The sequence below is a fragment of the Notolepis coatsorum genome (assembly GCF_963971535.1).
Source record: "Notolepis coatsorum genome assembly, chromosome: 1".
In the NCBI taxonomy this organism is placed as follows: Eukaryota; Metazoa; Chordata; class Actinopteri; order Aulopiformes; family Paralepididae; genus Notolepis; species Notolepis coatsorum.
Genome location: NC_140165.1, coordinates 171,483,732 through 171,627,910, shown reverse-complemented (window position 1 = coordinate 171,627,910; position 144,179 = coordinate 171,483,732). Strand labels below are relative to the sequence as shown.

Sequence of the window (144,179 nt, the reverse complement as noted above, 5' to 3'; positions counted from 1 at the left end):
CAAGTCTTGGGTGGGGGAGGTCTCCCTCACACGAGGCAGCCGACAGTGCAGCGCCAATGCAGAGGAAGGGGGGGGGGGGGGGGGGGTGTGGGACTAGGGATTGGGGGTGTGGGACGCCGCTCGCCACTCTTATCTCCCAGAGGGCCTTCGGCTCCAGAGCTCTCGGTTCGACCTTGGTCCAAGAATTTGTTTTGGCTGACTGACTGGCACAATTTATCCCAGCCACGTCCCTTTAAATTTGATTTGAATAGAGTGGAATATAACTATTGATTTGAGTGGAGTGAGTTTTAACAACTCCGTCCAAATGACTGAATGCATTATTAGTCCAAGTGTCCAAGTGTCTTATCAGTTCATTTTGGTAGATCCTGTGCGCGGTAAACAGATCCAAAATCTTCTTATTGCAGTCCAAAAGCTTCGATAATCCAAAAATGACCACGTCTTCAAGTTGCTAACCCGATTATGATGTCCCAATAGGCAGAGAGGGTTAGCCTTATTCTGCTTCTTGAAGAAAATATGCAATCCACTGATTAGATCCATTTAGAGTTGATTTGAGTATAGTCCGGCCACCGGCACGAAGCAGGGCATAGCAGCGTCGGGCTCCCTGGAGCAGTAGAGGCGGCGGTAGGAACGGCCTTGAAGGCCTTGGGAGAGAGGAAAGAAATGCGACTTGTCTCTGCAAGAGGTGGGAGTCCTTGTGTTCTCGTTCAATCAGTTCGTATCATAGAAAAGTCGTATAGGTCATAATATCCTTGGAAGTTCTTGTGACTCAAGTTCAATTAGTTCGTTAATTCCTGATCCACTTCCTCACTGGGAATGAGGAAGGTAATTCACAATCCTACCAGACTGTTGAGGCAACTGGGGTAACAGATCAGGCTCCTGGGTATAGCCCTGATCTAGATCTGAGGTTCTTTGGGTTGGCTGCCCATCTTGTGTCGGTCCGGCACACCGCCTCGTCCCGCGTGGGCACACATGATGAGTGGTGGTCGGACGGTCGGGACTCCTGGGAACTCTTACCGGGGGTGGAAACGGGGTGCTAGAAAACCTGGCCTGCGTAACAGGCATTCAGAAAATAAAAGCTATTTACTAGGGATGTCCCGATCGCCTTTTTTTGCTTCCGATCCGATCCCGAGCATGTGATTTTAAATATCTATCGATCCGATCGTTTCCGATCCGATCTTTCACATTAGTAATCAATTTTGACGCATTTTTGTCAGAAACTGGCAGAGCGAGACAAGCCCATCTGTTGCTTATAATAGTCCGGGGCGCGAGAGCGGAGGCTTTTGTTATTACATTCACCCTGAGAAATGTGCTTCTGCTTCATATGAGAAATATTAAAAGTTTCAATATATGTTTGCACATTAGTATACATTCAGTGTTCGACTTACGTAATGGTCCATTCTGGTCTGAAACGCCGACGATAAACCTCAGTCACGTAACGTTATCCTCCAGGTGAAAATTTAGTCTGAAAACTTCGCCTCCAGCCTGCTGCTTCATGAGTTTTTCCTCCACGCGGAATCTCCTCCTTGCAAACATTGCAACTGGCTTGACTTTCTTTTAAAATGCTTAGTTCCAAACCTCTGACATTAAGTCTAGCTGCTCAAGTCAGTGGATATTAACCGTGTTTCGGGAGCGACGTGTTGTTGTTGTGGTCGCGTGTAGCGTGTAGCGTCTAAATTAAAGGGAATGTTTGTTGCAACGGTGAAAATTAAAGGGGAATGTGTTTGTTGTGGATAATTATTCTGCTCTGTGTGACAATAAATACATTAATGATGATATATTATATGTACTTTAAAACCAAAACTAAGGCCTCCGTATGAGTTTAAGACGTGGACATGGTCATGTTTGTTGAATAAAATGTTTCTTTTTTTGACTGCCGATTTTTATTATTATTTTTTCCCGATCCCCGATACTCTGAAAAGCACGTGATCGACGCCGATTCCGATCACGTGATCGGATCGGGACATCCCTACTATTTACCATCTTTCATTGCTTTTAGAATGAATAATCAATCAGGCTACTTTTAGCTATGCTAAAGTAGGCTACAATATCACAGCACGTGGGAATGTCCATTTGACTTATGCTAAGTTAGGCTAAAGTGCACTAGCACATGGGAACATTGCTCACATTCCATATTAAACTCTCAAAAGCAGTCAAAATGTATATAGACTAGAGCTGGGCCATTAACGGCGTTAACGTGCTGCGTTAACGCGAGACTAGTATCGCGCGATAATATAATTGACGCCGTTAATATATATAATTTTTTATTTTTTTTACCTTTATTTACCCAGGGTAGGTTCGCTGAGCACAGATGCTCTTTTTCAGGAACGCCCTGCTTCACATTCACACAGTTCCATTCACACCTGGGAGCTGCCCAGTACAACCACAGTTGACACCATTGAGCAACTCCACTGGACCAGTTGGGGGTTAAGTGCCTTGCTCAAGGGCACTTCAGCGGTTGGTGTTCCTGCCGGCCCCAGGGATTGAACCGGCAACCTTCCGGTCACAAACCCGCTTCTCTAACCTTTAGGCCACCGCTGCCCTACGGACTGAACTGAATTGAGTGACCTGACTGGTTTATGGGAGTTTAACACACATGCTGGACTGAAAATGAATTGTTTGTTTTATGAAATGTTTGCTTATGATTTGAATTGAATCCAATACATGGACATTTAGATTTTGAATTGAGCATGACACTTGAGTGGTTTTTAGATTAATCTAGATTAAAAAAAATTATCTATGCCCACCTCTAATATAGACCATGTTCTTATTATACAGCATATCAATACAATTATAAGTACTTCTGAAATGGTTTCTTTCTAGTTTTCATTTAACCAAATTGAGCTTGGAGCTTCGCTAGCATGACTCAGGATGAAGCTACATTATTAGCTGATTAGCTAATAACAGCACAATATTGATGAAACTCACCAAAACCGCTTCTGGAAGTGGTATGTTCTTTAACAGCAACAACCTCTTCGGTTTTGTAACTGGGGGAATCTTTTATGACTGTTTGATAACTATTTCGTGGTGCTAGTTAATTTCGGTTCCATCAGTATTCAGCATCTGCGTCAGTCTCCGTCAATCTATGATCTCGTTCTGCGTAAGGTAAGGGCGACTGCTTACCTAACTAGCGTTCTGATGTAACTTAAAGGGGCAGTGAGGCATTTCAAAGGATTTGGTCAAAAGCGTTGTTAACCTCACATGAATATACATATGACCCAATAACATTAACTATTTATGTTCTTACACAATAGCATTAACTATTTATGTTCTTATTCAATGGCATTAACTATTTATGTTCCTATAACTAAATAGTTATGAATCTGAAACCTGGGTTACATCCTCCCCTTCTTTCCTAGTCCCTGTGCATGTTATCCCAGGACTACATTATCTCAGTCCTATGGGGTTCTTGGGAGTTGGGGTCATCTAAAGAGTCTGCGATTACTGAGTTTAGACTCTGGAATAATGACTGGATTATCGTTACTAGTGGGTTCCCTAGTCGGGATAAGTCAGAACTTTTGGAGGTTCTCTATGTCTTGTCGACTTTCTTCGGCGTTCATCTCTGACATCTCTTTCCTCTTCTTTTTCCACATCGTCTTGGACATCCTCCTGTCCATCTGGTTCGGTTTCCGGTTCATCCATGTTAGTATTGTTCTCCTCTGAAACATATGTATATAATGAAACACACAATACCGTTTTTTTTCCCGATTGCTTAACCCTTTGAGGCCCAAGGGCTTTTTGCACCCGTGGGCGGAGAACAAAGGGATTTAGAATTTCTCCCAAATGCTCAGAAAGTGCCTATTTTCAGAAATCGGTCGAAAAATAGAAAAATGACATTTTCGAGTGCTTTGAGATATAATCTATGTCTCCTTACTTGCTAAACTAAATACGACTTGTAAATACGTTTAATTCTTGTTAGATGGTATGAATGTAATTATCTCCGTTTGCCAGAGAACTACATCGCGTCCCGAAACGCACATACATGCACGCGAGCGCACACACACACAAGAGCGGCGTGTGCGCTGTGAAAAGGTGTTACACCCCGCAGAGGTGAGAGGTATCAGAGACTCGCTACCCCCCATCCAAATAAACAACAGATTGGCTTTTCTGTTCTGCTTTTGTGTGTGCACTGGGCTGCTTCGCAATTGCCATTTCATAATAGCAGCGTTGGACCAGCTCTGTAACAACGCATCTTGAGCTGCTTCTATGTGCAACAAAAACTCTGCGAGCAGCGGTTCCAATAGTCTAACATGCTTTGCATCCTTGCCAGTCCTGTGTACATATACCCACGTTGCGCTAAAACATTAACTACTGTAATGTTATCGGCTAACTGAGTATTCCACGGACTGCTTTCCAATTGACAGCTTCGCATTGATGCGCTTGCTCAAAGAAGCCGCTCCAGACAAAGAGACATGGAGGGGCATAGTGGAGGAGATAAGCGATATGGAAAAAATGACATTCCTGCTGAGATTGAAGGCCGAGACATACGACAGACGCTGGTCGAAATGGACAACATATGAGCCGTCAGACGGTTAAAGACATATCCTGACACCTGACATATCAAGAGCAAATACAGCTCGCTCCCCCCCCACCATACAACACTGTCTTGTCCTGTGAGTCCTGTTTGTCCTGTCTGTCCTGTGGTGGTGGTTGTCATATTATTATTGTGAACTGTATATGTAAAAATTGAAATTAGAAAAAGAAAGAGTTATAAAAAAAAAAGAGTCCTTACCTCACATCAGATGTTCTGCAAAAAGATTAATCCAATTCCTGATCGCCATTCCAAATATTGATCGCATTTATTGATCCAACGTTATGGCACCAAAACACATAATCGACGCTGCTCCGAGCCTCACCAGTGAATGTGATAACACGATACTGCTTGCCAAAGAAGGGAAAACCCCGGGCCGGACTTTTTTTCTGATGCACATGCCCACCCAATCCAATCCAATCCAATGATGTGTATTACCATCCGGGAGACGATAGGCGGCGGTATTTGCCTTTTTCGAGCTCAGACCCATTCACAATGATAACGTCAGGCTGGATGGATGAAAAATGTATGGATATTGCTAATAAAAGCTAAAACAAGAAAAAGACAAGAAAACTTGTCATTGGCACTCAATGTGTTTTAAAGGTAATAAAAAAAAGTCAAGTGACAAAATCTCCCCATGGTTAAAGAATAGCAGTGTTGGTTAGGGATGGGTATCGTTAGGATTTTATCGATACTACTACTCCTATCGATACTGCTTAACGGTTCGGTACTTTATCGATACTCTTATCGGTTCTTTTTGATAATCTTTTTATGATTTTTATATTTGCAGTTGAGAGCATTGGTCATCTCCCTACAGTAAAGATTAGAAATGATTGAATTATTGTAAATTTGTGTGGAGTGGTGGGAATAGCTGCTTCAATAATAACTTATAACAACAACAGACAAGTTAGACAACTATGTATACAAAAAAAACGATATACACTGAATGATTAGTTGTTACCTAAAGTCCTTGGACTCCACTGTAGAGAACGGGTGCAGGCCTTTGACAACAAACTTTGTCACAGCCCTGTGACACTCGTTCACCCTATCCTCTGTCATCTTTCCTCTAGCTGCTAGGGAGAAAGGACTTTGGGTGGTGGAGGTAGAGGGAGGATGTGTGGTGGGCTCACTGGGACACATTGGTGGCTGACCTCAGCTTGACGATCTATAAAAAGTTTTTAGATTGTAGTATTTGTAGCTAAACAATTATTTTGTTTATTAGCCTATTTGTAATAATTCGTTATTAGCCTAGGAAACTCCGTATCTTGGCTTACCGGCTGCAGTGGACGTGGATGCAGATGGACCACTGCGCGCAAGGCAGTCGAATACGGCGCATTTCTGCAAACTAATATAGTGTTTTGCAAACAAATGTTTTGATAGATTGCTCGTATTGCCACCCTTACTGGCAAATGTTTTGTTGCACTTGTGAACGCTTCGCTCTATCCGCCATCACGACTCAGTCCATGCAGAGCTGTCTGTGTCTGTGTGCAGCGCGCGTCAGCACGGAGACAGCGCTGAGATGCTTCCAGCTGCAGCACATCAGGTGTGCGGGGCTTGTATGTGCGGGGCTTGTAAGCGCTGCGGTCTGACGTGCTGCAGCTGCATACTATTGACAGCGCTTTCATTAAGGAGTACCCGTATGTATGTGTAGCGCGACTCGCGAGGAGTGTGTGTAATAATGACTCGCTGCGACTCGCTTCTCGTGCAGAGACAGAGAGAGGAGAGATCGTTCGCAACTTTTAAATAATAATAATAATAATAATAATAATAATTTCTCTAGAGTATCGATAGCAGTACCGAGGACGTCGGAGCTTATAAATACTCCGGTATTTTCTAATATAGTACCGGTTCCCGTTTAAAACCGGGGTCCGGGGGGCATCCCTAGTGTTGGTCAGACAAAGATAATCTGTAAAGCTGCTGAACGAAAATGGAGGAAAACCAAGCTCACAGTACACTGCAATATATAAGGAAGCCATGACTGCCTATAACAAAGAATACGTGTCACAATCAGCCTCCCTATGGCCCCACGAACAATCTCCCCGGCCTCATGAACTGTCCTCTGGTGCCATCCTGTGGTCTGCCACTGCATGTACTCCTGTTCCATCTGTCCCTTAACACTTTCAGAGCCGGCCGTGTTTTCCTTTTTACCCCCTTGAATGCCCATCATCCACTTCAATGTTAGCGTTAATATCGCCTAATCTATGTTTTAAATTATGGCTATGTGTCTAATCTGCCCGTCGCTTATCAATGACTAATTTTCCAGTCAACATTGTCGAAGCGAGTCGTTTTTTTATCGGTTCATTTCCGTTTTATAGCATCTTGAAAAGCCCTCGTTTTCAAGGAAAATAAAAATATTCCATAATAAAAGGAATATTCTAGAATACACAAAGAACTTTCAAATTTTTCGGCCTATTTATGAATCGTTTTCAAATAAACGCTTGATTATCGATAGTATGTGTACGTATGCACGCTATATAGGCAATCTGATATCTGATCTGATATATTTCCTGATCGCTCGCACAGCCAAACAGCCATATCACACATAGGGGAAAAGCTTATATCTCCGTGAAAACAGGTCTGATTATCCTAAGACTGGTAAAATAGATTCCTTACCTGAGATCAGATGGTATCCAAAAAGATTATTCCAATTCCTGATCGCCATTCCAAAAATCGATCCTTTTATTGATCCAATGCTACATACTGTAAACACATATTACACGCTGTTCTGATGGTCCACAATGACTGGGATCATCTCCGGTTACATGCGTGAGAAGTAAAATGTGGATTCCGGATTTTTTTCTCTCATCCATTTTCATTGAGTCCATTCCAAAAGGGTGCATTACCATCTGGGAGATGATAGGGGGCGCTTTTTTCACATCTGAGCTCCTGATGGGGCTGGTTTCCCAACGGTAGACTCGGTTGATGAAATATGAATTCAGATCGCTAATAAAAAAAGAAAACGATATTTGTCGTCGTGGGCATTCAGGGAGCGGGCTGATAACACGTGTTATGTCGTCCGTGGCATCCAAAGTGTTAACTGCCTGTCTGTCTGTATTGCCCTGATCCCTGTCTTAGTGTCATTGCCCATGTATCTGCTATCTGTGCTATGTTCCCCCTGCTTAGTCTAGTGTGCTCCCCTGCCTGTGTTTGTATTATCATCCAGTCTGTACTGTATCCATTCCAGTCTCGGCAATATCATATGCAAATTTGGCATAAACTTTCATTTTTACGCTGATGACACCCAATTATATATACCTATTAAGCCAAATTATTCCTCCCAACTACAAAACCTTGAGGCCTGCTTGCTTGCCGTCAAAAAATGGATGTCACAAAACGTTCTACTCCTTAATGCAGATAAAACTGAGATGTTAACTGTTGGCCCCCCAAACCACAGAGGCCTGTTTCAGGACATCTCCCTCAACTTTGATACTTGTCATGTATCCCAGAGCTCCACCATAAAAAACCTCTGAGTAATTTTTTATTCCTCCCTCTCATTTAATGCACATATAAAAAAAAATCACCAAAATTGCATTCTTCCATCTTCGTAATATCGCAAAAAATTCGCCCCATCTTAACTCTGGCTGATGCTGAAACCCTGATTCATGCTTTTGTCTCATCACATTTGGACTACTGTAATGCACTTTTTTCAGGCCTACCTAATTCAAGCATCAAAAATCTTCAACTCTTTTGTCCGCCCTACACTGGCTTCCTATTCAAGCCCGATCTGACTTTAAAGTGCTACTCCTCACCTACAAAATTTTAAATGGGCTTGCACCGCTCTATCTATCCGATCTCATCTCCCAATACTCGCCCGCTCGTGCTCTGCGCTCACAAAATGCGGGGCTTCTATCGATTCCTAGGGTTAAAAAGAAATCCGCCGGCCACAGAGCCTTTGTCTACCGCGCTCCCTACCTGTGGAACAAATTACCTGCCGTCATCAGGGGCGCCTGCTCTGTCGAAGCTTTTAAATCCCTGCTTAAGACCCATCTTTTCTCTCTCTCCTTCAACCTACCCTGATCTCACCTGGTCGGGGACTGACCTTTAGATTAATCTGTCTAGTTTAGTTAGGATGTCTATTTTCCCCCATGTCTGCTTTTTTGCAGCACCACAAACATGGGAACTCTCTAACTCCCCCATCCCCCTTCCCCCCTCCCTCCCCTCCCTCCCCCATCTCTCTGAGTGCCTGTCTCCGAGTGCTGACTAAGGTGATGGATGCCTCGGGGTCTTGGCCAAGATTGCAGTGACTGCTCTACATGCACCACTGACGTCGGACGTCCCGTGATGAAGGCTGGGAGGATGCGACCCTCTCTGCGTGCCCTCCTGTCTCCCTGTCTCCGGTGGCCTCGTAGTGGTGACCGGAGTGCTGGACGTCCCGCGATGATGTCGGGGAGGTTGCGACCCTCTCTGCGCTGCCCCCTATCTCCCTGTCTCTGGCTGTCTCGGAGCAATGACCGGAGTGTTGAATGTCCCGTGATTAAGACGGGGAGGATGCGACCCTCTTTGCGCCGCCCCTGTGCCTCAAATAGATTCGCTATCAGCTCTATCTTTAATCTTTCAAAATGTTCAGTTATCAGCTCTATCTTTAATCTTTCAAAATGTTCAGTTGCTATTGCATGCACTCATCTGTGTTTCACTACACACATGAGTGCATGCTTACCAACTGTTAGTCTGCAACACTACTAGACATCTAAGAAGGGAGATCCCCCCTTGAATGGCCCTTCTAAGGTTTCTCTCCTCCACACTGCCTGTGGAGCATTTTTTCCCTATTGTTAGGTTTTAGTGAGTTTTTCCTTAGCTTCGCGTGGGGTATGTCTTGCATTCTTTCATTTATTTGCATTTATTTTAAATTTGTTGGACCTTATGGTGTTCTTGTTCTGTTCTTGACTTATTGTTATGTTTCTTCTTGACTTGTTTAAAGAAGACATGTACGGCCCATGAACGTGTGTTGTCGGGCCTTACAAATAAATTTGATTTGATTTAGGCCATGTCCCCACGTATCTGGATCTTTTGCCAAACGCACATTTTATTCCACGATTGGGCCTCTTATCCACACGTAAAGGGTGTTTTCAGAGACATAAACAGAGACTTTCTTAAACGCATTTTAAAGTGAAGATTTTCCAAAATATCCGTTCAGTGGATCCGTGCAGCCACTGTAAACGCATAGTCTAGATAAACGATGACGCCACAGCTCACTACGCATGCTCAGACTGTTGTTCTATCTATGGCAATACAATAGGCACCCGTATAGCGCACGGAGGCAATAAGATGGACAGCGCCTGGTGCTGAAATGACAGACAGAAATAGCATGTAGTTTCTTCCCCCTCGAATGTATATATTTCCTCTTATTGATCTCTGCCTCTTAAGCAGTACTGTATATTTGTATATCTTGTATATCATTCATGAATGTCTAGATGTAACAGCTACTGTATACTCCAGTGCCGACAGATTCGGTCATCAGACGCTGCTTGCGTGTAATAGGGATGTATCTGTTATTTAGTTATACTGGACATTCTCGTTTACATAAGTAGATTCTTCGTTTCTGTTTATTTTTTTTAATTTTTTTTATCCACTTTTTCTCCCATTTTTCTATATTTTCTCCCATCCCAATTTCGTATCATCCAATTCAACCCTCCCCTGTCACGAACGCTGTTTCTTGCCTCCCACAAGCCGGCTGCAATGTGGACTAAGTCATACATAGCACAAGTCCCCTCCGGTACTTGAGGTAACAGCAGTCGCATCTTTTCACCTGCGCAGCTCGATCTCTCAGTGGCGAGGAGTAACGCGTGGGAGGCTCACGCTGCCCCCGACACTTCCTGATTCTACTGCGCAGGCGCACCAACCGACCTGTAGGAGTCGCTGTCCACAACGCCCGATCCCCACCCATCAGTTTCCCACCCCCTAATACGGCCAATGTGTATTAGTACGGACGACCAGCTAAACTGAAAGCAAATTTGGAGCGCTGGGCTCGAACAGGCAAGCCCAGCGTCTCCAGATTTCGTGGTGAGCGCCTTGCCCACTACGCCACGTAGCCGCCCTCGTTTCTGTTTATTTATTAAGTTAATATAAACCATGTTTCGAATGTTTTTGAGGTTGTTAAACACACAAGTTTGATTTATTTAAGTGGCGAGTGGCGTTTTTTTTTTTTTTGCATTCTAAATTCAGTTAATAGACTCGCTACAGGAGAGGTCTGCACCTGATGCACTCTGATGTTGTGGATAGTTGAGGATGTTGGCATCACGCCTGAGTGGTCCCAGAATGACCTAATAATAACTTAACATTATTAGTTGAATAGTTACTGTACAGGAATTACAGGAATCATTTGAATATGTGAGTTACGTGAATATAGCTTGCCCGTGGACACAGACATTCATACGCATTAACAGCTCCGTATTCTAATACACACTTGACACTTATATAGTCAATCATACAGTCATGTCAAATAAGATATTGAAAGATGAAGGATGAAGTTACAAATGAAAAGGGTCAAAAGCACTTACTATTTGACAATTCTACAGCGCACAATGGGTTTTAAACTGATGTCAAATCGGAGCGAAAAAATCTTAATCCGCTTCAAGAAGACTACATCAGGTGCTGTATAATAATTACAACAATTGCATTGTTACTGTTCACATGTGTGGTGCCGTCACAGTTATAAAAGGATACAGTTTGAATGACCTATGGAGAAACGGATCGTTTCTCTATTTAATACGCATGCGCCAGAAGAAAACAACAATAACAATGGCGGATACACAAAGGGTCCTGTACATTCTTTTGGCAATGTTCGCACTTATTGCAGTTTTGCAACGTAACCTGGCATTGCTTCACCAGCTGCACCACTCCATTCGCACACGAAGGCGTCTGCTGCACCCATTCCTGAGTCCACAGCGTCCGCGGTTCAAAGTCCGCCAGAGACGACGTTTTTGGATCAGACCCGGTCGAACCAGCAGATGGTGGGACAACTTCGAGACTGGGATTGTCATTGACGAGGAGTGGAAGGAGAGCCTTCGAATGTCCAGAGCATCACTCATAACATTGAGTGAGCTCCTTCGTCCACATATAGAAGGGAAATCAACGGTGATGAGAGCTCCAGTGGGTGTGTTGAAGAAAGTTGCATGTACACTGTACTACCTCAGTGATGAGGGGCGACTGAGGAAGACGGCTAACGCCTTTGGCTTGTCACGACAGTGTGTCTCGACCATTGTGAGACGGGTCTGCACGGCCATAACAGTCCATCTAGGCCCAAGGTACATCAGGCTGCCCTTCACAGAACCCGAAGCAAGCATACTTGTCGCCGGGTTTGAACGTGCACACGGTATGCCGCAGTGCTTGGGAGCAATCGACGGGACTCATATTGAAGTCAAACAGCCACCCATGAACTCCATGGATTACATCAATCGAAAGGGGAGATATTCGCTCAACGTCCAAGCCACATGCGATTACAAATATGCATTCATGGATGTTGTAATCAAATGGCCCGGGAGCGTTCACGACGCTCGAGTGTTCGCCAATTCCAGCTTGAGCTCTCATTTCAAAACTGGCCGTATTCCTGCATTAAGGAAACAGATTGTGGAAGGCGAGCAACCTATCCCGATATTCCTGCTTGGGGACCCGGCCTATCCCTTAATGCCTTTCCTCATGAAGGAGTATGCGAGTGGTGGCCGCAACCCCCAAGAGCAGTACTTTGGCACGTCTCTGTGTCAAGGACGAATGGTCATCGAATGTGCCTTTGGGCGACTGAAGGCGAGGTTTGGAGCGCTTAGAAGGGCTATGGATATCAACCTGGCTGAACTCCCTTCTGTGATATATGCATGTTTTGTCCTACACAATTACTGCGAGGCCTGTAAAGAGTCTGTTGATGACTGTAGCATGATGGCAGCCAGGCAATTCGACCAGGAACACCAGCCCCCCACGCAGAATAACCGTTATCAAACGGACTGTAATGAAGCTGAAGGAAAGAGAGTCAGAAGGGTACTTACCATATTCCTTGATCCTTAAGGTAGCTCCATTGAGCATTTATTTTGTGTTTAAATAGCTCTATTGAGCATTTATTTTGTGTTTAAATAGCTCCATTGAGCATTTATTTTGTGTTTAAATAGCTCTATTGAGCATTTATTTTGTGTTTAAATAGCTCCATTGTGAGCATCTATTTTGTGTTTAAATAGCTCCATTGAGCATTTATTTTGTGTTTAAATAGCTCCATTGAGCATTTATTTTGTGTTTAAATAGCTCCATTGAGCATTTATTTTGTGTTTAAATAGCTCCATTGTGAGCATCTATTTTGTGTTTAAATAGCTCCATTGAGCATTTATTTTGTGTTTAAATAGCTCTATTGTGAGCATTTATTTTGTGTTTAAATAGCTCCATTGTGAGCATCTATTTTGTGTTTAAATAGCTCCATTGAGCATTTATTTTGTGTTTAAATAGCTCCATTGAGCATTTATTTTGTGTTTAAATAGCTCCATTGTGAGCATTTATTTTGTGTTTAAATAGCTCTTGTGAGCATTTATTTTGTGTTTAAATAGCTCTTGTGAGCATTTATTTTGTGTTTAAATAGCTCCATTGTGAGCATTTATTTTGTGTTTAAATAGCTCTTGTGAGCATTTATTTTGTGTTTAAATAGCTCTTGTGAGCATTTATTTTGTGTTTAAATAGCTCCATTGTGAGCATCTATTTTGTGTTTAAATAGCTCCATTGTGAGCATCTATTTTGTGTTTAAATAGCTCCATTGAGCATTTATTTTGTGTTTAAATAGCTCCATTGAGCATTTATTTTGTGTTTAAATAGCTCCATTGTGAGCATTTATTTTGTGTTTAAATAGCTCCATTGAGCATTTATTTTGTGTTTAAATAGCTCCATTGAGCATTTATTTTGTGTTTAAATAGCTCCATTGAGCATTTATTTTGTGTTTAAATAGCTCCATTGTGAGCATTTATTTTGTGTTTAAATAGCTCTTGTGAGCATTTATTTTGTGTTTAAATAGCTCTTGTGAGCATTTATTTTGTGTTTAAATAGCTCCATTGTGAGCATTTATTTTGTGTTTAAATAGCTCTTGTGAGCATTTATTTTGTGTTTAAATAGCTCTTGTGAGCATTTATTTTGTGTTTAAATAGCTCCATTGTGAGCATCTATTTTGTGTTTAAATAGCTCCATTGTGAGCATCTATTTTGTGTTTAAATAGCTCCATTGAGCATTTATTTTGTGTTTAAATAGCTCCATTGAGCATTTATTTTGTGTTTAAATAGCTCCATTGTGAGCATTTATTTTGTGTTTAAATAGCTCCATTGAGCATTTATTTTGTGTTTAAATAGCTCCATTGAGCATTTATTTTGTGTTTAAATAGCTCCATTGAGCATTTATTTTGTGTTTAAATAGCTCCATTGTGAGCATTTATTTTGTGTTTAAATAGCTCCATTGAGCATTTATTTTGTGTTTAAATAGCTCCATTGAGCATTTATTTTGTGTTTAAATAGCTCCATTGTGAGCATTTATTTTGTGTTTAAATAGCTCCATTGAGCATTTATTTTGTGTTTAAATAGCTCCATTGTGAGCATTTATTTTGTGTTTAAATAGCTCTATTGAGCGTTTTGGTTGTTGTAGAGTTCCGTGTTCCTTCGCTCTCCATGTTCAATGTAGAGGGTTCTGTTTCTTTGTCATCAGTGTTGTTCAATGTAGAGGGTTCTGTTTCTTTGTCATCAGTGTTGTTCAATGTAGAGGGTTCTGTTTCTTTGTCATCAGTGTTGTTCAATGTAGAGGGTTCTGTTTCTTCGTCATCAGTGTTGTTCAATGTAGAGGGTTCTGTTTCTTCGTCATCAGTGTTGTTCAATGTAGAGGGTTCTGTTTCTTCGTCATCAGTGTTGTTCAATGTAGAGGGTTCTGTTTCTTCGTCATCAGTGTTGTTCAATGTAGAGGGTTCTGTTTCTTCGTCATCAGTGTTGTTCAATGTAGAGGGTTCTGTTTCTTTGTCATCATGACTCATATCTTATCATATGTATTTATCCACACAAAGAACGCCTGATCCGTTTTGTTTCTTTTATGTGAATAGTTTATTTACAATAAGTGAACCAAACTTCTCCTCCATTACAAACACCCCAAATATTCCCAGCTGTGACACACCCCTTTCACCCCTTTCACCCCTGTGTGCACTGACAGCTCACTGACAGCTGACTGACAGCTAGGTATACGTGCTCGGCTTCCCGCCACTGCGTCATACCGTCATGTCTTTACGTACTGCAAGTACAAGAACAAAACACAATACTTAGAATAGAGTTGCACCACATTTCCAATACAACACATGCATATGAACATCTAGGCTACTCACTACAAAACATAACAACCATAACATATGATCCCATTTTCAACATATGAGAACATATATCTCAACAGTTGTAACAGGGGTCTCTAACAGAAAATCACATTGGAAGTGATACATTTCTTTTTCACAAGTCACTGATGTATTAAATATGTTTCTTGGTATCATTTCATTTCGAACATTTGTATTACATGTGAATCTTATGCAACAGCATAAACATGTTGTGTAATAGATATTTACTTTGGCACAGTGAAACATCTTTAATTTCTTATGTTTAGCTTATACTGTCGATTCTGCTTATGTGCAACATAGGTTAGAAGTGCAATGTAACAAAAGTATGCATTAGTGCAATATTACCTGAACTAATATCCACATCTAGGATATGTATAGCTATACATTCAATGTGTTATTATGTGCAACAAATAACGAATGGCAGATAAATGTAAACAATAGGCTTTATTACAGACCAAAGTATACTGTGCAAAGAACATAAACGTGCCTAACAAAACGTTCAATCAAAAAAGGAGTCCTCGAAAAGGGCCTGCAGGTAGGAGCACTGAGCAGGATGCTGGGGTGTGGTATCCGGTGGTGGAGGCATCACTGTGTGTGATTGTTGGGGTTGGGGGTTAGGCAGTGTGGTATCCGGTGGTGGAGGCATCACTGTGTGTGATTGTTGGGGTTGGGGGTTAGACAGTGTGGTATCCGGTGGTGGAGGCATCACTGTGTGTGATTGTTGGGGTTGGGGGTTAGACAGTGTGGTATCCGGTGGTGGAGGCATCACTGTGTGTGATTGTTGGGGTTGGGGGTTAGACAGTGTGGTATCCGGTGGTGGAGGCATCACTGTGTGTGATTGTTGGGGTTGGGGGTTAGACAGTGTGGTATCCGGTGGTGGAGGCATCACTGTGTGTGATTGTTGGGGTTGGGGGTTAGACAGTGTGGTATCCGGTGGTGGAGGCATCACTGTGTGTGATTGTTGGGGTTGGGGGTTAGACAGTGTGGTATCCGGTGGTGGAGGCATCACTGTGTGTGATTGTTGGGGTTGGGGGTTAGACAGTGTGGTATCCGGTGGTGGAGGCATCACTGTGTGTGATTGTTGGGGTTGGGGGTTAGACAGTGTGGTATCCGGTGGTGGAGGCATCACTGTGTGTGATTGTTGGGGTTGGGGGTTAGACAGTGTGGTATCCGGTGGTGGAGGCATCACTGTGTGTGATTGTTGGGGTTGGGGGTTAGACAGTGTGGTATCCAGTGGTGGAGGCATCACTGTGTGTGATTGTTGGGGTTGGGGGTTAGACAGTGTGGTATCCAGTGGTGGAGGCATCACTGTGTGTGATTGTTGGGGTTGGGGGTTAGACAGTGTGGTATCCAGTGGTGGAGGCATCACTGTGTGTGATTGTTGGGGTTGGGGGTTAGACAGTGTGGTATCCAGTGGTGGAGGCATCACTGTGTGTGATTGTTGGGGTTGGGGGTTAGACAGTGTGGTATCCGGTGGTGGAGGCATCACTGTGTGTGATTGTTGGGGTTGGGGGTTAGACAGTGTGGTATCCGGTGGTGGAGGCATCACTGTGTGTGATTGTTGGGGTTGGGGGTTAGACAGTGTGGTATCCGGTGGTGGAGGAATCACTGTGTGTGATTGTTGGGGTTGGGGGTTAGGCAGTGTGGTATCCGGTGGTGGAGGCATCACTGTGTGTGATTGTTGGGGTTGGGGGTTAGGCAGTGTGGTATCCGGTGGTGGAGGCATCACTGTGTGTGATTGTTGGGGTTGGGGGTTAGACAGTGTGGTATCCGGTGGTGGAGGCATCACTGTGTGTGATTGTTGGGGTTGGGGGTTAGACAGTGTGGTATCCGGTGGTGGAGGCATCACTGTGTGTGATTGTTGGGGTTGGGGGTTAGACAGTGTGGTATCCAGTGGTGGAGGCATCACTGTGTGTGATTGTTGGGGTTGGGGGTTAGACAGTGTGGTATCCAGTGGTGGAGGCATCACTGTGTGTGATTGTTGGGGTTGGGGGTTAGACAGTGTGGTATCCAGTGGTGGAGGCATCACTGTGTGTGATTGTTGGGGTTGGGGGTTAGACAGTGTGGTATCCGGTGGTGGAGGCATCACTGTGTGTGATTGTTGGGGTTGGGGGTTAGACAGTGTGGTATCCGGTGGTGGAGGCATCACTGTGTGTGATTGTTGGGGTTGGGGGTTAGACAGTGTGGTATCCGGTGGTGGAGGAATCACTGTGTGTGATTGTTGGGGTTGGGGGTTAGGCAGTGTGGTATCCGGTGGTGGAGGCATCACTGTGTGTGATTGTTGGGGTTGGGGGTTAGGCAGTGTGGTATCCGGTGGTGGAGGCATCACTGTGTGTGATTGTTGGGGTTGGGGGTTAGACAGTGTGGTATCCAGTGGTGGAGGCATCACTGTGTGTGATTGTTGGGGTTGGGGGTTAGACAGTGTGGTATCCAGTGGTGGAGGCATCACTGTGTGTGATTGTTGGGGTTGGGGGTTAGACAGTGTGGTATCCGGTGGTGGAGGCATCACTGTGTGTGATTGTTGGGGTTGGGGGTTAGACAGTGTGGTATCCGGTGGTGGAGGCATCACTGTGTGTGATTGTTGGGGTTGGGGGTTAGACAGTGTGGTATCCGGTGGTGGAGGAATCACTGTGTGTGATTGTTGGGGTTGGGGGTTAGGCAGTGTGGTATCCGGTGGTGGAGGCATCACTGTGTGTGATTGTTGGGGTTGGGGGTTAGGCAGTGTGGTATCCGGTGGTGGAGGCATCACTGTGTGTGATTGTTGGGGTTGGGGGTTAGGCAGTGTGGTATCCGGTGGTGGAGGCATCACTGTGTGTGATTGTTGGGGTTGGGGGTTAGACAGTGTGGTATCCGGTGGTGGAGGAATCACTGTGTGTGATTGTTGGGGTTGGGGGTTAGACAGTGTGGTATCCGGTGGTGGAGGAATCACTGTGTGTGATTGTTGGGGTTGGGGGTTAGACAGTGTGGTATCCGGTGGTGGAGGCATCACTGTGTGTGATTGTTGGGGTTGGGGGTTAGACAGTGTGGTATCCGGTGGTGGAGGCATCACTGTGTGTGATTGTTGGGGTTGGGGGTTAGGCAGTGTGGTATCCGGTGGTGGAGGCATCACTGTGTGTGATTGTTGGGGTTGGGGGTTAGACAGTGTGGTATCCGGTGGTGGAGGAATCACTGTGTGTGATTGTTGGGGTTGGGGGTTAGACAGTGTGGTATCCGGTGGTGGAGGAATCACTGTGTGTGATTGTTGGGGTTGGGGGTTAGACAGTGTGGTATCCGGTGGTGGAGGAATCACTGTGTGTGATTGTTGGGGTTGGGGGTTAGACAGTGTGGTATCCGGTGGTGGAGGAATCACTGTGTGTGATTGTTGGGGTTGGGGGTTAGGCAGTGTGGTATCCGGTGGTGGAGGAATCACTGTGTGATTGTTGGGGTTGGGGGTTAGGCAGTGTGGTATTTGGTGGTGGAGGATAAACTGTGTGTGATCGACTATGGTGGGGTTGGGGGTTAGAGAGTGTGGTATTTGGTGGTGGCGGATAAACTGTGTGTGATCGACTATGGTGGGGTTGGGGGTTAGAGAGTGTGGTATTTGGTGGTGGAGGATAAACTGTGTGTGATCGACTATGGTGGGGTTGGGGGTTAGAGAGTGTGGTATTTGGTGGTGGAGGATAAACTGTGTGTGATCGACTATGGTGGGGTTGGGGGTTAGGCATCTGTGTGTATGTGTACATGCTACTTTGGGGTTGTGCGTAGTATGGTGGTGGCTGGGTAGGTTGTTGGACCATTTGGGTCAGAAGGTTAAACCCTTGGTTGAGTGAAGCTGTGATCTGTGCAATGTTAACCGTTATTTCTTTGAAGTTCTCTGTGTTCTGTGTTTCTGCCCTCTCCATTAGTTCCACCATACGCCTCTTCAACTGCATGCCTTCTTGGGCCATGTTGTCCCCTGAAGGAATAAGCAATAGAGAGCAATATGCATAATAGCCAATGTACATCACCATGCAAGTTGTGTTTCACGTCAACCAATCAGTGAGGACCAGTCAAACATACCTGAAGTAGATCCCGTCGCTCCTTAACGACCGAGGCAGACACCCCGGCAGTCACAGACACGGTGTCTGAGTCATCTGTCTCAGTATCTCCAGGTTCCAGAGTGGTAAGGGAGGTTTCGTCCACATTAAGCTCCGTTGACTCGATGCCAGACAGTATGGAGTTGGTTGCGAGCGAGCCGCACCAAATCTGCGCACAGAGCTCGAAGTAGAGCATAACCACTCTACCGTGTCCACTTCGGCATCCTGTATCGACTGACTGACGGTACTTCGCACGGACGTTCTTCAGCTTGGTCGAGAGTATCACCTTGTTCAAGCTGTCTTCTGAATGAGGGAACTCTTTCCCCAGATTAGCAGCGTCATCCTTGTTAGGATATTGTTCCTGGAACTCTGAAAATATGTCGACATATTTGGTGTAGCACGACTCCCAGTCAACGTTCTCCTGTGTCTTAGTCGTCTTGTACTGTAGAGTTACACTCAGCAGCAACTCCACCTCGTCATCTGTCCATACAAAGGAATCACGTTTTGCTGTCTGTTTCGCCATAACTTCTTTTTTTGACAGGTTTTTCTGTCACTACAGGATTTCAATTTGTAGTTGCCGGCGCCAATGAAAATCAGCTCACTACGCATGCTCAGACTGTGGCGGGCTGTGATAATATCTGGCCCGTCAGATTGTTTGGCGAATATTACTTTACTATTTCTCTAATATATATCAGACCGACTATATCCTAACAGAGAAACTACCACCACCTAAAACATCCTTATTACACCTTGTTTTATCCATATTGTTAGGGTTTGAAACCGACCTCAACAGCACGGCACAGACAGGTAGTTCAGAGTTAGCCAAACCATAGGGCGTATTTATTACAGAATCAAAAAAGAGCCAAATAACAAATCTGAATCAACAAAAAAGGAGAATGCCTTCGGCAGAGTTGTCTGCGGCTCTGCAGATCCTCCCGGTGTTAGAGGTGGGGAATCGGCGTAGGCACCGCTGCGGCTCTGCAGATACTCCCAGAACTCGGAGTGGAAACGGAGAGAGAGAGAGATCAACAACAGTCCAACAGTACACAGAGGCAGTGTAGTTCAGTCCTCCCTTAGCTGAGTCCAGTATGAAATACAAGTGACTTGATCTTCGGTGTAAACTACACACAAGTTAGCTGAGTCCAGTACAAAACAAAACGGTACCTCTTCAGTGTTATCCAAACACACAATTTAGCTGAGTCCAGCACAAAACAAAACGGTACCTCTTCAGTGTTATCCAAACACACAATTTAGCTTGAGTCCAGTACAAAACAAAAACGGTATTTCTTCAGTGTTATCCAAACACACAAAAACAGATAATCCAAATAGGTTTGTTTCCAAAACTCACCAAAGCGCAAACGCGTAAAGCGGGCAACGAGGCGCAGCTCCAAACGGATGATCAAGATACGACCCGACAATGATTGAAAGAAGGTCTGAGTATATGAAGCCTCTGGAGCGCTAATCACAAACTACGACAGGTGCGTGATGGAATTGGTAATCGCTCCTGAAGCGTGTGGCGGGGAATGCACCAATCAACACATTACCTTGAAGAAGCGTGTGGCGGGGAACGAGCCAATCCTCACAGTACCCCCCCCCCCTCCACGGGAGCCACCCGGCGACCAGCCCGACCCGGCTCGTCCGGATGGGAACGATGGAAGTCGGTGATCAGACCGGGGTCCATGATGAGCTGGCGGGAGACCCAGCTCCGTTCCTCCGGGCTGTATCCCTCCCAGTTCACCAGGTACTGGAACACCCGACCCCGCCGTCGGACGCCCATCAGCTGGCGGACTTGCCACTGGGGGTGTCCGTCCACCATCTCGGGAGGAGGCGGGTCCGGAGCAGGAGGCATCAGGGGACTGAGAGAGACAGGCTTAACCCGGGACACATGGAAAACGGGGTGAATGCGCATGGACGCAGGAAGCTTAAGACTCACTGCCGCCGGACTGAGCACCTTCAGAACCTCAAAAGGACCGACGAACCGGGGGTTAAGCTTCTTGGCCGAGGACCGAAGCGGAAGGTCCTTTGCGGACAGCCACACCCTCTTCCTAGGGTGGTACGTCGGCGCAGGGACCTGGCGCCGGTCAGCCCCACGACTGGCGCGCTCCGATGACCGGAGCAGCGCAGTCCTGGTGATCTCCCAGACCCGACGGCACCGGTCGAGATGGTCCTGTACGGAGGGAACTGCCACCTCCGACTCCTGCTCAGGGAAAAGAGGGGGTTGGTAGCCCAGGGATATCTCAAAAGGTGAGAGGCCGGTGGCGGAACTGACCATGGAGTTGATGGAGTACTCGACCCAGGGAAGGAACCGGCTCCAAGAAGCGGGTTTCTCGGCAGCCACACACCGAAGAGCAGACTCCACGCTCTGGTTCATCCTCTCCGTTTGTCCGTTAGTCTGGGGATGATAACCAGAGGAAAGACTGACCGTTGCCCCCAATCCCTTGCAAAAAGCCCGCCATACCTGGGAAGTGAACTGGGGCCCCCGGTCCGAGACGACGTCCTGGGGAAACCCATGGAGGCGGAACACGTGGCGTGTCAGGAGGTCCGCCGTCTCGGCCGCCGAGGGAAGCTTGGGAAGGGCCACGAGGTGAACCCCCTTGCTGAACCGATCCACCACGGTCAGTAGGCACGTGTTCCCCTGGGAAGAAGGAAGACCCGTGACGAAGTCCAACGCCACATGGGACCAAGGGCGGCTAGGAATGGGAAGCGGCTGCAATAGCCCGGAGGGTGCCTGGTGGGAGGCCCCGCGCAGGCCAGTACAAACTCCTTGACGTCGTTCCTCATGGTGGGCCACCAGAATCGACGAGCCAGGAAGGAGAATGTGCGATGAACGCCTGGGTGGCAGGCGAACCGGCTGGTATGGCCCCACTGGAGGACCCGGGACCGGACTGAGTCGGGGACGAAGAGGCTATGAACAGGTACATTGCCGGGAGCGTGATGGAAGCGTAGGGCATGCCTTACCACCCCCTCGATGCCCAAGGTGACCACTCCCACCACCCTGGCCTCTGGGAGGATGGGAGTCGGGTCCTCAGTGGTTGGAGCCCCCTTGGAGTGTAACCGGGACAGGGAGTCGGCCTTCGTGTTGCGGGAACCAGGGCGAAAGGTCAGCGAGAAGTCGAACCGACTGAGGAAGCTGGCCCATCTTGCCTGCCGGCCGCTGAGGCGCTTGGAAGCACGGATGTACGTCAAGTTCTTGTGGTCCGTCCAAATGGTGAATGGTTCCTCGGCCCCCTCTAGCCAATGACGCCACTCCTCCAAGGCAGCCACAACCGCCAGCAGCTCCCGATTGCCGATGTCATAGTTCCTCTCGGCAGGGAGGAAACGACGTGAGTAGAAGGCGCACGGATGTACCTTCTGGTCCGTTGCCGACCGCTGAGACAAGAATAGCCCCTAGTCCAGTATCCGAGGCGTCCACCTCTACAATGAACTGTCTCTTGGGGTCTGGGTGGAGCAAGACCGGGGCGGTGGTGAACCTCTTCTTGAGGGAACGGAACGCAGCACACGCCGCTGGGGACCAGTCGAACGGCAGGGCGGGAGAGGTTAGCCTGGTAAGTGGTTCCGCCACCTGGCTGTAGTTCCGGATGAATCTTCGGTAGAAGTTTGCGAACCCGAGGAAGCTCTGTAGCTCCTTCCGAGAGGTGGGTTCCGGCCACTCCTCCACGGCCCGGATTTTGCTCGGGTCAGCTCGGGTCAAGCCGCTCTCCACGATGAAGCCCAGGTAATCGACGGAGTCGGAGTGAAATCGGCACTTCTCTGCCTTGACGAAGAGCCGATTGTGGAGGAGGCGCTCCAGCACACGGCGGACATGCTGGATGTGTTCCTCGAGGGTTTTGGAGAAAATGAGGATGTCGTCTAGGTATACCACCACAAACTCCTCCAGCATGTCACGAAGGACGTCGTTCATGAGCGCCTGGAATACCGCCGGAGCGTTGGTGAGGCCGAACGGCATTACCAGGTACTCGTAGTGGCCCCTGGGAGTCTTGAAGGCGGTCTTCCATTCATCGCCCTCTCGGATACGGACCAGATGGTAGGCACTCCGGAGGTCCAGCTTGGTAAAGACGGTAGCCTGGGTGAGAGGCTCGAAGGTGGAGTTCATGAGAGGAAGAGGGTACTTGTTCTTAATGGTGATCTCGTTGAGCTCTGGCGATAGTCGATGCAGGGTCGAAGATCTCCGTCCTTCTTCCCAACAAAAAAGAAACCGGCCACCACCGGGGAGGAGGAAGGCCGAATGAGGCCTGCTTCCAAGGACTCAGAGATATATCTATCCATCGCTGCCTTCTCAGGGACGGTCAGACTGTAGGCGGCTGCCGGGAAGGGGAGCCCCTGAGCGGAGGTCGATGGCACAGTCGTAAGGCCGGTGAGGCGGAAGGGCCTGAGCCCGGGACTTACTGAAAACCTCCTCGAGGTCGTGGTACTCGGGGGGGTATAGTCGAGAGGTCCGGGGGCAGCTCACAAAGGGGGCTCCGGGGCGAGGGACAGGACGCCGCCTGAACACACTGGGCATGACAGGCGGAGCTCCACCCCCTGATGGTACCGGAGGACCAGGCGATGTGGGGCTCATGCAGCACGAGCCAGGGCCTGCCCAGGACTACTGGGACAAGAGGGGATCTGGTGATAAAAAACTGGAGTCTCTCAACGTGGTTACCAGCAATGGTGAGAAGGACTGGACAGGTGCGTTGAGTGATGTCAGCCAGGCGGTGCTGGTCCAACGCGAAGGCCGTTATTGAAAATAAGAACTTGTTCTTAATTAACCTGCCTATTCAAATAAAGGTTTGATGATGATGATGACCTCCAAGGGTCTCCCGAGGTCCTCTAGCGGAATGTTGGCCTGGGTAGCAAACTCGAAATCCAGGAAACTCTCGTCAGCACCCGAGTCAATGAGTGCCTCCACCGTCGCCCGTTGGTCCGCCCAGGCCAGGGTGATGCTCATCAGACGGCTAGGTGGTGCACGGTTCTGGGAACGAGAAAAACGGCTCACCAGGATCTCCCGGGGTCCCGGCGAGCCTGGTCTTTTGGCCGGGTGGGGCAGTTGGAGATACGGTGCCCATCCCGGCCGCAGTAGAGGCAAAGGCCGGACCTGAACCTGGCCTCCGGTGTGAGCGTCCCAGCTGCATGGGTTCCTCCTCGGGCACCGAACGGGAGGGGAAGGAACCACCAGTCGTGGTGGGAGCAGGACGGACCGCAGTAACGTCACGAGTGCGGGGGGTCTGGGGAACCTCTGGGGGTCCCAGTCGGGCTCTCTCAAGCCTTCTCTCCCGGAGGCGTCCGTCGATGTGAATGGTGAGGTTGAATAGGTCCTCGAGGGACTCAGGCTCCTCACGGGTCGCGAGCTGGTCCCTTACAGCGTCATTGAGCCCCCTCATGAAGGTGAGACGAAGCGCTTGATCGTTCCAACCGCTCTCCGTTGCGGCCAGTCTGAACCCTAGCACGTAGTCGGTGACCCCGCCACTGCCCTGCCGGAAGGTGCCCAACCGAGCTCCTGGGTCCTGGCCACGGGCTGGGTGGTGGAAAACCCTGCGGAGCTCTGCCACGAAGTCTGGGTAGGAAAAACAAAAATCAGCCCTCATTGACCAGGAGACAGTAACCCACTGTGCTGCCCGGCCTGAGAGCAGGTTAGTCATGTAAGCCACTCGGGCTCCCTCTGAAGTGAATCGGCTGGGTTGATGAAGAAAAACCAACTCACATTGCATGATGAATGTGGCACAATCCTCGAAGTTACCATTGAACAACCGTGGTTCGGAGAGACGGGGCTCCCGAGGTGCGGGATCGGGAGACGCGGGGCCCGCCACGGCTGCGGGTGGTGCTCTGGCCGAGACTCCTGAAGCAGGTGGGGTTACAAGCAGGGCGTTAAATGCTTCACTCAGAGTTTGTAATTGGTGAAGAATATCAGCCTGCTGATTACCCTGGGCTGTCTGCAGGGTAGCCAGAGAGCCAAGGGACTCCTGAATAGGCAGGACCTGGGCTCGGAGCTCCTGTACAGCAGCCGCACCTAACTGTAGGCTGTGGTCGTTGGTCAATTCAATCTGGACCGCCAACGCTGTTCTGACTCTGTCTGTGTCGGCTGAGGTCGTCATGGTCGGGTCGTAATGTTAGGGTTTGAAACCGACCTCAACAGCACGGCACAGACAGGTAGTTCAGAGTTAGCCAAACACTAGGGCGTATTTATTACAGAATCAAAAAAGAGCCAAATAACAAATCTGAATCAACAAAAAAGGAGAATGCCTTCGGCAGAGTTGTCTGCGGCTCTGCAGATCCTCCCGGTGTTAGATGTGGGGAATCGGCGTAGGTGCCGCTGCGGCTCTGCAGATACTCCCAGATCCAACTTGGAGTGGAAACAGAGAGAGAGAGAGATCAACAACAGTCCAACAGTACACAGAGGCAGTGTAGTTCAGTCCTCCCTTAGCTGAGTCCAGTATGAAATACAAGTGACTTGATCTTCGGTGTAAACTACACACAAGTTAGCTGAGTCCAGTACAAAACAAAACGGTACCTCTTCAGTGTTATCCAAACACACAATTTAGCTGAGTCCAGTACAAAACAAAACGGTACCTCTTCAGTGTTATCCAAACACACAATTTAGCTGAGTCCAGTACAAAACAAAAACGGTATTTCTTTAGTGTTATCCAAACACACAAAAACAGATAATCCAAAAAGGTTTGTTTCCAAAACTCACCAAAGCGCAAACGCGTAAAGCGGGCAACGAGGCGCAGCTCCAAAGATGATCAAGATATTCACCAGCGGTGATCCAAAGATGTCCTGGAAGGAAAGTAGACGAGGCACAACAACGGGGGGGGAACAGGCAGTAGCAGTAGTAATCAAAACGACCCGACAACGATTGAAAGAAGGTCTGAGTATATGAAGCCTCTGGAGCGCTAATCACAAACTACGACAGGTGCGTGATGGAATTGGTAATCGCTCCTGAAGCGTGTGGCGGGGAATGCACCAATCAACACAGTACCTTGAAGAAGCGTGTGGCGGGGAACGAGCCAATCCTCACACATATAGGCAGTAGCGCTTTGAAGTAATAATGACTTCGGTGGACAGCGCCTTGGTGCTGAAATGTCATTCAAACTGGCAAGTGAACAGTACAATGCAATTAATGAATGTCTTGTAATTAGTATAGATATATTATACTAATTACAACAAGACATTCATTAATTTGTATGTCAAATATAAAATGTCAATATAGCCAGTGGAAATGCTAGGAATGGTGAAGTGGGCTGGGTGAACCAATGGACAATTCCTATCATTTCTCTGTCGTCCTGACCGCTCGTACCACCTTATCGCCACCTGCTGGCCCGCATGCTTGTTGGAGCAATTCATATGCGTTTATGTGTTTGTGTCTGGATGGAGTTTTTTTTAAACACTGTGGTGTGGACAGGGATTTTATTTTAAACGGAGCCTGAGAATATCCGTTTGGCAAAAGATCCATATACGTGAGGCCATGGCCTTAGATTTGATTTGTTCTAGTCTGTCCTCTCCCCAGCTGATGCTCGTTGTAATTAGTGTCTGTATATCTGCCTGCGTCCTCCTGACTTCCTTGTTGCGTCATTGTTCTGTGTACCCTGTTATCCTGTCGTGCTACTCTGTTCATCATTCGTGAAGCTCCCTGTCTGCCGTTATCCTGTCGTGTCCCTGTTGTTCCTGCCGTTCGCGGAATAGCCCTTTAACTCGCGTTTCCCTGTGAGTCCGTTCCTACTTGCCTAGCCACGTTTTCCAGCACAGCTGAGGTTTGATTTCCGTGCTTTACAGTTCGCCTTTGTTTGTACCGTCTAACGTGTATCATTGTTTGCTACTGCTCAGTAAAGCCTGTTATCTTGAACGTCGACTCGTGCCTCGTCTCTCTCACCCATCACTGTCCTGTACTTGAATCCTACTCCCTCCTGTTATATCTGATCCTGGTAATATAACAAGGAATAATCACTCTGACACGGAGGTACTCAGTAGCGAGGTTTTACTTGGTAGCAGGTAAAAACAATAACAACCCCAGGTGCGCAATCACCACGTACATATACAGGGCGAGTATGGCAATCGCCCTGGGACAAACCTAACCCAATACATAACATCTCCTCTCCATAATGGTACCCCTAGTTGCAACGGCCCACATGGTAATACACATCATAATAATATTTCTTTTTTCTTTTTCATTTGCCAGGTCAAGTCAAGTCAGTTTTATTTGTATAGCACGTTTACAAATGGCTAACAGCCAAACCAAAGTGCTTCACAACATGATAAAAACACATACAATGCAATAAAAATACACTAGAAAAAGAGGTAGAGTACAGTACATATAGGAAAGCAAGGGCAAAGTGCAATAAAAGAGACAAGAAAATTTGATAAAAAGTGCAGAGTGACAGCTGACGTCATGTATAGATGCTGGGCTAGATCTGGTCAAAGGCCAGGGAGAAGAGGTGTGTTTTGAGCAAGGATTTAAAAACCTCCAGGCTCTGGGCAGATCTTATGTGGGGGGGAGGCTGTTCCAGAGTCTGGGGGCAGCAGCAGCAAACATTCCAAAAAAATCTAACAGTCCACTCTCCCCCTTTCTCATTTTGGACACAGACATTTTTTATATATATATATATATATTTTTTTTTTATAAGTCTTTCATTTAGGTAAGTCTATAGATCCAAACGAATGGGTGGCCGCTGTTCCCGACTTGGATATCGGCGGTCACCACTGTCCATTTGTGGCGTCGGTGGCATGGACTTTGGTGCCGGGGTGTCGGCGTCATCATCACCCTCCTGGGTGGGTGGGGCCACTGTAGGCTCTTCCAGGGAAGGTAAGTCAATTGACACCGGCTGCATAGTTGGAGTGTCATTCAAAAACAGCTCTGTAATTCCAGCAGTGGATTGGGGTTCCCTAGGGGCCTCTACACTACCCAATAACTGCTCTGTGTGCCGTTTCCACACCAGATCGCTGTCTGTCTGTACTGTATAGGACAGCGGTCCTGTCTGTCGGACTACAGTGGCGGGCACCCACTTCGGTCCACGATGGTAGTTCCGTGCCAGTATGTGGTCACCAGCACTGAAGGCCCTGGTCTTGGCTCTCAATGCTCTTCTTCTTACTTGCTTATCCTGTTCATGCCACACAATTTCTTCTTCCTCTGGTGGTCTGAGAAGATCCAGGTTGGTGCGCAGCGGTCTCTTAAGGAGCAGTTCTGCTGGGGATGCCTTGGTGGCTGCGTGTGCGGTGTTCCGGTAGGTTAAGAGGAAACCGTGAAGGCGTTGGTGGAGACTACCTTGCCCCTGTGATGCCTTTAGGCTGTGTTTCAGAGTCTGCACAAATCTCTCAGCTAACCCATTAGTTGCTGGGTGTTAGGGTGCAGATCTAATGTGTTTAACTCTGTTGACCTTTAAGAAAGTGTCCATCTCCTGAGAGACAAATTGGGGCCCATTGTCACTCACCAGTTGTTCTGGACACCCGAAACGGCTAAACATTTCCCCCAGTTTCTCAATGGTCCTCTCAGCCATTGTGGATTTCATTATTGCCACTTCGGGCCATTTGCTATGGGCGTCCACCGCCACAAGGAACATTTTCTCTTTGTACGGCCCAGCAAAATCAACATGTAGCCGTTTCCATGGCTCACTTGGCCACTCCCAGGGGTGTAGTGGTGCCGGCTGGGGTGCATTTCGGACCCGCTGACAGGTGGGGCATGTCTTAGCCTTTTCTTCGATGTTGCTGTCCAGCCCGGGCCACCAAAAATAGCTACGTACGACCTCTTTCATACGGACCATGCCGCAGTGTCCCGTATGAAGTTGTTGTATCATGGACTTACGCAGCGAAGGAGGGATGACCACTCTTCTTCCGCAGAGCAGGCAGTTCATGTTGTCTAGAGATGAAAGGCTTGAGCTCGGGTGTGTCCTTCATTCTCCCCCCCTTTACGATGGAGTCCATTACTTGTGAAAACACTGGGTCATTCCTAGTGGCCCTCCTCACCTGTTGCGCGGTGACTGGTGCATTTTCCACTTGACTGAAATAAAAGATGTTAACCTGACCCGGGCCTGGCTTTGACATGGGTAATGGAAGCCTGGAGAGCCCGTCTGCGTTACCATGCAATTCTGACGTCCGATATTTAATTGCATAGTCATGGGCAGACAGGAGCAATGCCCATCTCTGCATCCTGCTCGCTGCGAGCGGTGGGATGCCCACATGCGGACCTAGTATGGTCATGAGTGGCTTGTGGTCGGTCAGGAGCGTGAATCGTCTCCCAAACAGGTACTGGTGAAATTTCCGTATGCCGAACACGATGCTTAGCGCTTCACGCTCTATTTGAGCGTAATTTGATTCAGCCTTGTTCAGTGTTCTGGACGCAAAAGCAATGGGTTTCTCTACCCCATCCAGCATGATATGGGAGATAACCGCCTATGGGGATGCGTCACAGGCCAGCTGTATCGGCAATGCGGGGTCAAAGTACGTTAAGGCCTCTGACCTCAGCAGCGTCTCTTTTGATTCTACGAAAGCCTTCTGACACTCCTCAGTCCAGGACCATGGCTTCTCACAACAGAGCAGCGCTGTCGAGAGACCCTTCATGAATCGTCGATAATAGTTCAGTAGTCCCAAGTATGAACGGAGTTGGGCCACATTTTGGGGGGCAGGAGCCTCCACAATGTTTATGTTTATTTTTATGTTTATTTAGGATCCCCATTAGCTTTTGCACTGGGCAAAAGCTATTCTTCCTGGGGTCCGGCACGCACAAATGTACAACAACATTCAATACATTACATTACATTACATCAATACATACATTACATCAACATCAACATCAATACATTACATCAACATCAACCACATCATCAATTACAGTACATCACTATCAACATCAGTTAGAATGATATAGTACAAGATATCCACCAGCAAAAAGCATTCAATTAAAATAACTAAAATCAAACAAATAGTGCTTCCTGAGCAGCACTCACCACCATCAACTTAAACACAACCAACAGTCAACTGGTTTTCACCTCTTTGCCATAATGGCTCAGTGCATGCTCATCAGCAGATGGCACTTTAACTTCCTCTTAAAGGTAGCCTTGGATTCTATTTCAGCTAAGTAGCTTCAATGAGTTCCATTCTATGATAGCTCTGTAAGTCACAGAAGATTTTAGTAGATTTGTTCTCGGTTTAGGTGCCATTAGGTGGCCCGACGTAGCTTGTCTAGTCATATGGTCATGTTCTTCTCTTATGTAAACTATGTGATCATAAAAATACTGTGGTTTTTTGACAACATTTCTGAGAAAAGTAATGAGACAGGATTGCAGACGTTTCTCAACCGTAAGCCATGATAATTGTCTTTGCATAACTCCAATGTTAGTAGTGGAGAGCTAGCCTTGCAGCCTTATTTTGAGCTATTTGTAGTTTCTGTATATATGTTTTTGCTGCTGATGACCATATGACGGGACAGTACTCAAGATGTGACAAAACCAGAGCCTGGATGACTTCTTTCAAAGTGGTTGGTGTTAAATACTTTGTGCATTTTCTTGTCACAGCTATGCTCCTTCCTATTTTTGTTATTATACTGTCAATTTGCTTTGTCCACTTTAAACCTGAATCAAGAACCATGCCAAGCAACTTAGCCTCTTTTACCTGTTCCACTGGCTGACCAGCCAGAGTCAGTCTTAATTGTGGATCGCTGCTTAATATGTGCCTGGATCCGAACACCATAGCTTTTGTTTTTTCAATGTTGAATACCAGTTTGTTATTGTTGACCCATTCTGTTATGGCTTTAAGCTCTATTCCAAGTATATTGTTTAACTCACTACATGTTGATGCTGTACTGTACATTGTCGAATCGTCAGCATACATGATTAGACTAGATTTATTTAATACATAAGGGAGGTCGTTTGTGAATATTGAGTATAGCAAAGGCCCAAGCGAACTTCCCTGTGGGACCCCACACTGCAACACCTTACTTTCAGAAAAGCTCCCATTGAAAAATACTTCCTGGGTTCTCCTAGTCAGGTAGGTCTCCATCCAACACATGGCAACAGAGCCAAAGCCATAGCATTTGAGTTTGTTCAGCAGCAGACTATGATCGATCACATCGAAAGCTGCGCTAAAGTCTAACATCACAGCTCCAACAAGCCTCCTATCATCCATGCTCTTAAACCATTCGTCAGTCATTTGGGCAAGTGCTGTGCTTGTAGAGTGACCATCTCTATATGCATGTTGGTAGTTCGTTATCAGACTATTACTTGAAAAGTAGTTTTGAATTTGGGTGTATACAATTTTTTCTATTATTTTACTTAACACTTTGGCTGCCTAAGGTTAAATTCATGATATACCATAGATTGCCAGCGCTATTTGTCTATGGAGAAAGTCCCCTTCTTTGCAGGGCTATAACTTTTTAAATTCTATTGCTACATTGCCATTATTAGGGCCCATTCAAAGTCCTATATGTATTGTTCATTGTGTAGCAACGTTAAACTTTTTCATTCACATATTCATAGTAAAGTATGGTCTAATGTATAAGTATGTTTTCATCTCTTTCTGCAGCTTTCTCCAGAACGTGATATATAGCCCCAAATGCATTATATTGATGATGAAATACAGTTTGATGGCAATCAGCGCGATATAAAAAATTCCAACTAGACGTACTTCTAGAAGTTACTACACGTCATCTGATGTTGACCGGATGGGCGAGGGGGCGTTTATAATTCCGTGGGCAGCGTTATACCAATCATCTAATGTGGGTCAAATGTTGATAATAGCAGTTAGTATCGAAGACGGTAACGTTACACGCTCAAACTCACCCCAGTCTCCGCGCGCCGTTGGGCGATCATCGTAGAGTAGAAATTCTATCATTATGGGATGGCGATTTACCCGGTCCATCTCCAGCTTGTATAATGGTATATAAGTCCAAATCATGTTGTTTATCGAGTTATTGGCAATCGATCGCTATGTAGCGTGACGAGCCAGAGTCCCGGACATGTACAGAGTGGCCGGAAGCAATACGGACGTCTAGCACAACCTCTATGGCACATCCTGTTTAAGCGATTGCGCCGATCGGCCACCAGATGGCGCTCCTGAACCGCCAGAGAGCTCAGTGGGTCCTGCTGGTGGATCTCAGGCCAGCGGAGGGGACATATGAATCCGATCGCAGATTTTTGAAATATTGATATAAGGACGACGTAAAGCGTCCTCCGGCAACTTGAGCATGGCCGGGAATGACGTCTAAAGACGGTTCCCGGCACCTAAAGTGTTAACACTGGGAGGAGACTTATGGGTCGACTATTGGAACCAGCAAAGGTTTTTCTTTTGTCCTTAGGTAATGGGATAACCTTGGCTTCCTTCCAGATCTCAGGGCACACACCTTGCTCTAGACATTTATTGAAGATGTGACTTAATGGCTTAGATATGTATTTGGCAGTCATTTTGAGCAGTTTACCATCCAAGTTGTCAATACCAGGAGATTTATCATCAGACAGGTGTAAAAGCATATTTTCAACATGTTCCTCTGTAACATGGTGGAACTCAAACATGCACTGCCTCTCCTTCATGATACAATCTTTAATGATGTTATGTGACACTGTGTCATCGACTGCACCCCATGGCGTTCCTCAGCTTGTTTACTTTATTTGTAAAGTAATCATTAAAATGATTTGCAATATCTGCTGGCTTGGTAAGGAATTTACCCTCTGTTTCTATAAAGGAAGGATGCATGTTTGAGTTCCTCCCCATTATGTTATTTAACGTTCTCCATAATTTTTTCCCATTTTTAGAATCACTGATTTTCTGCATGTAGTATTCCTTCTTTCTACATTTATTCAATTTGGTTACAGTGTTTCTTAGTTTACAGTAATGTTGTTTGTCACATGGATTGCCTGTTCTATTTGCGTTTTTTTTTTGCATCATCTCGTTGGACCATCAGACTTCTCATCTCATTATTCAACCACGGTGCACAATTTGTCCGTGCCGACCATTTTCTCATTGGAGCATGCTGATCGGCTATCCCCATGAAATACTTCATAAATTCTCCCAGTGCTTTTTCTGGGTTTTCTTCATGGCAAACATCAAACCATTGCTTATTCTTTACCTCCTCCACAAATTGTGCTGGATTAAACCCCTTATAAGACCTTCTATAATTTATCTTGGAGCCAGCTTTAGGTATTTTAGTCTTCTGTACAATGGCCACTAGGTTATGATCACTAAAACCAACTGTAAGTGACAACACTTTAGTGCAGAGCTCTGGCCTGTTAGTATATATGATCAATGCAGGTTGTTGTAATGGCCCCATGTTTATTTGTTGCCATTCTAGTTGGTGATGTCATTACCTGAGTCATATTACACATTTTGGCAGCTAATGCAATCTTGTTCCACATGGGGCATTTCTCATTGAAGGCATTGATATTCAGGTCTCCCATGAAATATATTTCACTATTACAATCAGCTGTGTTGTCTAACATTTCACATATACCATGTAGATAATTTGAATTGGCACTTGGTGGCCTATAACAGCATCCAATTAATATGGGTTTTAAATTTGGCAATTGTATTTGTAACCATAAGGCTTCTATTTCATTTTTCATTAAGTCGTATCGTACTTTAGCTGGAATATGATTCTGTACATAAATCAGAACTCCGCCACCATTCTTATCTCTATCCTTTCTGAACAGATTGTAACCATGCATTGCAACCTCTAAATCACCGAAAGATGAGTCCAGGTGTGTTTCTGTGATTGCAAGTATGTGTATATTATTTGATTCTATCAAGTGGCATAATTCATGCATCTTGTTCCTCAGACTACACACATTCAAATGAGCAAGTAACATACCCTTTTTTGGCAGATTAACAGAGTGTGACACTGTTACCTTAGCAACCATAGTAGCGTGTGTGTACCGTCATAAGCCTGCAAATTTTTTTACTGTACGTTAGCGTCCAGCCTGTACTTTTTCATCACCGCCCGTCAGCCAATATGTGATGTCGGAGTTGCGATACATCTGTCCATCAATGAAGAGTTTATCGATGAACAGACGGGTCTTTTTATTGCTGTTTCTGGCATCCGTCATGATTGGATGGAGTAGACGTCGTCTCCTCATGATCTCCGATGGATATTGATCAGTGATCGAGAAGGTAGAGCCTTTCAGCTCTTTTCCTCTCTCCATGATTTACATTTACATTTAGTCATTTAGCTGACGCTTTTATCCAAAGCGACTTACAAGTTCTGTACGACAAGCCATCAGGAAGGGCACAACTCTATCAGCTGAGCAACAATGTTCATCAAAGTGTTGAGTGCTACAGTGTAGGTTAGTTTATTAGGACAAGTGCATGACAGTACGGTTAGTTAGGGTTAGATTTTTTTATTGTTTTTTTTTTTTTTTTTTTTATTCAGATAATGGTTGAAGAAGTGCGTCTTTAGTCGACGGCGAAAGATTGGACGTGATTCGGCTGTCCTAACTGGGGTGGGTAGTTCATTCCACCATTGTGGGGCAAGGACTGAGAATAGGCGACTTCTCTTTGATGACCCTCCCGGAGCTTGGATAGGAGTAGGTCTGAGGCGGCCAGAAGATGCAGAGCGTAGGGGTCTTGAGGGTGTGTAGTTAGAGACCATTGACCGGAGGTAGGCGGGAGCGGTTCCCTTTGCCGCACGGTATGCTAGGTCGAGGGCCTTGAAGCGGATTCGTGCAGCAATGGGGAGCCAGTGCAGGTCCCTAAGAAGTGGGGTGACATGGGCCGACTTCGGTAGGTTTGAGATCAGGCGGGCCGCTGCGTTCTGAATGAGTTGAAGAGGCTTAGTGGCAGTGGCCGGGAGGCCAGCGAGCAGTGCATTGCAGTAGTCGAGGCGGGAGATGACTGTTGACTGGACGAGGAGTTGGGTGGCTTCTTTTGTCAGGAAGGGGCGTATCCTTCTGACGTTGCTCAGGAGGAATCGGCAGGTTCTGGTCGTCGCTGCGATGTGAGCAGAGAAGTTCAACTGGTCGTCGAGGACAACACCAAGGTTCTTGGCGGTCGGGGACGCAGTCACAGCTGTATTCTCGACTGTGATTGAAAGGTCGGTTAGGGGGGAGGATTTGGCCGGCAGGTGGAGCAATTCTGTTTTGCTTAGGTTCAGTTTGAGGTGGTTGGACGTCATCCAGGCTGAGATGTCGGACAGACAGGCCGAGATCCGCTCAGAGACGTGGATATCTGAGGGAGGGAAGGAGAGGAAGAGTTGAGTATCGTCGGCATAACAATGGTAGGAGAAGCCATGAGACGTGATAATGTTACCCAGTGATTTAGTGTAGAGGGAGAAGAGAAGGGGTCCTAAAACCGAGCCCTGGGGGACACCCGTCCGCAGGGGGCGGGTGGCCGACAGGGTCCCTCTCCATGACACTTGGTAGGAGCGGTCATTGAGGTATGATGACAGCCATGTCAGCGCAGAGCCAGCCACTCCCATTCCTGCGAGGGCCGCAAGGAGGATCTGGTGGTTGACTGTGTCGAAGGCTGCAGATAGATCTAGGAGAATCAGGACAGAGGTGGCATGCTTCATTCTGGACTCCGTTACCATCGCCACTATGGGACGAGACTTATGGACCCCAGGCTTGGATTGCCCGAGACGGTGCACTCTGCAGAAGCGGATTGCGTCTGCGTCTGGCTTCATCATCTTGAGACTGTCCACCAAGAAAGACCGAACGATCTGCTCCGACTTTATGTAAGCTCCCTTGCCTCCCCTTTCTTCACCACTTTGTTCAGGAAGCCCATGTATAATTATATTGTCTCTCATGCTTCTGTTCTGTAGATCCAGCACATCATTCGCCGTTTTGTAGTTGTCTTCTTGGAGCTCGATTGTGACTTTCTGTAGTCTAATAACGTCAGCCCTGAGAGAAGCGTTGTCCTTTTTTATGACTTCAATTAGGGAGTTATTGAATTCCACCGATTGTTTTAACTCCTCCACGTCGTCACTTAGCTTCTTCAAAAGATCCAACTTCTCCAGCTGCTTTTGCATAGTTGACATAGACTCACGCATTACTTTTAGTTCTGCAAGCAGAAGTGGATACTCTGTATCACTAGAGCCCATCTGATTCCTGCTGCGTTTTCTTTCCCGTCCAGCGGCCTTTTTTGCCGACATATTATCATAAAACACGTCAATAAACGCTTCCAAATCGTCGATAGTTTCATCCACTGACAAATCCAGTCTGATAGTAAGATGTTTAATTTCTCTCAAAATGGTTTTTGCGATAGAAACAAGCAAATGTTTGCAAAAGTGCTGGGAACCTGTTGCTGCTGCGAAATGGCGACCTCTCTGGTGGTTGCAGCTACGGCTGCAAAAAACGGGAGCAAAGCAATTTGATCGGGACATGAAGGAGCCTTGTGTAGCCCTGCAGCGTCAATCACATGGCCGAGGTATTCGATGGAAGACTGAAAGAATTCACATTTCCCTTTGTGGACTCTCAGTCCATAATCCTGCAGCCTCTGCAGGGTCTCATCCAGGTTCTGAAGATGGTCTTTGTCATCCTTCCCAGTCACCAGGATGTCATCTAGGTAGCATTGTACCCCGGGCAACCCACACAAGATCTGATCCATCGCCCTTTGGAACAGAGAAGGAGCTGAGGTTATCCCGAACGCCAACCGACAATACCTGAACAACCCTTTGTGGGTGTTAACCGTCAGAAACTCTCTGGAGTCTTGATCCACGTGCATCTGCAGGTACGCATGGCGGAGGTCAATTTTACTGAATTTCTGGCCGCCAGACAGGCCAGCGAACAAGTCCTCGATAAGAGGCAAGGGGTATTTCTCCACTTCCAGCACCGGGTTCAACGTTGTCTTGAAATCACCACATACCCTTATTTCCCCATCCTTTTTTACAATGGGCACGATGGGGGTACTCCAATTGCTGACGCTAACTGGCTCCAGCACCCCACTCTTCACCAGAGCATCCAGTTCCGCCTCCACCTTGGGCCTGATGGCGTAGGGCACTGGCCTCACTCTCAATAACTTAGGTGTGCTGCCTGGTTTAACTCTCAGCTTCACCGTAATGTCCTTCATGCTTCCGAGCTCCTTTTTAAAAACATCAGCATGTTTCTTAAGAACTGCGGGTAACCCTGTGTCCCCCTGTGTCACCAGTCGCACCGCGGGCCAGTCCAATTGTATTTTCTCCATCCATGCACGTCCCAGTAAGGAGGGGTAGTCGCCATGCACCACATAGAGTGGTAGTTTAGCGTGCTGTCCGTTCAACTCCACTTTGACCTCTGTGACCCCTTTTAGGGCCACCGCTTCACCGGTATATGTCTTCAGCACCACTCGGGCTGGCCGCAGTGGTAGGTGTTTCAGTGTTTGTCGATACACTTTGTCGGACACCAGTGACACCGCCGCTCCGGTGTCTATCTCCATACGCACTGGTTTCCCCTCTAGCGAAGGTAACACCCAGTAGCCACTAGACCCACCCGCAACAGTTAGTATTTGTAGTGGATACTCCTCATCCGAGGAGTCACTAACAGCCTTGTGTTCCACCTGGTATACGCCTTTATTGGTCCTAGGTTTGAATGACGCTTTTTTAAACCTAGGTTGTCTGTGCTGCGACGGTGCTTCGCTCCTTTTATTACGGCATGCCCGCTCAATGTGGCCCTTTTTGCCACAGCCTCGGCACTCTAACTCCTTGCACCAACATTCCGTCGCTTGATGCCCTGGCTTGCCACACCGAAAACACATGCCCTGTACTGACATTTGTCTTTGGTTTACATTAAAAACCTGATGCACTTTGGCAGACGCACTCAGTTGTTGTGCCTCTCTGGCTACCAATTCCATTGACACACTGACGTCAATGGCCTTTTGTAGGGTGAGCCCATGTTCTGTTAACAGTCTCTTTTGTGCTGCCTCACTTTGCAGCCCACACAAGTCTATCCCTGATGGTGTCATTTAATACATCATTAAATTCACCGTGTTCTGATCATTTCCTAAGTGCTGCTCCAAACATTGTTACCGTTTCCCCCTCTTCTTGATTCCTCCTATGGAACCGAAACCGTTCCGCTATCAGGAGTGGTTTAGGAGAAAAGTGTCCCGTCAATGCAGTAACAATCTGTGCATATGTCATAACCCCCGGTTTCACCGGTCGCACCAAACTCCGTAGAATGTTGAAAGTCCTTGCCCCAATCACACTCATAAACGTGGGCACAATCTTAATGTCTTTAATGTCATTTGAGAGCACAAAGAAATCAAATCTCTCCCTATATGAACTCCATTGTTCCAGTTCCGTCGTCCTCGTCGCCAATTTGTTATATCTGATCCTGGTAATATAACAAGGAATAATCACTCTGACACGGAGGTACTCAGTAACGAGGCTTTACTTGGTAGCAGGTAAAAACAATAACAACCCCAGGTGCGCAATCACCACGTACATATACAGGGCGAGTATGGCAATCGCCCTGGGACAAACCTAACCCAATACATAACACCTCCCAACAACCCCCATTACAACAATACGAGTGTCAAGAAAGGAATATTTTTCTAAGATTATCACAGAGAATGCTGGAACCTCTAGAATATTATTCTCAGCCATCGACCAGCTACTCAACACTGCCCCCACCCCTCCACAGTCATCTGCATCAAAATGTGAAGAACTAGCATTATTCTTCAATAACAAATAACTTCAATTAGAGCCATTCTGTTGGTGGCCTTCATTTCGGCCTTCAACACCATCCTCCCGCACATCCTGGAGCATCAGATGTCCCTGCTGCAGGTGCCGGACTCTACCTGCAGGTGGATCACGGACTTCCTGACTAACAGGTCACAGCGGGTGAAGTTGGGAATTAACATCTCCGATCCCAAGTCCATCAGCACTGGCTCCCCACAGGGCTGCGTTCTGTCCCCACTACTATTCTCCCTGTACACCAACAGCTGCGTCTCTCTGCACCCCTCGGTCAAACTCCTGAAGTTTGCGGACGACACCACCCTGGTCGGTCTCATATCCAGGGGGGGGCAAGTCCGCCTACAGGAGGGAGATCGAGAAGCTGCTGAGCTGGTGCAGCTGCAACAACCTGGACCTCAATGCCCAGAAAACAGTGGAGATGGTAGTGGACTTCAGGCAGAAGGCAGCCCCCCCCAACCCGATCATTCTGGGAGGCACCCCGGTGGCCTCTGTGGAGTCCTGCCGCTTCCTCGGCATGACACTCTCCCGGGACCTGAAATGGGAGCTGAACACCATCGCTCTCAATAAAAAGGCCCGGAAGAGGATGTTCTTCCTACGTCAGCTGAGGAAGTTCAGGCTGCCGAGGACTATGATGGTCCAGTTCTACACTGCCATCATCCAGTCCATCCTCACCCTCTCCATCATCACCTGGTTCCCTGCAGCCACGGTCAGGGACAAGGCCAAGCTGCAGCGGGTGATACGATCAGCAGAGAGGGTGATCGGCTGCCCCCTTCCCTCCCTCGAGTCCCTACATTCCACCAGGGCCTTGAGGAGGGCGAGGAAGATCATGGCAGACCCCGCCCACCCGGGTCACGGCCTCTTCATTATGCTCCCCCACGGCAGGTGGCTACGGCTGCCCAAGACATTAAAGTCCCGCCATAGACTCAGCTTCTTCCCCTCAGCAGCTCGCCTGGTAAATGAGTCAGGTGTCCCCCTGCTCCCCCCCTCTATGGCGAGCTGCTAGGGCTGGACCTCTGGACTTGAACTGTGCTGCACTGTATCCATGTCCCCAACCACTGCACTTTACTGTCTTATTGTTGTCTCACTGTTCTGTCCTGTTTTGCACTTATTTATTTATCATTATTATTATTATGTTGTTCCTATTTGTGAAAAAAATCATGCACTGAAATGTCAAATCACGTTCCATTTGTACCTGTACAATATGGTGAATAAAGTAATCTGAATCTGAGCATTTGTCCTGATACAAACATGGACACCATCAGCAAACCCTGCAGGAAAGTAACCATAGGAATTGCTTTACAAAACTGTCATGGAATGTAACTCCTCCACTTCCTGTATTGACCCTATACCTATACCCACAGCATTTTTTAAGCGAATATTCGAGAGTATTGCAAGCCAGACGCATTCAAAACAGCCGTCGTAAGACCCTTACTAAAGAAACCCAAACTAGACAGTAATGTATTGACCAACTATAGGCCGATATCGAACCCATTCATCAGCAAGATACTTGAAAAAAATCAATACAAATAAACTCCTTTCTCAAAGAAAACAACATCATGGAGGGATTTCAATCAGGCTTCAGAATGCACCATAGCACTGAAACTGCTTTTACTAAAATAATTAGTGACCTCAGAATAAACTCTGATGCAAACAAAGTCTCAATTCTCGTCCTATTAGATCTAAGTGCAGCTTTTGACACGGTAGGTAGATAGATAGATAGATAGATAGATAGATACATACATACTTTATTGCCATTTCAACACATGGTTGATTGGGATTTGTCTCTGTGCAATGCTCATTTCAGCATACAACTGTGGAAGAAGACAGTTTAAAAGAAATACAATATAAAAACATACAAGAATACATACAATGCACTCCCTGAAGTAGAAGAAGTATTTCACAAACATTAAAAAAAAAGAAAAAATGCAACAGTGCTCAGTGCTCCATTTAAAGTGCATATTGCCTTAACACTATGTGGACCGTCCACGAGTTAACTTGTGATTCGATTCCACCCGTTGAGGACCATAGCCATGAGTTAACTAGTGGCGAGTTGTTATTGTTTTATTCCATATTTATAACGCTATTAACGTCCGCGATCGACATGCAGGACCTACCCACATATTTGATTTTCGAAACATGCAATACCGGCCATATCCGCTTAGGGGCGCCATCGCTCCACTGCAGTATCATTGAGGGCATTTGAAAAAAATATTATTTTCACTGTATGTGGGCGTTTCATACGATTCCAAACGAACACCCTCCATCTTTGATCACGTTACCGATCGCATATTTCAGCCTGGAATAATGCGATTTATGATTAGCCAATGGACATATCGATCTACCAGAATCCGATGACTAATGAAGAAATGCTGCCGGCGATCACATGGCCTGACGGTAGGATACTATTCCCCCAAATTACAGCTGGATTGGACATTGTTTTAAAACGTGATCGATCAGTGAAAATGGCTACCTGAACGCACACTGCATTGCTAATCAATAATACTAATCGGCGTTCCCCGCCGCCCCCATTTCATCCATAGATGCTCTGTAATAGTCCGGATGCTACGCAGTTTGTTTTATTTTATTCGTATATATACAGCAGAAATGGCGTTTGATATAACGGCGCCAACGTTTAGCCTATTATCTAGCTCCCCAGAAAAAAGACGAGGCGAAAAGTGCGATAAACCTTATATTCACGACGCTATAAAATGACAACCAACCGATGGATTTTTCTTTTCTTTAAGCCATTATGAAGGCACGGTTTATGCACTCAAGTGACAATGAGAATGGAGAGATAGCAATACTATAAATTATATATATAGCTGTTAGAAAGTACATTGGTTTGTAAACAAACCTCTGTCCTATAAATCGGCGCAAGACTGTGGTCGCCAAAGTGTTAACACATTCGGGACGGGCCACGGATTAATCCGTATTTCCAATGTAGTTTTCGACTAAGCTGAAGCGATGCCTATAGCCTGTTACACGGATTACGTTTTGGGACGCGGATTTCACTATGCAGTAAAGGAATATATCATCAGCCAATGGACATATCGATCTACCAGATGACGATCGATAACTGGGAAATGCTCTGGGGGATCCAACCGGCCCACGGTAAGTTATCTTTCACGTAAATTACACGCTGATCAGGCATTGTTTTGATAGCCATCCACCCGGTCAATGAATGTGGCTACTGAGGCTAACACGGTTATTGGTAATCAATAATCAGAAACAACGTCCCCCCCCTTCATTCATTCATGGTTGACCATCAATACCGATCATATGCAGTTTGAGTTTTAACTGTAGCTTCTGTATATCCGAAATGCCATTGGATTTAACGTTAGTAGCTTAGCGGCCTGTATCTCGCCCGAAATATACTAGACCAATCCCTTATAACGCTTATATTCAAGTCGTTATAAAATGAGAAAGTATGGATGACAAAATTATTTCTTTAAGCCATTTTGAAGGGACGGTTTATGGTCTCAATTGACAATGAGAATGGACAGATTCAGCACATCGCCTGCTCCACAAGAGGGGGAAACACACTCGACCACTGTTACACCCCGTTCAAAGCTGGCTACAAGGCTGTAGCGGCTCCGCCACTGATGGGCTCTGCAAGCGCGAGCGATCACGACTCCATTTTTTTAATCCCAGCATACAAACAAAGATCGCGTGACGTCGTCGTGTCGTCGCTCCGTGATGCGTTCGAGGGTACAGACTGGGACATGTTTAAAGGAAGCGCCAGTGACGTCAGCGAGTACGCTGATACCGTTGTGAGTTACATAGCAACTGTGGCAGACGGTATTGTCCTCACAAAGAAGGCGCAGGTTTTCCCAAACCAGAAACCTTGGGTGGACAGCACTATAAGAACAGCCCTGAACTCACGCACCACGGCTTATAACCTGGGCAGAGAGTCAGGAAATATGGAAGAGTACAAGGCTTCAGTCTACACTCTGCGCAAGGCTGTTAAACTTGCTAAGAGGACATATGCTGAGAAACTGGAGACACAAATGGCACAAAACGACACAAGAGGCTTGTGGAGGGGACTGAAGACAATAACTGACTACAAAGTCAGCGCCCCCGAAATGGGGAGCGACGACGCCTCTCTCGCGGACAAACTCAACTCCTTCTACGCTCGGTTCGGTGTAGACAGTGTCGCCGCTAGCCCTCTGGCTAGTGACGTCACCGGCGCACCGGCTGTTGTGGAGGGGGGGGGGCAACCGCGGGGGGGCGGGGGCGCTCTCTCGTTGTCGGAACACAGTGTGAGAAGAGCATTTATGCAGGTGAACACCAGGAAGGCTGCGGGTCCAGATGGTATAACAGGATGCATACTTAAGTCCTGTGCAAACCAGCTTGCCCCGGTGTTCACCGCCATATATAATCAATCCCTGGCGGAGTCAGTAGTCCCTGCCTGCTTCAAGATGTCTACCATCATCCCTGTACCGAAGAAACCCTCCCCAACATGCCCAAATGACTACAGACCGGTGGCACTCACCTCTGTGGTCATGAAATGTTTCGAGAGGCTGGTCAAGGACCACATTTGTGCCTCTCTCCCCAGTGATATGGACCCTATGCAATTTGCATACAGGACAAACAGGTCCACTGACGACGCGGTCTCCCAGGTACTGCACAGCACTCTCTCCCACCTTGACCGTCAGAAGGGGGGCTATGTGAGACTGTTGTTCATTGACTACAGCTCAGCGTTCAACACCATAGTCCCCACCAGACTGGTGGACAAGCTGATCGAGCTAGGTCTGAGCTCCGCCCTGAGCACCTGGGTACTGGACTTTCTTAGTGAAAGACCCCAGGCGGTCAGGGTGGGGGGTCAGACCTCCAACACCATCACCCTGAGCATCGGGTCCCCCCAGGGCTGTGTTCTAAGCCCCCTGCTGTACTCACTCTACACACACGATTGTGTGGCCAAGTTCAGCTCCAACTCCATAGTGAAGTTCGCCGACGACACGGTGGTGGTGGGGCTGATCTCGGACAACGACGAGAAGGCCTACCGAGAGGAGGTTGAGGTACTGGAACGTTGGTGCCAGGACAACAGCCTGCTCCTGAACATTGGTAAAACCAAGGAGCTGATCGTGGATTATAGGAGAGGACAGCAGGAGACACACACACCACTGATGATTAACGGGGCTACCGTGGACAGGGTGAGCAGCTTCAAGTACCTGGGGGTCCACATCTCAGAGGATCTGACATGGTCAACACACATAGACACAGTAGTAAAGAAAGCGAAGCAGCGCCTCTACCACCTGAGACAGTTAAGGAAGTTCAGAGTATCGGGGAAGATACTCCAGTCCTTCTACTCAGGAGCTGTAGAGAGCATCTTGACCGGAAACATCACTGCCTGGTATGGGAACAGCACGGCACAGGACAAGAAGGCCCTACAGAGAGTGGTGCGCTCAGCCGAGCGTACCACGGGTATTGCGCTACCTCCCCTGCAGGCTCTATACAACAAGAGGTGCAAATCCAGAGCCTGCAGGATAATGAAAGACCCCCACCACCCCAATAACAGCCTGTTCCAGCTGCTGAGGTCAGGCAGACGCCTGCGAACCCCAGCTACTAGGACGGAGAGGCTTAGGCTAAGCTTCTTCCCCCAGGCCATCAGAGCCTTGAACAATGAACATTGAGAGACACAGAAACTGAACTATCCACACACAAGCACACACAAGCACATACACGACACGCACGCTGAGCACGCTCACACACTAGCAGCCACTTTAACACTCATGCCGCACATACGCACACTTATGGCCAGAGGAAAGGCCACTTTAAATTAGTATAACATCAGGAACAGTGTATTGCACTACTAAAGCTACCTAGCATGTCCTATATGCTCTGTAAATACTATGTACAGATACCGAGATGGCACACCATGTACCTGTTTATTGCACTGTTGTTTTTACTGGATTCTATTAATATGTTGTACCACTGTATTTTTTATTGGATTCTATTATATGTTGTACCACTGTATTGCACATCGTCGCGGGCAAGACCAGCCGCATTTCATTGTATACCTGTATGCCGTGACAATTAAAACTCTTGACTTGACTTGACTTGACTATACTATAAAGTATAGATTTAGCTCTACAAACAGCCCCACGGACTGTGCAAGTCTATTATGAAATGCTGGCCGTTTAGCGTGAGATTAGACTCATCCAAGTGGCCAGGAAAGTGTTAAAGTGCCTGTCAGCACAGTGTTTGCCTTCTGGTAAAGAGTGCCTGTGCATTAGGGCTTGAGTTCAGGTGACGGACAACCTCGGGATATGTACTATTCTTAAAACGAGATGTCCTACACCTGAGACTTTGGAGTCTTCTACCAGAGGGAAGGGGGTTAAAGAGGTAGTAAGCAGGGTGAGAGTTGTCACCGATCACCTTCTCCCCTTGCCGCCTGTGTGCGGCATAAATGGAGGCCACAGAAGGAAGATCACAGCCAATGATTGTTGATGCCGTGCGTACAGTTTGCTCTAGCTGTCCCCTATCATGGACGGTTGTTACCGTACAGTTCTCTCTAGCTGTCCCCTATCATGGACGGTTGTGTTACCGTACAGTTCGCTCTAGCTGTCCCCTATCATGGACGGTTGTGTTACCGTACAGTTCTCTCTAGCTGTCCCCTATCATGGACGGTGGTGTTTCCGTACAGTTCTCTCTAGCTGTCCCCTATCATGGACGGTTGTGTTACCGTACAGTTCTCTCTAGCTGTCCCCTATCATGGACGGTGGTGTTTCCGTACAGTTCTCTCTAGCTGTCCCCTATCATGGACGGTGGTGTTTCCGTACCACACAGTCACTGAGGAGGTGAGGACGCTCTCCACAGTGGCTCTGTAGAAGTTGAGCATCGCCTCCCTGGCCACACCACACTTTTTAAGCTGGCGCAGGGAGGGGAGCCTCTGGTGGGCTTTGCTGATTATGTGGCTGGTGTTAACTTCCCACTTAAAATGTTCACATAATGGTGGTGCCAAGGAATTTAAAACTGTCTACTCTCTCCACCTTCTGGCCGTTTATAAACAGAGGAGGGTGGACTGCCTCCCCGCGCCGGAAGTCAACTATCATTTCCTTCGTCTTAGAGATGTTTAAGAGCAGGTCGTTCTCCTTGCACCATTCAACAAAGCTATCGACGTCAGCTCTATAGATCCATTCATCCCCGTTCTTAATTAATCCTACTACTCTTAGCTGCCTGCTGTAAGCTGCAGGGTAGCAGGTAACAGTGGAGAAAGTAAACTCCTATATTCTCTAATTGGGTGAATAATGACCAGAGTGACTGAAACAGTGGATCTAGAACATTCCCCATTTTTATGGGGACCTGCTGGAACCACCAACCAATCAAAAGTGGGGAGGTGGATGTGAGGATGTGACATCAGGTGGGTGAGGAGGATGTGACATCAGGTGGGTGGGGAGTTCAAGTTTCAAGTTCAAGTTTCTTTAATAGTTGTCATACAGAAGTACAGAATACTTTTGTACAAAATGCTTCTTACTGTTGCGCTCCAGAGACTGTGCATGACAAGGTAAGTATGAAATAAAAACATAGTAAAAATTAGAAGTAAAAAAAGAGGTCACAGTGTTCAGTTTAGACATATGTACAATGTTCGTAGACGTAGTTACCATACAATATACAATACTGTGCAGTGTACTAATATACAATACTATATAGTGCAAGGCATAAATGGACGAGGTGCAGTTTAGGTACAATTCACAGTAGGTGTACGAGTTGTAGTGCAAATCCTTTATCAATAAATATAAAGTGTAAGTGTGTTTGTGTGATCTAAAGTGTGGAGAGTGGGTGCTGCAGTGTGTTGTTTGTTTGAGTGAGTGTGTGCGTGTGGGTGTGTGTGCTGTGTGCATTTGATGGTTGTTGCATAGTGATTATTGTTCGTTTAGCGATTATTGTTCGTTTAGCAGCCTGATGGCCTGGGGATAGAAGCTCCTTCTGAGTCTTTCTGTGCTCGCCATAAGACTCCGGTATCGCTTGCCTGACGGCAGCAGTTCAAAGAGGCAGTTGTTCGGGTGGCTCGAGTCCTTAATAATTCTCTTAGCCTTCCCCTTGCACCGCTTGTTGTAAATGTTCTGGAGGGTGGGAAGCCCCCCTCTAATTGTGCGTTCGGCTGAACGTGTCACTCTTTGTAGTCTGCTACGGTCTTGTGCAGTGCTATTCCCAAACCAGGAGGTGATGTTGCCGGTCAGGATGCTCTCTATTGTACATGAGTAGAAGTTCCTAAGGATCTTCTGACTGACTTGGAACTTCCTTAGGCGCCTGAGGAAGTAGAGGCGTTGTCGTGCCTTCTTCACAACACTGTCAATGTGTGTGGTCCATGTCAAGTCCTCGGATATGTGGGCTCCGAGGTACTTGAAACTGTTCACTCTCTCAACTGGTGCCCCGTCGATGCTGAGGGGGCTGTAGTCCTTGACCCCCGACCTCCTGAAGTCCACAATCATCTCTTTTGTTTTGCTGACGTTCAGGGAGAGGCAGTTCTCCTGACACCACTGTGACAGGTTCTCTACCTCTTCCAGGTAGGCCCTTTCGTCGTTGGCAGAGATCAGGCCCACCACTACTGTGTCATCAGCAAATTTGATGATGGTGTTGTTGTTCCGCTGTGCTACGCAGTCATGTGTGTACAGGGAGTAGAGGAGGGGGCTCAGAACACAGCCCTGGGGGGCCCCTATGTTGAGCGTGATGGATGAGGAGGTGCAGTTGCCGGCTCTTACCACCTGGGGTCTGCCCGTCAGGAAGTCCAGGACCCACTGGCACAGGTCATAGTTCAAGCCCAGGTCCCTGAGCTTGGCTATGAGTTTGGAGGGGACTATGGTATTGAATGCTGAGCTGTAGTCGATGAACAGCATTCTCACATAGTTCCCCTGCCTCTTGTCCAGATGTGATGCTGCTGTGTGCAGCACATGGGCTACAGGATGTGACATCACGTGGGTGAGGAGGATGTGACATCACATGGGTGGGTATGATAGGTGGGCCTAACCTAACTGTTTGACAAGAGGTGCTGTATATCTCTGACATCATCTGCAGAGCAACACAACTCACAACGGAGAGAGAGACAAAAGAAAAACAATGCTTGTACTGCTTCTATTTTTCTTCGCAGCTTCTGTGAATATAATGTCAGGGGCAGGTGAGTTTGCAATTCAGAATTGATTCAAATGGATTATTAGTCATGTGTTTTGACTGAGTTCTTTTGTAAAGTTGTTGAATACTGCACAATTGCACAGCTCTGTTATATATTCTATTCCACTGTATTTATATTCTAATTTAGTGTATATATTCTACAACAATCCTGTACAATTATACCGCCCTGTCCTATAGTCTATTCTAGTTTCTTTCTAATCTAGTTTATATATTCCATTAGATTTTATTCTATTTTAATTTACAATTATGTGTGTTTACCCCTACTTGCTTTGTAAGTGTTGATGTTGTCTGTTAATGTTAATGAATGACCAAGACAAATTCCTTGTATGTGCAAGCTTACTTAATACTTTTCTGACTCTGATTCTGATAAAAGTGTAATTCTATCCAATCTACAGTACATCTTTGAATGAAGAATAAAAAGCAATCATGGGGCATCATTTTATGTATGTCAAGTTTATTAAATCAGAGGAAAGAGCTTTGAAATTAACTTTTTTCCCTTTTCTTCCTCTCATACAATATACATTTTGATGTGCTATTGAATGACTCAATTCCACCAAATATGTATTAGATTGGTGCTACCAGTCCCAGCTTACATGCAATGCACCTGCACAGGTAAGATATACCTACAAACAAACATAGGTATTGTCGTGGATTTTGACTAGTCATCATTGGTTTACAGACCACAACAGATTCTCGCCCGGCATTAAAGCAAACAGTAACATGGTCATGCAAGAATCAGGTCATCAAATGAAGCAAGGAGATAAAGGTTCTGAATACTCACATGAAGTAGGTTTATTTGAAAAAAGGTGTACAGTACATCCATGGAGGGTCTCTCAGTTTGACAGAGCGTATACCATATATCAAAGAACATGAACACAGGTCTGCAAAAGCGAAAGCAAAGAAAAAGCCTCGTGTATCACGTTATAAGCATAGCGAATGCATTTTAGAAGTGGGAGGCTAATTTCTGATTGGGTCAAGTCTTATATGGTCATTTGGGAGTCGGAAGGGATAGGCTCTTGAGGGGGGTGCAAAAGGGGCTCCTCGGCCTTGGATGCAAACATTATCAGCCTGCTCTGAATCTAATGAATGGAGCAGTGTTTTAACAGTGACTCTGAAATTACACTCACAGTATTCACTGCACAACATTGGCTACTACAAGTCAAACCTACCGCTGTTGAGTACAATCTAGAAAACCCTCAGAATTATATTGCATTCTTCTTTATTTTTGCATAGGTCCACATAGCTGGACAGTGGTGTCAGATCATGTGGTGGTAATCTCCAGTCCCAAATTAACATTGTCACAAGACGAGTGCTACTGGACGAGTATCGTCTGACTTCATTCCAATTCACTGGCTATCAAGACACGTTTCATGGTCTCATCATGAACCCACATCACACTGGTACAGTGTTTTATGAGCATTTCCAACCTGAAAACTAGTTACTTTAGTGTGCACCCTTTCTGCACCCTCAAAGTTCACACGACTGTCCTGACAAAGCTTTGTCATCATTTATGACTTCACTGTAGATCAAGTGAACCTGCCTGCCAGTGCAGTGATCATTTACATTTAGATTTAGTCATTTAGCTGAGGCTTTTATCCAAAGCAACTTACAAATCCTGTACAACAAGTCAGCAGGAAGGGTACAACTATGGCAGCTAAAGGTAAGTAAGCTTGTTCATCAAAAAGTGTTGAACTTAAGTGCTACAGTCTTGAGTGCATAGTAGTATAGACATATTAGCATAGTAGGTAGTAATGTAGGCAAGGTAGATTCCTTCCTAGCAAAGTGCACAATAGTAAAAGACAGTACGAAGGTTAGTAGTTTTAAATTTTTTATATTTCAGATATTAATTGAAGAAGTGTGTTTTTAGTCGACGGCGGAAGATTGGGTGGGTTTCAACCGTCTCTGACTATATGGTGGGAAGTTCTCGCCACCATTGTGGAGCGAGGACCGAGAATAGCCTGCTTCGCTTTGATGAACACACTTTGGATGGAGAAGGGTTTCCGATGGAAGAATGAACCCCAGTGAATAGAAGAGGATGAATTTCACTGCTAAGATTAGATCACACAACATAACACTAGAGAATGGAAACATGCCTGCATTCCAATTTGTAGCTTTGGTGGTGGGGCTACTCATTTGTTTATGTTTAGATCATGGATTATGTCTTTAACACAAGATACACAATCCAGGATCAAGAGCACGTTTTTGTTGCCCTCCGTGGAAGAGAGTCATGGTGTCAGAGAAGCGGCAGAAGGACAGAATGCCTACACATTGAGTCCATCCTCACCTCCTCCATCACAGTATGGTACGCTGCAGCCATGGGCCAAGGACAAAGGCAGGCTGCAGCGTGTCATCCACTCTGCTGAGAAGGTGATCGGCTGCAATCTGCCATCCCTCCAGGACCTGTACGCTTCCAGAACTCGGAAGCGTGCACGTAAGATTCTGGTCGACCCCTACCACAACCTCACGCCACAAGAACAGTTTCTTCCCCTCTGCAGTGAGCCTCATCAACAAGGCTCGGGACCCTCACTGACACCCCCCCCACTGTGTTACATTAACACACCCTACTGGACTATATACTTGCCCACTGTATTGTTACTTCATTCTAACTCAGGGGTGGGCAATTATTTTTCCCAGGGGGCCAAATGAGCAACTGAAAATATTTTGGAGGGCCGGGCCAAAATTCCGAACTCAATTATGCATAATATACATTTTATTTCTATATAAAAAGCAGTAAATGGCATTGTTTTGACCGCTGGTAAGAGTGTATGTTATTATTTGGCAATTAAAATGTGAGGTTAGCTTTCAAAAATAGAATTTCCAAAATGATAAACAAAATGTGAAACATTTAACTCTTTTTTTCAGTCACATTAATAACAAAGGGCATTTTGAGTTTCATATACTATTGAAACAAGGATCTTCTTAGCTTTCTAAAGACATCACATCATCTGTGTAGCCAAAATAAACAAGACATGTCACTGAACTGTGTAACTGTGTAAAGAAAAGTGTCCCAGTTTTGTAGCCTTTTTGACTTTACATGCCTATATTAAACATTTTATGTTTCCAGAACTGTGCAAAAAAAAGAATGTGGCCCATTTCACTTGTTATATTTCCACATTTTAGTGTTCTTCAGTTCTTTTTTTTTACTGTGCAGAAAAAAAGAAAAGGATCAAGTGTCCCATTTCACTTGTTATATTTCCACATTTTAGTGTTCTTCAGTTCTTTTTTTTCATTCAGTGTGCGAAATCCAGTCTCTTTTGAGCTTTAACAAGTCCATCAAAGTCAGGTTGAATGACTGAGGTGGAGATGTGAAGCACAGCTGACAGATGTTCATCAGTGAGAGAGGATCTGTACCTGGATTTGGTAAACGTCATGACTGAGAATGTCTGTTCACATATGTAGGTGGATCCAAAGAGAACCAACATCTTCTGAGCATGTCTCTCGTCCTCATGTTTGGAAAGTTATCCTCCTTGAGAGCAGAGTAGAACTCTAGCAGTGATGCTGACTTAAAGTGCTCTTTCAGTAGTGAATCAGACTGCAGGTCAATGAGTTCAAGCTGAACATCAGTGGGTGCACTACATCAGTGGGTGCACTATCAACACTGCAGGTAAAGGGAGAGGAAACCAGCTGCATTTCATCCTCAACCTTTTTGAAATCTTGAAAACGCCTTGAAAATTCATCATGCAGTGCTCCTAACATGGATGAGTACCTGTGCCGGTGATCAGCTGATGGTTTGACTTCTTTCAGGGTTTTCATGTGATTGATTTGATTTGATTTGATTTGAAGTCTTTATTTCGAACATGCAATGAATACAACAAACAATAACAAAAAGCAAAACAACTCAATCTGCATGTTCGAAAAGGAGTAGGAAGAAGTATACACTTATTTAATCCTACCCCTTTTCCACTACTCAAATGAGTGTACTATTTTAAAAAGAAAAAAGAAAAGAAATATATATATATATAAAACAAAAAAACAAAAACTATATATGTATAAAATGTGTTCGAGATTGTTGCTGCCTAGTTGCCTTGAAATTAATTGCAAATAAAAAATAACCACACTTTTGACAGTTTTCGGCTTGCTATTGCCCGACTGCTTTGTTGTTGAATCAAGTCAACAAGCGTATATTGTGCGTGTGAACGTTGACATGAAAAGATTTTTTTTTACCAAATATAATATATATATTATAAAAAAAAAAGATTTATTTTTTTATTATCATGTAATCTTTTGCGGGCCATACAATGCCCAGGTCTGTCCTAACTAGTGTATAATTTACCACATCTGCACAGTTGCACAGCCCTGGCCTACTCCTTTTATTTGTACTTATAATTCTACTATATCTATTGAGTTATATTTAATTTAGTTCATATCCCACATCATTTTATTCAACCTCTTATACAGTCGTACAGCCCTGGCCTATAATTTATTTCATAAATATATGATTCTATTGTGCTTAACCTAGCTCATAATTAATTTTACTCTAAGCGTATACTTGGCAATAAAGACCTTTCTGATTCTGATATGAAGTAATTTAAAGAAATCCTAATACAAAATAGATAATCTCGTAATCAAATCCTATGAGAAAACATATTACATATTGGTATCAATTATATTTAAAAATAGATATGATGGGCTCATGGTCTACCATATCTTCATAAATTCTGCTGTTCCACCAGATATAAACCCTATCCCTGGATAGAGGGCCTGTGTGAACGTGGTTTGAACTGTATGGAGGAGGGTCATGGTGTCAGAGACACTGTAGAAGGACAGAGTACCTGCCTTGTGATCCAGGTACATTCCTATCCTGGAGGACTGAGGGCCTGACACTAGAGTGTAAACACGATTGTGAATGAAAACGTAGCCTCCATTGTAGAACCATAAACACCAGGACTTGTCATTGTTTTGAAAGAGTGACTCATCACCAGCTGTTCTTTGGATGTCTTTGTAAGAGACTGCTATCCAAACACAGTTGCCGGTCCACTCCACTTCCCAGTAACAGCGTGCAGACTGAGCCTCTCTGCACAACACCTGACTCCAGTCAGTGAATCTCTCAGGATGGTCAGTGTAGCCGTGGTCGTCTTCTGTACTCGTCACCTTCCTGTTCTCCACTGACAGGGACAGTCTCTTGTTCACTGTGTTTGGGTCCAGTGAGAGGGGACAGGCGTCTGGGAGAAAAATACATGACATCAAATCAGAGCAAATTAAACACACAACCTCTATTATGTCAGAGTCTGTAACGTTCTGGGTTCCCTCTCCCGGGAATCCAGCTGTCAGTCTGGAATGTTTTCACCTGGTGGTTGGTATTTGCATTTTGGTTGTCACGCCCACATTCCTGTGTTGTCACTGATTGGTACTCTCCACTGTTGCTGTCACTGCTAATTGATTGGAATGTTTGGTTGGTGACTACTTACTCTTTCTCTGTTCCCTTGTTTGTTGTCGAGGCTTCAGAATACCAGGGCCCCGTTCCATGTACCTGGATAACTGAGTTAGCCGGATAACTTTAGCTGGATAACTGGGTTAGCCGGACTTTCCGGTTTCATGTACATGGATTTTCCAGATCACCATGCCAACAGATCCAAAAGTTTGAGCCTGGTCGAAAGCAGAGTTCAAGTTCAAGTTAGCCGGATCACGCAGAGCCACGCCCCCGCAAAGAAAGTGACAGCTCGTTTCCTGAAACTATTCCCACAGTCTACGATCTGCATTATACCATTCTGAATTACGTTTTTGTGCTCCATTCTTCCAGAGGGGGCTTTTGAAATGTAAAATAGACCCAAAATGCTGATATTAAATTCACTTTGTCCTAAATAATGCACGTTATATATACCGTGGCGACGGTGGCGCTCGCTCGTGCGATGTACACATTATGTGGTTATTTTAATTGTAACTGGGATTAAGATGTCTGATGAGATGCGCTGTTTGACGGATTTGAGAAATTGAATGAGCCGTTGACGTCACATGAATGAATGAGGATAAAGAAATAAAACGTCATTCAAAATAAGGAATATTCTAAACACGGGTCTCTCGTTCATTAATGTATAAACAATGAATTTATCCCATCTGGCACAGTGGCCCAGCGGTAGTGCTCAAGCCTGCCAACCTTGCGACCCGGGTTCAAATCCCGGTGTTTCCAATATGATTTTTTTGAATATAATATTAATGATTATACGCCAAAGTAGCCTGGTTTTAAGTTAAAATATTATAAATCTACATGCATTGAGGATGTCATTCTTTATATAGCTCTCAACGTGCACCAAATTGAATTATTCCTATATTGCAAAAAAAAGGAGACGACTAGGGTCTTGAACCCCGGTCGTCCGTGTGAAAGTCAAAAGAACAACCCGTTAGACCACATTGGAGATAAGTTAAAGATTGACTATACATCAATCAATGGGCAAGAGGGCCGTATCGTAATTCTGTATAACAGTTAACTAATTATTTTCGCTAGCAAGATCTCATTTGATTATTCAATCCAGCAGGCAAGTTTAAAGAAATATAATCTGATTGATTGAGGTAATGAGGGACTTAGAATTAGCCTATAGATAACGCATTTAACTTGTCGGCGAGGCGATTGAGCCGTATTGCAATCTGTCAATAAAGTCTTAAATCAATTAATCAATCAATGCCGTTGAGAATCAGGGTCTCTGCCATCGATACGTGCTGGCTTTTCACCTAAAACGGCTGCGCGCATTTAGCCTGACTCGCAAGTCTGGCTTGAGTTAACGAGACTGAATCCACCTTTGTGAAACAGGAAAATCCCGGCTTCGAACATCGGGTTAACTGAAGCTGGATAATGGACATCTTGATCGACTTAGTTGAACCACGTACATGAAACAGGGCCCAGAGGTGGGACCAAGTCATTGTTTTGCAAGTCTCAAGTCAGTCGCAAGTCTTGGTACTCAAGTCCCGAGTCAAGTCCCAAGTCAAGACAGGCAAGTCCCAAGACGAGTCCCAAGTCCTAACCTTTAAGTTTCGAGTCCTAAACAAGTCATAATACGCGCTTCACCAAAAGGTTTCATTATCAACTTGTTGGGAAAACATAATCTAATTTCTATGAATGTAATAATATTCAGAATCAGTCTTACAACTAGATACAATTGGGCAAGAGCTGCTTGAGAAAACCAGTGCAGGAGTATATTGAGAAAAAAAAGAATAAGTATCACCATATCCGTTTTAAAGGTAGGATAACAATAACCAACATATTGTCTTCCCACTTGGACCAATCATTTATTTAACGTCTGCCTGCCCTGTATATACAGTCTAATGAGTCTATGGCACATGATCCATAATAGCAGACCTCGGTTCAACTAACTAGTCTAATTGATAACCCTTTATCAATTTTGGGGTATAAAAAATCTGTACTGAAATGACAAGGCATCTCTGCATTTCATTAGGTAGTTTATTAGGTATTAGAATTAGGTAGGGCCTAATTCGTGTGCGAGTTCTCTCTCTCTCTTGGATAAAATAACAAACTCAGCAAGGCCAACGGCTTCTCTGTTACAATGGGTGACAATATTGTAACAAGGAAAGATGAAATTACCTAGAGGTGGAGCAGTGCTACAGATTGGGGACCCGATCCAACGACAATAACGTTAGACCCAGAGTGATATTGGTTATCCTGCATCAAGTCAGAATAAAATAAATTATCATTCGTGAAACTCGCAGGATGAAAGGCAATCTGAAATACAAGGATATATCAATACACTGTTTTGAAGATTATTGTCGGGAGGTGGTGGACCTGCGAGCCAAGTTCAAGACGGTGATGTCTCAACTCTATCTGGAGAAATACAGACCCCTATTAATATACCCTGCAAGACTTCGCATCGTCGATAAACAAGGAGAAAGGGTTTTCCTCAACTCGCCTGAAGATGCAGTCAAATACATGGCAGCACAAAATGCAGGATAGTGTATAAACGGCCTTTTAGGCATGGACACCATATAGTATAAACTTTAATGAACCGCTGATTTGGGGCAGAGAGACCTACGAGCTCAGAGTTATTGAATGTTTTCCCCGTTGGGCTTCTATTATTGTGGACATATTGGATTCAAAATTGGAACGATACAGAGAAGATGAACATGGCGTTGAAGTGATCCTTATTTTAAGAGTATGGAATTCTAACAACATTCCAGAACATACTGGAACATTCTAACACTGTAAAAACTACATATTGGAATAATCTAGAACATCTAAAACATTCTTTGATATAGGGAACATTCTGGAATAACAGCAATACGTGGCCAGACATACAGCCAGAAGCCCTTCGGGGGAATAACCAACAGCATCTAGCTGCAGAATCACAGAACCATCACAGCAGCGGCCGGCTGAGGACCGGTGGGCCCATATCGGAATACATTTTTTTACAACGGATCATCGCCCACCCATGGCCAGGGGAAATGCTGCGTATACGTATTTAAAAACTGCTTTTTATTAAATGGAAATATTCCACTACTTCTTCAATTTATACTCTAGGTGTTTAAGCATAGCAAAGCTCTTTAAAGATCTAAGTTAATGTTCTCTTATTTTTTTCTTTTTTCTTCTCTTTTCTATGATTTATTGAGGTTCTCTTTTCAGTTCAATACCTCCATATTATTCTTGGGTTATTATAAATTACACAAGTTCTTATAAAATGTAAGTGATTATGGCATGATAATTGAAGCTTATTTTTGGTCTTTATTTTTATTTGTATCTTATTTAAATTTTTATTTAACGGGAAAGTGGCCAAGCCACAGTTGACATTCTACTTATGGTAGAATTTAGAATGTTAGATCCTATGGTATACATAGGAATGTTAAGGATAATTGGATCATTCTGGGATATCCGGTGGTTTAACTCTTTCAGTGCCACTCACGAGATTTCTCGTGTTTTTTTATAGGTGGTTGCTAGCCACTCACGAGATTTCTTGGATTTTTTTTTTTGCGATCTGAAAAATTATTGCATCACCCGAGTATAGCCGAGGGGCGCCGACGATCACTGTGGAAAAAAGCGCCCCCTGTCGTCTCCCAGATGATATAAGTGATTTTGGAATGGACTCAATGAAAATGAATGGGGAAAAAAATCCGGTACTCCACATTTTCCAGTTCACTGATCCAGCCGGGGTTACTAGAGTTCATTCTGGAGCCTCAGATCCCCGCGGATCATGGAGTTCTACTGTATCGCGTTGGATCCATACACGTATCGATTTTTTCGAATGGTGATCAGGAATTGGAATATACCAGTTGGATACCATCTGATGTCAGGTAAGGACTCTATGTTATCAGTGGTAGGATAATCAGAGTAAGTTTGATGAAGTTATAAGCTGTTTTGTGAAATGTCTTCTTTCGGTTTCACTGTAAAAGTCCGAGAGGAAATCAACGAGGCGATTATCAGTGCGCGGCCGTAATGTGCGTGCGTGCACGTATAATATTGATCATCTAGCGTTTATTTGAAAACGATTCATAAAAAGGCAGACGAATATCAACGTTGTGGAATATTCCACTAAAAGACGATTTTCATAGAATGCTCCAGAATGAGCTGTTTTTTATATCAAAACGGGGGCTTTTCTAACTGCTCTGAAACGGCAACGACGCGATAAAAAACAATCTGCCTTCACAGCACTGACTGGAAAATAGTCTTTGATAATGCGATGGGCAGATTAGACACATAGCCATAATTTAAAACATAGATTAGGCGATATTAACGTTAACATTGGCGCCGATGGTGGCATTCAAGCGGTAAAACGGAAAACCAGGCGTGGCGCTGAAAGTGTTAAGGGAGGGAGTTATACGCAGCGGTTGTGTTCATGGAACACAGTCCTGTACGATTCTCGGTGGGAATAGGGGATTTTTATTTGTATATATATATGTTTTTAAGCTCGGCTCTCAACGGGACCTCAATAATTGGATGTACATCTATTGTAGCTTCGCACTCCAGAAGCATTACCAACAACTACACAACAACATGTATAGATTATGGCTAGTTTGAATATAATGATCTGGAACACTGGTGGAATAAATAATCAACACAAACGCAAAAGCGTGCTCACACTGATGAAAAAAGAACAGGTGGACGTGGCCCTGCTAAGCGAAACGCACATCTTAGAGAAAGACATAGATTAATTAGCGGACAACACATATCATAACATTAGTCACTCTTCCTTTGGAACAAGAACTCGGGGAGTAGCCATAGTCGTTAGACGGAAATTGAACATTGAATTGAAGGGAGTATGGTCTGATGCAGATGGTCGGATAACTATAGCTAAGATTTTACACAACAGGAAAATAGCGCTGGTAGCGGTATACGCCCCAAATTTATACGAAGTTAATTTCTTCACTACACTTACCGGAGTAATGTTAGACCTTCCCGAATACTCATTTATAATTGGTGCGGATTTTAATGCCATTTGGAATCCAAGGATGGACAAATCAAACCCCTCCTTTTCCAGTGAACAAAAAAAGTCATCTAATGCATTAAAGGATTGGTCGAAGATTACAGGTGTAAATGACTTATGGCGATCACTTAACCCCACGACCCAGAAGTACTCCTGTCGATCTGCGAGATATAACACTTTTTCCAGAATAGATTACATTTTTACATCCCGAGACTATTTGATAACTACGATGTGGAAATGATACCCAATGCATTATCAGATCACTGTTATTTACTCCTAAAAGGAACATTTGGTATACTATCAACCCGAGCCCCAAGATGGCGATTTAACACGATGCTGCTCAATAACAAGGAATTCATTACACAAATCAAAGAAGCTCTTACGGTATTCCTTCGGATGAATGCGAATACGGTGCAGGACCCCAGATTATTATGGATGACGACAAAGGGAATGATCAAGGATTTCACTGATAGCTTTTTCTCCCAAATATGCAAGAATCGATGCTCAAAACTGGATAAACTGGAAACGCTTTACTCAACGTTATTTAATTCTTTACAATACAACAACTCGGTTCGACTGGAAAATCAAGTCAATATACTAAAAAAAGAGATTAACGCCATATATAGACAACAATCTGAAATGCAAATACGCAGCACAAGACAACAGCAGTACTCCCAAGGTTCCAAACCAAGTCACCTATTAGCTATGCGATTAACACTTTAAGTGCCGAAAACGTGTTTAGGCGTCTTTCCTAGCCATGCTAAAGTTGCCGAGGACGCCCTAACTCGTCTTTAATATCAATATTTCAAAAATCTGATCGAAATCATATTTTTCCTCCGCAGCCCTGAGACACAGTGCTGGCCTCCTCTCAACCCTCTAGCGGTTCAAGAGCGCCATCTGGTGGCCGATCGGCAGAAGCGCCAAACAGGAAGTAATGTGGATGAAGTGGTGATCACCCATATTACTTCCGGGCACTCTCTATAGCTCCCGCGACTCCATCTTGAAACACTGGATAATAGATTGCTCGCCCTAACTCAATAAACAACATGATTTGGACGTATATACTATTATACAACCTGGAAATAGATCCGGTATTTCGACATCCCATAATTGAAAACTGTCTTCTCCACGCTGATCGCCCAACGGCCCGTGGAGACTGGGGTGAGTTTTAGCGTTTATTATTACCGTGTTCGATACTAACTGCTATGATGAACATTTGACCCACATTAGATGAATGGTATAACGTTGCCCACGGAATTATAAACGATTCCCCGCCCATCCGGTCATCATCAGATGATACGTAGAAACTCCTAGAAGCACGTCCATTTGAAATTTTTCATCTGGCACCGATCGCTATCAAACTATTTCATCATCAATATAATGCATTTGGGGCTATAAATCACGTTCTGGAGAAAGCTGCAGAAAGAGATGAAAACATACTTATACTTTAGACCATATTTTACTATGAATATGTGAATGAAAAAGTTTAACGTTGCTACACAATGAACAATACATATAGGACCTTGAATGGGCCCTAATAATGGCAATCTAGCAATAGAATTTAAAAAGTTATAGCCCTGCAAAGAAGGGGAACTTCTCCATGTTAAATAGAGCTGGCAACGGATGGTATATCATGAATTTAGCCTTAGGCAATCAAAGTGTTAAGAGTCAACGCAAAATTTGCAGATATAACTACCATTAGAGGCAGAGCACAACAAGGACTTGTTACAGAACCCAAAGAAATAAACACAACATTCAAAGAATTCTACTCCAACTTATACAAATCAGATACAACCTTCGATCCAAACAAAATGGACACATATCTTAATCAAATTAACCTCCCTAAACGTTCAGAGGATGACGCTAAACAGTTAGAAACACCGATCACACTAGATGAACTTAGGGAGGCCATATCTGAAATGCAAAGTGGTAGGGCTCCTGGAAGAGACGGTATCCCACCAGAAATGTACATCTCTTGTTGGGACATAATTGGACCCTTATTACTAAATATGATTTTATACTCAGTCAAGGAGGGGAACTTCCATAAGAATGACAATATTGCACTCATAACAGTCCTCCTTAAAAAAGACAAAGACCCCACCGAGTGTGGTAGTTATAGACCTTTAAGCCTCCATGATCAAAACTGCAAAAAAGAATTTCATCAATGACAAAACTGAGGAAAACAAAAACAAACCACGTGAACTTTGGAAATTACTCAATAATCAACTAGGATGCAGTAAAAAACTTAAAACCAGATTCTCAAACATAAACATAAAAACGGACAACACGCTCATCACAGACAAGCTGGATGTAGCCAATTACTTAAACATTTTCTTCACAAACATAGCCACAACACTGGTAAACAAACTACCCTCCCACTCAGGGCTTTATGGGGTAGAACACATAGTAGCTTACTACAAAAACCTAGGGGTCCGCAAGGACGACTTCAAGCTGGAAATGGTAACAACAGATGAGGTACTCAATAAACTGAGCGCCCTCCAACCTAACAAGGCCACTGGCCATGACAACATCCCCTCCAAATTCCTCAGAGACTCAGCAGCCGCCATCACACCAATCATCACACACATAATAAACCTCTCCATAAAACAGGGACACGTCCCCAAGGACTTCAAAATTGCGAGGGTGACCCCTCTGCACAAAAAGGGCAGCAAATTAGACCCAGGCAACTACCGCCCTGTTTCTATTCTCACCTCCATCTCGAAAGTCATGGAAAAAATTGTCTACGAACAGGTCGAAAAGTACCTAGCGGAAAAAAATCTAATCTACGAATTCCAATCTGGCTTCAGAACATCCCACTCCACTGACACATGCCTTCTCTATTTGAATGACCACATCAAACAAGAGGTGGACGCAGGCAAATACTGCGGCATGGTCATGCTGGACCTACAAAAGGCCTTTGACACGGTCAATCACTCCATTCTGATTGACAAGCTAAAAGCAATTGGTTTTGATAGTCTATCAGTGAGCTGGATGCAATCCTACCTTGAGGGGAGGGAACAGATGGTGGAGGTAAACGGTACTCTATCCCCCCCCCTCACAGTGAGCTGTGGTGTTCCACAAGGAAGCATACTAGGACCGCTACTGTTCCTAATTTATGCAAATGACATGTCGTCAGCTTGTGACTGCAACTTGTTCCTGTTTGCGGACGACTCAGCCCTGCTGGTCTCTGACAAGAACAAGTTACAGGTTGAAAAAACCCTCAGCTCGGAACTAGGCAGAATCTGCATATGGCTCGCTGATAACAAACTATCATTACACATGGGCAAAACAGAGTCCATTCTCTTCGGTTCAAATAACAAACTCAGCAAGACCGACGGCTTCTCAGTTACAGTGGGTGACAATATTGTCACAAGGAAAGATGAAATTACCTACCTGGGTTCCATCCTAGAGGCTAATCTCTCCTGTGACAAAATGGCATCCAATGTAATAAAAAAAGTCAACCAACGAACTCGATTCTTGTACCGGATCTCCTCTCTGGTAAACAAGAACACCCTGAAGACTCTGGCAGGAGCACTCATTCAGGGGTACTACGACTATGCTTGCACCTCATGGTACCAAAGCACCTCAAAGGCGCTAAAAACAAAATTACAAACATCTCAAAACAAACTGGTCAGACTACTGCTTGACCTTACTCCTAGAACCCACCTCACCCCTGCCCACTTTGACAACCTAGGATGGCTTAGAGTAGACGACAGAGTACAACAACTTGCAATGGGCCTGGTCTACAAGATACACTACACGACCAAGGTACCCATGTACATGTCAAAATACTTCCCAAAGGTCAGTGAATACCACGATCACAACACCAGAGGGAGCTCCACAAATCATGTTAAACCCAGATTCGGCTCAAATAAGGGACTAAACACGTTTCGCAATTATGCCACATCAATGTGGAACGCCCTACCCAAAGCTGTAAAGGAATGTGGATCACTACCCACTTTCAAAACCTCTCTCAAGGGACACCTACGGGAGACTGCAATTCAACACTGGCCCCTGTAAATATCCTAACCCAACCCCCTCCAATGTACAGTAATTTACCTAGTATGGTTTTGTCAATAGTTCAATGTACAATTGTGTTTGTTTGTACAGTGTCTCCTCCCCCCCCCCCTCAATGTACAGTGTTACTTGTTTATACAGTGTGCCCCCCGCCCCCCCCCCAACCACCTCCAATGTAAATTACCCAGTATGATTGTCAATATCCCAATGTACCCAACCCCCCCCACCCAACCTCCTCCAATGTACAGTTTCTACGTCAAATGTATATACTCCCTTTTCTTGACTCCTTCTGTATCACAAAAAGTACTGTATTTGCAAATCTGGTATGTCATAAATGTATAGATGTAGCAGTACTGACTATCTGTATGTCATGTATGTCATATATGTCTATATGAATTGAAAATGGGGGACCCTGATGGAAACAAGACAAACGTCTTTCTCAGGTCTGCATCCCCTTAACAATTGTATGTATTGAGCCGTACTGTATTGTACCCATTCTGCAATCTGTTAAATAAAGTTTTCATTCATTCATTCATTCATTCCTCGGAACCGATATCAAATTGTACTCTAAGGTATTAGCCATCAGACTACAAAAGCATATTATGACGTCTTTAATTCATCCGGACCAAACTGGCTTCATAAGAGGTCGCTTGATCACTGATAACATAAGATGATTACTACACGTACTAGATGCTAACAAGGAAGACAACACACCTAAGGCGATACTGTCCCTGGATGCAATGAAAGCTTTTGACAGGTTGGAATGGTCATATCTATGGGCAGTATTAGAAAGGATGGGGTTAGGAAACGGATTCATTGAGATGATTAAAGTATTATACAAAGACCCATCGGACATGATTACAACAGGTACAATCATCTCCGAAATCTTTCCGGTATCACGCTCAGCTAGACAGGGTTGCCCTCTTAGTCCCGGACTATTCGATCTATCATTAGAGCCTTTAGCACAATATATAAGACAATCCCAATCCATAGAACCAATCATAATCAAGGGCACACAACACAAAATTAGTTTATATGCGGACGACGTAATACTGTTCATGCAAAACCCCAACACCGCATTGCCTCATCTTCTCAAGCTGATTGAGGACTTTGGAGATCTATCGGGATTTAGGATAAATTGGCCGAAGTCGGCCTTCCTCCCACTTAACGCCCCTGCAAAAAGAAATATAACCCTCCCAAAAGAGATACAGATGGTAAAACACTTTAGATGTTTGGGAGTTGAAATATTCCCTACCATAAGCCAAACGGTGAAGCACAATTACATAAAAATCCAAAACAAAATCAAATACGACCTTGTCAGGTGGTCAAAACTTAAAAACTCAGTACAGGCACGGATATCAATAGTTAAGATGGACGTCCTACCTAGAATCAACTTCTTCAGCTCAATGCTACCGTTACCCCCTCCAAAGGGTTACTGGAAAGAATTACACTCCTCCACATACAAATTTATTTGGAATAACAAACCACCACGTATAAAAAGATCCACCGCACATAGAAACAAAGCAGACGGAGGTATGGCATTTCCAGATTTCTACCATTACTTTAAGGCGTACACTTTAAGACCACTAACAACATGGTTTGATCCCCAAGCATTAGTGTCCTGGAGAAATTTAGAAGAAAATATAGTAGCTTCACATAGGCTGAAGGGCATAGTATACACCAAATTATCAATTAAGCAATGCAAACGGAAATTTGGCCCCATAATCACTCATGCGATCCGGATATGGCGCGAAACACAGAAAATATTCTACCCCACATAAATGGCATAATCATACTCCCTTATTCAATAACAATGCACTCTTGATTGGAAAACAACCTATAAGATTCCCTAGATGGGAAAAGCAAGGCATACACTCATTAGGAGACGTTTTCAACAAACAGGGTTTTTGTAGTTTCAATGAAATACGCGAAAAATTTAATCTCACCAAGTCCACATATTATTTTTACGCACAGTTATTGGCATGTTTGAAGGCTCACGGTGTTCCATTAAAGATACCAATTGTACACCACAGATACCACACATTTTTCTATGAAAGAGAGACATCGAAAGGTTTTGTATCAGATCTTTATCATCAATTACTAACAGCCTCGTATGAAACCCTCCATCTAGACTCAGTCTGGAGGAGGGATATACCAGACCTGGAGACAGACTTTGACTGGCAAGAGGCCTGGGCAAATGTACGACATGCATCAAGGAACCCGGACCATCAACAAATCAATCTTAACTATATTCACAGGACATACTTAACTCCTATAAGACTGAACAAAATGGGTCTTAAACAAGACTCCAAATGCTCCCTATGTACAAATGGGGACGAAGGGACATTTATGCACATGTACTGGGACTGCCCACCAGTTAAGATATTTTGGAAAGAAGTGACCCAGCAATTAGCAAATCTCTTAACTCTGGATATACCTGTACACCCCTCTGTATTACTGCTGAATGATGTCTTTGAGCATGCAGTACCTCCACAGCTAAAGAGATTGGTTTTATCCGGTATCACAGTGGCTAAAAAGCTGATAGCATCACGATGGTTTCAACCGGAAAAATGTGCCGGAAGGTCTGGACTCTTACATATCTCGATGTGATTTATCAAGAATATCTACAGCAAGAATTTTGGGTCTCAATGAATCCAAAATGACTGTGGTTAGAAGTGGTGGAGAGAATAAAAGCTAGCATATAATGGTAGTGTCTGGTTAGGAACAAGTTATAATGGTTGGATTATCCAATGGGGGGTCCGGGAGGGGGGGGTTCGAGCTGGAGCATATGTGTGTAGGTTTTTAGATAACAGGTATTAGGGGTATATCCTGTATAAGACATTTGACTAAATGGTAATTTCATTGGATATGCACTGTTAATTAATGCTTGTATATCTTATCGTGTGTTGTCATGTTTGTTTATGTCTGTTTAAAAAATAATAAAAAAAATATATAAAAAAAAAAAAAATATTACCTACCTGGGTTCCATCCTGTGACAAAATGGCAACCAATGTAATAAAAAAAAGTCAACCAACGAACAAGATTCTTGTACCGGATCTCCTCTCTGGTAAACAAGAATACCTTGAAGACTAACAGGAGCACTCATTCAAGGGTACTACGACTATGCTTGTACCTCATGGTACCAAAGCACCTCAAAGGCACTAAAAACAAGATTACAAACATCACAAAACAAACTGGTCAGACTACTGCTTGACCTTACCCCTGCCCATTTTGACAACCTAGGATGGCTTGGAGTAGACAACAGAGTACAGCAACTTGCAATGGGCCTGGTCTACAAGATACACTACCACCATGTACATGTCGAAATACTTCCCAAAGGTCAGTGAATTCCAGGACCACAACACCAGAGGGAGTTCCACAAATCATGTTCAACCCAGATTCGTCTCAAACAAGGGACTAAACACGTTTCACAATTATGCCACAACAATGTGAAACTCCCTACCCACAGCCGTAAAATAATGTAAATCCCTACCCTCCTTCAAAACCGCTCTCAAATAGCACCTACGGGTGGCTGCAATTAAAAACTGGCCCCTATAAATGTCCAACCCCCCCCTCACCCAACCCCCTCCAATGTACAGTTTCTTCCCCTTCGAATGTAGTATATATTTCTGTTTCTTATGATCTATGTCTCTTATACAGTACTGTATACTTGTATGTCATACATGCCTTGATAAAACAGTACTGTATAGCTGTATGTCATAAGTGTCATGATGAATTGAAAATGGTAATGATGTAAACAAGACGAAAGTCTTTCTCTGGTCTGCCTTAACAATTGTGTGTATTGAGCTGTACTGTATTGTACCCATTCCGCAATCTGTTAATACAATTTTCAATCAATACATTTTTTTAAGGAGCAGCATTACTGTTAGGCTACTGCTGGCCATTCATCAAGCGAGACATTGCTGATTGTTTATAAACCAAGTTACATACCGTTATTTATGCAGCTTCAAATGTAGTTGGAAGTTGTTGCGTCTCCATCTGTGATTTTCTGCAATTCGTTTTTTGTTGACCACCACATAGTTTTTATAAGCAAACGAAGCAATATTTGGTATAATTTCCCACTGGATCCGTTGTTCTTAACGTTCGTAACTTACTTCTTCTCTGTAGCAAATTGATTGGATGCTGTCGGATTGTTTCAAACAAAGTGGGCAGCAGGCCACGTGAGCGGATCGGCGCGGCCGAGAAATCCGCTCTTCGCTCTTTAAAGCTTGGTCCGCTCCGCTAATCGCTCATGTTGACCCCACCCCCAAGTCGCTCTCCGCTCGCTCCCCGCTCACCTTGAATCGAGCGCTCCCCGCGCCCCGCGCCAGATCGCTCGCCAGTTTTTTCTTTTTCTTTTTTGGAGCATGGTGTAAATGAGCTCAAACTACAACAGTCTACACCCCCTGGGCCCCTTAACAATTGTTTGTATTGAGCCGCATTGTAATTGTAGCCATTCTGCAATGTTAAATAACGTTGTTTATCCATTCACTAGCTCTATTAAGCGATGATAGGCTAGCCGAGCCACAATGCTATGGTCGCTGCCATTAACGTTAGCATGTAAGCTAACGTCAACAACAATGGCGTCGATACTTTTTCTAACAGGAGTGAGTGTGGGCGTCATAGATATCTATGGTGGGCGTCTCTACAGTGACGAAGCCTGAACAGGATATCACAGGTTCACCCTTCTCATTGGTTGAAAATGGCCTTCATGTTTGTACATCGCCATCTGTTGCTTTGGCATTGTACTGCATGTATATATTACACCAACAGTGTTAAACCACTGTGAGCGGCCTGGAGTGGATTGGAGCGGAGGAGAACTCTCGCTCCGGACGTCGCGCCGACTCATTTTAAAACCCACTCCTCGCTCACGTCAAAACCGCCCGCTCCGCTCCCCGCGCCGCTCACGCTCCGATCCGCTCACATGGCCTGGTGGGCAGGAGATATGATCTTTGAGCCAAGACACAAATGACATTTAACTAAAACTAAAACGTTCTTTTCTTTGTGCTCGACAAAAGAGAAATTGTGACAATATCCATCTGTAAAAAACACGACTAGTGGGGGCTGCCATGGCAGTCAAGACTATAGTAAACAAAACACGCCCACAGCACAGCATGTCCCCGCAGGTGAGGTGACACACAGACAGGAGAGGAGGACTGCGCTGCAGCTTGCTACTGCTCGCTACCAATCTACATAAAAATAACGCAGTAACGAACCATTCAGTATTTAATATAACATACTTTTTTATCTTTGGGCATGGGGGAAGGTATCAAGTCTTCTCAAGTCAAAAGGCTCAAGTCCAAGTGAAGTCACAAGTCATTGGTGTTAAAGTAAAAGTTGAGTTGCAAGTCTTTTTTGATTTGGTCAAGTCAAGTCCAAAGTCATCAAATTCGTGACTCGAGTCTGACTCGAGTCCAAGTCATGTGACTCGAGTCCACACCTCTGCAGAATACCGTTCATGTGGGAAGGAGCTGGTCAGAGTTTGCTGAGCCACTCGCGATGCACTTATATTACTTTTGCCTGTTCTCTCTGTTGACGCCCTACCTATCTCCGTCTCTCCTTGTCTCCTCCACCATTGGTCTCACTACTACTCACCCCCAATACGTAACAAGAGTCTGTCCGTCAGCCGACACACAACAATACAAGTGATAGAAAGAGGTCATCATGGAACTCACGTTGTAAAAAGGACTCTCTCGTCCCAGGCTCTGGTGGAAGTAGAACAGCCACTGGAGAAACTAGAGACACAAAATATCAGTCACAGCATGTTATCAACATGAATGATGGCATGGATGAAACAATAGAACTCATCACTTATTTCTGATTTGCTCCTTGAGCTGTTCCAGAGGTCCTGATGAGTGGCTTCACAGAGAGGCTTATTCTGGGTTTCTATTGTGATGTCACTTGTCTTTATTTATTTGTCTTTGTATGCATCTATCTCTCACTCTTTAGTTCTGTTATCTGTTGCTATTTGATTGGATTGATGTATTGGTTGATCAGGGCTCTACAGTGCGACCATATTGCTCGCATATGCCCTTAGAAATAAATATGTGTGCGCGAACCGGAAAAATCAATTACTCGCACGGTGTGCGAGTGAAGATTACAGCCTCAGTCGTGCTTTTTTCCCCTCCGCTGATAAATCGTTCAAAAACTACAAGTCCCACATTGCACTCAAGCCAACGGTCCAATCACAGTAGAGTGACGTGACTGGTCATTTCCTATCTTTCCCTTGAAACCAATCGGAATCTCTCATTTGCTTGTTTACTTCCTGAAAGTCCGCCATTGCGCTATGCGAGACTTTCCCGAGACAGTAACATTAAGTTTTATGTAACTTATTCTCAGTGATGGGCAAGCTACTTGGAAAATGTAGCAAGCTACACTACAAGTTACTCTCGATTAAATATAGCTCAACTACAATGGAAGCTATCCCCAGAGAAATGTAGCAAGCTACACTACAAGAACATGGCAAAAATAGCTAGCTACATCGGCACTATTTTTTTTTTCAAGTTTCCACCAAACAAATAGGCAGGATAAAAAATTCTCAGTTTGATTGTTTATTATAAAACTGAAACAAGCCCTCGGTCTGGCTTTTTGTGTCATCCTTTTAACATGAACTTGTATTACACACTTCTTCAATATCTGAATTGTTTTACTTCATTTTACTAGTATTATGCTACCATGTATATACTACTACCAACTATGCTAATATGTCTATACTACTACAGTATGTACTCAGAGTATAACACTCAAGCTTGACACTGACAAACAATACTACTTATCCTTGGCTGCTAGATATGTACCACTCCTACTGACTTGTTGTACACAATTTGTAAGTTGCTTTGAATGAAAGTGTCAGCTAAATGACCAAATGTATTTAAATATGTAACTCACAAAACATTCCATGGCCCCAAAATCATGTGGGGACCCCCCCTGGGGGTCCTGTCCCACAGGTTGAGAACCACTGCTTTTCACTTTTTTTCTTTTCTCCACCCCAATAATATTGTTCATTTTCTGCCTACAGTGAAACATCATGATAGCAGCTATCTTAGCACACAAGTCAGTACACTTTGTCAACAGCTTTAACTGTTTGGGAACAGTTGATTTTCATCAGCTCACCTGAATGTGTCCTCTGAGGCTCAAGTTAGTGCTGGACGTGTTGAGAGAGCAGCATATGTTTTAGCCGTTTTTTCAGTCAAACTCATAAATGTGTCCCAGATAGGGCCATGGAGAGTCATTGTTGTTATTGACATCATCATCTTCATCAATGCCATCGAACCCCTCTGCCATTTCGCGCAGACTGGTTCATGTAATCCGTTAAATTGCATTCATTCAATACGTCTGTGTTTTGATTTTCACTTCCTGCTTTGCGGCTGGAGTCCCGCCCTATCCTGCCTCTGATTGGCCTACCCGTAAAGTTTTGGCCTACCATACCCAATCGTGAGTCGTCACTCATATCTAAACAAACCAACCAATCATAGTGGGTTTTTTACGGGGAGTTTTTTTTCTCCTCGCAGATCTTCTAGTCTAGACTGGAAAGTAGCGTGTAACGTTTCTCGTCGCTACGTTACTACTTCGTTCTATAAATAGCTCCGCTACAGAGATCGCTACCCTGGTTAAAAAGTAGCGAGCTACCAGCACGCTACTGAGAATTGTAGTTAAGCTATGTAGCGTCGCTACTGCCCATCACTGCTTATTCTAGTCTTACCAATAGCAATAGATTTTAGAACACCTAGATTTATCGATAGCAATAGTAATATAACGTTAATGCAACAAAACGAATGCCTTCCTTTGTTAATCATAACGTTGATGCAGTAGCGTATGTCATTGTGTTGGCTGTAATCGACCGTCAATCAATGGTCTACCTGACACGCAAACTCATAAACAATGTTTCTGTACTGGAGGTGTACAGTATTTCAATAGGCAACCCTGAAAGGATTATTTTTCTAGAAGAGCAACACTAGCCAAAACATAGGCATTGTATGCATAAAAGGGGCAAACGCTAAAGTTAAGTGACTGTTACTTTTGTAGCAGTAGTTTGATTTGATAGTTTATTTGATAGGGACAGCACATGTTAATGAACATCAAGTACAAAATACAAAATGTAAACATGCAGGGTTGTAGCAAGAGCTAATTTACACCAGGAAACAGCAAAACTCTTTCAATAAATAAATAGCCTGCTTAGGGTAAAAGCATTGTGACAATAAATGATAAAAACAACAATAAAAACAAGAAACAAGTTACATAAACTAAATCAGATTTAAAATTATCACAGTTCTGGTTTGCCTTAAGATGCAGTTTAAGATGGGTCTTGAACATGGAGTATGTGGGGCACTCTCTAATCACAACTGGTAGGCTATTCCAGTAGTTACCACCTTTAACAGAGTTAGCAAAGGTAGTATACCGAAAAGGCACCTTACAGTCCCCTCTACTGATGGCCCTGGTGGTAATGCCAGTGTCTCCTTTTTGTTTAATGTACCTGCCTTTTTTATTAGGCCTAGTTGTTGGCTACAACTTTGCCACAGTAGGCATTAATCACTTAATAGTTCAAATGTCTGTGTCCCATTCCCGTTTGCACACGCAGATACACACACAGGCACACAGTGGGCCAGTGACTTTGGTGGTATGGGCGCACAGATGTGTGTCCCGTTCCCATTTGCACATGCACGCACAGTACAAATATACATTACAAAAAAATAAAAATAAAACTGTTACTTGAAATATTTTCACTGTGCTCCTAAATATTTGTGTGTGCTCCTAGATTTCTTTGTGCTCAAATTTTTTTTCATTTAGGAGCACATGTGCTCCTTGGGAAAAAGGTTAGCGTAGAGCCCTGTTGATTGATTAATGTATTGGTTGATTAATTGGTTGATTGAATCATTTATTCATCCATTGATTACAATTTATATTAGTGTCATTAAATTTTTTATTAATTCCATTTCACACAAACAAAACATTCTGCCCCCCAAGCTTTACAAAAAGAAAATCCAATTTTACGAATGGTCTTACTTTCGCTGTGTTTCTTAGGTGGAAGAATGACGTTTTCATGGCCTTATTAATATGAGACATAAAGGTCAGGTCTGAGTCCAAAATGACACCTAGGCTTGTAACCTCAGTCTTTACATAGGATGACAGACTCCTCTTTTCGGGCCGATCAATAGGATTTCGGTCTTGCTTTCGTTTAATTTTAGGAAGTTATTGTTCATCCCCTTATTTTTAGCTAAAAGACAGTTTGTAATGGACTGTATGGCTGTAGTGTTATTTGGTTCTGCGGAGATATATAGTTGTGTATCATCAGCATACATTGTGGTATCTAATGATGTCCCCGAGGGGCAGCATATATAGCGAGAAGAGTAATGGACCAAGGCAGCTTCCTTGTGCAACTCCAAAGTTGCTGTCATGTTTCTCGGATACATTGTCTCCAAGCTTAACATAGAACTTTCTCCCCTTAATGTTTGTTCTGAGCCAATTCAGTACATGACCGGAAAAACCAACCAGTCTTTCAAGACGACTGATCAGGATATTATGGTCAATCGTATCGAACGCTGCACTAAGGTCCAATAGGACAAGACTTGAGACTTTGCCAGCATCAGAGTTTAGCCTGAGGTTAGTAAGGGCTGATGGGATGCATGTTAGTGATGCACGATATATCGGCTGCCGATATAATATCGGCCGATATGGCAGTTTTTTTACACATCGGCATCGGTCCGATATCAAGATAGGGTCGATATAAAAAAATAAAAATAAATAAAAAATCTTTTTTTGTCTTTTTTTTTTTTAATCTTATTTTTTTCTTTTTACATGTTTTGGCCTTAAATAGTTTCAAAATATCTGTCATTTCTGAAAATAAGTTACAAAAGTTTAAAAAAAAAAATGCATTTTGGAAAATAGCTCTTTATTTGATTATCATAAAGTGTTTTCTATACAGAGATATCGACATCGGTAAATATCGGTATCGGCCAGAACAGCAATATTAATATCGGTTATCGGTATCGGCCACAATTTTCACATCGGTGCATCACTAATGCATGTCTATATTCCCCGGGTCCTATGTTCCCGGGGTCCTATGTTCCCCGGTAGCGATAGATAGTCAGACCACCAGCCCTGATTCCAAACTCTAACCTTAACCAACTTTGAAAGAGTCGCCAAGCTTAACCAGTTCGAAACAAGGCGGTCATTAATAATTAATAAAATTATAAACATTTATAAAATGTTCAATCAATCAATCAATCAGGGAACATAGGACCCAGGGAACATAGGGATGACCCCCTTTAGATCTCCATTAAGAATGATTCGATCATACCTGGTAATGCAGATCGATATGAGTTCTGAAAATTCCTGTATGAAGAGTGGTGAGTACTTTGGTGGTCGATACAATGTCACACACACTACTGGCAGTTCTGTTTTCAATACAATAGCAAGGTATTCAAATGATGAACATTTTCCCAGGTCAATATCACTGCACACAAACTGAGTGGAGATGATGGCTGCTATTCCTCCTCCCCTCCCACTCTGTCTGTTTGATTGATAGAATTTAAAATTGGAAGGGCAGGTCTCAATCAGTGTTGCTACACCAGTGATGTTGTCTAGCCATGTCTCTACTAAAAACATACAATGTACACCATTTTTTACTATGAGTTCATTTATCAGAAATTATTTTTGTTTCAGCGCTCTAACGTTGAACAGTGCTAGTTTTAGCTGTATGGGTTCTGTAGTGGGGCGTGAGACAGTCTGTGGTTGAACACTGACATTGATGAGGTTCGATGTACATATGGGACATGATAAAGAGTAATTGTGATTGATTGGTCTTCTGGTAATCAGAACCGGGATGACACTCAACGTGTTTCTTTGTAGCTTAGGCTGCTTCTGTAGATGGTCTACAGAGCCACATAGGCCTAGTTGTCAGGCCAGTGATGCTACACATTGCATGACGTTATGTATTAGCAGATTTACCTACCCCTGATATATTTGGATGGATGCCATCGGGTCTGTAATGGTCTTTCCTGGACCAGAGCAGATCAAAGTTATTTATATAACCAAGTTCTGTAGCAGTACAATAGGTCTGTAGCCACTGGTGCAACCAGAACAGACGGCTAAATCGTTCAGATCCACAACCTATGGATGGAATGGGGCCGGACACAATACATATTTTGCCCAGACTCTCAACAGTGAGAATGATGATTCAAAGTCAGATTGGAGTTTAGCGGATTGTCTAGCCATTACGTCATTTGCTCCGATATGAATGATGACGGTGTGGGCGGAGGGATATCTGTCGATGATTTCAGGAGTACACTCGGATATCTGTCGATGATTTCAGGAGTACACTCTAGTAAGTTTAAAACAGGAGATGATAAACAAGAGATAAAAAATAAAGAGATAAAATCAAGTTAGAACCAAATAAAAACATTTTATCATGGTGTGCATGTATTCAAGCTGTGCGGTATCATGAATAGAGAATGGGGGACCCCGATGCAAACAAGACGAAAGTCCCCCTCCGGTCCGCATCCCCCCAATAACCGCATGCACCGAGCCGCACTGTATTGTACCCACTCTGCCATCCGCCAATGACATTTTCAATCAATCAATCAATCAATCAATCAATCAATCAGACTAGATTGTATTGTGTGTGTGAGTGTAAATAGTGTTTGAGATTTATTTTAAAACTAGCCTTTTCTTTGATGTTTCAAACATCGCTGGGAAGACAGTTCCAGGATACCATCTCCCCACAAAACACTGCCCCTCCACAAAACCAGACTTAGGTAGAGATAATTTTATGAAAATGGCGGTACTCTACAGGGTGATAGCATCCCGGAACCGCTCCCTTCCTGCTGACCTGTCGTACAGAACTTGCAAGTCATCTCAATGACTAAATGTAAATGTAAAATATAACATTATGTGGTCTAAAATAGCCTTGAATCCATTTCACCATACCTTTAAAAAGAAAAAACACAGGGCGGTCAGGTGGCGTAGCGGAGATTGCGTTCGTCACCAACACCGGAGAGAATCCAGCTCACAGCTCCGGCGTTGTCACCAGCTTGGCTGGCCGTTCACACTAATACAATTGGCTGTATTAGAGGGTGGGAAAGCTGGTGGGGTGGGTGCGGGTCGTTGTAAACAGCGACTCCTACAGTTCGGTCGGGGCGCCTGCTCAGCGCGGATAGGATCTAAGGGGGGTAGTGTGATCCTTCCACACGTTACACCCTCTCAGTGAGAGTCCGCGCTGCCAGGTGAAAAGAAGCGGTTGATTGGCTGGACGTGTGTCGGAGGAAGCATGTGATAGCCTCCACTCTCCCAGACCGACAGCGCAGCGACCAGGAAGGGGATTGTGAATTGGCATAACGACAACGACAACATTGGGATGGGAGAAAATCGGAGGAAAAAGGAGGGGGGAAAAGATCAATAAAAAATAAAATAAAAAAAAAACACAAAGTAAACAGAAGAAGTTTGGATAACATGGCTGCAGCTACACTCATGCATGACATATATTGATTTCCTTCCGGATTATGGCTCCTTTAAGTTTCTTTTTGAAACTGTCCTTGTTTTCCGTCCGTATAATATGTAATGGGATCCTATTCCAATATGTTATGGCTCTATACATTGCCGTTTTCTTTAGAGCGTTGGTTCTAGGCAGAGGTAGGGTAAAGCGACTACTTGAAGCATGTCTGGTATTATGGTCATGTCTATCATTGGTGGATAAAGCATAGAATACAATTGAGTGGGTTTACCTAAGGTATAAATGTTCTTTAAAAACCTAATCAAACTGCATGCTAGTCTCTCTTCCACCCTCATCCACGACGGTCTAGCATGCATTCCCTCCACACTATTCCTTATAGAACAGTGAAGAGTGAGTCGGGCAGCTCTATTTTGAGTGAGCTGGAGTTTACTAAGCTCTTGCTTTGACGCACTAGACCAAATTGCTGGGCAGTAGTCAAGATGGGACAAGACTAAAGATTATACTACCATTTTAATTGTTCTATTCGTTAGGAGGTAAGCATTTATTCTTATTATGGAGATGTTTCTACTCATCCTGGTAACCATATTGTTAATCTGGGTAGACCAAAGTAGTGCCTTGTCAATAGTTACACCCAACAATTTGGCCTCCTTCACTTGTTCAATACCAGCGTCTTGTAATGAGAGACTCAGTCTATGCTCCGGCCTTAAGGCATATTTAGAGCCGAGTATAAGACATTTTGTTTTTGCTACATTTAATTTGAGTCTGTTTTCAGTTATACAATTCGAAATCATAAATAATTCACTCTGAAGTATCTTATTCACTTGTTCTGTGCTCTCAGCGGATGCATATATAGTTGTATCATCAGCATAAATCGCTATACCTGCACTTTTCAATACATAAGGCATATCATTTACAAATATAGAGTAAAGGAGGGGTCCAAGACAACTTCCTTGGGGAATACCACACTGGAGTGTTACCATATTTGACATGGAACCATTAACACTTTCAGTGCCGGCCATTAACACTTTGTATGCCACTCACGGCTTTTCTCGGGTTTACCCCCCGACCGTTGAATGCCACGTCACGAGTATTCTCGGATTATTTTTTTATTAGCGATCTGATCATATTGCATCACGTGAGCCTACCGTTGGAGATCCAGGGACCGCCGGCGCTCAGATGTGAAAAAAGCGCCCCCTATCGTCTCCCAGATGGTAAATCACCCTTTTTGGAATGGACTCAATGAAAGTGTATGGGAGAACGGATTTCTGACTCCACATTTTACTTGTCACTGATGCAGCCGGGGTCTACCAGAGTTCATTCCGGAGCCTCTGAGCCACGGCGAATATGGGTTATACTGTACACAAATGGCGATCGGAAATTGGAATAAACCATTTGGATACCATCTGACCTCAGGTAAGGAATCTATGTTATCAGTGTTAGGGTAATCAGACTCGTTTTCACGGATATATAAGCGTTTATGTGATGTGTGATATGGCTGTTTTGACTGTAAAAGCCATGAGGAAATAAGAGCAGCGATTATCAGCGCGCGGCATGAGCGTGCGTGCGCACACATACTATCGATCATCTAGCGTTTATTTGAAAACAACAAATGACACCGTTCTGGAATATTCCAGTAAAAGGCGATTATCATAGGCATTGGTTGTTTTTTGCGCGAAAACGGGTGATTTTCTAAATGCTATCAAACGGAAATGAAGCGATAAAAAAAAACAATCTGCCTTGACAATGTTGACTGGAAAATGATTCTTTGATAAGCGACGGGCAGATTAGACACATAGCCATAATTTAAAACATAGATTAGGCGATATTAACGTTAACATTGGGAGTGGATGGTGGCATTCCAGCCGGTAAAAAAGAAAACACGGCTGGCGCTCAAAGTGTTAACATGGTAAAGCATGGTTTTAAATGCCAGCACCCACTTCAATGATAGCGTTGTGAACGCATAATCGCTGTCTTAAATTATGGCTATGTGTCTAATCTGCCTGTCGCTTATCAATGACTTGTTTGCAGTCAACATTGTCGAAACGGATTGTTTTTTTAATCGGTTCAATTCCGTTTTATAGCATTTTGAAAAGCCCTTGTTTTCAAGGAAAATATAAAGATTCCGTGATAAAAGGCATTCACTGGAATATTCTGGAATACACAAACACGTTGTAATTTTTCGGCCTATTTATGAATCGTTTTCAAATAAACGCTCGATTATCGATAGTATATGTGTACTTATGCACACTATAGAGGCGGGCTGAAATATCGATTCTCTCATTTCCTGATCGCGCACACACAGACACACACACACACAGGGCAAACGCTTATATCTCTGTGAAAATAGCTCTGATTATCCTAAGACTGGTAAAATAAATTCCTTACCTGAGATCAGATGTTATCCAAAAAGATTATTCCAATTCCTGATCGCCATTCCAAATATCGATCACGCTTATTGATTACAGTGTTGGGTACTGTAAATACATAATCCACATGTTTTCCGGGCCGGCGAGCACAATGATTCTTCAGTTGGCCTTGACGGAAAAGTAAAATGAGGAAACTGCCCCCCCCCCTCCCCCCCCTTCATCAGTCTAAAATAATGGGGTGCAGTTACACAGGGAGAGACGATAGGGGGCGGTATCTTCCCAATTGAGCTCAGAGAGAGTCTGCAACACTAGTGTGAGGCTCGATTGATGAAATATGAATTCAAATCGCGGGCACTCAAAGGTCGGCATGAACTAACGACAAAAAGCGTAGCTGGCATTCAAAGTGTTAAATATAACACATTGTTGTCTATTAGACAAGTAGCTTCTCATCCATTCCATGGCAGTGTCTTCAAACCCATATGTGTATAATTTCAATAATAATAGGTCATGATCTATGATGTCGAAAGCCGCACTGAAATCCAAGAGCACTGTACCCACAACTAACTTCCTATCGATCAGTTGTAGCCAGCTATCTGTAAGAGATGTTAAAGCAGTTCCTGTAGAGTATCCTACTTTGTATGCATGCTGGAAATCAGAATTAATGTTGTTTTCGTTGAAATACTTTTGAATCTGCTTGAACACAATTCCTTCCAATAACTTACCTATTACTGGTAAAATACTAATGGGCCTACTGTTTGAACCTGTAAATGGCTCTTTACAGTTCTTTGGTAGTGGAGTTACTTGAGTTATTTTCCAAGGCTGAGGAAAGACTCTCTCTTCAAAACATAAATTAACACTTTGATCGCCATGGTTAAATTCATAATTTATCATTCCTCGCCAGCTCTATTTGTCTATGGAGAAGTTCCCCTTCTTTGCAGGGCTATAACTTTTTAAATTGTATTGCTAAATTGACATTATTATGGCCCATTCAATGTCCTATATGTATTGTTCAGGGTGTATCAATGTTATACTTTTTCATTCACATATTCATACTAAAATACGGTCTAAAGCAGTGGTCACCAACCCGTCGATCTTGATCGACTGGTCGATCTTTGAGACTGTCCCTGTAGATCTTTCCATGAAAAAAAATAATAATAATTTTTTATTTTTATTTTTTTTTCTTACCCTGAGAGTCCACATTACAGTTCTACTTTTGTTTTGATGTGAAAAGTGATGCTGCACTTAGCACTGACTGAGAAAGTACACATACAGTTCTACTTTTGTTTTGATGTGAAAATGATGCTGCACTTAGCACTGACTGCACTTAGCACTGACTGCACTTAGCACTGACTGAGAAAGTACACATTACAGTTCTACTTTTGTTTTGATGTGAAAAGTGATGCTGCACTTAGCACTGACTGAGAAAGTACACATTACAGTTCTACTTTATAAAATGCTAATTGTAAATATGTTTGTCAATGTTAATAATATGAGAGTCCACATTACAGTTCTACTTTTGTTCTGATGTGAAAAGTGATGCTGCACTTAGCACTGACTGAGAAAGTCCACATTACAGTTCTACTTTTGTTTTGATGTGAAAAGTGATGCTGCATAAGATGACTGCACTTAGCACTGACTGAGAAAGTACACAATAGTTCTACAGTACTTTGACGTTTTAATGTTGGACCAAAGCATTGCATGTAATTAGAATACAGGCAAATAAAAGTCATTTAGTTTAAAGTACAATATTGGCTGTCTTTTTCTCTCAACGCTTCAATAGGTAGATCTTGCCTTCACCAAAAAAAAAAGTGATCTTGGGCTTAAAAAGGTTGGTGACCACTGGTCTAAAGTATAAGTATGTTTTTATCGTTTTCTGCAGCTTTCTCCAGAACTTGATTTATAGCCCCAAATGCACTATATTGATGATGAAATAGTTTGATAGCGATCTGTGCCAGATAAAAAATGTCAACTGGAGGTGGTTCTATAAGTTACTACTTATCATCTGATGTTGACCGGATGGGCGGGGGGTCGTTTATAATTCCGTGGGCAGCGTTAGATGATTCATCTAGTGTGGGTCATATGATCATCATAGCAGTTTATATCGAACACGGTAATAATACACGCTAAAACTTACCCCAGTCTCCTCGGGCCGTTGGGCGATCAGCTTGGAGTAGACAGTTTTCGATTATGGGATGTTGATCCTGATGAACCATTTCCAGGTTGTATAATACTATATACGTCCAAATAACGTTGTTTATTGAGTTAGGGCGAGCGATTGATTATCCAGTGTGTCGAGATAGAGTCCTGCTAACGATCGCGAGTGCCCGGACGAAATATGGATGAGCACTTGCTGTTTGACGAGTCACTTACTGTTGGCGATCTGCCGATCGGCCACCAGATGGCGCTCTTGAACCGCTAGAGAGTTGAGTGGAGCTCAACTGTATATCTCAGGTCCCCGGAGGAGAAATATGATTTCGATCACAGATTTTTTAAATATTGATATCAAAGACGAGTTACGGCGTCTTCGGCAGAATGAGCATGGCGGGGAAAGACGAGTTCCGGCGTTTTCGGCGATTAAAGTGTTAAATATATGGGATAGTGGCTTAGCCACAAATTTTGCAGACATTTGTAGCAGTTTGCCATTCAGATTATCAACATCGCACGGTTTATCTGGTGGGATCATCCCTATGTTCCCCGGGTCCTATGTCCCCCGATTGATTGATTAATTGATTGATTGTTTAATTTTTATTATTTTATTAATTATTAACACTTTCCCCGCCAATCACGTTGTACGACGTGTTTCAAGTTCATGCGAATTCTGCCAATCCACGGCGTACGACGTTATTGAGATCATATTTCATATTTTCGCCATGGTATTCATATTTCCCTCACGGAGCCTGGTCTGATGCTGTGTGAGCCGGCACAACTCTGCAACGCTTCAATACTGCCCCCTGGTGGATGATCGGCGAGTTGCCAATTCTACCCTCCCCTGTCTCGAACGTTGTTAGACCATGCCTCCCACTGGTCGGCTGCAATGTGGACGAAGCCTTGCATCACGTGTCCCCTCCGGTACACGAGGAGGCAGCCGTCGCATCTTTTCACCTGTACAGCGCGCTCTCTCAGTGGCGAGGAGTAACGCGTGGGAGGCTCACGCTGCCCCGTCACTTCCTGATTCTGCTGTACAGGCGCACCAACCGACCTGTAGGAGTCGCTGTCCACAACGTCCGATCCCCACCCACCGGCTTTCCCACCCCCTAATACAAGCCGGAAGCAACGCTGAGAGCTGGGCTCGAACCCAGCATCTCCTACATTAGTGGCGAGCGCCTTGCCCACTGCGCCACTTAGCCGCCCTGGTACATCAATCATTTGAAACAAATTACATACAGCGGCCGCATCATTCAGTTTCTTCTTCAGTGTACAACTACTGGAAAACCAATCAATATTCATATCTCCTAATATACAGATTTCATTATCTCTGTCGGTTACATTCTGCAGCATTGTACATATATTGTCTAAGTATACAATGCTAGAGCCTGGTGGCCTATAGCAGGGGTTCCCAAGAGCCGCCGCGGGGGGGGGTCGCCAGATGATTAAAAAATATATATATATATATCAAGATATATATATTTTTTTTATGCAGTCAGGCCACTGAACTTCGAAGCAGACCAGGCTAGTGTTTCTAGTTGCAGCAGTTTGATCTCAAGTGACTACCTGGTAAAATAAAGGTTAAATAAAATAGAAATCTCTCTCTCTCTTGCTCTCACACACACACAAAGGGAGCCGCATGTGATTGGTGGAGGCGGGACCCTTACAAAAGACTGTTGTTACTAATCATTGACACATGCTAGCCTGTAATAATCCCCCCCAGAAAAATCTACTTTGCATTTGATATATTGCAAATATATGCCATCACACACACTGGCATTTAAAGGGTTAGAATTATAAAGTGAATATGTGGTGTTATGATCAGGGCTGAAGTTGAATAAAATATTGTATTTTTTTCAATCTGACATTACAAAAAAAACAGAAAATCCATCAAAATCAGGGTTGTTGCTAATCATATTATGCTAGCCTGTTTTTAACAATAATTTGTGATGCCATCATAAACACTGGCATTTAAAGGGTACAATTAAAAGAATTCCTGCACCAGAATGCAGGAAATGAAGTCTTTGTAACAAAAGATTTCCTGGTGGGGGACCCCCAGACCCCCTGCTTAAAAAGTGGCCTGACTGGGGCTATATTTTGCACTATATTTCCTGGCCTGAATGATTTCCCCAGTCCGGCCCTGGTTAAAAGCCTCCAATGCTTATTAGTGTGTGTGCGTTTGAACGTTTGCATGTTTCAACCATACATTTCCATTTATAAAAAAAAAAAAAAATATATATATATATATAGGGATGGCGGCTACGTGGTGCAGTGAGCAAGGCGCTCACCACGAATACTGGAGACTGGGCTCGAACAGGTTCGCCTCCCTGTTCGAGCCCAGCGCTCCACATTGCTTTCAGTTTAGCTGGTCGTCCGCACTAATACACATTGAAACTGATGGGTGGGGATCGGGCGTTGTGGACAGCGACTCCTACAGGTTGGTTGGTGTGCCTGCGCAGTAGAATCAGGAAGCGACGGGGGCGGGGCCCCTCCAAAGCCCAGACCCCTGGCGCTGAAAGATCGAGCCGTGCAGGTGGAAAGATGCGACTGCTGTTACCTCGAGTATCGGAGGGGACTCGTGCTATGTATGACTTAGTCCACATTGCAGCCGGCTTGTGGGAGGCATGAAACAGCGTTCAAAGACAGGGGAGGGTTGAATTGGACGATACGAAAAATTGGGATGGGATAAAAAAAAATATATATATATATAGGGATCGCGGCTCTCTGACACCGTTATTTGGGGGTTGCGGCCTGAAAAGTTTGGGAACCCCTGGCCTATAGCAACAGCATATCAGAAATGGTTTCAAATAAGGCATGTGAATTTGTAGCCATAAGGCCTCCACCCCTGTAATACTTAAGTCCTTTCTTACTTTAACCGGGATATGATTTTGGACATAGAGAGCAATGCCCCCTCCATATTTGTCTCTATCTAATCTAAAAATATCATATCCTTGTATATTCAGTGGTGTATCCTCTATTATTTCATCTAGGTGTGTCTCTGAAATAGTCATTATGTGTAAACTGTTATCTAGCATTATAGAGCTCAGCTCATGCACCTTATTCTTCAAGCTACAAATATTCAAATGAGCAAGTCTTTTTTAGGTATTTTAAGTGACATTTTCTTGATTTAGTTTAACACTTTGATTGCCTAAGGCTAAATTCATGATATACCATAGGTTGCCAGCTCTATTTGTCTATGTAGAAGTTCCCCTTCTTTGCAGGGCTATACATTTTTAAATTCTATTGCTAAATTGCCATTATTAGGGCCCATTCAATGTCCTATATGTATTGTTCAGGGTGTATGAACGTTAAACTTTTTCATTCACATATTCATACTAAAATATGATCTAAAGTATAAGTATGTTTTCATCTCTTTCTGCAGCTTTCTCCAGAACGTGATTTATAGCCCCAAATGCATTATATTGATGATCAAATACAGTTTGATAGCAATCGGCGCGATATAAAAAAATCCAACTGGACGGACTTCTGGAAGTTACTACACGTAATCTGATGTTGACCGGATGGCCGAGGGGGCGTTTATAATTCCGTGGGCAGCGTTATACCATTCATCGAATGTGGGTCAAATGTTCATCATAGCAGTTAGTATCGTACACATTGAAAAATAACGCTGAATCTTACCGTATCTTCCTCGCGCCGTTGGGCGATGAGCGTGGAACAGACATTTTCCTATTATGGGATATAGAAATATCCGGTCCATTTCCAGGTTGTATAATAATATATACGTCCAAATCATGTTGTTTTTTCGAGTTATTTGCAGCGATCGATGTTCACTGTGTGAAGACTGAGTCTCTCTAACACTAGCGAGTGCCCGGACCCCATATGGAGTGAGTCCTACCGGGTTAAAGGTAACATCCGTTTTTTCGATCTGCCGATCGGCCACCAGATGGCGGTCTTGAACCGCTAGAGGATTGAGAGGAGATCACACTTGTGTCTCAGGGCCCCCGGAAAGGAAATATGATTCCGATCACAGATTTTTGAAATATTGATATCAAAGACGAGTTACGGCGTCTTCGGCAACTTGAGCATGGCGGGGAAGGACGCCTAAAAGCGTCTTCCGGCAGTTAAAGTGTTAATTAAATGAACAAGATCAAATAAGAAATAAAAATTAAATAAGATAAAAAACTGGAAAACCTTGTTCCTCAGACTACACATATTCAAATTAGCAAGTAACATTCCCTTCTTTGGCAGATTAACCGAGCGCAGATGCGTTTCAGATACATCAAGGATTTTAATCTTATTAGCTTTGGCTGTATATTCTGGTGATGTGCATCTCCATCACTGAGGCCGATGCGATGCGCATCTCGATACGGTGCCAATGATACTATACATTAACGATACATTTGAAGCACCGGGTGATGCGATGCGATACGATTCACCCCCTGTTGAGATACGATACGATTCAATACGATTTGATTCAACATAATGCGATTCGGGGCGATACGGCGATTCAACACGATGCAAAATAATGATAACATTTTATGGTATGACAGAGGATTTGGTTGTATTCCTTATATGCAGCTTATATTATTATTAAAAATAAAATAATCTACTGTAAGACAATTTATATAAAAACTCTTGGGTGCCTAAGAAGACTTTTGCATAGTACTGTGTTTTCTATCCACTTTAGCTAAAAACACACACTACTGTGAGACAATAATAATCACACACAAAGGGATAATGGCTTATAGCAGACTTAATGATTTTATAATATTTCAGATAATGAAATTAAATGTTCATCATCAACTATCCAATTAGACTTTATATTGTAACATTTGGCCACTTTAAATCATTGAACAGAGAGAGGGAGAGGGGAAGGAGAGAGAGAGAGAGAGAGAGAGAGAGAGAGAGAGAGAGAGAGAGAGAGAGAGAGAGAGAGCGTTTGAGTTTGATGCTCTGTAGCTGACCACACCAGGATTGCATTTTGTCAACACAGTTGGAACCTGGAGGAAGCGATATAAAGAGAAAGGAATTGCCAATAAATGTGAAGTTATCTTTGAACCTGTTGTCAAGCGTCTTCAATATACCCCCCCCCCCCATTTCCTCACTAATGGAACTGGTGTTGCAGAGTCACGTTAGTTAGTTAGATACTGTAGTTTAGCGTTAGCTAAACGGCTAACTGGCGTCAGCCAGAGGCTACTAGCGTTAGCCAGTTGATCAATTCTATTCATGTCTCCTCGACTTCCACTGTTTGTTGTTGATAACTGTGACGCGGCTCTCGCCTTCTGTACTAGTAGCGAAGCAAAGATAGTATCTGCTGTGTGCAGTCACAGTGCACTGCTGACAGAAGTGGATGAGAGGAAATTATATGAATGAATCGGTTTTGACCGATGCAAAGACGCTACAACAAGATGCATCGCGAGTTCAGCCTGAATTGTAGCCGATGCGGACTTATTCCACCGGTGCACTCGCATCGTGAGCGTTTATGCCGGTGCACCGATGCGAATCGATGAATCGTCACATCACTAGTATATTCTAGTTCGTAAGACTTATTTAGCAAAATGCAAATGTTAATATGAGCTATCACCAAACCCTCTTTCAGGCCCAACTTAATGCAGGAAGCCTTGGTAGGCCTACCAGTCATAAAATAAAAAGACTCACCATGAGATCAGTTCATCTACCTTGACATTAAAATACATTGGTGTTCAATGTACAGTCTGTCAACTACAAGAGCGACCCATCTGCCTTGGCTTCGATGTTCTTTCAGGATAGGGATAAGTACTTTACGCCTGTCACTAATTTCATGAGGGAATTGGTCATTCATGCCAAAGGTGGTATTTCTCAGCTCTTTGCCCCTCCCCTTGACAAGTTCCTTTTGCTTATAGTGTTCGAAACGAGCCACAATTGCACCGGGTCTGTCCTTTGAGGGTCTTCCCATTCTGTGCACCAGAGAGAATGTGATACCCCAAACAGTGTCCGTAGGCAAACTAAGCTGGTCTGACATGAACTCCCTAATGACAGTTTCACAGTCCTTTCCCTCCTTCTCTGGTAACCCAGTAAACACAATGTTGTCTCTCATTGAGCAGCACTGTACATCAAGAAGAGATTCTTTAATCTTTTTGTTTTCTGTTTCAATTATGTTAACTCTGGTTTCCATGAGTTCCATCTTACCCTTCATCTCTGCATTATCCTTAACCAACTCGACAATTTGTTCCAGACTGAACTCTAAGCTTTCTCTAAGGCTTATTATCTGCTCCATCATCAAGTCTAACATTCCCAGTTTGTCCAGTTTCTTGTTGACTGACTCTAATGTTATCAAATGAGTGTCCCCCTCACTGGTTGCCGGTGCACCATATGTGGAGTTCTCCTCAGCACTCTCAGCATCAGAGCGTGCCCTTTTACACGGAGAAGGCTTGACAGAGTCTGTGATCTTCTGTGATTTAGCACCTTGAAGCTGCCTCTGTTTGTTAGTCTTTACCGGTGATTTGACCATGTTGTCGTAGTGTAAGTCAATGAAGTTCTCAAGCTTACTTAACTGTTTAGCCTGTTCCAGTGTGCCTGGGGTTCACCTGGTAGTGCCAGGTAAGCTGCTGAGGCTTTGGGCTTTTTAGGTGGTTGGAGGCTAGCTGCTGTAGCCCGAGATAGTCCTGGTGGTTGCAGGCTGGAAGGCTGCTGGAGAATGGAGATGTCCAGGGGAGCCTAGGGCTAGCAGCTAGTAGCTCCAGTAGCCTGGTGTTGGTAGGTTGCTCCAGAAGCCTGGGTGTAGCCTGTCGGAGTCCAGTGGAGCCTAGGGCTAGCAGCTAGTAGCTCCAGTAGCCTGGGCCTGGTGTTGGTAGGTTGCTCCAGAAGCCTGGGTGTAGCCTGTTGGAGTCCAGTGGAGCCTAGGGCTAGCAGCTAGTAGCTCCAGTAGCCTGGGCCTGGTGTTGGTAGGTTGCTCCAGAAGCCTGGGTGTAGCCTGTCGGAGTCCAGTGGAGCCTAGGGCTAGCAGCTAGTAGCTCCAGTAGCCTGGGCCTGGTGTTGGTAGGTTGCTCCAGAAGCCTGGGTGTAGCCTGTCGGAGCCAGCTGGCTGAAGATCAATTAGTGCCTGGCTGCCACGCATGCAGCATTGTAGTATCCACAACTTGCGATTAAAGAAATGAAGACTACTACTTACTTAAAATGGATATTTAAAAGTATTAAAAACCAACAAAAAGTACTAAAAAGTTTAAAAAACCAACAAAAAAGACCAAACATTAACAAACAATTAGCACAGTCAATTGGGATGCTGCCATCTTGGAAAGGGGTACTCTAGTAAGTCAGTAACCTTTAAACGTATGTTATCATAGAACCTGCTGGAGTGTAGCCAGCATTGACAGTCTATATATATTTTTTTTGATCCACTTTTTCTCCCATTTTTTCTATATTTTTCTCCCATCCCAATTTCGTATCATCCAATTCAACCCTCCCCTGTCACGAACGCTGTTTCTTGCCTCCCACAAGCCGGCTGCAATGTGGACTAAGTCATACATAGCACAAGTCCCCTCCGGTACTTGAGGTAACAGCAGTCGCATCTTTTCACCTGCGCAGCTCGATCTCTCAGTGGCGAGGAGTAACGCGTGGGAGGCTCACGCTGCCCCCGACACTTCTTGATTCTACTGCGCAGGCGCACCAACCGACCTGTAGGAGTCGCTGTCCACAACGCCCGATCCCCACCCATCAGTTTCCCACCCCCTAATACGGCCAATGTGTATTAGTATGAACGACCAGCTAAACTGAAAGCAATGTGGAGCGCTGGGCTCGAACAGGCGAGCCCAGCGTCTCCGCATTCGTGGCGACCGCCTTGCCCACTACGCCACGTAGCCGCCCCATTGACAGTCTATATATATTCATCTCACCTTCTGTTGATATCTTCATGTTTTACAACAGTCCATATATTCATCTCACCTTCTGCTGATATCTTCATGTTTTACAACAGTATATATTCATCTCACCTTCTGCTGATATTGTCATGTTTTACAACAGTCTATATATTCATCTCATCTTCTCCTGATATCTTCATGTTTTACAACAGTCTATATATTCATCTCACCTTCTGCTGATATCTTCATGTTTTACTACAGTCTATATATTCATCTCACCTTCTCCTGATATCTTCGGCCCCGTATCCTTCAGGATGTTCAGTTCGTCTCTCAGCTCAGAAACTGTCAGGATTAGGGGGTGTAGGAGACACACGCAGACACACACAAAAAGGGGAATCTTAAAGTAACCCCAGAGGGGTAACCACTGGAATCGCTGAGTGATGAGAGAGGGTGGGGGAAAACACAAGAATAAAATAAATACAAATAAAAGCTGTAGGAAACACAAAACACCAGCAGGGGTGTAAAAAGTACACAGAAATTATACTTAAGTGAAAGTATGGGTACTGTCTCAAAATCTTACTCAAGTAAAAGTCAGAGTATCTGGCTAAAAACACACTTGAGTAAAAGTCAAAAAGTTTCTACTTTGGAATGTACTTAAGTACTAAAAAGTAACACTTTTTTTATTGCAAGGGATAGACCATTTCCATTCCTACACACGGAATTTAGAATGTGTGTACGCACAGAAATATCGGGATTTATCAACCGTGCGTACACAGGTCCTATGCACACTCTGTATTGATAAATACCATTTGTTCTTACCGTCAATGCTCGTGCATGATTATCCATATATGGTAATGAAACACCCCCCATGGGATGTGAAATAATGGACTAACCCGACTCACCCGAGCGAACTCTGAGAAACTCCACAAGCGAGATTGTTCACGGAGGCGCTGTCGAACCAAGAAGACGCAACCCGTGTTATGGGAGAAATAAGGCGGACTTGTACACGGTGATGTCAGATATCAACGACTCCCTAAGACCATTGCTGCAATTCTGCCTGGACAGCTCAAAATACTAATAAAGACCGTTAACCACTGTTTGGCGTTGGTGTGTCATTCTAACCATGCTGGAATATGAATGCATTTAACCCTTTATTCGCCAAGGACGAGTTTCCACGTCATTCTCCGCCATGCGTAATCTGCCAATGATGCCGTAAGGCGTCTTTGAGATCAATATTTCAAAAATCTGTGATGGCAATCATATTTTACCCACGGAGTCTTGAGATCCCCTGTTGATCTCCTCTCAACTCTCCAACGGTTCAAGAGCGCCATCTGGTGGCCGATCGGCGGATCGCCCAAACAGGAAATGAGCAGCAGGATGTGGTGCTCATCCATATTCGGTCCGGCCCGGACTCGAGCTCGACTCAATGGATAGCGATCCGTTGCCAATAACTCGATAAACAACATGATTTGGACGTATATACTATTATACAACCTGGAAATGGATCGCATATATAAACATCCCATAATAGCAATCTTTTTGCTCCACGCTCATCACCCAACGCTACGAGGAGACTGGGGTGAGTTTCAGCCTGTTTGTTTACCATTTTCGATACAAACTGCTATGATCAATATATCACCCATACTACATGATTCATTTAACGTCGGCCACGGACTTATAACCCCCCCCCCTCCGGTCACCAGCAGATGATGAGGCAAGACGTTTAGGACCTTGTGCAATTGAAAGTTTTATTATGACGTCAATCGGTATCAAACTACATTTGATGATCTAATATATGTATTTAGGGCTATAAATCACGTTCTGCAGAATGCTGCAGAAGACGATAAAAACATATTTATACTTTAGACCGTATTTTAGTATGAATATGTGAATGAAAAAGTAGAACGTTGCTACATCCTAAACGCTAGATAATTGACGTTGAATGGGCCATAGTAATGTCAATTTAGCAATACAATTTAAAAAGTTATAGCCCTGCAAAGAAGGGGAACTTCTCCATAGACAAATAGAGCTGGCAGAGGACGGTATAAGGATGTACATAAGCGTGGCAGAGAAAGGGTTAATGCCTACCGGGTATAATATGATTTGTAGAGGCATACAATCTATTTTGTTGTCGGTATTAGGTAGCCTATATGAATTAGATATAATAGCAGCCATAGCCTACATTATGCAACAGTAACTTGCGCATATATAATAACACATGGCACAGCCCTGCGAAGCCTGCACAGTAAACTAACTTGATCGTCAATCTAGCTGTTGTATCTTTACGCTTATGAAAACATTAAATAATATGTATAGGCTATAGGCCGTCGTTTTGCATTAATAGCCTATATTCTCAAATGGCATTTAATGGCTATCCGCTGTGGGCTAAATCTCCTCGCGGACGGACCAGTATACTTTATATCATATCATATTCCTATATGTCTCCCAGGAATCGTGGGGCTCTGGGGAATAAAGGTTGGGAAGACTATAGCCTATCCTTTATAATGTTGAGGCTATTTTATTTACAGTTTACTCTATCAGCCTACCCAGCATGTAATACGTTCTTTGTTAGAACTCAACTAGTTATTATTTTGCGCATAGATTGCAGAAATACGGGAACGTTTTGATTTATATTCAAAAGGCTTTGACATTGTAAAACGAAATAAGTGGAATTTCGAAGTTATGTAAGCAGAATACAAGTCATATCACCCACATGCTACCTGTATATCCAGAGCATGTATGCTTTTCATTAATTTAAGACACATTTATTGCAAGGGTTTTGTAATACACAAACTCAACAAATAACCTCTGTTCTCGTTGCAATGCGTTTTTAATTCTTTCTTATACAGTAGGAAGGGGGAAGAACACTATATCGTGGGTGTTCATATGACTTGTATTCTGCTTACAGCTTCGAAATTCCACGTATTTCGTTTAACAATGGCAAAGCCTTTTAAATATAATCAAAACATTCTCGTATTTCTGCAATCTATGCGCAAAATAATAACGAGTTGAGTTACGGGGAGCGCAGTCAGTACACCCCGTAGTATTCCGATAACGCTATATATAAACCATGCTGCATTCATTCAGAAGGAAAGACCTATTATATAATTATATATAATGAATTACGGGGGGTCATACAGAACACGTCAGTCAAACTAATGAACAAAAGCTTATTTCCACGTTGAAACGAATGCATGAAACTGATGAAAGCATATGCCGTCCGTATGCAGTATCCATATTCTACCGCTGGGCGCCAGGTACGCATGCCCTGAGCTGTGCGTAAATATACGCACAAAGTCAAGCACACGTTCAAATTGATAAGTAACACACTTTGCTTAGAAATGATCGTACGCACGGGTTACGCACATATCTGTGCGTACGCACCGTTGATAAATGAGGGCCCAGGGGTCTCAAACTCATTCCATCGTTTGCGCCAGGTGAGTTAGTTGAAGAGGTGAGCCCATTAGTGAAATCATCAGCTGATGTTTAGGCAAGGCTAGAATGAAACCAAGCATACACTCACACAAGGACCAATCAGCATGGGTATGGGCGGGTTAATTTTCCATTGATGGGGATTTGATTGGCTGTTAATCGTTAACGTTAGTTCAGCCAGAGAAACAAATATACTAATTAAAATTGTTGGACCTGCGAGATTTTTTCTCTGAAATGGAATTGAGTAAAAAGTATACAAACCTAATAATACTTGAGTAAAGTACAAATCCCCAAAAACAGTACTTAAGTATTGTAACAAAGTACAATTAATCAAGTACTCTAGTCTACACCCCTGAACACCAGTATAAAATAACTGGGGGAAAACCCAAAGTAACCACCACTGCCTACAGTTGAAAACAACAACAAAAAAACAGCACTAGAGACAGAAAATCCTAGAAGCATGAGCTTGGGACACTCCTCTACTGTTGATGAGAAAACATGAATTGGACAAGCATCCGAACACAGTCAACCAAGCCTACTTAAAGGCAATGCACACCTGACACCAATCAGGTGGCAATCAGGCCCACACACCTTCTTCTTCTTGTAAATTTCCGGCGGACTACGCATCTAGGCGTATTGCCGCCCTCCACATGACAGTGAGAGCACTGTAGAAATAATAGACTAATGGCGGGTCGCGACCACAAAAGCCGCACACCGCCACCTACTGTACAATCCATTTTACAATGTCCTTCTTCTCCTTCTTAGGCCGGCCACCAACTGCATGGGGCATTACCGCCATCTTCTAATGCTGCTACTTCCTGCTGCTACTTCCTGACTGGGCCCCCCTCTGTGATGCACTCATTGCCTCCTGAGTTCTGACTCTGGCCTTCTTGGTTACTTACAATCCCCTTATTCAACTCACTAACCACTTCCTCCCACATCAGACCCTCCATACCCAAGTGTTGAATTGCCACATTAACTACTAACTTGATCCTTTCCGTTTTACTCTTAACCAAAGCTGTTGCATTAACCACTCCTGCCACAAAGGCCACAATATTTAACTTCTCCTCCCACACTTTAAAAAAATAAATTGTATCTCCCCCCCCCTCCCCCTCCTTTTTCCGATATTTTTTTCTCCCATAACACTGTTAGTCATTATGCCAATTCCCAACCCCCTTCCTGGTTGTTGCGCACTCCCCCCTACTGTTGGTCCGGGACGCCGGAGACTGTCACATGCTTTCCTCCGATGCATGTGCAGCCAGCCGGTAGCCAGCCTGGCAGCGCAGATTCTCACCGGGAGAGTGTAACGTGTGGAAGGTCACACTACCTCCCTCCAGATCCTACCCTCGCTGTGCAGGCACCCCGACCGAACTGTAGGGGTCGCTGTCCACAACGCCCAGGACCCACCCATCAGCTTTCCCACCCCCTAACACTGCCAATTGTGTTAGTATGAACGACCAGCCAAGCTGATAGCAACGGCGAGAGCTGGATTCGAACCCAGCGTCTCCAGCGTTGATGGCGAGCGCCTTGCCCACTACACCACCTAGCCGCCCCCCACACCCTCTTTTTAACCTCCTGCACTACCCTCTCTGCCAAATGCCCTTCCCCAACCCCCTGTCCCTTACCTTGATCTCCCTGACATACCACCCTAGCTGCCTCTGCATACGACATCTTACCTTCCCTTCTCACTCTCTGAACCACCACCTCTCTTTTCATCACCTCACAACCCCTAAACGCTACACTATGCTCCCCACAACAGCAACAACACATCGGCCCCACTCCCTCTCCACACTTCCCATATTCATGTTCCCCGCCACATCTCGCACACCTCAGCTTCCTCCTACACGTAGTGGCTATATGGCCAAACTCCTGGCACCTATAGCATCTCAGCGGATTCTGAACAAACTCCCTAACCCTGATCGCCATATACCCTACGAACACCTCTTTAGGAACAACCTCACCCTCAAACTGAATAACTACCATCTCCGACTCTATCCTATCTGCTCCCCTCATCATACTTTCTGCACTCCTAACGTTCCCATTACGCCTGTACTCTTCAAATCCCCTACCAGCTGCTCTATACTAACCTTGATTGGAATCCCAGTAAGCAGTAACTACCCCCTTGCAACCACCATCCATTTTCTCCCCTACTCTCACTACTCTATAGACCTTCACTTTGCCAATGCTCCTCATTTCCCTTGCCTTCTCTACCTGCTCTAAACTCACACACCCTATAAACAAGTTCCCATCCCCCAACACCCTTCTGTACCCAGTGGTGCAGTGCTGGGCAACCGCGGTCAAACGGCGTTTGGGCTTCGAAGTGTGCGCATCCTATTATTATGCAAAGTCTAGGTGATAAGTGCCTAGACTTTGCATAATAATAGGATACCGTTTGGCCTCCGCCCATATTACGACTGCACCCCTGTCCGTACCTCACCTCACCTAACTGCGCTTTAATGAGTTTTGACAGCTGACCCGGCTCTATATTCCTAACTCCCTCTTCTCCCTCAAACCGCACCACTACATTCAACCCTTCTGTAAAACCCTTTCCTCTACCCTCATCCTCTGACCCACTCAAGCTATCTCCCCTCTCTTTCTTCCTCTTACTCTCCTTCCCCTCACTTTCCCTACTCTTCTTCCCCACCTTTTTCCACCCTTCTCCCCCACTCTCCTCCCCACTACACTCCATACTGTCCCCACCCGTCCCCTTCCCTTCGTCATGGCCATTCTCAACCCTATCCTTGTTGTTCAAATCCTGGCAACTAACACTAATATTTCGCCGGCCCACACACCTGCCATGCCACATGGCAATTAACTGGTGTCTGGTGATTGACAGCTCACCAGAGAAACCCAAAAATAACCGGTGTCTGGTGATTGACAGCTCACTAGAGAAAACCCTAAATAAATCCAAAGCACACTAGAATAAACTAAAATAAAACCCACATAACCCGTGATCCATCACAGAAACAGCATCACTCACATTCCTGAAGTCTGGAGATACACTGGGACTGGTGAAGGACTGGAACCCCTGGATAGAGAGACATTATATTAAACAGTCAGACTCATTCGAAAATCACCTACAGTAGAACTGTATTATTTCTGTGGTTTTGTTTCAGATGCACACATGGCTGTAGAAATACTAGAGTGAATCACTATAGAAATAACCATATACATAGTATTTCTATGGTAAAACCACATAAATATTACAGTGATTCACCATACATTTCTATTGACTTTCCTACTGCAAATAGTACATGGGCAGTCACAGAAATGTAAAAGTAGATCTATATAGTTTAAATATGAAAGTAGAAGTAGCATATTCAGTAGAAACAGTTAAAGTTAGTCCTAATGCTATCTATACGACTGAATAGCTAGTTCTCTGAGGTCGAGGCTCCCGTGCACGGGAGAACAATAGGGAGAACAATAGGCTCGAAAAGGTGTGAAAACGTCCTCATCTCGGCGGAGAGGATTTTTCATTAACACAGCTTGCGCCAAAAACGAGTTTACTCGTTATTGCCCGCCAAACGAATAGCGCCAACAACGAGTTTACTCGTTTTTATGATTGTTATTTCCTTTATTTGCTATTGGCATTCATAATTCATCCAGGAAGGCTCCGGCAGCCAGCTGGACCCTGTCTGATATTTCAACGCCTCAATACCACCGCCTGGTGGATTTCGGGCGAGTTGCACTCCACTCTAAACCGGATGTGGCGCTCTGTGCATCGGGGAAAATCCTCCGGCAGAAATATCTTGTAACGTGGATCAAGATACACACTTGAGTGCATGGGATCGCTTTCGAGACGCAAGAATCAATATGCTTTCGGCGTTTATTGCGTCATACAAACGGAAAAAGGATCTAGCAGATGGACATCAAATAATTGGAAAAAAGATTCTCCAGACGCATCGGCCACAGGTAAGAGGAATCTAATGTTAATTCCAGCTCGACTGTCCATTTATTTCATTGCAATCTATCCGATCAACGTATGGTGTCGTACTAAAGAAAGCCGTTAGTGACAATCAAGGAATCATAAACGACCCCCCCCCCCTTTCCTTCACGCATGATGGAGCATAATGTATAGCGATCATATGCATTTGAATTTTTTAATATAGCGTGTATAGGAACGAAACGCCAATCGATAATGTATAATACGCGTCGGGGCCTATAGCGCGCGTTCTAGGAATTACTGCTATACACTCTAAAAACATACTTATATTCACGACGGTACTAACACGACAATGTATGAATGGAAAAATATAACGTTCCGACATCCGGAACGATAGATACCCGATGTTGAATGGGCCATAGTAATGTCGATATACCGTAAATCTTCAAATATAAGACGGGTCTTCTATTTACCTCAGCTGCAAAGAGCACCAGGCCTTTTTTAGAGAGAGGCAGACCTTAATTTAAAAAAATTACACTCATGGACATAATCCCTTCATTTTCAGACTTTTATTGCATTATTATTATTATTATTATTATTATTATTATTATTATTATTATTATTATTATTATTATTATTATTATTATTATTATTATTTTTTATTTATTTTTTTAATACGTACATTGTCTGTCTACATTTATTTAGACTAGCATTGGTATTTAAATATTGAGTGCAGTTGAGTAATTGTGGGATTAACGTAATTCACACACTGAAGTTGGAACTGTCTATACTAGGTTGTGGGGTCCGGGGACGGTTTAGCGTGTGGTACCGTCTCGACTTCTTCAGTTGAATCGAGTTGTTTACATGCAGTAGCTTTAGCTACTAACGTTATCATAGCATCATGGTCTGTAATGTGTCAACTGGACAAAGCCAGCCTCGTCTGCCAATGTCATATAGATAGCGAACGTTAACGTTTGCAAACGAAGTCAACGTCATCCAGCTGACCCCACAGATTTACCATATTATGACAACGTTAGCTAGCGGCTAGCGCTAAAGCTAACCAGAGGGAAACGTTAATGTACGGTAGTCAGTGTAGCGGGAGGCAGCACTTGATTTCCATTGGCCAGAGTTTATCTCATTCTATATCACGGCACGAAAAAATACTTTTTTTTGCGACCTTATATTAAAGACAGGCCTGTGTTTGTCTAAATGCATTGAGGATTTACGGTAGCTATAATATTTAAAAAGTTATAGCCCTGCAAAGAAGGTGAGCCACTACATAGGGTTACAGCACTGGCAGAGAGTGGTATAAGATGGGCATACTGCGTGGCGCAGAATGTGTTAATGCCGAAAATGTTGCGCGATTCAGAATTAGGTAACAAATATTTGATATTCGCAATTTCTAGTGCTTTGAAATGTTCTATCTGTTTCCTTATTTGCTAAATGTAATACGACTTGTAAATGGTGATAGAATAGCCCTGTTTTTCAATGTGTACATAATGTAAATATCTGTAGATGACAGCATCTACTCTGACGGATCTATAGAGGAAACAGCAGTTTTCATTTGTGTGTGTTTTCAAGTTATACTGGGGAGCCACAGACAGCCAGAGCGGAGACCAGATAAGGACTTGGGCTGTGCGCCAAGGTCAATCACTGAGGACAGAGAGGGGGGCAGGGCAGGCCGCAGAGAGAGAGCCTAGAAGCATGAGCTTGGGACACTCCTCTACTGTTGATGAGAAAACATGAATTGGACAAGCATCCGAACACAGTCAACCAAGCCTACTTAAAGGCAATGCACACCTGACACCAATCAGGTGGCAATCAGGCCCACACACCTTCTTCTTCTTGTAAATTTCCGGCGGACTACGCATCTAGGCGTATTGCCGCCCTCCACATGACAGTGAGAGCACTGTAGAAATAATAGACTAATGGCGGGTCGCGACCACAAAAGCCGCACACCGCCACCTACTGTACAATCCATTTTACAATGTCCTTCTTCTCCTTCTTAGGCCGGCCACCAACTGCATGGGGCATTACCGCCATCTTCTAATGCTGCTACTTCCTGCTGCTACTTCCTGACTGGGCCCCCCTCTGTGATGCACTCATTGCCTCCTGAGTTCTGACTCTGGCCTTCTTGGTTACTTACAATCCCCTTATTCAACTCACTAACCACTTCCTCCCACATCAGACCCTCCATACCCAAGTGTTGAATTGCCACATTAACTACTAACTTGATCCTTTCCGTTTTACTCTTAACCAAAGCTGTTGCATTAACCACTCCTGCCACAAAGGCCACAATATTTAACTTCTCCTCCCACACTTTAAAAAAATAAATTGTATCTCCCCCCCCCTCCCCCTCCTTTTTCCGATATTTTTTTCTCCCATAACACTGTTAGTCATTATGCCAATTCCCAACCCCCTTCCTGGTTGTTGCGCACTCCCCCCTACTGTTGGTCCGGGACGCCGGAGACTGTCACATGCTTTCCTCCGATGCATGTGCAGCCAGCCGGTAGCCAGCCTGGCAGCGCAGATTCTCACCGGGAGAGTGTAACGTGTGGAAGGTCACACTACCTCCCTCCAGATCCTACCCTCGCTGTGCAGGCACCCCGACCGAACTGTAGGGGTCGCTGTCCACAACGCCCAGGACCCACCCATCAGCTTTCCCACCCCCTAACACTGCCAATTGTGTTAGTATGAACGACCAGCCAAGCTGATAGCAACGGCGAGAGCTGGATTCGAACCCAGCGTCTCCAGCGTTGATGGCGAGCGCCTTGCCCACTACACCACCTAGCCGCCCCCCACACCCTCTTTTTAACCTCCTGCACTACCCTCTCTGCCAAATGCCCTTCCCCAACCCCCTGTCCCTTACCTTGATCTCCCTGACATACCACCCTAGCTGCCTCTGCATACGACATCTTACCTTCCCTTCTCACTCTCTGAACCACCACCTCTCTTTTCATCACCTCACAACCCCTAAACGCTACACTATGCTCCCCACAACAGCAACAACACATCGGCCCCACTCCCTCTCCACACTTCCCATATTCATGTTCCCCGCCACATCTCGCACACCTCAGCTTCCTCCTACACGTAGTGGCTATATGGCCAAACTCCTGGCACCTATAGCATCTCAGCGGATTCTGAACAAACTCCCTAACCCTGATCGCCATATACCCTACGAACACCTCTTTAGGAACAACCTCACCCTCAAACTGAATAACTACCATCTCCGACTCTATCCTATCTGCTCCCCTCATCATACTTTCTGCACTCCTAACGTTCCCATTACGCCTGTACTCTTCAAATCCCCTACCAGCTGCTCTATACTAACCTTGATTGGAATCCCAGTAAGCAGTAACTACCCCCTTGCAACCACCATCCATTTTCTCCCCTACTCTCACTACTCTATAGACCTTCACTTTGCCAATGCTCCTCATTTCCCTTGCCTTCTCTACCTGCTCTAAACTCACACACCCTATAAACAAGTTCCCATCCCCCAACACCCTTCTGTACCCAGTGGTGCAGTGCTGGGCAACCGCGGTCAAACGGCGTTTGGGCTTCGAAGTGTGCGCATCCTATTATTATGCAAAGTCTAGGTGATAAGTGCCTAGACTTTGCATAATAATAGGATACCGTTTGGCCTCCGCCCATATTACGACTGCACCCCTGTCCGTACCTCACCTCACCTAACTGCGCTTTAATGAGTTTTGACAGCTGACCCGGCTCTATATTCCTAACTCCCTCTTCTCCCTCAAACCGCACCACTACATTCAACCCTTCTGTAAAACCCTTTCCTCTACCCTCATCCTCTGACCCACTCAAGCTATCTCCCCTCTCTTTCTTCCTCTTACTCTCCTTCCCCTCACTTTCCCTACTCTTCTTCCCCACCTTTTTCCACCCTTCTCCCCCACTCTCCTCCCCACTACACTCCATACTGTCCCCACCCGTCCCCTTCCCTTCGTCATGGCCATTCTCAACCCTATCCTTGTTGTTCAAATCCTGGCAACTAACACTAATATTTCGCCGGCCCACACACCTGCCATGCCACATGGCAATTAACTGGTGTCTGGTGATTGACAGCTCACCAGAGAAACCCAAAAATAACCGGTGTCTGGTGATTGACAGCTCACTAGAGAAAACCCTAAATAAATCCAAAGCACACTAGAATAAACTAAAATAAAACCCACATAACCCGTGATCCATCACAGAAACAGCATCACTCACATTCCTGAAGTCTGGAGATACACTGGGACTGGTGAAGGACTGGAACCCCTGGATAGAGAGACATTATATTAAACAGTCAGACTCATTCGAAAATCACCTACAGTAGAACTGTATTATTTCTGTGGTTTTGTTTCAGATGCACACATGGCTGTAGAAATACTAGAGTGAATCACTATAGAAATAACCATATACATAGTATTTCTATGGTAAAACCACATAAATATTACAGTGATTCACCATACATTTCTATTGACTTTCCTACTGCAAATAGTACATGGGCAGTCACAGAAATGTAAAAGTAGATCTATATAGTTTAAATATGAAAGTAGAAGTAGCATATTCAGTAGAAACAGTTAAAGTTAGTCCTAATGCTATCTATACGACTGAATAGCTAGTTCTCTGAGGTCGAGGCTCCCGTGCACGGGAGAACAATAGGGAGAACAATAGGCTCGAAAAGGTGTGAAAACGTCCTCATCTCGGCGGAGAGGATTTTTCATTAACACAGCTTGCGCCAAAAACGAGTTTACTCGTTATTGCCCGCCAAACGAATAGCGCCAACAACGAGTTTACTCGTTTTTATGATTGTTATTTCCTTTATTTGCTATTGGCATTCATAATTCATCCAGGAAGGCTCCGGCAGCCAGCTGGACCCTGTCTGATATTTCAACGCCTCAATACCACCGCCTGGTGGATTTCGGGCGAGTTGCACTCCACTCTAAACCGGATGTGGCGCTCTGTGCATCGGGGAAAATCCTCCGGCAGAAATATCTTGTAACGTGGATCAAGATACACACTTGAGTGCATGGGATCGCTTTCGAGACGCAAGAATCAATATGCTTTCGGCGTTTATTGCGTCATACAAACGGAAAAAGGATCTAGCAGATGGACATCAAATAATTGGAAAAAAGATTCTCCAGACGCATCGGCCACAGGTAAGAGGAATCTAATGTTAATTCCAGCTCGACTGTCCATTTATTTCATTGCAATCTATCCGATCAACGTATGGTGTCGTACTAAAGAAAGCCGTTAGTGACAATCAAGGAATCATAAACGACCCCCCCCCCCCCTTTCCTTCACGCATGATGGAGCATAATGTATAGCGATCATATGCATTTGAATTTTTTAATATAGCGTGTATAGGAACGAAACGCCAATCGATAATGTATAATACGCGTCGGGGCCTATAGCGCGCGTTCTAGGAATTACTGCTATACACTCTAAAAACATACTTATATTCACGACGGTACTAACACGACAATGTATGAATGGAAAAATATAACGTTCCGACATCCGGAACGATAGATACCCGATGTTGAATGGGCCATAGTAATGTCGATATACCGTAAATCTTCAAATATAAGACGGGTCTTCTATTTACCTCAGCTGCAAAGAGCACCAGGCCTTTTTTAGAGAGAGGCAGACCTTAATTTAAAAAAATTACACTCATGGACATAATCCCTTCATTTTCAGACTTTTATTGCATTATTATTATTATTATTATTATTATTATTATTATTATTATTATTATTATTATTATTATTATTATTATTATTATTATTATTATTATTTTTTTTTTAATACGTACATTGTCTGTCTACATTTATTTAGACTAGCATTGGTATTTAAATATTGAGTGCAGTTGAGTAATTGTGGGATTAACGTAATTCACACACTGAAGTTGGAACTGTCTATACTAGGTTGTGGGGTCCGGGGACGGTTTAGCGTGTGGTACCGTCTCGACTTCTTCAGTTGAATCGAGTTGTTTACATGCAGTAGCTTTAGCTACTAACGTTATCATAGCATCATGGTCTGTAATGTGTCAACTGGACAAAGCCAGCCTCGTCTGCCAATGTCATATAGATAGCGAACGTTAACGTTTGCAAACGAAGTCAACGTCATCCAGCTGACCCCACAGATTTACCATATTATGACAACGTTAGCTAGCGGCTAGCGCTAAAGCTAACCAGAGGGAAACGTTAATGTACGGTAGTCAGTGTAGCGGGAGGCAGCACTTGATTTCCATTGGCCAGAGTTTATCTCATTCTATATCACGGCACGAAAAAATACTTTTTTTTGCGACCTTATATTAAAGACAGGCCTGTGTTTGTCTAAATGCATTGAGGATTTACGGTAGCTATAATATTTAAAAAGTTATAGCCCTGCAAAGAAGGTGAGCCACTACATAGGGTTACAGCACTGGCCGAGAGTGGTATAAGATGGGCATACTGCGTGGCGCAGAATGTGTTAATGCCGAAAATGTTGCGCGATTCAGAATTAGGTAACAAATATTTGATATTCGCAATTTCTAGTGCTTTGAAATGTTCTATCTGTTTCCTTATTTGCTAAATGTAATACGACTTGTAAATGGTGATAGAATAGCCCTGTTTTTCAATGTGTACATAATGTAAATATCTGTAGATGACAGCATCTACTCTGACGGATCTATAGAGGAAACAGCAGTTTTCATTTGTGTGTGTTTTCAAGTTATACTGGGGAGCCACAGACAGCCAGAGCGGAGACCAGATAAGGACTTGGGCTGTGCGCCAAGGTCAATCACTGAGGACAGAGAGGGGGGCAGGGCAGGCCGCAGAGAGAGAGCCTTTTGAATGATAGCAGCGTTAAAGTGTGTCAGAGGTGACAAGAGCGCCGTTGCCATGGCATCGCGTCACTTAGTAACGAGAGAAGGGCCGTGGCTACGGGGATGGTCGCCGGTTGCTAGGGGAAAGAGTCAAGACTTATAGCTGTGAGTTCTTCTGGTTAGACTCAGACTAACAAATGAACACGTAGACGCGTGGACACGTAGACAGAGACCTCAGGAGCTAGAGGGTGGGGGAAGGGAAGCTGATGCGTGGCCCCCACCTTTTTGGATAACACTAGGCCGTGACAACCACCGGGCTGATAGAGAGAGAGATCATTAGAATCTTGTACAGAGTATGTTTATGAGAATAAACGTCAACATCCAGGAGAGGTATCCTGTTTCCAGTGTCTCGTTAATTCTTTTTGAGACGAATGCATCAACGGGGAAGATATCGTGTATCAGCTAGAGAATGAGTAAACACAACGCAGAAACTTCACAGAGCCACAGGTGATGAGGTGATTACTGGCTGATAGAGACGAGAATCCAACAATGGGTTAATTATTGTTAACTTGTCCGGCTGTATGATTTCCCTTGCTGTCTAAGGAACTACACTTGAGTCATAGGGGAGGGGCTGAGTACTTTCACTCTCCCTTTGTGTGTGTGTGTGTGTGTGTGTGTGTGTGTGTGTGTGTGTGCACAGCACATAATACAGTACCTCCGGGAATCCGCGGATGGTCACGGAAAAGTGACCATACCACGACGTCGGAAGCTCTGATCGAGTCATGCTTGGTTTTAAATTGTTCAGGAGACTCATTATGACAAACGCCTCCTTATGATCGTGTCTCTAAAAATTACAGATCGAGCTTGGTCTTCTTGTTTGGGGATAAAGCTTATGTGCTGCTTGTGCTTGTTGCATGTTACGGAATTCCACCAAAAGGAGATTCCACCCGAAGTTAAAAAAATAAATAAAAAATGTTGATCCACTTGTTCTCCTTATTTTCTATTTTTCTCCCATCCCAATTTCGTGTTTCCAATTCTCCCCTCCCCTGTCTTGAACGTTGCTTGCATATGCCCCCCAATGGTTGGTTGTAGGGAGGATAGAAGCCTTGCATCACGTGTCCCCTCCGGTACACGAGGAGGCAGCCTGTCACATATTTTCACCTGCCAGCGCGGACTCTCATTGGTGAGGTGTAACGTGTGGGAGGCTCACACTACCCCCGCCATTTCCTGTCTCTGCTGTGCAGGCGTCCCCCAACCGACCTGTAGGAGTCGCTGTCCACAACGTCCAGATTACCACCCATCGACTTCCACCCGCTGACTCTGCCAATTGAGCCAGTATGACGGCCGGCCCAAGCCGGAGGCAACACCGACAGCGGATTCGAACCCGGTGTCTCTTGTGTTGGTGACGAGCGCAATGTCCGCTGCGCCACCCAGCCGTTGGAGTTGAAATTAAGATTTGTAACAATTTTGTGTTTTGTGATTGTAATTTAGCTTGTTTCACCTGTTTGATTAATCTCATCACTTATTTTGTTTCCATGATTCCATAAATGGTTGGATTAGTGTTGCATAGAGTCATTGAGCTGATGGCCTGGGGATAGAAGCAGGGGTCACAAGTCATTAGACTAACAAAGGGCTGCTCTCAGACTGGATGTGTCAAGTCGGGGGGGGGGGGGGGGTTACATTGCTTTCTGGGTAAATGAGTCATTATACATGACAAGAGAAATGGTTCGGGTTTCTTTGAAGCCCTCTAGCTCAGAAAAGAGTTGTGTGTTATAAGCGTGCTTCATAAGCCATAGATTGAAAAGTATCTGCCTGATTTGTACAAGTGATGGCTTATTTGGAGGGTATGAACCTGCACTTTCATATTATGTAAAACAAATAAAGGAATTAAATCCCCCTAACGGGCCCAGAATCGGGGGGGGGGGGGGGGGGGGGGGGGGGGTTCAGAAACACAAAAAAGCCCAGACCTCCTGAGTACAATGGATGTGGTTCAAAGATATATGGAAGGCATATTCATCAGAAACAGTTACAGTCAGTCCTATGGATAAGACTGAATATCTAGTGAACCTGAATGAACTGGATGTGGTCGTCAGTTTGCTCCAGCTGCTCCAGCTCGACCCCTCTCCTCCTCAGATCCTCTATCTCCTGGTCCAGTTGCTTCAGGACCCCTTCAGCCTGACTCTGTTGAGACACAAAGACATGAATGGACTGCATTTTTATAGCACATTCTTCTAAAGAGCTTTACAACTTATGCCTCACATTCACTCACATACACACACACATACACACACGCACACACACACACACCGAAGGCTGAGGTTAACATGCAATGCGCTAACCTGCTTGTTGGTTCTGTCAGTGTCTTTTTCTTTATTAACCTCTTAACACATTAATTGCCAATGACGAGTATACCTCGTCATGTATCCCAGAGCTCCACCATAAAAAACCTCTGAGTCATTTTTGATTCCTCCATCTCATTTAATGCACATATAAAAAATATTCACCAAAATTGCCTTCTTCCATCTTCGTAATATCGCAAAAAATTGCCCCATTTTAACTCTGGCTGATGCTGAAACCCTAATTCTAGACTACTGTAATGCACTTTTTTCAGGCCTACCTAATTCAAGCATCAAAAATCTTCAACTCGTGCAAAATGCGGCTGCACGGATACTAACTAAAACTAGAAAATTTGATCACATCACACCAGTTTTGTCCGCCCTACACTGGCTTCCTATTCAAGCCCGATCTGACTTTAAAGTGCTACTCCTCACCTACAAAATTTTAAATGGGCTTGCACCACTCTATCTATCCGATCTCATCTCCCGATACTCGCCCGCTCGTGCTCTGCGCTCACAAAATGCGGGGCTTCTATCGATTCTGTGGGATAAAATCAATCAATTTATGTCCCTAGATACATGTATTAATGTATTCCTATTATCAGGTCTCAGCCTGTAGTTATTTTAGCATGTCTGTGGCCTGACTGAGGTGTCACAATCTATTTGTTACCGGAAGGGTCAGTGCAGCTGTTGGTAAAAAGCCACACAGCCCCAAGAACTGATGAGGTGACGGGTTTGGCTGACCACTGACAGGGAGCATTGTCAGGATCTAGAATAATGTATAATACCTATGAATCAATCCATTTATCTATTGTAAGAACCATAAGATATCTACAAATGTGTGTACCATTAAAATGTGTTATTATGATATGGTATTAAAACAGGCCTATGTGTCACCATGACCCCAGCTGTCTGAAACTACCAGGAGACAGATGTAATTCTAGACCCTTGTCATTTCAACTGTTTACCTTATATAGACATTGTTTAAAGTCCAGAACCTTTCTTCATGCTAATTTGGAAGGAAGGCACCTCATTCGCTCAGAACACCAACCACCTGACTATAAAAATGACAATGTGATTCGGATCGGGAGACTTCTGCTCGGCCTTCACCAAAGCTAAGTTGGAACTCTCCACTCTCAGCTGTTTGTGTAAATACTCTGTAATATTGAATATTCACTCTGTAATAAATATTTGATTGCTAACACCCTCTCCTCATCTTTCAAGGTCAATAAAAGAATATGCCTTATCAATTCCTAGGATTAAAAAGAAATCCGCTGGCCACAGAGCCTTTGTCTACCGCGCTCCCTACCTGTGGAACAAATTACCTGCCGTCGTCAGGGGTGCCTGCTCTGTCAAAGCTTTTAAATCCCTGCTTAACACTTTAAGGACCAGCCACGAGTTAACTCGTGTTTCGATTCCACCCGTTGAGGACCCTCGTGGCAAGTTGTTATTGTTTTATTCCATATTAATAAACAGATCAAGATCCCGGATCGACTCTGCAGATTTACCCGCCAGATTTAAATCGGCGACATGCAATACCGGCCAGATCCTCTTAGGGGCGCCATCGCTCCACTGCAGTATCATTGAGGCCGAATGGGAAAATTATATTTTTTACTGTCTGGGGCATTTCATATGAGCCTGGATCCCAGCCGAACATCCTCCATCTTTGATCACGTTACGGAACGCAGATATCAGCCTGGAATAATGGGATTTATGATCAGCCAATGGACATATCGATCTACCAGATGCCGATGAATAATGACGAAATGCTGCCGTCGATCACATGGGCTGACGGTAGGATACTATTCACCCAAATTACAGCCGGATTGGACATTGTTGTAACACGCAAGCGATCGATCAGTGAATATGGCTAGTATATATACAACAGAAATGGCGTTTGATATAACGTGACTAGCCTTTAGCCTCATATCTAGCTTCCCAGAAAAAAGACAAGGCGAAAACTGCGATAAAGCTTATATTCACGACGCTATAAAATGACAACCAACCGATGGATTTTTATTTTCTTTAAGCCATTATGAAGGCACGGTTTATGCACTCAAGTGACAATGAGAATGGACAGATAGCAATACTATAAAGTATATATATAGCTGTTAGAAAGTACATCGGTTTGTTGACAAACCCTGGTCGTCCAGAACCATATTACACTGCAAACCGTGGTCGCCAATGTGTTAAGACCCATCTTTTCTCTCTCTTCTTCAACCTACCCTGATCTCACCTGGTCGGGGACTGACCCTTAGATTAATCTGTCTAATTTAGTTAGGATGTCTATTTGCTCCCATGTCTTAACCTCTGTCTCTGTCTCAACCGGTCCCATGGAACAGCTTCATACCGTCTTCTGTCTGGCATGCTGTGCTGAACCTTCTGATTGACTTCTCCTGCCCCCACGGGGCATACGGCCCTGAGCTATTGTCTTGTATCTCATCCTGTATTCATATGCTTGCAGTAGTTCTATCTATTACTCTATTTCACAATTTTCTTATATACTATGATTCTACTGTCACCATGTATGCATATGCTCACTACATGTCTTTATTGCTCCATCTCCGCCCACTACAAACATGGGAACTCTCTAACCCCTGTCAAACCCCCCCCCCCCCCCCCCCATCTCTCTGAGTGGTTGTCTCGTAGTGCTGACCAAGGTGGTGGATATCTCGGGTCTTGGCCAAGATTGCAGTGACTGTTCTACGTGCACCACCGAAGCCATGGATCAGCTTCTTACCGTCTTCTGTCCGTGGTCTGTCAACGTGGTTTCATTGCTGGGTTAAGTACTTCTATTGTATTCTATTCTATTCACATAATATGCTTACTTCATATATCAAATTTTTTAGTTTTTTACTTAAATTTTTTATTAACATTTATTAGACAAACAACACATTTACATTTACATTTAGTCATTTAGCTGACGCTTTTATCCAAAGCGACTTACAAGTTCTGTACGACAAGCCATCAGGAAGGGCACAACTCTATCAGCTGAGCAACAATGTTCATCAAAGTGTTGAGTGCTACAGTGTAGGTTAGTTTATTAGGACAAGTGCATGACAGTACGGTTAGTTAGGGTTCGATTTTTTTTTTTATTGTTTTTTTTTTTAAATTCAGATAATGGTTGAAGAAGTGCGTCTTTAGTCGACGGCGAAAGATTGGACGTGATTCGGCTGTCCTAACTGGGGTGGGTAGTTCATTCCACCATTGTGGGGCAAGGACTGAGAATAGGCGACTTCTCTTTGATGACCCTCCCGGAGCTTGGATAGGAGTAGGTCTGAGGCGGCCAGAAGATGCAGAGCGTAGGGGTCTTGAGGGTGTGTAGTTAGACTTACACAATACCTACAATGACATCAACAACACTACAGTACATCCACATGGGCCCCTTGAATTCGGCCACGCTCAGCCTACTAGACCTCCATGAGAGGGACCCCCCCCCCCTCCCGCCATCCACCCCCAGAAACCGGGCTCCCCCACATCCCAGGGCCGTCCCACGCGGGGCCGAGCACTCAGCGACACGGGTACCTTGAATTTGATTGGGCCAGGCCCAGCAGAGGTTCGAGGGGTGGCACTCCCCCCCACCGAGCCAAGCCCGCTACCTCCCATGTCACCAAGCACCCCACCCCACGGCCGACGACCCCACAACATCCAAGACCCCCCCTCCCGGGCCAAACCGCGAAAACGATGGTCCCCCTCCCCCGACATCCCCTCCCCTGAGTTAAGCCCATAGGAGCCCCCCATATCCCAGGCCGCTGCGCCCGCAGCCGGGCCCCCAGCGTCACAGGTCCCTTGAATCAATTGGGCCAGGCCCAGTAGAGGAAAGGATAGGGGACTCCCCCCCACCGAGCCAAGCCCGCTATTTCCCATGCCACCGAGAGCCCCACCCCACACCCACCGACCCCCCAACACACAGGGCCCCGCCGGGCAAAGCCCAGCCACTCTGATCCCCCTGAGAGAAACCCCGCCCTCCTCCCCGAGAGACAGAACACCCCCATATCCTGGTCCACCATGCGCGGAGCCGAGCCCCCAGAGACCGCCCCCGCCCGACCGCCAGGCCGCCGGCCCACGAGAACCCCAAGCCCAGGCCCGCAGTAGGCCAAAGCACCACGCCTCAATGGCCCCCCGACCCCCGCGACCCCAAGCCCGGTGCCCCCCCAGTCCGGTGACCAGACCGTCCCGGTCACGGCGGCCGAGGAAACCCCACCCCCCCACACCAATCCCACAACATGCAAGGCCCCCCCTCCCCCAGGTCGAACCGCCGGAACTATGGCCCCTCCCCCCGACACCCCCCCCACTGAACCCAGCCTGCCCACCTCTGTACCTCCCATGTCACCGACATCACTGCATACATTTATGAAAATAAAACTAACAACACAATAAGAAAAAATGACATGAATATAAATGGTTATATGGTTCGCACTCTTTCCCCGGTTGGCGGTTTGGAGGGGGATCAGTGGATCCCACTGGAGAAGCCCCCCCCCCCCCCAGAGACGGAGATACCCCCCAAAGGAGATTCTCCAAGCCTCTCTTCATGTCCAACATTTTGAATTCTTGTATATGTATATATTTGTCCATGTGCACATTTAAAGCAACTGCTATTCTAACATAACTCTGAAGAAATAATATATAAGAAGACTAAAGACAATTGGCACTTCCCAAGTAATTCTTTTGAACCCCGTTTGACCCCCGTTGGCGGGTTGGAGGGGTAAGGCTCTCCTGGAGAGGGCTCCTCCTATAATGACGGAGATATTCCCAGTGGGGATTCTCCAATGTCCCTATTATTGTCCAACATTTTATTTGAATTTTTATCTTTCATATGATAGTACATTTCCCGAGCTCCCGGTCAGAATGTGATTCCCCATGTTCCCCGTCATCTTAGTTGTGTGTCCTGTGTGCTAGTGTCCACAGTTTAGTCTAGCACGTATTATTTGTATTATATGTCTCGAATCAAGTCCCAATTTCCTCAACTAATGTGTTTACCTTGTCTGTATTCCCAGTGGTCTGTGTGTTGTCTGCAGTGTGTCTCGAATTATAACCTCCATTCACTATCTAATTATATGCATATGTGATATTGAATCTTGGTCGGTGTGTATGACCTCAGTGCTCGAGTCCTGCTTGGTGTGTGAGACTTCGTTATTCAAGTTCTGGCTAGCCCGGTTGATCTCGGTGCTCGGATCCCGGTTGGTATGTGTGGCCTCCGTGTTCGTATCTTGGCAGGCCCGGGTGGCCTTCGCGCCTGCATCTCGTGTGCGGATGGTCCGGCCGACCTCGGTGCCCGAGTCCTGGTTGGTCCGATTGTATCCAGCGTCTCCCTGTCCCTCCCTCGGGGGCCATCCATTTCACCTCTCCCGAACCAGCCTCCATGCTCCTCCGAACACCCCGCACTGCATCGAGTCCAGTCCGCGTGTTGGTCATGTTAGCTTGCAGCTCCTTCTCCAGCCAGGCCTCGCTGCGGTCCAACGTCTCGTCAGCTTGTATCCCTTGCTGCGCCATTTTCATTGTGTTAACTTCCATGTTTGCTTGCAGCTCCTTCTCCAGCCAGGCCTCGCTGCGGTCCAACGTCCCGTTAGCTTGTATCACTTGCTGCGTTGTATTCATTGTGCTAACCTCCATGTTAGCTTGCAGCTCCTTCTCCAGCCATGCCTCGCTGCGGTCCAACGACTCACTAGCTTGTATCACTTGCTGCGCTACATTCATCGTGTTAACTTCCATGTTAGCTTGCAGCTCCTTCTCCGGCCAGGCCTCGCTGCGGTCCAACGCCACGTTAGCTTGTATTCCCCAACCCTTCTCCAACTCCTCCCTGAGTCCATTGATGTTGCCCTGGATGTTCCGCATGCTAGCTTGGATAGCCATTGCGTTAGCCTGTATGCTAGCTTGTAGCTCTTGGTTAGCTATTGCGTTGCTAGCTTGAAGCTCCGCTATATCGCCCTGGATCGCCAACGTGCCAGCTTGCATGCTCTGCTTATTAGCTTGTACGCTAGCTTGTATGTCAGCTTGTATAGCTTGGTTAGCCATTACGTTAGCTTGTATGCTAGCTTGTAGCTCTTGGTTAGCTATTGCGTTGCTAGCTTGAAGCTCCGCTATATCGCCCTGGATCGCTTGTGTAGCTAACGCGCTAGCCCGTGTGCTAGCCTGCATGCTAGCTGCCCCCCCACTCCAAGCTAGCTATTAGCTCCTCTGCCCACCGCGGCATGGTCGCTTCTATTCACATATATGCTTACCACTTGTATCTATTGCTATGTCCGCCCATCACAATCACGAGAGCTGTCTAACGCCTGTCCTGTCTCCCTGTGAGTTGCTGTCCCGGAGTGATGACCGGAGTGTTGGACGTCCCGTAATGAAGACCGGGAGGATGCGACCCTCTCTGCGTGCCCCCCTGTCTCCCTGTCTCCGGCTGTTCAGTTGCTATCGCATGCACTCATCTGTATTTCACTACACACATGAGTGCATGCTTACAAACTGTTCGCCTGTTTTTACTGCAACACTACTATCACCAACATCTAAGAAGAGCGATCCCCCCCTTGAATGGCCCTTCTAAAGTTTCTCTCCTCCACATTGCCTGTGGTGCATTTTTTCCTATTGCTAGGTTTTAGTGAGTTTTTCCTTACCTTCGCGTGGGGTATGTCTGGGAGTGTTGCATTTATTAAAAAGAAATTGACCTTATGGTGTTCTTGTTTTGTTCTTGACTTATTGTGATGTTTCTTCTTGACTTGTTTAACACATTGTGCGCCAAGAACGGCGTAAATCGTTATTATTGCCCGCCATGCGTTGAACGCCAACAACGGCATTACACGTGTTTGGGATAAATATTAAATTTTTTCGCCATGGCATTCAGAATTCATCCAGCCTCCCTCCGGATCGCAGCCTGACCCTGTTCTGATATTGCAATGCCTCAATACCGTGGCCTGGTGGATGGTCGGGCGAGTTACACTCACGCCAAACCGGAAGTGGCGATCGGTGCATCGAGGAAATTCCTCCGCCAGAGATATATTGTGGCGTGGATCAATATACACACTCGAGTGCATTTGGATCGCTTTCGAAACGCAATAATCAATATGATTTCGGCGTTTATTGCGTCATACAAACCGGAAATGGATCTAGCAGATCGACGTCAAATTATTAGGATATTTTTCCTCCAGTCTCATCGGCGAACGGTAAGAGGAGACTAACGTTACTTTCACCTTGATTGTCCATTTCTTTGTTTGCAATCAGTCTGATCAATATATCAACCCATACTAAATAAAGCCGTTACTGACGATCAAGGAATTATAAACGACCCCCCCCTCCCCCCTTTCCTTCACGCATGATGAAGCATAATGTATACCGATCATATACATTTGAATTTTTTAATATAGCGTGTATAGGAAAGAAACGCCAATCGATAATCTATCATATGCTTCAGGGCCTATAACTAGCGTTTTTGGAATTACAGCAGAAAAGGTTAAAAACATACTTATATTCTCGACGGTATTAACACAACAATGTATGAATGAAAAAATATAACGTCCCCACATCCGGAACGATAGATACCCGATGTTGAATGGGCCATAGTAATGCAGATATAGCTATAATATTTAAAAAGTTATAGCCCTGCAAAGAAGGTAAACATCTCCATATGCTTACAGCGGTGGCAGAGAGGGCATAATGATGGGCACAATGCATGGCGCCCAATGTGTTAAAGAAGACGTGTACGGCCCATGGGGACATTAACGTGTATTGTCGGGCCTTACAAATAAATTTGATTTGATCATTTTGATTAAGATAATCCCGAAAAATAAGAGAAATAAAAAATTCATTCATCCACAAGTAATTTGTTGTACAGTAGCTGGCTTGAGCTGGGTAGGGTAGTTTTTCGAAATTCTGACGCTCATTGAAAGACCTGAGTGTCCTTCATCATAATGAGTACAACAAGATGGCTGCTCGCATTTATTTCCTGTCAAAGTTTGCTAGCTTATAAATACAATTTTATTAACTAATTCAGCGCCAGCTATTAGTCGGGGCCCGTCATAGCAAGGCCACGCTTTAAACGATAGGAGTGCGTCACCTTGTTTGTAGAGCTTTAACTACATTCTATATTATAGCTATGGATACAATACTATGGCCCAATTGACATCACCTATCTATCGTTCAATATGTGAAAAAGAATAAATGTTTCCATCCATACGTCCCTGTGTTATACCGTGGTGAATATAAGTATGCTTTTAGAGCGGTCTAGGGTAATTCCTGAAATGCTGAGTTATAACCTCATACGTCAATTCCACTATAGACGTTGCCGTTTCTTGCCTGTACACGCTATTATTCCGAAATCAAATCTATATCATAGGTATTATGTTTCATTATGAATGCATGAAAGGGGGGGGGGGGGGGGGGGTCGTTTCTGATTATGTCATTGTCAGTCATTCGTATTAAACACTAAAAACGCTTATCAGCCCAATCGGTATAAAAGTATTGCTGGATCAAGCTAAAATGTACGTCAGATCGTCCTTACCTGTGATCGGGAGTATTCCAAAAATAATATTCCAATAGTTTGATCGCCATCTGGTACATCCAATGTCCACGGCATAATCCACCACAACATATGGATCGGGGATATTTGACACGCTTCAATGGAACCAGGAGAACCGCTCCCCTCGCCCGACAAGGAACATTTTAACCGGAGACGTTTGGCCATTACACAAGGTTACAAAGGGTGCTCGATACCGCCGTCTAGCTGTATGCGGCCGGTATTGCACTTTGGCAACCTCAGACTCATTCCCTATGGTAACGCCAAGGTTGCTGGATGAATAATGAAAACAAATATCGAATAAAGGAATAAACTACCAAAACCCGAGAAATCTCTGGTCTGGCGCCCAACGCATGGCGAGTTAAGCCGACTTATCTCGGTTTGGCCTCCATTGAGTTAACACTTTAACCTATTGGTAAACAAACGTATTGTTGAAAATGTACACTATGACTGCTGTTTTGACAGGATTAGGGAATTTACTCTTGTCTACATTTTGAAAAAAAAATTATTCATAGTTATGACGTGATGTCATCTGCGCTCCGCCGACAGACCGCTCGGGCTAAAGAGGTTAAAACCATTATTTATTATTATTAAGAGTATTTTTTCTTTATTTAGACAGTAAGATGGTAGAGAGGGATGCAGAATAGGGCAGATACAGGAAAGAAGGCTCTGGTAGGATTGGATCCCAGGCTAACAGGGGTACATGTGGTTCCAGAGGCAGGGTCCTAACCACTACACCATCTCTGGGCACATTGTGTCTTGCTCAAGGACACTTCGGCATGCTTCCAGGAAGAGCTGGGATCGAACCAGGAACCTTCAGATTACCAGACGACTGAAAAATAAAAAGTGACCTCACCTTCAGTGTCTCAGCTAGTCTGAGTGCTTTCAGCTCCTTCTCTCTCTCCTTCTCTCTCTCCTGGACTCTCTCCTGGACTTTGAAAAGACTCTCCCCCAGCTGTTTCTGGAACAAATCAACATAGGAAGGAAGCGTTTTACTTAGGGACTTCATTTAAAGCTACACTAGAGACAGCTTTATCTATAGTGTAAGACTGGCACCTTGTGGCCATGAGAGGTAATTGCATCTTTTTTAAACATATGGCGGATGAGAGAAAACAGTAACAAACTAGAATGGGTGCTCGTTGGAGCCCATAATGTCTGCGACATGCTATATAGTTGGGAATAAATATCTCCCCCCAATGAGTGAAGGCAGTAGCCTCCAGCTGCGGAGGCAGCCCCTCACTAGGCGCTGTGGCGAGGCGGAGAGTACGGAAGTTAGCGCTGATTGACGTCACTCCACATTGGGCCTAGCCCCTCCCCCTTGACCAAGCTCGGTTGAGACGTTGGAGAGAGGGTCGCGGCGCGGCCAGGAATTCATTGATTGAAAACTTTATTAACAGATTGCAGAATGGGTACAATACAGTAAAATACTTCCCCAACCCTAACCCTAACCTCTATGGTCGAGGGCCTATGTTGCTTTGTTACAGGAAGGATTACCAGCCCTGACGCGTCTATGCCTTCTACAACGCTGTTTGGTTTCCGGGTTCCTCTGATTGGCCACTGACCTATGCTATTACGCCCCCCTTTACACTCTCGCGCTGTGAAGCGGAAGCGCCAGCGGGGCGAGGCGGTGGTTTTTCTCCCCGGCTCCGTGCGGCGCTGACTCGGTCCAGCTCCAGCAGCAGCGGCCGTCTTCCGCCTGCGGTATCCTCCCTCCGAGGCGGCTCGTTCTTATTAATCCCCCATTGTTCAGGTAGACATGGTCGCACAAACACCCGTTGGAGGAGTAGTGGGGGAGAAGAGGAGGAATATTTTTAAATAGCAAGAATTATCGACTGGCATGTTAATGTCATGTATGTTGTGTATGTCATAAATGTCGATATGAATTGAAAATGGGGGACCCTGAAACAAGACAAACGTCTTTCTCTGGTCTGCATCCCCTTAACAATTGTGTGTGTTGCGCCGTACTGTATTGTACCCATTCTGCAATCTGTTAAATAAAGTTTTCATTCATTCATTCATTTCTCCCCCACTACTCCTCCAACGGGTGTTTGTGCGACCATGTCGACCTGAACAATGGGGGATTAATAAGAATGAGCCGCCTCGGAGAGAGGATACCGCAGGCGGAAGACGGCCGCTGGAGCTGGACCGAGTCAGCGGCGCAGAGTGGGCGATAAGGGGGGCGTGATAGCGTGCGGCCACGTGGGCCTAGTATTTTTTTGTGGTTTTCATTGGGATTGATGGCCATTAGCATACACAAGTTGCTTCCAATGACTGCCCAATCATGTCATTATTTCTCAAAGCGCAACTGAGTAACAATAGCTGGTTATTGGAAAATGAGAGATGTGCTGGCAGCCTTTGGCCACGCTGTTCACATCACAAAATGAACTCCTCACTTCCCAAATTATTATAATTATCTAATTTATATTGTAATTTTCAAGTAATTTTCATTGCCCCAAGCTGTCGCAAAGTAAAACAATTGGGCTGTTGATGAGATCGCACTGGGTGAGGCTTGGCCATTGCACTTAGTTTGTGCTGACCCATGTGAATGCAGAGCAAAAGGTGTTGTTGTCGCCCTCTGGTGGTAAAAAGGTGTACCATAAACTCTCCAGAGAAGGACTAAATAAAAGTCAATGTAGAATGCTGGATGTTGCCTGACGTGAAACATATTCCCACACGCTCATCCTTGTGCCTCTGTAACGCTCTGCGCCAGAGCACAGGCCGATCGGCCCTATAGTTTGTGAGATATTGTGTGGATTCACACACACACACACACACACACACACACACACACACACACACACACACACACACACACACACACACACACAGATGCTACGGATCCTAATTCCGTATTGCCCATATTTATTGTAACATATAATATAACTGATAGGCCGTACAGACCCTCATCTGCACCTTTGATTACACTTCTCATATTCATATACTCAGAGAAAATTATATTGTTTACACTGTTTATTTGTATTATAATTCCATTGCCTATATTTATGTCTGTCTACACAGTAAATCCTGCAGTGTCAAATTAACACTATTCACTAGTGTATTTGTTCCCAACTACAATTAGTGTTAAATTGACTCTTGCTGTTAAGTTTTTACTCTATTTAGAGTTAATTTAACTTTTACACAAGAGCAAGAGTCAATTTAACACTAATTGTAGTTGGGAACAGATACACTCGGAATAGTGTTAATTTGACACTGCAAGATTTACTGTGTACTATTACCCTACCCTGTAAACCTACCCCCCCCCCCTCCACCCCACGCTGCTATGACACCAGAATTTCCCCAAAAGAATCAATAAAAGGAATATCTTGGGCATTGTTTTACATTTGTGTCACACTGTATGACCTAAAATTGAGAGACTGTAGCATTTTATGGATTTCATGGCACTGGTCGTTCGCATGGACAGGACAAACTCCCTGTGTTTCATGTATTACTGTCGTTTCTCTTGTCTTGTCCAATAGCTTGATTTCGTTTGCTGAAGACACAGTATTTTTCCATGGAAAAAGTTACATAGTGCATATTTAAATATGTCAGTTGTTGCAGAGTCAGGTAACTAAAGGAAAGTGAATTAAAACCTGCTGAATTCATAAAATATTATTCTATTTTACACCTGTGTGCAAATTCCAAGACCTCATCCTTCAGTATGTTTTATTGTATAACTGCTTTAGAAGTAGGTCAACATGAAGATCAGGCTGATCTAATTAAACACCTTTGTTCACTGTGGGCCTTCCTCATTCTTTAAATGTGATCTTGGTCATGAAGTAGATGTTCTGGTCCTACCTGTTTCTCAGTCCTCTCTGCTGCAGCTGACACCGTGTCGTGGCCTTTATGTTCCTCCATGGTGCACAGCAGACAGATACACTGCTGGTCCGTACGACAGTAGGCCTCCAGCAGCTTGTTGTGACTAGAACACATCTTGTCCTGCAGTCGGACCGCGGCTTTGACCAGCTTGTGTGTCTTGAACACAGGGATACTGTGGTGAGGTTGGAGGTGGGTCTCGCAGAGAGAAGCCAGACACACCAGGCAAGACATGATGGCCTTGTGGCGTCTGGTTCCGGTGCAGAAATCACAGGCCACGTCTCCTGGTCCAGCGTAGGTCAGAGCAGCAGAGGCAGATGTTTGCTGTTGGGCCATTTTATCCACCGTCGCTCTCTCAGACAAGAGACAAAACAACAACACTTTTGTTTTCTCTGAAGAGGCAGTGGAGAGAAGGGGAGGGATTTCCTGGTTTCCTCCCAGGGGGTGGAGTAAGTCGGCATAGAAAGTTAAGAATGTCTTTGGGGCGTTTTTAAATAATATAGGATGCAGACAGTAAAGACTCAACTTAATTGTTCCTTTATTTATATAATTTATTTGGTTTCTTACACCTCCAAGCACCACATTTAATGTAATATATACCGAGAACAAAACAGAAGTGATTGTTACATATAGGCATATGTTTATATCATGTGTTACATGACACCTAGGGGTGCTCTTAAGATGTTGCATGTAAGACCCGGATGGGATGGGATGTGTGGGCATGCGCTGGGATGGAAAGCTATACTGAAACAGTGATGTGCTAAACTCATCAGTGTCAGCAAAACCAACTTCTTTATTCCGGCATATTATGGAAAGAGTTACTATCTCCATGTCAACAAATAACAACAAATAAATAAAACACAACATAAGGATTCTATGTCCCGATGACATCACTAGTGGCCATATTCAAACTAATTTACTCTCAATGTAATGTGTGCAAAACTGTTCAGAGGTTTTGGATGTGTGTGAGATTATGTGCAAAACAAATCAGCATTGTTTTTTTGGTGAAGTGGGTTCAATCAAAATAACTGCAAATATACCTATTATCGTATTATGAGTAAAAAATGCCTAGCCTGATTTTCTTTTAACATATAAATTAACCTCTTAACTCTTTCTGTGCCAAAAATTAATAATCTCGTGTTTCGTCGCCAACGCTTGAGCACCAAAAACGAGATATCTCGTTTTTAGTTCCTTTGATCTTTTTACTTTGATCCCCGTTCTAAACACTCGCTCGGAGCTCGCTGGGTCTCCCTGGCACAGCTGCCTATGTTGGAATTGCAATGATGATCGAATCCCGGCAGGTGGCAGTATCGCCTACCTTTTAACTGGGGATATCAGTTGTCTTCCAGTACTGACTTACCTCCGGCTGCTTCCCCCTCGGAGTGGATCAGCACATAGCAATCGGTGGAAGATCTGGTGCCTCAGACCTATTCTTTCCCGTATGGTAGCCATGCCCAATATACACGAGTAATTGCGATCACCATGGGATCGACTGGGATTTATTCATTTTATTGTCAGGTTATTGTAGCTGTATTATTGCAGGTTATTGTAGCTGTATTATGTAAGGGATAATGTATAGCTACGAGGTCATTGTCGCAAAATAATTGACCGACACAAAGTTTAGAATACCGAGGCGCCTCACCGAGGTGTTTTAAACATAGTGAAGGTCAATTATTTGGCTAACTTACTAACAATGTACCTAATTCATTTTACACCATCGCCAAGACGAGATCAAATGCAGACGCAGTTGTTCTGTGGCTCCGTCCGCTGTCAGCCCAAATAAAGTTATTATTATCGCCGGCAGGTGTGTGGACTGATTGCACTGCTGCAGTGTGTGTCAGTGGGCTCGATTGCGAACAGCGGTCATTATTGCTCGGCAGAGGTCCGTTATCGAGTAATAACGGACCTCTGACGAGTGCTATTGACCAATCACAATCAAGCATTTCGGCGAATGTTAAAACGCCATGTAATAATGTAGGTTATTGTAGCTGTATTATTGTAGGTTATTGTAGCTATATTATTGTAGGTTATTGTAGCTGTATTATTGTAGGTTATTGTAGCTGTATTATTGCAGGTTATTGTAGCTGTATTATTGTAGGTTATTGTAGCTGTATTATTGTAGGTTATTGTAGCTGTATTATTGTAGGTTATTGTAGCTGTATTATTGTAGGTTATTGTAGCTGTATTATTGTAGGTTATTGTAGCTGTATTATTGTAGGTTATTGTAGCTGTATTATTGTAGGTTATTGTAGCTGTATTATTGTAGGTTATTGTAGCTGCATTATTGTAGGTTATTGTAGCTGTATTATTGTAGGTTATTGTAGCTGTATTATTGCAGGTTATTGTAGCTGTATTATTGTAGGTTATTGTAGCTGTATTATTGTAGGTTATTGTAGCTGTATTATTGTAGGTTATTGTAGCTGCATTATTGCAGGTTATTGTAGCTGTATTATTGTAGGTTATTGTAGCTGTATTATTGTAGGTTATTGTAGCTGTATTATTGCAGGTTATTGTAGCTGTATTATTGTAGGTTATTGTAGCTGTATTATTGCAGGTTATTGTAGCTGTATTATTGTAGGTTATTGTAGCTGTATTATTGCAGGTTATTGTAGCTGTATTATTGTAGGTTATTGTAGCTGTATTATTGCAGGTTATTGTAGCTGTATTATTGTAGGTTATTGTAGCTGTATTATTGTAGGTTATTGTAGCTGTATTATTGCAGGTTATTGTAGCTGTATTATTGCAGATTATTGTAGCTGTATTATTGCAGGTTATTGTAGCTGTATTATGTAAGGGATAATGTATAGTTACGAGGTCATTGTCGCAAAATAATTGACAGACACAGAGTTTAGAACACAGAGGCGCCTCGCCGAGGTGTTTTAAACATAGTGAAGGTCAATTATTTTGCGTCAATGACCGAGTATAGGCTATACATTATCCCGCTTATTACATGGCTAACTTACTAACAATGTACCTAATTCATTTTACACAATCGACAAGACGAGATCAAATGCAGACGCAGTTCTGTTCTGTCGAGTGGCTGCACTGATGCAGTGTGTGTCAGTGGGCTTGATTGCTACAGCTGCACATAGCGGTCATTATTGCTCGGCAGAGGTCCGTTATCGAGTAATAACGGACCTCTGATGAGCGCTATTGACCAATCACAATCAAGCATTTCGGCGAATTGTAGCTGTATTATTGTAGGTTATTGTAGCTGTATTAACCAGGTCAGTTGAATAGCTGTGTTAAACAGGGAGTTCTTCATGCATGTAAACGCTCCGGTAGCCTCAAGCTCCTCTCTCCCTCCTCAAGCTCCTCTCTCTCCTCCTCAAGCTCCTCTCTCTCTCCTCAAGCTCCTCTCTCTCTCTCCTCAAGCTCCTCTCTCTCCTCCTCAAGCTCCTCTCTCTCCTCCTCAAGCTCCTCTCTCCCTCCTCAAGCTCCTCTCTCCCTCCTCAAGCTCCTCTCTCTCCTCCTCAAGCTCCTCTCTCTCTCCTCAAGCTCCTCTCTCTCTCTCCTCAAGCTCCTCTCTCTCCTCCTCAAGCTCCTCTCTCTCTCCTCAAGCTCCTCTCTCTCTCTCCTCAAGCTCCTCTCTCTCTCCTCAAGCTCCTCTCTCTCTCCTCCTCAAGCTCCTCTCTCTCTCTCTCTCCTCAAGCTCCTCTCTCCTCCTCAAGCTCCTCTCTCTCTCTCCTCAAGCTCCTCTCTCCCTCCTCAAGCTCCTCTCTCCCTCCTCCTCAAGCTCCTCTATCTCCTCCTCAAGCTCCTCTCTCCCTCCTCAAGCTCCTCTCTCTCCCTCCTCAAGCTCCTCTCTCCCTCCTCAAGCTCCTCTCTCTCCCTCCTCAAGCTCCTCTCTCCCTCCTCAAGCTCCTCTCTCTCTCTCCTCAAGCTCCTCTCTCCCTCCTCAAGCTCCTCTCTCTCCTCAAGCTCCTCTCTCTCTCCTCAAGCTCCTCTCTCTCCCTCCTCAAGCTCCTCTCTCCCTCCTCAAGCTCCTCTCTCCCTCCTCACGCTCCTCTCTCTCCTCCTCAAGCTCCTCTCTCTCCTCCTCCTCAAGCTCCTCTCTCTCTCCTCAAGCTCCTCTCTCTCCTCAAGCTCCTCTCTCTCTCCTCAAGCTCCTCTCTCTCCTCAAGCTCCTCTCTCCTCCTCAAGCTCCTCTCTCTCTCCTCAAGCTCCTCTCTCTCTCCTCAAGCTCCTCTCTCCTCCTCAAGCTCCTCTCTCCCTCCTCCTCCCTGAACTCCCTCCATACTTGCCCTCTCTTTGTAGGCCTCTATTTTTACCTTCACTTCACGCATCAGCCACATTCGCCCTCCTCTCTCTCTCTCTCTCTCTCTCTCTCTCTCTCTCTCTCTCTCTCTCTCGCTCTCTCTCTCTCTTCAACCTTGCGGCGTAACCGCCACGTCATTCCCTCGATCCCACTCCACTTCCTCTGTATCCTCTACTCCCCCACTCTCTCTCTCTCTCTCTCTCTCTCTCTCTCTCTCTCTCTCTCTCTCTCTCTCTCTCTCTCTCTCTCTCTTCTCTCTCTCTCAATCTCTTATAAAGGTGCCCTTGAGAATCTATGATCTCATCTGGAAGACAAAATCATCCGTCTGGAAAGGGCAAAAGAGAACAGGAGGGGAGGAGAGAGAGAGAGAGAGAGAGAGAGAGGGAGAGAGAGAGAGAGTGAGAGAGAGGAAACCAAATCCCATTGCTGTGTGAAATAGGGAACCCCCCCCGCCTGACCTGTACAGCGAGTGTCAAATAAAGAGGAGGCTGTGCTGATTTACAGCCTGTGAGTCCAGTCAATCCATATGCTTCTATGATCTGGACTGGCCCTCAGCTGCACTGGACTCTACCGTTCTGGTGTGTGTGTGTGTGTGTGTGTGTGTGTGTGTGTGTGTGTGACAGACAGACAGACAGACAGACAGACACACATACACAAGCCTGTCTGACTGTATGTCTCTCTGTCTGTCTGCCTGCCTGTTGTCTGTCTGTCTGTCTGTCTGTCTGTCTGTCTGTCTGTCTGTCTGTCTGTCTGTCTGCCTGCCTGTTGTCTGTCTGTCTGTCTGTCTGTCTGTCTGTCTGTCTGTCTGTCTGTCTGTCTGCCTGTCTGCCTGTTGTCTGTCTGTCTGTCTGTCTGTCTGTCTGTCTGTCTGTCTGTCTGTCTGTCTGTCTGTCTGTCTGTCTGTGTCTCACCTGCCTATTGTGTTGAAGTGTGGACACTCTTCATGTCTCCAGTCTGTGGCTCATATATACAACAGAGTTGCTCGTGTTTCTCTTTCATTACCATCACATGTGGCAGAGACATCCTGCTACAGTCTCCCAGCCTAAAATTAAGAATTTCAAATTGAATAGGCTAGTCTCTGGTGTAATATTGCAGGTATTTGTAGCTGGCCTGTATGACAGCTGTCAGTACTATTACTACAGAGGCCTGTATGACAGCTGCCAGTACTATTTGGCTAAAAAACAAAAAACAAAAACGAAAACGAACGCAAAAAAACGAACGCAAAAAAATGAAAAACAACGCAAAAAAACCAAAGCAAAAAACGAACGCAAAAAAATAACTAACTAAAACGAACGCAAAAAAAACACAAAAAAACAAACACAAAAAAACGAACGCAAAAAAACGAACGAAAAAAAAATAACTAACTAAAACGAACGCAAAAAAACGAATGCAAAAAAACAAACGAACGAAAACGAACGAAAACGAAAACGAACTAAAACGAACACAAAAATATGAACGCAAAAAAACGAACCCAAAAAAATGAACGCAAAAAACGAACAAAAAAAAACGAACGCAAAAAACGAAAGAAAAAAACGAACAAAAAAAATAGAATGAATAAAAACAAACACAAAAAAAATTTGGCTAAAAAAAGAACGAACTAAAACGAATAAAAAAGGGAAAAAACGAACGCAAAAAAATTTACGCAAAAAAACGAACGAACTAAAACGAAAACGAACGCAAAGAAATGAAAACCAACGCAAAAAAACCAAAGCAAAAAACCAAAGCAAAAAAACTAACTAACTAAAATGAACGCAAAAAAAAGAACGCAAAAAAACGAACAAAGTAAAACGAAAACGAACGAAAACGAACGCAAAAAACGAAAGAAAAAAATTAACGCAAACAAACGAAGCCAAAATAATTTAGCTAAAAAACGAACGAACAAAAACGAACGCAAAAAAACGAATGCAAAAAAAATGTGGCTAAAAAACGAACGAACTAAAACGAAAACGAACGAAAAAAAATTTACGCAAAAAAACTAGCGAACTAAAACCAAAACGAACGCAAAAAAAAGCAAAAAAACCAATACAAAAAAATTACGCAGAAAAACGAACTAACTAAAACGAACGCTAAAAACACAAAAAAACTAACGAACTAAAACTAAAACGAACGAAAAAAACCTGAACACAGAGACATCCTGCTACAGTCTCCCAGCCTGAACACCAGAGACATCCTGCTACAGTCTCCCAGCCTGAACACCAGAGACATCCTGCTACAGTCTCCCAGCCTGAACACAGAGACATCCTGCTACAGTCTCCCAGCCTGAACACCAGAGACATCCTGCTACAGTCTCCCAGCCTGAACACCAGAGACATCCTGCTACAGTCTCCCAGCCTGAACACCAGAGACATCCTGCTACAGTCTCCCAGCCTGAACACCAGAGACATCCTGCTACAGTCTCCCAGCCTGAACACCAGAGACATCCTGCTACAGTCTCCCAGCCTGAACACCAGAGACATCCTGCTACAGTCTCCCAGCCTCCTGAACACAGAGACATCCTGCTACAGTCTCCCAGCCTCCTGAACACAGAGACATCCTGCTACAGTCTCCCAGCCTGAACACCAGAGACATCCTGCTACAGTCTCCCAGCCTGAACACCAGAGACGTCCTGCTACAGTCTCCCAGCCTGAACACCAGAGACGTCCTGCTACAGTCTCCCAGCCTGAACACCAGAGACATCCTGCTACAGTCTCCCAGCCTGAACACCAGAGACATCCTGCTACAGTCTCCCAGCCTGAACACAGAGACATCCTGCTACAGTCTCCCAGCCTGAACACCAGAGACATCCTGCTACAGTCTCCCAGCCTGAACACCAGAGACATCCTGCTACAGTCTCCCAGCCTCCTGAACACCAGAGACATCCTGCTACAGTCTCCCAGCCTGAACACCAGAGACATCCTGCTACAGTCTCCCAGCCTGAACACCAGAGACATCCTGCTACAGTCTCCCAGCCTGAACACCAGAGACATCCTGCTACAGTCTCCCAGCCTGAACACCAGAGACATCCTGCTACAGTCTCCCAGCCTCCTGAACACCAGAGACATCCTGCTACAGTCTCCCAGCCTGAACACCAGAGACATCCTGCTACAGTCTCCCAGCCTGAACACCAGAGACATCCTGCTACAGTCTCCCAGCCTCCTGAACACCAGAGACATCCTGCTACAGTCTCCCAGCCTGAACACCAGAGACATCCTGCTACAGTCTCCCAGCCTCCTGAACACCAGAGACATCCTGCTACAGTCTCCCAGCCTGAACACCAGAGACATCCTGCTACAGTCTCCCAGCCTGAACACCAGAGACATCCTGCTACAGTCTCCCAGCCTGAACACCAGAGACATCCTGCTACAGTCTCCCAGCCTGAACACCTGAGACATCCTGCTACAGTCTCCCAGCCTCCTGAACACCAGAGACATCCTGCTACAGTCTCCCAGCCTCCTGAACACCAGAGACATCCTGCTACAGTCTCCCAGCCTCCTGAACACCAGAGACATCCTGCTACAGTCTCCCAGCCTGAACACCAGAGACATCCTGCTACAGTCTCCCAGCCTGAACACCAGAGACATCCTGCTACAGTCTCCCAGCCTGAACACCAGAGACATCCTGCTACAGTCTCCCAGCCTCCTGAACACCAGAGACATCCTGCTACAGTCTCCCAGCCTGAACACCAGAGACATCCTGCTACAGTCTCCCAGCCTCCTGAACACCAGAGACATCCTGCTACAGTCTCCCAGCCTGAACACCAGAGACATCCTGCTACAGTCTCCCAGCCTGAACACCAGAGACATCCTGCTACAGTCTCCCAGCCTGAACACCAGAGACATCCTGCTACAGTCTCCCAGCCTGAACACCAGAGACATCCTGCTACAGTCTCCCAGCCTGAACACCAGAGACATCCTGCTACAGTCTCCCAGCCTGAACACCAGAGACATCCTGCTACAGTCTCCCAGCCTGAACACCAGAGACATCCTGCTACAGTCTCCCAGCCTGAACACCAGAGACATCCTGCTACAGTCTCCCAGCCTCCTGAACACCAGAGACATCCTGCTACAGTCTCCCAGCCTGAACACCAGAGACATCCTGCTACAGTCTCCCAGCCTGAACACCAGAGACATCCTGCTACAGTCTCCCAGCCTGAACACCAGAGACATCCTGCTACAGTCTCCCAGCCTGAACACAGAGACATCCTGCTACAGTCTCCCAGCCTCCTGAACACAGAGACATCCTGCTACAGTCTCCCAGCCTGAACACAGAGACATCCTGCTACAGTCTCCCAGCCTGAACACCAGAGACATCCTGCTACAGTCTCCCAGCCTGAACACCAGAGACATCCTGCTACAGTCTCCCAGCCTCCTGAACACCAGAGACATCCTGCTACAGTCTCCCAGCCTGAACACCAGAGACATCCTGCTACAGTCTCCCAGCCTGAACACCAGAGACATCCTGCTACAGTCTCCCAGCCTGAACACCAGAGACATCCTGCTACAGTCTCCCAGCCTGAACACCAGAGACATCCTGCTACAGTCTCCCAGCCTGAACACCAGAGACATCCTGCTACAGTCTCCCAGCCTCCTGAACACCAGAGACATCCTGCTACAGTCTCCCAGCCTGAACACCAGAGACATCCTGCTACAGTCTCCCAGCCTGAACACCAGAGACATCCTGCTACAGTCTCCCAGCCTGAACACCAGAGACATCCTGCTACAGTCTCCCAGCCTGAACACAGAGACATCCTGCTACAGTCTCCCAGCCTGAACACAGAGACATCCTGCTACAGTCTCCCAGCCTGAACACCAGAGACATCCTGCTACAGTCTCCCAGCCTCTGAACACCAGAGACATCCTGCTACAGTCTCCCAGCCTCCTGAACACCAGAGACATCCTGCTACAGTCTCCCAGCCTGAACACCAGAGACATCCTGCTACAGTCTCCCAGCCTGAACACCAGAGACATCCTGCTACAGTCTCCCAGCCTGAACACCAGAGACATCCTGCTACAGTCTCCCAGCCTGAACACCAGAGACATCCTGCTACAGTCTCCCAGCCTGAACACCAGAGACATCCTGCTACAGTCTCCCAGCCTGAACACCAGAGACATCCTGCTACAGTCTCCCAGCCTGAACACCAGAGACATCCTGCTACAGTCTCCCAGCCTGAACACCAGAGACATCCCGCTACAGTCTCCCAGCCTGAACACCAGAGACATCCTGCTACAGTCTCCCAGCCTCCTGAACACCAGAGACATCCTGCTACAGTCTCCCAGCCTCCTGAACACCAGAGACATCCTGCTACAGTCTCCCAGCCTGAACACCAGAGACATCCTGCTACAGTCTCCCAGCCTGAACACAGAGACATCCTGCTACAGTCTCCCAGCCTCCTGAACACAGAGACATCCTGCTACAGTCTCCCAGCCTGAACACCAGAGACATCCTGCTACAGTCTCCCAGCCTCCTGAACACCAGAGACATCCTGCTACAGTCTCCCAGCCTGAACACCAGAGACATCCTGCTACAGTCTCCCAGCCTGAACACCAGAGACATCCTGCTACAGTCTCCCAGCCTGAACACCAGAGACATCCTGCTACAGTCTCCCAGCCTGAACACCAGAGACATCCTGCTACAGTCTCCCAGCCTGAACACCAGAGACATCCTGCTACAGTCTCCCAGCCTGAACACAGAGACATCCTGCTACAGTCTCCCAGCCTGAACACAGAGACATCCTGCTACAGTCTCCCAGCCTGAACACCAGAGACATCCTGCTACAGTCTCCCAGCCTGAACACCAGAGACATCCTGCTACAGTCTCCCAGCCTCCTGAACACAAAGACATCCTGCTACAGTCTCCCAGCCTGAACACCAGAGACATCCTGCTACAGTCTCCCAGCCTGAACACCAGAGACATCCTGCTACAGTCTCCCAGCCTCCTGAACACAGAGACATCCTGCTACAGTCTCCCAGCCTGAACACCAGAGACATCCTGCTACAGTCTCCCAGCCTGAACACCAGAGACATCCTGCTACAGTCTCCCAGCCTGAACACCAGAGACATCCTGCTACAGTCTCCCAGCCTCCTGAACACCAGAGACATCCTGCTACAGTCTCCCAGCCTGAACACCAGAGACATCCTGCTACAGTCTCCCAGCCTGAACACCAGAGACATCCTGCTACAGTCTCCCAGCCTGAACACAGAGACATCCTGCTACAGTCTCCCAGCCTGAACACAGAGACATCCTGCTACAGTCTCCCAGCCTGAACACAGAGACATCCTGCTACAGTCTCCCAGCCTGAACACAGAGACATCCTGCTACAGTCTCCCAGCCTCCTGAACACAGAGACATCCTGCTACAGTCTCCCAGCCTGAACACAGACACATCCTGCTACAGTCTCCCAGCCTGAACACCAGAGACATCCTGCTACAGTCTCCCAGCCTGAACACCAGAGACATCCTGCTACAGTCTCCCAGCCTCCTGAACACCAGAGACATCCTGCTACAGTCTCCCAGCCTGAACACCAGAGACATCCTGCTACAGTCTCCCAGCCTCCTGAACACAGAGACATCCTGCTACAGTCTCCCAGCCTGAACACAGAGACATCCTGCTACAGTCTCCCAGCCTGAACACCAGAGACATCCTGCTACAGTCTCCCAGCCTGAACACCAGAGACATCCTGCTACAGTCTCCCAGCCTGAACACAGAGACATCCTGCTACAGTCTCCCAGCCTGAACACAGAGACATCCTGCTACAGTCTCCCAGCCTGAACACAGAGACATCCTGCTACAGTCTCCCAGCCTGAACACCAGAGACATCCTGCTACAGTCTCCCAGCCTGAACACCAGAGACATCCTGCTACAGTCTCCCAGCCTGAACACCAGAGACATCCTGCTACAGTCTCCCAGCCTCCTGAACACCAGAGACATCCTGCTACAGTCTCCCAGCCTGAACACAGAGACATCCTGCTACAGTCTCCCAGCCTGAACACCAGAGACATCCTGCTACAGTCTCCCAGCCTGAACACCAGAGACATCCTGCTACAGTCTCCCAGCCTCCTGAACACAGAGACATCCTGCTACAGTCTCCCAGCCTGAACACCAGAGACATCCTGATACAGTCTCCCAGCCTCCTGAACACCAGAGACATCCTGCTACAGTCTCCCAGCCTGAACACCAGAGACATCCTGCTACAGTCTCCCAGCCTGAACACCAGAGACATCCTGCTACAGTCTCCCAGCCTCCTGAACACCAGAGACATCCTGCTACAGTCTCCCAGCCTGAACACCAGAGACATCCTGCTACAGTCTCCCAGCCTGAACACAGAGACATCCTGCTACAGTCTCCCAGCCTGAACACAGAGACATCCTGCTACAGTCTCCCAGCCTGAACACAGAGACATCCTGCTACAGTCTCCCAGCCTGAACACCAGAGACATCCTGCTACAGTCTCCCAGCCTGAACACCAGAGACATCCTGCTACAGTCTCCCAGCCTGAACACCAGAGACATCCTGCTACAGTCTCCCAGCCTCCTGAACACCAGAGACATCCTGCTACAGTCTCCCAGCCTGAACACAGAGACATCCTGCTACAGTCTCCCAGCCTGAACACCAGAGACATCCTGCTACAGTCTCCCAGCCTGAACACCAGAGACATCCTGCTACAGTCTCCCAGCCTCCTGAACACAGAGACATCCTGCTACAGTCTCCCAGCCTGAACACAGAGACATCCTGCTACAGTCTCCCAGCCTGAACACCAGAGACATCCTGCTACAGTCTCCCAGCCTCCTGAACACCAGAGACATCCTGCTACAGTCTCCCAGCCTGAACACAGAGACATCCTGCTACAGTCTCCCAGCCTGAACACAGAGACATCCTGCTACAGTCTCCCAGCCTGAACACAGAGACATCCTGCTACAGTCTCCCAGCCTGAACACAGAGACATCCTGCTACAGTCTCCCAGCCTGAACACCAGAGACATCCTGCTACAGTCTCCCAGCCTGAACACCAGAGACATCCTGCTACAGTCTCCCAGCCTGAACACAGAGACATCCTGCTACAGTCTCCCAGCCTCCTGAACACCAGAGACATCCTGCTACAGTCTCCCAGCCTGAACACCAGAGACATCCTGCTACAGTCTCCCAGCCTGAACACCAGAGACGTCCTGCTACAGTCTCCCAGCCTGAACACCAGAGACATCCTGCTACAGTCTCCCAGCCTGATCACAGAGACTCAAACAACTGAACCACTGTTGTTGTTGTTGTTGTTGTTGTTGTTGTTGTTGTTTTGCACAATAATTAAAAATAAAATTAAGAACAATTTCAAATTGAATAGGCTAGTCTCTGGTGTAATATTGCAGGTATATACAGCATTTACCAACAAAAGGTTAGTGTCTAATAATTAATATATGTAGCCTATCGGTCAGGTGGCGTAGCGGAGATTGTGTTCGTCACCAACGCCGGAGACGCTAGGATTCGCCTGTTCGAATCCAGCTCCCAGCGTTGTCACCAGCTTGGCTCGCTGTTCACACTAATACAATTGGCTGTATTAGAGGGTGGGAGAAGCTGGCGGGGTGGGTCCGGGTCGTTGTAAACAGCGACTCCTACAGTTCGGTCGGGGCGCCTGCTCAGCGCGGATAGGACCTGAGTGGGATAGTGTGATCCTTCCACACGTTACACCCTCTCAGTGAGAGTCCGCGCTGCCAGGTGAAAAGAAGTGGTTGATTGGCTGGACGTGTGTCGGAGGAAGCACGTGGTGGTAGCCTCCACTCTCCCAGACCGACTGTGGGGGGTAAGTGCGCAGCGACCAGGAAGGGGATTGGGAATTGGCATAACGACTAACATTGGGATGGGAGAAAATCAGAGGAAAAAGGAGGGGGAAAAAGATCAATAAAAAGAAATATATATATATATAGCCTATATATTTAAATCTAACCAAATCTAAATGTATTAGGGGTCAACATAGTCCAGTGTAATCGTGTGAGATCTGAATGGTCTTGCGGAAACAAGGGTCAATGATAAGCTAGTTCCTTTTCTTACCCTGCCAGAGACTCCAAATAGCTCCTTAGCAACCTATCCCTTTCACTGCCACACTACAGAAGGTTAACCCTTTCACTGCCACACGACAGCAGGTTAACCCTTTCACTACCACACTACAGAAGGTTAACCCTTTCACTGCCACACTACAGAAGGTTAACCCTTTCACTGCCACACGACAGCAGGTTAACCCTTTCACTGCCACACTACAGAAGGTTAACCCTTTCACTACCACACTACAGAAGGTTAACCCTTTCACTGCCACACGACAGCAGGTTAACCCTTTCACTGCCACACTACAGAATGTTAACCCTTTACTATCACAGGTAACCGGTTACCGTCGGTAGCGTGATAGTAAAGGGTTAACCTTCTGTAGTGTGGCAGTGAAAGGGTTAACCTGCTGTCATGTGGCAGTGAAAGGGTTAACCTTCTGTGTATTGTCGCAGTGAAAGGGTTAACCGTTTGGTAATGCAGCAGTGAAAGGGTTAAGACCCTAACTATACTGGAGCTTGCTATGAGATTAATTTCTACTAGGGACGGTTCATAACTTGCCAACTTCCCACACAGTCAGGATGGCTGAAACACAGACTAAAAACACACCTTTTCAATCAATATCTGAATCAAATAAATATAGAAACCACCATATATATACCACTATCTATGTACCCAGACAACCCAGGAGGGGCATAGCAGCCAGGGGGGCTGAAAACGGGAGCCGAGGCCCGGAGAGGAGGGCTGGCCCTGGGAACAGAGGCTTGACGAGGGGGGGTGGGGATGGGTGCAGAGGCCCAGAGAGGGGGGGTGGGGACGGGTGCAAAGGCCCGGAGAGGGGGGCTGGACCTAGGAACAAAGGCCTGACGAGGGGGGGTGGGGGACGGGGACAGAGGACCGGAGAGGGGAGGCGGGGAGAGAAACAGGGAGCCGGTCAGGGGACCTGGAGCCAAGGGGCGAGGGTAAGGACCCCGGAGCAGGATCCCGGACGAGGGACCCTCCTGTCGCCGGACTAGGAACCGGATCGGGGGAGTCGGCACGGAGGTGCGACGGCGACGACCTCCGGAATAGGATCCAGCGCAGACCGCGGCGAAGACCACGGCGAGGACCAGGGCGCCGATCACGGCGTAGGGCTGGACCAGAGGGGAAGCCAGGAACAGTCGAGGAGCCAAGGACCGGCGTAGCAGCCGGACCAGGCGTAGAGGCTGGGCTGGGTGTGGAGGCCGGACCAGTTGAGGTGACGAGGTGTGGCGTGGAGGCCGGAAGGGGAGCTGCGGCAGCCGGCGTTGCAGCCGGACCAGGCGAAGAGGCTGGGCTGGGTGTGGAGGCCGGACCAGTTGAGGTGACGAGGTGTGGCGTGGAGGCCGGAAGGGGAGCTGCGGCAGCCGGCGTTGCAGCCGGACCAGGCGAAGAGGCTGGGCTGGGTGTGGAGGCCGGAAGGGGAGCGGTGGCAGCCGGCGTAGCAGCCGGACCAGGTGTAGAGACTGAGCTGAGCGTTGAAGCTGGACCAGCTGTGGAGGCCTTGTTAGCAATACTAGCCTCGGGAGCTAGGCTAACTGTGGGGCCTGGACTCACTGTGGGGGAAATGCTAGTTGGTTGAACCTGGCTAGCTACCGAGCCTAAGCTAGCAGTGGGAACTGCCAGCTGGGGAGTCCTGGCTAGCTGCAGGGACAATGTTAGCTGGGAGGGCCTGGCTAGCTGCAGAGGCTAAGCTAGCAGTGGGGGCTGTGCTAGCTGGGGAGGCCTGACTAGCTGCAGAGCCTAAGCTAGCAGTGGGGACTGTGCTAGCTGGGGAGGCCTGGCTAACTGCAGGAACAATGCTAGCTGGGGGGGCCTGGCTAGCTGCAGAGGCTAAGCTAACAGTAGGGGCTGGGTTAGCTTTGGAAGCCTGGCTAGCTGCATAGCCTAAGCTAGCAGTGGGAAATGTGCTAGCTGTGGAGGCCTGGCTAGCTGCAGGAACAATGCTAGCTGGGAGGGCCTGGCTAGCTGCAGAGGCTAAGCTAACAGTAGGGGCTGGGTTAGCTGTAGATGCCTGGTTAGCTGCAGAGGCTAAGCTAGCTGTCGGGGAAAGACTAGTAGCTCCTGTCATGATAGCCTTCTTAGGCTTGTTAGCCTTCTTTTTTTTATCCTCTCTTTCTCCGATTTTTCTCTGTTTTCTCCCCATCCCAATTTAGTCGTTGTGCCAATTCCCTCCCTCCCCTACCTGGTTGTTGTGCGCATGTTCTCCTACTGGTCGGTACAAGGGAACCCTGAAGTATCCGCACGCTTCCTCCGACACGTGCGGCGACAGCCAGTGGCTCTCTTCTCACCTGGCAGCGAGGGCTCTCATTGGTGAAGCATTGGGAGGTCAGGCTACCTTCATCAAGTCCTGCCTCCGCTGAGCAAGCGCCCAGACCTGACCTGTAGGCGTCGCTGTCCACAATGCCAGTTTCCCACCCACGGCTTCCCTCCCCCTAACCCAGCCAAGCGAGTTAGTATAGCGATCAAGCCAAGCCAAGGCAATGCTGACTCCGGGAGTCGAGACCGCAGCCCGGCTTGCTAGCCTTCTGAGGCTTGCTAGCTGTACATGCTACGCTAGCCATAGGAACAGTACTAGCAATAAGAGCCTTACTAGTTGTAGAGGGTGGAGCAGGAAAAGACCACCCCTCCATGAGGTCTGCGACCTGGCCGGCCAAAACCGTCATCTGTGGCACCTGTTCCGGACTCTCATCCGCGACGGATTGGATCAGCTGCAGTAGGAACACCCATTTAGCAGGGACGTAGGTAGCAAGATCCCCATTCAGCATGCCAACTATGATGCCCAATGTCTCTGCCACTCTGTCCGCTGGGTTCTTGGTTGGTTCTGTTACGATGGGGTGGCGAGGGAAGGAGAGGAGAACCCAATATGCGGAATGGAGTGGAAGGAGGAAACGGAGATGGCAGTTTGCTCTTCTCAAGGACTGTGTTCTCTTTATTATAAGAACCACGAGAGCGATAATCGGTCACAAGACCAAAACAACAGTAAAGAAGCTGATAAGTAAACAAACATAAAGACGGATGAAGGCACGTTACAAAAGAACATAAAAGGATCGAACTGAGAACTCGAAAATAAACAAGCAACAAAACAGAACACCAATATACACTTACTTAGACAGTACAACACTACAGGGCAAGGACGACGTTGACAGGAACAGGGTTAACAGAGGAATGTCACCACACAGAGAAGCAGACCGAACACACATATATACACAGACTAATTACAAGTGGCCACAGCTGGCCAGGCCAGTCTAAAACACACAACAACCAACTACACACAAAAGCAATTACAAAACCACAAGCAGACAGGGGAAACACATCACACAAGGGAAGGAACATTCAATAACACACACCATAAAATAACATACATTTTATTCAGCAATATAGTCAATATCGGTGTGATGATTGCCTGCACCATTTGGGTCATCTGGCCACTAGAGGGAGGTAGGAGACCAGGTAGGGGACCACTGTTCCTACTGTGACCACAATTTACATTGTGGCCACTGTTTCCATTGTCCTCCCTGGAACCGTTACAATTCTACTATCTACTATGTCTATACTACTATATACTATGTCTATACTACCATCAACTATGTACTATGTTACTATGAATCTACTACTATCTATTATGTAATATTCTACTAAGTCTATACTACTATCTACTACAGTATGTACTATGCTACTATGTCTATACTACAATGTACTATGCCTATACTACTATGTATATACTACTACTATGCTATTATGTCTATACTATTATGCTACTATGTCTATACTACTACCTACTATGCTATTCTGTCTATACTACTATCTACTATGTCTATACTACTATCTACTATGTACTATGTCTATACTACTATTTACTATGCATTTACATTTACATTTAGTAATTTAGCTGACGCTTTTATCCAAAGCGACTTACAAGTTCTGTACGACAAGCCATCAGGAAGGGCACAACTCTATCAGCTGAGCAACAATGTTCATCAAAGTGTTGAGTGCTACAGTGTAGGTTAGTTTATTAGGACAAGTGCATGATAGTACGGTTAGTTAGGGTTAGATATTTTTTTCTTTTTTAAATTCAGATAATGGTTGAAGAAGTGCGTCTTTAGTCGACGGCGAAAGATTGGACGTGTTTCGGCTGTCCTAACTGGGGTGGGTAGTTCATTCCACCATTGTGGGGCAAGGACTGAGAATAGGCGACTTCTCTTTGATGACCCTCCCGGAGCTTGGATAGGAGTAGGTCTGAGGCAGACAGAAGATGCAGAACGTAGGGGTCTTGAGGGTGTGTAGTTAGAGACCATTGACCGGAGGTAGGCGGGAGCGGTTCCCTTTGCCGCACGGTATGCTAGGTTGAGGGCCTTGAAGCGGATTTGTGCAGCAATGGGGAGCCAGTGCAGGTCCCTAAGAAGTGGGGTGACATGGGCCGACTTCGGTAGGTTTGAGATCAGGCGGGCCGCTGCGTTCTGAATGAGTTGAAGAGGCTTAGTGGCAGTGGCCGGGAGGCCAGCGAGCAGTGCGTTGCAGTAGTCGAGGCGAGAGATGACTGTTGATTGGATGAGGAGTTGGGTGGCTTCTTTTGTCAGGAAGGGGTGGATCCTTCTGATGTTGCTCAGGGGGAATCGGCAGATTCTGGTTGTCGCTGCGATGTGAGCAGAGAAGTTCAACCGGTCGTCGAGGACAACACCAAGGTTCTTGGCAGTCAGGGACGCGGTCACAGCTGCATTCTCGACTGTGATGGAAAGGTCGGTCAGGGGGGAGGATTTGGCCGGCAGGTGGAGCAATTCTGTTTTGCTTAGGTTCAGTTTCAGGTGGTTGGTCGTCATCCAGGCGGAGATGTCGGACAGACAGGCAGAGATCTGCTCAGAGACGTGGATATCTGAGGGAGAGAAGGAGAGGAAGAGTTGAGTATCGTCGGCATAACAATGGTAGGAGAAGCCATGAGACGTGATAATGTTACCCAGTGATTTAGTGTAGAGGGAGAAGCGAAGGGGTCCTAAAACCGAGCCCTGGGGGATACCCGTCCGCAGGGGGCGGGTGGCCGACAGGGTCCCTCTCCATGACACTTGGTAGGAGCGGTTATTGAGGTATGATGTCAGCCATGTCAGCGCAGAGCCAGCCACTCCCATTCCTGCGAGGGCCGCGAGGAGGATCTGGTGGTTGACTGTGTCGAAGGCTGCAGATAGATCTAGGAGAATCAGGACAGAGGAGAGACCTTTTGCTTTTGCTAAGTTAAGTGCCTCTGTGACCGCAATGAGGGCTGTCTCTGTGGAGTGACCAGTCCTGAAGCCTGACTGATTAGGGTCTAGGAGGTAATTCTGTAAGAGATAAGCAGTAAGTTGGTTGGATACAGCACGTTCAAGTGTTTTAGAAAGCAAGGAGAGAAGAGAGACAGGACGGTAGTTGCCTATGACGGTAGGGTTCAGGGTTGGTTTTTTTATGAGCGGCGTGACTCTGGCTTGTTTTAGGGAGATGGGGACCACCCCCGAGTTGAGTGAGGAGTTGATGGTTGCAGTTAGGAATGGGAGGATGTCTGGTGCTATGGTCTGGACGAGTGGGGAGGGTAGCTCGTCCAGCTGGCATGTAGTCGGACAGTTCGACATTACCAGTGTCAGGGTCTCGGCTTCTGTAATGGGAGAGAAAGATGACAGAGTGAAGGATGAGGTTCTCGATTCAGCATTTGGAATGGGTGGGGGTTGGGAGCTGCGGATGTTCTCCACTTTTTCCTCAAAGAAGATCGTGAAGTCTTCTGCAGAGAAAGATGAGGGAGGGGGGGGGGGTGGGGGGGGAGTGAGGAGGGAGGACATGGTAGCATGCAGTTTGCGAAGATTCTTGGCAGAGGCCTCGATCCTATGGTGAAAGAAAGCTTTGGCATTAGTAATGGTTTTGGAGAATGTTAACAAGAAGTTGTGATATGTGTCGATGTCAGCAGTGAGGCGTGACTTTCTATACTTTCTTTCAGCTGCTCTCAGGACCTGTCTTTGTTCTCTCACTGGATCTGTCAGCCATGGACTGGGTGGGGAACGGCGGGCAGGTTTCTCAACGAGGGGACAGAGCTTGTCGAAGGAGGTTGCAAGGGCTGAGAGGAGGGTGGAGGTTGCCATCTCTGTGGAGAGAGCAGAGAAGGTGTCACTCTATGCCTATACTACTATCTACTATGTACTATGTCTATACTACTATTTACTATGTCTATACTATTATCTAAGATGGTAGTGATGACCGGAGTGCTGGACGTCGCGCGATGATGTCGGGGAGGTTGCGACCCTCTCTGCGCCGCCCCCTATCTCCCTGTCTCCGGCTGTCTCGGAGCGATGATCGGAGTTGTTGAAAGTCCTGTGATTAAGACGTGGAGGACGCGACCCTCTTTGCGCCGCTCCTGTGCCTCAAATAGATCCGCTATCAGCTCTATCTTTAATCTTTCAAAATGTTCAGTTGCTAATAGCTCTATCTTAAATTTTTCAAAATGTTCAGTTGCTATTGCATGCACTCATCTGTGTTTCACTACACACATGAGTGCATGCTTACCAACTGTCCGTCTGCAACACTACTATCACCGACATCTAAGAAGGGAGATCCCCCCCTTGAATGGCCCTTCTAAGGTTTCTCTCCTCCACACTGCCTGTGGTGCATTTTTTCCTATTGTTAGGTTTTAGTGAGTTTTTCCTTACCTTCGCGTGGGGTATGTCTGGGAGTGTTTGCATTCATTCATTTATTTTGCATTTATTTTAAATTTGTTGGACCTTATGGTGTTCTTGTTTTGTTCTTGACTTATTGAAAGAAGACGTGTCCGGCCCATGGGGACATTAACGTGTGTTGTCGGGCCTTACAAATAAATTTGATTTGATTTGATTTACTATGTCTATACTACTATCTACTATGTACTATGTCTATACTACTATTTACTATGCCTATACTTCAATTGGAATACATTCCCTGAGGTCCATAGATGTCTCTAGATACCAAGAACATGTAAATGGGCCTTGTAGAAGTGGAGCAATGTTCCATTTACTTAGGTATGTATTTTTAGGCGGATTTTCAGAAAATAGGGCTTGGGCTTAAGAGGTTAACCAGCCAAACATAATAAGTAATACAAAGTAATACAGATCTACCATTGGTATTACTGAACTAATAAGGTGCTTTCAGCCGGTCAGCATGTTAGCATCCTCAATGCACCCGACCACAGATCACGCTAGATCCCGCTGCTCAAAATGTTCCCGACATTTCATAAACATTGCACCAGCCTAACCTGTTAGCTCATATATTAGACCACCCGGTCCCTGTGGTCTGTACATCATTAATCCCAAAGGAGTATTAGTTTTAGGATGAGCCAACAGCAAATAATACAACAATTATTATTGTAGTAAGACATTGTATTAACAAACTAGAAATGAGTGGTCAATATATCCATTGTAGCAGGAATGTTGGGCTACCTATAGCTATACAGATTGTCATTTCAAGCACATCTATGTCCGTTTAGCTTAAAAGCATGAGGTTGAGATTAATGTATGTGATGATCGGGGCATTATGTAGCTAGTTAGCCCAATGCTGTATATCTGCATAGTTTGCCGTACAGCTAGCCAGCTATTGTATCTGTTCCCGGGCTTATTCAAGAATATGTTGTTCCCGGCTTGCAGGCCAGTCCAGTGTTACATCAATATAAAAAAACTCTTCTTCTTTTTCTTTCGGCTTTTCCCGTCAGGGGTCGCCACAGCGGATCATCCGTTTCCATCTGTTCCTGTCCTCGTCCTCCGTCACGCCCGCTGCCTGCATGTCCTCCTTCACTGTGTCCATAAACCTCCTCTTGGGCCTTCCCCTCCTCCTCTCTCCTGGCAGCTCCATCTCCAGCATCCTCCTCCCGATGTACCCCACCTCCCTCCTCTCGATGTACCCCACCCCCCTCCTCCGCACATATCCAAACCATCTCAGTCTTGCTTCTCTCACTTTCTGCCCGAACTGCTCAACATGGGCCGTTCCTCTGATGTAGACATTTTCGATTTTGTCCAACCTCGTTACTCCCAGAGAGAACCTTAACATCTTCATCTCTGCCACCTCCAGCTCCGCCACCTGCTTGTTGGTCAGTGCCACTGTTTCTAGACCATACAGCTGGTCTCACTACTCACCACTACGTGTGTGAGAGAGAGAGAGAGAGAGAGAGAGAGAGAGAGAGGAATGTGTGTGTGTGAAAGAGAGAGAGGAACATGTGAGAGAGAGAGAGAGAGGAATGTGTGTGTGTGTGTGTGTGAGAGAGAGAGGAACATGTGAGAGAGAGAGAGAGGAATGTGTGTGTGTGTGAGAGAGAGAGGAATGTGTGTGTGTGAGAGAGAGAGAGGAACATGTGTGTGTGAGAGAGAGAGAGAGGAACGTGTGTGTGTGTGAGAGAGAGAGAGGAACGTGTGTGTGTGAGAGAGAGAGAGGAACATGTGTGTGTGTGAGAGAGAGAGAGGAACGTGTGTGAGAGAGAGAGAGGAACGTGTGTGTGTGAGAGAGAGAGAGAGGAACGTGTGTGTGAGAGAGAGAGAGGAACGTGTGTGTGTGAGAGAGAGAGAGAGGAACATGTGTGTGTGAGAGAGAGAGAGAGGAACGTGTGTGTGTGTGAGAGAGAGAGAGAGAGAGAGGAATGTGTGTGTGTGAGAGAGAGAGAGAGGAACGTGTGTGTGTGAGAGAGAGAGAGAGGAACATGTGTGTGTGAGAGAGAGAGAGAGGAACGTGTGTGTGTGTGAGAGAGAGAGAGAGATAGGAATGTGTGTGTGTGAGAGAGAGAGAGAGAGAGAGGAACGTGTGTGTGTGAGAGAGAGAGAGAGGAACATGTGTGTGTGAGAGAGAGAGAGGAACGTGTGTGTGTGTGAGAGAGAGAGAGAGAGAGAGGAACATGTGTGTGAGAGAGAGAGAGGAACGTGTGTGTGAGAGAGAGAGAGAGAGGAATGTGTGTGTGTGTGAGAGAGAGAGAGAGGAACATGTGTGTGTGAGAGAGAGAGAGAGAGAGAGGAACATGTGTGTGTGAGAGAGAGAGAGATAGAGAGAGGAACATGTGTGTGTGAGAGAGAGAGAGAGAGAGGAACATGTGTGTGTGAGAGAGAGAGAGAGGAACATGTGTGTGTGAGAGAGAGAGAGAGAGAGAGAGAGAGAGAGAGGAATGTGTGTGTGTGTGAGAGAGAGAGAGAGGAACATGTGTGTGTGAGAGAGAGAGGAACATGTGTGTGTGAGAGAGAGAGAGAGAGAGAGGAATGTGTGTGTGTGTGAGAGAGAGAGAGGAACATGTGTGTGAGAGAGAGCGAGAGAGAGGAACATGTGAGAGAGAGAGAGAGAGGAACATGTGAGAGAGCGAGAGAGAGAGGAACATGTCTGTGTGAGAGAGAGAGAGAGAGGAACATGTGAGAGAGAGAGAGAGAGAGAGAGAGAGGAACATGTGAGAGAGAGAGAGAGAGGAACATGTGAGAGAGAGAGAGGAACATGAGAGAGAGAGAGAGAGAGGAACATGTGAGCGAGAGAGAGAGAGGAACATGTGAGAGAGAGAGAGAGGAACATGTGAGAGAGAGAGAGAGGAACATGTGTGTGTGAGAGAGAGAGAGAGAGAGAGGAACATGTGAGAGAGAGAGAGAGAGAGGAACATGTGAGAGAGAGAGAGAGAGAGAGGAACATGTGAGAGAGAGAGAGAGAGAGAGGAACATGTGAGAGAGCGAGAGAGAGATAGAGGAACATGTGAGAGAGCGAGAGAGAGAGGAACATGTGAGAGAGAGAGAGAGGAACATGTGAGAGAGAGAGAGAGAGGAACATGTGAGAGAGAGAGAGAGAGGAACATGTGAGAGAGAGAGAGAGAGAGAGGAACATGTGTATGAGAGAGAGAGAGAGGAACATGTGTGAGAGAGCGAGAGAGAGAGAGAGGAACATGTGAGAGAGAGAGAGAGAGGAACATGTGTGAGAGAGCGAGAGAGAGAGGAACATGTGAGAGAGAGAGAGAGGAACATGTGAGAGAGAGAGAGAGAGGAACATGTGAGAGAGAGAGAGAGAGGAACATGTGAGAGAGCGAGAGAGGAACATGTGAGAGAGAGAGAGGAACATGTGAGAGAGAGAGAGAGAGAGAGAGAGGAACATGTGAGAGAGAGAGAGGAACATGTGAGAGAGAGAGAGAGGAACATGTGAGAGAGAGAGAGAGAGGAACATGTGAGAGAGCGAGAGAGGAACATGTGAGAGAGAGAGAGAGGAACATGTGAGAGAGAGAGAGAGGAACATGTGAGAGAGAGAGGAACATGTGAGAGAGAGAGAGAGGGGAACATGTGAGAGAGAGAGAGAGAGGAACATGTGAGAGAGAGAGAGAGAGAGGAACATGTGAGAGAGAGAGAGAGGAACATGTGAGAGAGAGAGAGAGAGAGGAACGTGTGAGAGAGAGAGAGAGAGAGAGAGGAACATGTGAGAGAGAGAGAGGAACATGTGAGAGAGAGATTGGAAATAAAAGAACAAATTTCTTCACCCAGGGTCGCGGAGTCCACCAGGGGTGCAATTTAAGCCCAACATTGTTCAATATATATATAAATGAATTAGCAAAGTTATTAGAACTTTCTACTGCACCCGGTCTGACTCTGCACGATACCAATGTAAAATTACTGATGTACGCAGATGATCTGGTTCTGCTGTCAGCCACTAAAGAGGGTCTACAACAGAACCTAGACATCCTCCACCAGTTCTGTCAGACATGGTCTCTGAACGTAAACATGAAGAAGACTAAAGTCATGATCTTTCAAAGGAGACACGAGTCTCAGAGTTCACATAATACATTTAAATTAGGCACACACATATTAGAAAACACAAAAAGCTACCCATATTTGGGATTGAAAATAAATCATAATGGAAACTTCAATATGGCTGTGAATGAATTGAAGGAGAAGGGAAGAAGGGCTTTTTATGCCATCAAAAGGAAAATTCCAATTGACATCCCAATTAGGACCTGGCTCAAAATTCTAAATTCCGTAATAAATCCAATAATATTATATGGCAGTGAAGTGTGGGGTCCATTAACTAACCAAGATTTCCCAAAATGGGAAAAACACCCATTAGAAGTACTGCATGCAGAATTGTGCAAAAACCTACTTAAGGTCCACAGACACACTGCCAATAATGCATGCAGGGCAGAACTCGGCCAATACCCCCTAATCATTCAAATTCAAAAGCGAGCCATAACATTTTACACACACCTCCAATCAAGTGGCCCCCACTCCTACCACTACAAAGCCCTTCAGAGCCAAGAGATGAACCCAGATAAGAGTCCCCTCTGCCAGCTAGTCAGAAATCTCTGCCCACAAATGCCTCAGGACAGATACCAAAAAATCTGGCCCAACCAAATAACCTCAAAACAAAAAGAAAACTATATAGAATATTGGAACAAATCAACCAAATCTCAAAGTAAATTAGAATTCTATTTGACCCTAAACAGAGAGTACACGGTGGCAGAATACCTGACCACTGTGAATGATATAAAATTAAGAAAGACATTGACACGGTACAGACTGAGTGGACATAGTCTAGCCATAGAAACAGGCCGTCACAGGCAGAACTGGCTGCCCAGAGAGGCCAGGCTGTGTTCACTTTGTCATCAGGGGGATGTTGAGACAGAACCTCACTTCCTACTATACTGTGAGAAATACAAGGATCTAAGAGAAGTTTTCTTTTATAAAATAAATAAAATTGATCCACAGTTTATCCATCTCCCTGATAATCAAAAGCTGTTATACAGATGTGGGACTGGAAAACGAGGTCTCTAACGCCGGTAGCAAGCTAGACGCCGATTGTTGACGCAAGATGACGTCAGCTGACGCTGCTCTGCCTGGTTCAACCTGTAGGGGGAGTCGAGTTACACGGTGGAGAGAGGGGGCTATTGTACAATCTGTGTGTGTGTGTGTGTGCATGCGACACTAGTCTTGGACATATTATTTTGCAATGTAATGCTTTGGGTAGGGGGGGGGGACACTGTACATTGGAATACTGACATACATTTGCCATGGAAACTGTACATTGGAGGAGGTTGGGTAGGTGGGGTGGGGTTGGGTGGGGCTGTACATTGGAATACTGACAAAGCCATGCTTGGTCTTTATTGTACAACTGGGTTAGGACATTTGTAGGGGCCAGTTTTGAATTGCAGTCTCCCGTAGGTGTTCTTTGAGAGTGTTTTTGAAGGTGGGTAGTGATTTACATTCCTTTACAGCTTTGGGTAGGGCGTTCCACATTGTTGTGGCATAATTGCAAAACGTGTTTAGTCCCTTGTTTGAGCCGAATCTGGGTTTTACATGATTTGTGGAGCTCCCTCTGGTGTTGTGATCGTGGTATTCACTGACCTTTGGGAAGTATTTTGACATGTACATGGGTACCTTGGTCGTGTAGTGTATCTTGTAGACCAGGCCCATTGCAAGTTGCTGTACTCTGTTGTCTACTCTAAGCCATCCTAGGTTGGCAAAGTGTGCAGGGGTGAGGTGGGTTCTAGGAGTCAGGTCAAGCAGTAGTCTGACTAGTTTGTTTTGAGATGTTTGTAATTTGGTTTTTAGTGCCTTTGAGGTGCTTTGGTACCATGAGGTGCAAGCATAGTCGTAGTACCCTTGAATGAGTGCTCCTGCCAGAGTCTTCAGGGTATTCTTGTTTACCAGGGAGGAGATCCGGTACAAGAATCGAGTTCGTTGATTGACTTTTTTTATTACATTGGATGCCATTTTGTCACAGGAAAGATTAGCCTCTAGGATGGAACCCAGGTAGGTAATTTCATCTTTCCTTGTGACAATATTGTCACCCACTGTAACTGAGAAGCCGTCTGTTTTGCTGAGTTTGTTATTTGAACTGAAGAGAATGGACTCTGTTTTGCCCATGTGTAATGTAATGTAATGTAATGTAATAAGTATTTCAATTATTAGACGGAATGCCTATTTTTTAACAGACACAGCTACTGTACCAAGCAAGTCATACAATCACTAGTTTTGTCACATCTGGACATTAATAAATACAAAAGTGTATTGTTATTGTTGTCATGTATTGTTGTCATGAACTGAATAGATTCCAGAAGTCATAATCCACTTAGTCCTGCTCCCAAAACTATTTTGAATATGTTGTAAAATAAATGCAACTACTGCAGAAGTAGGAATATCATTAGAATACAGTACAGTATGTATTACTATCTACTACTACTATGCTGCTATGTCTATACTACTATGTATCACAAACAGTACTGTATTTGCAAATCTGGTATGTCATAAATGTATAGATGTAGCAGTACTGTCTATCTGTATGTCGTGTATGTCATATATGTTACGATGAATTGAAAATGGGGGACCTTGATGTAAACAACCAGTATGGCCACTACCATTTTTTTTAGTTTGCTTTAAAAATAAGCAGAGATGGAGATTTGTACATTTTAATTTTTAATTTTTTTCTTGCAGGCAGACTGACAACCCCCATCAGGACTCAGAAACTGGAACATTTTGTAAGTAAGATAAAATAGACAGAGTAAAATAGTGCAGTGCAATAAAATAGTAGAATAGAATAGATACAACTTCTTTTTTTACAATGAGAATTTTATTACCATTGCAGAATGGGTAAACTACAGTCAATACACACAATTGTTAAGGGGATGCAGACCAGAGAAAGACGTTTGTACATTGCAAAGTTCATCCTTCCTCTGCAGAGTTCAAATAAAGCTGACTTGACCTGACTTGAAAAAAACAGTGTTGAGACAACCCCCCCCCCCCCACCATCAATGTACAGCCGCCCCCCCCCCCCCCCACCCCACCTACCCACCTATTAACACCTCATCAAGGAGAGGGGGCAGGGAGGTGTCAAATGCCTCTGGTTGATACAGTACGGTCACAGTTCCATTGTGGTAGATTTCCGTCAGAAAGCAAACTGTGTATATGTACAACCAAGCAGAATGGCAAAAACACCAACAGGTAAAATACATTCACTATTTTCCCTTGCTCCTCTACCTCTATAAACAAAAGAAACGAGACACATCACTGATTTGACAACGCAGCTGCTTGGCTCAAGACTTCCTAAAAGGGGTGTTGAAGCAGGCAGATGCTGATTGAGTGAGAGATAGTGTCTCGTTTGAAGTTCCTGGGAAAGTCAATAAACATGGGTGATTTTACAACCCAGGGCCCTAGGCAAATGGTCCAAACAGATTGAATACAAAGAAACTGCCTTGAGAGACGCCAGATTGTCTCTGCTAAAACAAAGCAGCAGTTGATCAAAGAAAAGACCATTTGGCCACTCCGTGACCTAAATTAGTTCTAAACGTCACAGTAGTGAGTTAGCCAATGAGAGCTGAGAATAAGTGTTCTCCAATAGAAACGCTCGAGGCGAGTTTTGGAAACGCCCGCTTGCCGTAAAATTAGAGGCGGAGCCTAAATTGGATATAGCCAAAACTCCTCGCCAGGAGAGAGACAAGAAAACAACCCACAGACGCAGGAAGCAACAAACACACCCTTTTTCTCCACTAGATATTGAGGGCCCTGCAGCAGAGAGACGGACGCAGCAAGAACATCCTTGAAGCACGAGCAGCTACAAGCTTTTTAGATATTGAACGTTTAGAACTGAATTCTACTGACCTTCGGCATAGCGACTGCTCCCGGTAGAATTCATTGCACCATTCTTTCAAATATTTGATTTGTAATCTGATTGAAATCCTTTTTTCATTAAAAAACTGATCCTTTTTCAAACTGCTCCGACTTCGCTTCATTTCAACGGCCGCGCCGTGTGCTCTCTCAGGGTAAGCAGAAACCAGATTAAACATTGGTTATCTGCATTTGGAAAGAGTAGTACTTCTAAGAAGCTTTGTAAGGTTTAAATCACAACGCAGAGTAGGAGTTAAAGCTAGGAAGTTACTACATTTGGTGCTGTGATCCCTTGAATAGAAACGTCCGTTTTGAACGAGAACAAAGGAGAATTTTTTGTTTCCTTCTCTTTCTTCACCTCGAGCACGACAACAACATCAGGTCGTCTTCGCGTGGCCGGGGAGTTGCGCTAGAAGGTGAGTGTTATGGAGTGTACGGGTGTTCAATTCGAACCAAAGGGGGGTTTGCTAAAGACTTAGCCTCATGTAAAAATGAAGAGAAATGTTGGGGTTCACCGCCTATCTGATTACGGGACAGGTTATAGCGTCGTATGGCGACTGACTAAAGGTTTCCCTGGCCAGGTAACGCAATAAGTCTGTGGCATGCGATAGGGAGCGCTTCCTGAATAAATACGAGTTCCCAAAAACGTATTTTCGGGAAGAGGAGCGCTAGAATGGTTGGGATTTACGTATTCTGGAGGGGGAAGAGAGCCGTGTGTAATAAGTAAGGCTCTGTTGCTCTTTAGAATATGTAAATCGGTTTGGTAAGATGAATTAGAGCCTTCGTAAATCGGGGAACTGGTGTGTGAGGTTACGGGAATAATACGTAGT

The 144,179-nt window shown here is 45.3% G+C and overlaps 1 protein-coding gene across 2 annotated transcripts; it reads right to left on the bottom strand.

Annotated features, from left to right (window-relative positions):
- Positions 1–48,430: 48,430 nt before the first annotated feature.
- Positions 48,431–115,844, bottom strand: LOC311231996 (tripartite motif-containing protein 16-like). Of its 2 annotated transcripts, XM_084318644.1 has the most exons (8): positions 115,476–115,844; positions 112,537–112,641; positions 102,909–103,022; positions 98,264–98,311; positions 93,137–93,184; positions 87,004–87,157; positions 67,645–67,704; positions 48,431–52,753 (listed from the first exon to the last, which is right to left on the bottom strand). In XM_084318644.1, exons 1-8 carry the CDS (start codon positions 115,827–115,829, stop codon positions 52,230–52,232), a joined length of 1,407 nt encoding a protein of 468 aa, XP_084174770.1. In that variant the 5' UTR covers positions 115,830–115,844; the 3' UTR covers positions 48,431–52,229. The 2 variants fall into 2 exon arrangements, with proteins under 2 accessions (XP_084174770.1, XP_084174771.1); XM_084318645.1 differs by lacking the exon at positions 87,004–87,157 and having other exon boundaries at positions 52,583–52,753.
- Between the last annotated feature and the right edge of the window lie 28,335 nt (positions 115,845–144,179).

What these genes read in the sequence shown, in the direction of transcription:
- LOC311231996 (XM_084318644.1), bottom strand. Translation starts at nt 115,829, where the DNA reads ATGGCCCAACAGCAAACATCTGCCTCTGCTGCTCTGACCTACGCTGGA. An exon ending in ACCACATCCAGTTCATTCAG is followed by an intron (nt 98,312 to 102,908) that starts GTTCACTAGATA and finishes CTCTCTATCCAG; the next exon opens with GGGTTCCAGTCCTTCACCAG. An exon ending in GCCGAAGATATCAGGAGAAG is followed by an intron (nt 67,705 to 87,003) that starts GTGAGATGAATA and finishes TTGTGTCTCTAG; the next exon opens with TTTCTCCAGTGGCTGTTCTA.